Source organism: Bufo bufo, chromosome 1 (genome assembly GCF_905171765.1).
Source record: "Bufo bufo chromosome 1, aBufBuf1.1, whole genome shotgun sequence".
In the NCBI taxonomy this organism is placed as follows: domain Eukaryota; kingdom Metazoa; phylum Chordata; class Amphibia; order Anura; family Bufonidae; genus Bufo; species Bufo bufo.
In genome coordinates, this window is record NC_053389.1 from 33051567 (window position 1) to 33195745 (window position 144179).

A 144179-nucleotide genomic window follows, 5' to 3' on the forward strand; every position below is an offset into this window, starting at 1 on the left:
TAACAGAATAGAACACCAGTATCTAACGCGTGTATCTCACAATGACAGATGCAGCAAAGGCTGCAATATTAAGTACTTTTGCCCAAAATAGGTGTTTTTTTAAACCCAGAATATTATTGCTGTATTTCCAGCTTGTATCTCACAATGACAGATGCAGACAAGGCCGAAAATGTAGTATTTGGCCCAAAATGGGTGTTTTTTTAATAACAGAATAGAACACCAGTATCTAACGCGTGTATCTCACAATGACAGATGCAGCAAAGGCTGCAATATTAAGTACTTTGCCCAAAATGGGTGTTTTTTTTAAACCCATAATATTATTGCTGTATTTCCAGCTTGCATCTCACAATGACAGATGCAGACAAGGCCGCAAATACAGTTTTTTTAATAACAGAATATGACAGCAGTATATTACGCTTGTATTTCACACTGAAGGATGCAACAAGGGCTGTACAATTGAGTATTTTTCACAAAAAGGGTGTTTTTCAAAACCCAGAAAATTATTGCTGTATTTCCATCTGTAAATTGCACACTGACTAATGCGGCAGAGGCCCAAGATAAAGGTTATTGTCAAAAATGGGTGTTTTTTAAAACCCAGAAAATTATTAAAGTATTTCAAGCTTGTTTTTAACAATGACAGATGCAGCAAACGCTGCAAAATTATGATTTTGCCCTAAATGGATGTTTTTTTTTATAACAGAATATGACAGCAGTATATAACGCTTGAATTTTACACTGACAGATGCAGCAAGGGCTGTAAAAATGAGTATTTTGCCCAAAAAGGGTGTTTTTCAAAACCCAGAAAATTATTGCTGTATTTCTAGCTTAAATTGCACACTGACTAATGCTGCAAAGGCCACAGATGTAGGGTCTTGCCAAAAATGGGTGATTTTTTTAAACCCAGAATATAATTGCAGTATTTCAAGCTTCTATTTGACTGTCACAAATGCACATATGCTGTGCTAGTGCCCAGAACTTGCATAAAATGGCCGCCGCCGCCCACCAAACTAACAGACGGATAAAAGTAATTTTTCTGGGTCACTGGGCTCAGGGCAGGGTAAAAATATTGTGCACTGCACCCACAAAACAAAGTCTAGGTAGATCGCTGAATTAACAAGCACTTCTGATTAAAGATTCTGTCCTATTCTCTCCCTCACAGCAGCAGCATCCTATCCCTACACTAATCAGAGCAGATTGACGTGCAGCGCTACGTGACTCCAGCTTATATAGAGGCTGGGTCACATGCTGCACTGGCCAATCACAGCCATGCCATTAGTAGGCATCGCTGTGATTACTTCCAAGGGCACACGAGTTAAATGCTTGTTGATTGGCTGCTTTGCAGCCTTTTAAAAAGCGCCATTAATTCGCCAAACACGTGAAATGTTCGGGTTCGGGTCCAGGGTCCAAAAATCCTAAAGTTCGGTATGAACCCGAATTTTACAGTTCGGGTTCTGTCAACCCTACTCATGTTGGATCGGTCATGTCAAACTAATTTAATCAGTTTCTATGAGGAGGTAAGTTCTAGACTTGACAGTGGCGAATCAATGGATGTCGTATATCTGGACTTCTCCAAAGCATTTGACACTGTACCACATAAAAGGTTACTATATAAAATGAGAATGCTCGGACTGGGAGAAGACGGCTGTATGTGGGTAAGTAACTGGCTGAGTGATAGAAAACAGAGGGTGGTTATTAACGGTACACACTCAGATTGGGTCACTGTCACTAGTGGAGTACCTCAGGGGTCAGTATTGGGCCCTATTCTCTTCAATATATTTAAGTGTTCTTGCATGGCAAGACCACTTACTGTTATCTCACATATATATATATATTCTTATTATAGCCAAATTTACCACCCTAACTCCTCCCACAGTTTTTACACTACATAGACAGTAATATACCAAAACATTTCGGATTGTTTCCGATTGGTGGGCTATTACTTTGTGGAACGTTTTGCCAAATGGTTTATGAAACATCAGCGTTTTTGTGACGAAATTGGTCCCATAGGAATGAATAGCGGAATGTTCAAAACTGAGTGTGAGCTGAAAAAATCAGGACATGATTTCTAAACTGCCACCACTCCCTCATTTTCAAGCCCACCTATCCCTGCTGCCACTAACAATGTCCACGGCTAAGCCATAGTCCTGATAGTTTTCACAATATGACCATTTGTTTGCAACTCACACCGCCCATTGACATTTATTAAAACTCCACTCTAGCCACCTCAAATTTGAAGGGCAATTTCTGAACTACGACTGTGCCTTCATTTTTAATATTTCGGAGACATACTATGCATCAACATGTAGGTCTGGGTCTTGTGATTCTTACAATATAAAGTTCTTCGCTGTAGGATTTATAAACTATAACTGTTTGAAGATGGCAACCGCCAGTGAGGTGACCTCTCTTTACTGCTGGGACTGGGGTGTGCTTTCTATTGCTGTGTCTGTACAGAAGTTTGAGGGGCTTACGTCAAGATGCTGAGACCCCCCCCCCCCCCCCTCCCCAAATGCATGTGGTCATACCTTCATCTGCTAGGCTTGATAACGCTGCTAAGGTTTTTATAAATATATGTTTTATTGTAACTGTGAAGCACTTTGGGAAACAACAATGCAATTCAATGTGCTATATAAATAATTAAAAGTTGAAATGCATTTCTCACTCTATCAAGCTTGCCATGTGCACTTTTTAAATTTAATCAATTGGTTAGTGTAATGTTTACTATCTTTACTCACTACAAACACTCCACACAGTTACTCTGCCCAGTCCAACCTTTCCACGGTTACTCCAGCCACTCCAACCAGTTACTCTGCCCACTCCAGTTGTAGACTACTGGTGGAGGCAAGAACACTTCACACAATTTCCCCAGAAATTGTTGCTTTTCTAGTTATTAATGATCTTGTAGAAGGCTTGCACAGTAAAATATCAATTTTTGAAGATGACACTAAACTGTGTAAAGTAATTGACACTGAAGAGGACAGTATACTACTACAGAGGGATCTGGATAGATTGGAGGCTTGGGCAGATAAGTGGCAGATGAGGTTTAACACTGACAAATGTAAAGTTATGCACATGGGAAGGAATAATGCAAGTCACCCGTACATACTAAATGGTAAAACACTGGGTAACACTGACATGGAAAAGGATCTAGGAACTTTAATAAACAGCAAACTAAGCTGCAAAAAACAGTGTCAGGCAGCTGCCGCCAAGGCCAATAAGATAGTGGGTTCGCATGGAGGGGCATAGATGCCCGTGATAAGAACATAGTCCTATCACTTTACAAATTGCTAGTCAGACCACACATGGAGTACTGTGTACAGTTCTGGGCTCCTGAGAACAAGGCAGACATAGCAATGCTGGAGAGGGTCCAGAGGAGGGCAACTAAAGTAATAACTGGAATAACTGGAATGGGGCAACTACAGTACCCTGAAAGATTAGCAACATTAGGGTAATTAACTTTAGAAAAAAAAAACGACTGAGGGGAGATCTAATTACTATGTATAAATATATCAGGGGTCAGTACAGAGATCTCTCCCATCAGCTATTTATCCCAGGACTGTGACTGTGACGAGGGGACATCCTCTGTGTCTGGAGGAAAGAAGGTTTGTACACAAACATAGAAGAGGATTCTTTACGGTAAGAGCAGTGAGACTATGGAGCTCTCTGCCTGAGGAGGTGGTGATGGTGAGTACAATAAAGGAATTCAAGAGGGGCCTGGATGTATTTCTGGAGTGTAATAATATTACAGGCTATAGCTACTAGAGAAGGGTCGTTGATCCAGGGAGTTAGTCTGATTGCCTGATTGGAGTCGGGAAGGAATTTTTTATTCCACTAAAGTGGGGAAAATTGGCTTCTACCTCACAGTTTTTTTTTTGCCTTCCTCTGGATCAACTTGCATGATAACAGGCCGAACTGGATGGACAAATGTCTTTTTTCGGCTTTATAAACTATGTTACTATGTTACTATGTTACTAGAATGAATGACTTCATCACGAAGTGCATTTTTTTTAAAGATTCCACTGCTCCCCGTCATTATACCCCTCAGATACCACATTCATACATGATCATGGCATCTTATATACATATAAAAAGTGTAAAATATATATATTTTTTTTTATCTGATCCATTTGCTCACAACTGGCCAGCCACCGCCATCTTGCTTGAAGGTCTGGCTTGAAATCTCGCGCGGCCCGAGATGAGGTCATCACGCTGGCCGGCGTAGTGGTGTAATACATCACCGTGCATGGGATTTAAGCCGAGATCTACAGTCGTGGCCAAAAGTTTTGAGAATGACACAAATATTAGTTTTTACAAAGTTTGCTGCTAAACTGCTTTTAGATCTTTGTTTCAGTTGTTTCTGTGATGTAGTGAAATATAATTACACGCACTTAACGAAACGTAGGCTTTTATCGACAATTACATGACATTTATGCAAAGAGTCAGTATTTGCAGTATTGGCCCTTCTTTTTCCGGACCTCTGCAATTGGACTGGGCATGCTCTCAATCAACTTCTGGGCCAATTCCTGACTGATAGCAACCCATTCTTTCATAATCACTTCTTGGAGTTTGTCAGAATTAGTGGGTTTTTGTTTGTCCACCCGTCTCAATGGGATTAAGATCTGGGGAGTTTCCAGGCCATGGACCCAAAATGTCAATGTTTTGGTCCCTGAGCCACTTAGTTATCACCTTTGCCTTATGGCACGGTGCTCCATCGTGCTGGAAAATGCATTGTTCTTCACCAAACTGTTGTTGGATTGTTGGAAGAAGTTGCTGTTGGAGGGTGTTTTGGTACCATTCTTTATTCATGGCTGTGTTTTTGGGCAAAATTGTGAGTGAGCCCACTCCCTTGGATGAGAAGCAACCCCACACATGAATGGTCTCAGGATGCTTTACTGTTGGCATGACACAGGACTGATGGTAGCGCTCACCTTTTCTTCTCCAGACAAGCCTTTTTCCAGATGCCCCAAACAATCGGAAAGAGGCTTCATCGGAGAATATGACTTTGCCCCAGTCCTCAGCAGTCCATTCACCATACTTTCTGCAGAAGATCAATCTGTCCCTGATGTTTCTTTTGGAGAGAAGTGGCTTCTTTGCTGCCCTTCTTGACACCAGGCCATCTTCCAAAAGTCTTTGCCTCACTGTGCGTGCAGATGCGCTCACACCTGCCTGCTGCCATTCCTGAGCAAACTCTGCACTGGTGGCACTCCGATCCCGCAGCTGAATCCTCTTTAGGAGACGATCCTGGCGCTTGCTGGACTTTCTTGGACGCCCTGAAGCCTTCTTAACAAGAATTGAACCTCTTTCCTTGAAGTTCTTGATATCCTATAAATTGTTGATTGAGGTGCAATCTTAGTAGCCACAATATACTTGCCTCTGAAGCCATTTTTATGCAACGCAATGATGGCTGCATGCGTTTCTTTGCAGGTCACCATGGTTAACAATGGAAGAACAATGATTTCAAGCATCACCCTCCTTTTAGCATGTCAAGTCTGCCATTTTAACCCAATCAGCCTGACATAATGATCTCCAGCCTTGTGCTCGTCAACATTCTCACCTGAGTTAACAAGACGATTACTGAAATGATCTCAGCAGGTCCTTTAATGACAGCAATGAAATGCAGTGGAAAGTTTTTTTTGGCATTAAGTTAATTTTCATGGCAAAGAAGGACTATGCAATTCATCTGATCACTCTTCATAACATTCTGGAGTATATGCAAATTGCTATTATAAAAACTTAAGTAGTAACTTTTCCAATTTCCAATATTTATGTAATTCTCAAAACTTTTGGCCACGACTGTACAAACAAGATGGCGGTGAGCATCCCGTTGCGAGCAAATGGATCAGGTAATTATTATTTTTCCATTTTTTTCCATATTTCAGGTTAAATCGATTTGCTCTCGCAAAGCACGAGGAGATTTGGCTTTGCGGTGAATCAAATTTATCCTGAAATTCAGATCAAAGTCCACTTTGTGGACTACGATTCGCTCATCCCTAAGTATCACACTTTACATGTATGTGTGACAAACACAGAAGACACAATCAGTTCAGTTATTTTATTAACAAAGCAGCATGCACACAGTCATATACAGACAGGATTGGAACAATTCTACGCACTAAAGTTTAAAGAGGTCGCCAGGATATGCAATTAATATCAGATAGATGCGGGTCCCATTTCCAGAATGGGTACAATACCTTGTAGAGCTAGCTCAACTAAATGTAATGATACCCTTCACTTAGCAATAGTTTTTTTCATTCTAGAGAAAAATTACTTGAAATCCATATGCAAATAAGCAGTTCTGTGCACCAAGGGAGGGCCCAAGCCATTCTGTGCACCATTGCTCCTCCTGTTTCCTCTGACAGCCCTCTCCTACTTGATTGACAGAGCCAGGTGAGATGACTATGCAGGAAGTTGGACCTTAGGAATGAGTGGGAGGTGCTGGCAGAGGAGCAAGGATGCACAGAGTGGCTTGGGCCTGCCCTCGCTTTACTCCTTCAGTCAGACCATCACTACGGCCATTGAGAACCCCCTTGTAATGACTAAATAAATTAATCAAAGATTACTCTAATCAATGCAGTGCTCCTCCGTGGGCATCTTTATCTACGTCTATCAAGCTTTCATACTGTTATCCCAAGTCTGCACCTACTATTATAATGAGAATTACCCTGACATAGCTTTTTGCCCTCACAGCAGACAATAGATGACCTATCTATATAAGATGTCTTATTGACTTCCATAGAAGGACATGACTTTAAATAAAAAAAATTAAAATGAAAAATATTAAAATGAAAATGAAAACCACTGCAAATTTTTACGTCCCCCCCCCTATGAATATTAATTTTCAAAGTAATACCCATTTCTGATGTAAGTATCCCTCTAACTGACCAACTTTGCAACTAGCATTACATTTTTCCTTCTATTGATCCTGGGTTACATTATGTATTACACTGTATTTCAGAGCTGCGCTCATAATTCTGCTAACTGCTGTTGGAACATGTGTAAAGCAAACCGCTCACTACTTGACAGGCAGCTACATAAATACCCTTGGAAGCAACTGCTAATGGATGCCGACCCCCACAGTCCATCCTGTCTCTTGTTTGAGCCTGAAACAGAAACTGGCACATTTTCTTTGGCAACTCCAGGGAATGTGGTTGTCCTTTTGCAGAAAAGAACCAGTTCCTCCCCATGTGAGTGGTGTTCCTTAATCCACCATTTATTATAGATCTTGGAATGAATACTCCATGTGCCACATTCTTTGTACCCACATATCTGCTTGATTTTGCAGCAGCTTCTTGGCATTGAGCTAAGACCACGGTTGGGTTAGGGGGTCAAGTAAGCAGAAACCATGTAACTCTCAGTATACATTGTTATAAGTGATGCTTACACTTAAACTTTTCCATCATCTGAGAAGCGACCTGGAGCTCAGTATAAAAGCATCAAGATGCAACATAAACAAGCAAGGAGAATACTACTAGAGACCTAGACATCCGGATATTATATTCTACCTTCAACCATTATATTTAGTCTTGGAGGAAGAAGAAAATTTAGCATACGGTGCAACGACCTGGATTCTTCTTTTCTTCTCCTTCTTCTTCCAGAAAAATATAATAATGATGATAATCAAGAGAATTAGGAGCGTATTACCAAGTATAAGGACGTAGAGAAGGATGGGCTGTGGTGCTGAATGAGATGCCGGCAGGTCTCCTGAAATAATGGAAACAATATTGTAAGTGGGCAACCTTATCCCCTTAAGGCCTCATGCACACGACCGTATGTATTTTGCGGTCCACAAAAAACGGATCTGCAAAAAACACGGATGACGTCCGTGTGCAGTCCGTATTTAGCGGAACATAACAGCTGGCCCTTAATAGAACAGTCCTATCCTTGTCCGTAATGCGGACAATAATAGGACATGTTCTATTTTTTGCAGAACGGAAATATGGACATACAGAAACAGAATGCACACGGAGTAACTTCAGTTTTTTTTTGCAGACCTGTTGAAATGAATGGTTCCGGAAACGGTCCGCTAAAAAAAAAAAAGGGATCGGACACGGAAAGAAAATACGTTCGTATATATGAGCCCTAATAATGAGCAAATTTTTTTTCAAGATTTTTGCCTGTCCATATTTAAGCAGCCGTAACTAGTTGATATTTTCATTGACATAAAACTATAAGGCCTAAGAGAAATTGGATGTTTAAGCCGCTGTTTGAGAGCACATGTAATTATCTTTGCAATTTAGATACGTGGTTTTTTTTTGTATCACAAATATAAAAAACTGATTTTTGACTGTTTATACTGTACATACAGTACAGACCAAAAGTTTGGACACACCTTCTCATTCAAAGAGTTTTCTTTATTTTCATGACTATGAAAATTGTAGATTCACACTGAAGGCATCAAAACTATGAATTAACACATGTGGAATTATATACACAACAAACAAGTGTGAAACAACTGAAAATATGTCATATTTTAGGTTCTTCAAAGTAGCCACCTTTGGCTTTGATTACTGCTTTGCACACTCTTGGCATTCTCTTGATGAGCTTCAAGAGGTAGTCCCCTGAAAAGGTTTTCACTTAGCAGGTGTGCCCTGTCAAGTTTAATAAGTGGGATTACTTGCCTTATAAATGGGGTTGGGACCATCAGTTGCGTTGAGGAGAAGTCAGGTGGATACACAGCTGATAGTCCTACTGAATAGACTGTTAGAATTTGTATTATGGCAAGAAAAAAGCAGCTAAGTAAAGAAAAACGAGTGGCCATCATTACTTTAAGAAATGAAGGTCAGTCAGTCAGCCGAAAAATAGGGAAAACTTTGAAAGTAAGGGCTATTTGACCATGAAGGAGAGTGATGGGGTGCTGCGCCAGATGATGACCTGGCCTCCACAGTCACCGGACCTGAACCCAATCGAGATGGTTTGGGGTGAGCTGGACCGCAGAGTGAAGGCAAAAGGGCCAACAAGTGCTAAGCATCTCTGGGAACTCCTTCAAGACTGTTGGAAGACCATTTCAGGGGACTACCTCTTGAAGCTCATCAAGAGAATGCCAAGAGTGTGCAAAGCAGTAATCACAGCAAAAGGTGGCTACTTTGAAGAACCTAGAATATGACATATTTTCAGTTGTTTCACACTTGTTTGTGATGTATATAATTCCACATGTGTTAATTCATAGTTTTGATGCCTTCATAGTCATGAAAATAAAGAAAACTCTTTGAATGAGAAGGTGTGTCCAAAGCCTTTGGTCTGTACTGTACTTCGCCCTGTATAACCTGTTAAATGAGTTGTACAGGTTATTTTGGTTGTGTGGATACCTAATATGTATATATTTTTTTTTTGCTTTTATATAATGTATGTGCAATAAAATGTATTTATGTCAAATTATCGCTTTACTTATTTTACTTTTTTTTTTATAATCCCATTACGAAATGACTGTTTTGCTAAATCTTTTATTCTCCTGTATGCTGATACATTATGCTCGTATTTCTGAATTTACAGTCCTTTCTAGGTCCCCAGGGCTGACTGCAGAGGGTTCACCCAGCCTCCAATCAGATCACTGGGGAAATCCTATTAAATCACACTCTGTTCACAGACGTTGGCAATCAGAGGGTTAACAGTTGGGATTGGAGCTACATCTAATCTTGGCTATAGAACAAAAGGATGCCCTAAAAATAAACTGAGCCGTTGGTTGTTTTTCATTTGTAGAGCAGGAGGACTTACAGAAGCGCTCAGCGTCCTTAAGATAACAAGGACAAAAAACTTCAGGTGGCCAGTAAGGAGTTAAAGATCAAGATCACTGCTAGAAGGTCCCCAATGCCAAGTGGTAATCGACAGTTTTTGTTTTTTGTTTTACTTTCACTTAGGATGTGACTGAAGTAGAACACAAGTAGGTTAAGGCTGACATGTCAGCCTGCATTTGTGGGAGGGGCGTAGGCGCCCTTAAAAGGAGGCATGCCCTCTCCCCATTTGCGTGCGTTTCTGGTGCCTTTTCCCGCCTGACGTCACGCCCCGTCCTGCTGCTCTGCTGAGTAGGTAAGTTTTTGCTGAGGGTTCCCCTCCATCGCTTCCCGGGCGGCTGTTGGGGTAAGTTTCAGGCTCCACCGCACCCCCCTCCGGCGTGTCCATCTTTCCCCCCCTCCCCCTGGTCCGGTCCGCTCCGCTCCACTCACCACTCACCCAGCATCCCGGTTCGCACGCCAGGCCCGGCCTCGCTCAGGCGCCGCCTGGAAACCAGATCTCGCGGGACGCCGGCAGCACTTCCGTTGCCATGGCTACGGATCTGGCGTCCCGGCCGGTCTCTGCTGTCGGGTTCCCGTCCTGGCTCCGGCCGCCACAGCAGCTCAAACCCCCTCGTCTGGCTGGTCCTGGCGCTCTCCCCACGGGCAGGTCCGTCGAGACCCAGGGGCACCGCTTCTTTCACACGCAGCCACCGGCCGGCGCCGGCTGCTGTTCGCCAAGCAATAAAGTTATAAAAAAAAAAAGGTTGTTATACACACTGGTTCGACTCCATAAACCCCATCATAGGCCCTCGCCGGCTCACACACAGCACAGCTGCTTGCCAGGGGCTGGCCCTCCGCTGGCTCCCACGGGCCCCCCCTCTGTCTGGCCAAAACTACAGGCCAGTCAACCCTCCACACCCCACGGCAGCGGTCCCGCTACCTTGCACCTCAGCTCCCACAAACAGTCTCATCAGTCGCAGGGTCACGCTTTTCCCTGGTCCAGGGTCGTACCATGGCATCAGGGGCCACCCCCCCCCCCCCCCTTACGCTACTGATTATTGTTGCAGACTCTGGTTACTCTGCCGTGCTTGTCATCCATCGTCTGCCAAAAAGTTCTCTACGAATTCCACCCGCTGCGAACACCGCCTTTCCGCTCTGCCGCATCTACGAACATTGCTCGGTAATTACTTCTTGATTCCATGGCACAACATGCTCCGCCATGTTTGGGACCTATTTTATGTAAAGGTTACGTATTTCTTGTCATCTCATTGCCTTGGCGCTACGGGCTTACGTTTTTCTCTCACACCATACTGTTTCCCGGTCGCGGTTCAGGCTGACGTTCAGTTCGTCAGAGCCGGGGTCAGGAAAAAAAAAAAAAAAAAAAAAAAAAAAAAGGGGCTTATTCTCATGTTTGCTGTCTGTTTTCCGTTTGCAGGCTCACTTGTTGGGTTCTTTCTGTCGCCAGTTACGTTTCTGGCTCACGTTTCTGTCATAACATGTCTGCTGCCTGTTACGTTCCAGGCTTACGTTTTTCTCTGTCTAGCGTCAGTCACTTTCCTGGCTCACATTTCCCGTTATTTCATGTCTGTTGCCCGCCACGTCGGCGGGCTTACGTTTTTCCTTTTTTCTCTTGCCGGTTCCTCTCCGGTTCACGTTTCTTTACATGTCCTGCTGCCTGTCACGATTCAGGCTTACGTTTTTCCAATTGTTGCCTGTTACGCTTCAGGCTTACGTATCTACTGTACCCCGTCTGTTGCCTATCACATCGTCAGGCGTACGTTTCCCCCATGTTTTTATTCCCCGTCACGCTGACGGTTTTACGTTGTCCATTACCGGTTACAGGTCAGGTTCATGCGGTTAATCACTATTTTTTGTCGCTATCATTGTTTTTCAGGTTCGATCGATATTATTTTCTACGGTACGACCCCAGGTTTGGTGTTTTTCCATGTGTTTACTCCTCTGTCAATGGCCACGTCCTCGTAGCGCTTACGTCTTGTTTTCACTTTCAGGTTGGTAAGGTCTTCCACAGTAGTCCCCCCTTCATAGCTCTAGGCACTCGCCCGCCCCAAGTTCGCTCTTCATCACCATTCACGGCTCGGGTGTCGTCGTTCTGTCACTTGGGGTCTCCAGCTCAGATGTTAATTTTTGTTTATCACCTCACAGCCACGAAATGTCGCAGATTTCCAATTTCGAGGAAGCTCTGTCCGTCCCGGAGACACCCGCATCCGAACGGCCCTGCTCCTCATCCCTGAGGAGTTGGACGATCGCCAAGTTAATTGCGGAGCTTAATAGAAGAGGGATCCAACACCCCGCTTCCGCCCGGAAAGCCGAACTTTTCAGGCTACTCACAGCGGAGCCAGCAGCCCAGGACTTGGAGCAAGTCTCCATGTCCACTATGCAAGTGTCTCTGACACAACTGCACGCTATGATGAACACTATCGCCTCCTCAGTCTCGGACGTGCAGTCCAGACTCCAGGCAGTGGAGTCTCACCAGGGACTGTCATCCGAGCGGGTCGCCTCTCCACTGCCGGTGGCCCCCGTGGCAGGGTTGGTTCCCCCAGGTAGAGTTCTTTGCGCACCCGAGGTAGCTCCGGCCCATTTCATCCCCAGCAACATCAAGAAGGACATTTTAGAGGGCAAGGACGTCAACCTGGCGTCTATTTTGATAGCAACCCATGACACAGTGGAGAGCAAGACCATTGCTTGCGGCGATATGTCCATCGTCCTCAAAGCGAGGGACCCCCGCCTCAACAGGAAGCTAACCCCCATGGAGTTTGTCCTGGCGTTTAGCTTAGACAGAGATGTCATCTGCTCCGTCCACCCTGAGAGGCGGGAAGAGTTGGACACTTACTTATACAGGGTCACGGAGTTGGGCCACAAGTACGGTGGGCAGGCTTTCTACGATTACCATCGTTCGTTCTCAGCTAAAGCCGCCGCCTCGCTGGTCCAATTCCAGCACCTTACGAACTGGGCGGTAATGGACATGGAACTCTTTTGCCGACATTTCGCGTGCCTCAGGGCACCGGCATGTACGTCATGCCAGTCCATTACTCACTCGTCGGACTGGTGCCCCAACTCAGGTCCCTCCACATCCCAGGGCAGATCCCTCCGTAGTAGCTCCGGGCCCCTCCCACGTCCTGGCGCCACCACGGATAAATTAGGTCGGCCAATAGTTTTTCTGGGCAACAGCCAGGTTTGTAATAATTTTAATCAGGAGGCTTGTTATTACAACAAGTGCAGGGCTCTCCACGTCTGCACAGGCTGTTTCAGGGCTCACCCGCAGACGGCGTGTCCTCAAAGAACAAGGCCATCCTGACTAAGCGGGGTCAACGTGGTCTTGTTAGAGTCCCTTTTGCGCGAGCACCATAGGCCGCATTGGGTGCAGTTCCTGGTCTCCGGGTTCACCACAGGGTTCCACACGGGGCTAGTAGCTCTCCCACAAACTTCCTGGGAAGGGCCCAATCTACTGTCAGCGAGCAGGGACCCTGAGCCGGTGGGGACTCTGATCAATTCAGAGTTGGAGAAGGGGTTTCTCATCGGCCCCTTCCCCTTCATTCCATTCGACCTCTGGAGGATCAACCCTATCGGTATTGTGACCAAGCAGTTCACAAATAAAGCACGGTTAATCTATGACTTGTCGGCGCCTCATGGCTCCAGTGTACCCAGTCTCAACTCCTTAGTGCCTTCTGAGGAGTTCTCCATGAGCTACGCCACCATAGACGAAGCCATACAGCTGATCCTCCAGGTAGGTCGGGGGGCGTGGTTGGCAAAGGCAGATATCGCCGACGCCTTCAAGCTGCTGCCCATTCATCCACGGCTCTGGGGGTTCTACGGTATCAAGTGGCAAGATCAGTACTTCTTTGCCAATCGCCTGACGTTCGGGTCCAAGAGCAGTCCCTGGCTGTTCGACCAGTTCGCGCAGGCATTGCATTGGATCCTGGTCAACCACTGTGGTTGCCCTATGACCATCCACTACTTGGATGATTTTCTCATCATTGAGAGCCCAGACCGCCAGCCTTGCAAACTCCAGGCTCTGCTGCACATGTTCGGCCGACTTGATGTTCCGGTGGCAGCTGCAAAAACCGAAGGACCCGCCACGGTAATCACCTTCCTAGGTATAACGCTAGATACAGGGAAGATGGAGGCCAGGCTTCCAGCTGAGAAATTGGCAAAGATCAAGACAGCCATTTCAACCGCGGCGGGCTGCAGGACCTGCACCAAGGTCGAGTTGCAGTCCCTTTTAGGCATGCTCAACTTTGCCACCAAAGTCATGCCCCAGGGCAGGGCCTTCATGTCCAGGCTTCTCCAATTGCTCCCCTCAGCCCCAGAGCAGGACAGTCTCGTCACCTTAGACGCACAAGCCATGGCCGACTTGTCCATGTGGGAGAACTTCCTGGCCTCTTGGAACGGTGTCTCGTTGTTCGTTCCTCGGCTAGGGCCAGAGTCCACCTTGATTTTCTCAGACGCCGCCGCCTCCGGGGGGTTCGCGGCGATCTGTGGGAACCAATGGTTCGCGGGCCCTTGGCCACCCGAGGTATCAACAGCCAGAGACGCCTTGCAGTCATCCCCTTTGCTGAAGTTCTATCCAGTGGTTGCGGCTGCCCAGGTCTGGGGCGGCCAGTGGGCCAACTCTTCGGTGGCGTTCATCACTGATAACCAAACAGTGGTGGACATCATCACCAGGGGCAGGTCTCAGTCGCCCCAGATCATGTCATTTGTCCGCAGGCTGGTCTGGCTCTCGCTGGTGCACAATTTCCACGTAACATGCAAGCACATCCAGGGGGTTCACAATGTGGCCGCAGATGCCCTATCTCGTTTTAATTATGAAACTTTCTTCCAGGTCATGCCAGCGGCAGACCGTGTGGGGCTTCCTCCTCCGATGTACCAATTGCTAGTGTTGGATTAAACCTTTTTATTAATGCAGCAAAAACATTGATGCAGAAGTCTTTGTCTCACAACACCGCCAGGAATTACAGGACCGCCTGGAACACCTTCAACAAGTTCAGGGGCCTACACCCAAGTCGGGACACCAACAAAACCACGTACATCACAGCTTTCATAGCCTTCTGTCATTTCGATCTCAAGCTGTCCTTCAGCACCATCAAAGTGTATTTGGCCGGAGTCCAACATTTTTTTCATGTTGGAAGACCCCGAAAGCAGGTCGGTCTTTCTATCCCAAGCAGTCAGGGCAACCCTTAGGGGGGTTCAGAAAAATAATATCACAGCCACCCCAAGCAGGCAGCCCGTATCGGGGGAACTATTTAGGAAACTTTCAACCTCCCTAGATAGTCTTCCTTTTGGGCTCCTTCCCAGCATAGTCATCAAGGCCGCCATGTACCTTAGTTTCTACGGGTTCTTAAGACACCCGCACTTCAGCTAGGTCCAAGGGTCTCACCAGGGGTCAACTAGTCTGGCACCACGACCATTTCTCCCTGCACCTCCTTACTTCCAAAACCTCGCAGGTAGGTCCACCAGTGGAGGTGGATTTCTTCCCTTCCGCCAACACATGGTGCCCGGTCCAGGTACTCAAGAGTCTGCTGTCGGCTCTGGGGGACTCCGCCCCTGACCAACCATTGCTCCCGTTTCAGGCCACAGCGCTCACCGCTTCGCAATTCATTTCACACGTCCGCACTCTGGCCATGGGTTGGGGTCTCGACCCCAAGACCATTTCAGGGCACTCATTCCGCATTGGTGCCGCATCCGCAGCATCAAAACACAACGTCCCCAGCCACATCATCCGGAAAATGGGTCGCTGGCGCTCCTCTTGCTTCACACGATACATACCTAACCCCCAGGTCGAGATATCCCAGGCTTTCCACAAGTTGGTTTTGTAAATCGGTTCACTGCCCAATAAAGGTTTTTCCTCCCTACCTGTTTGTCTTTTTGCCCCCTTTTAGGCTTACCCGCGGCATGGCTAAGGGCACATCTCCAGCCATATCAGGTAGGCATGGTGGTTTTCCTCTGTCAGGTTCGGCACGTTCAGGCACGAGCTCGGCCGTAGCCTTGACCACAAGTAGGTTAAGGCTGACATGTCAGCCTGCATTTGTGGGAGGGGCGTAGGCGCCCTTAAAAGGAGGCATGCCCTCTCCCCATTTGCGTGCGTTTCTGGTGCCCCACCCACCCTCCCCTTTTCTATTCATACTCATCAGGGTATGCCCCCTTTTAGGCTTACCCGCGGCATGGCTAAGGGCACATCTCCAGCCATATCAGGTAGGCATGGTGGTTTTCCTCTGTCAGGTTCGGCACGTTCAGGCACGAGCTCGGCCGTAGCCTTGACCACAATTGTAATAATAGACATTGTAATGGGATTAGACAATGGCCATATTAAACGTTTTGAGCTCTATAGTGATGTAATACGGTGCCATGCAGAATGTCTATAGTTTGCTTATGAGGGTAACATTGCGGCATACCACATTGTTTTGGCACCGCCATACAGCAGGACGTGGTGTGCCTATGGTTCAGAATTACAGAGACACATGCCCTTCACCAGACACTTATCTCAATATGTATATTATTACCTGTATTAACTATATTACCACATAACATTTAGCCTTAGACACATGCCCTTCACCAGACACCTTTAACATCTGACATCCCTTATGACCAGGTACATGCTTTTCATCTACGTGTGCATACTGCATGTTACTATCCATTACTATACATTCCTATTCTGCCTTCTTCTGACAACACCAGGATGTAACACACAGAGATGCTACTGCAGCATCTTATTCCTGTGGGTCTGTGTTGAGTATCAGAGGTTACTAGATCCGTGCCCAAGATTGCTTGTTAAGGATATTTGACTTGGACTGGAAGTGTGTAGAGCTGTTCCAGTCATTGCATTTAGAGCAGAACTGCACCTGAAGAAGCACATGCGAGCCGGGATGCTGTCTGCAGAGAAGCAGTGTATAGAGAAGCAGTATACAGAGAAGCAGTATGCAGAGAAGCATTGTATAGAGAAGCAGTATGCAGAGAAGCAGTGTGCTGGGAAGCTGTGTGCAGGGAAGCAGTGTGCAGGGAAGCAGTGTATAGAGAAGCAGTGTGCAGGGAAGCTGTGTGCAGGGAAGCTGTGTGCAGAGAAGCAGTGTGCAGAGAAGCATTGTATAGAGAAGCAGTGTGCAGGGAAGCAGTGTGCAGGGAAGCAGTGTGCAGGGAAGCAGTGTGCAGGGAAGCAGTGTGCAGGGAAGCAGTGTGCAGGGAAGCAGTGTATAGAGAAGCAGTGTGCATGGAAGCTGTGTGCAGAGAAGCAGTGTGCAGGGAAGCAGTGTATAGAGAAGCAGTGTGCAGAGAAGCAGTATGCAGAGAAGCAGTGTGCAGGGAAGCAGTGTGCAGAGAAGCAGTGTGCAGAAAAGCAGTGTGCAGGGAAGCAGTGTGCAGGGAAGCAGTATGCAGAGAAGCAGTGTGCAGAGAAGCAGTGTACAGAGAAGCAGTGTGCAGAGAAGCAGTGTGCAGAGAAGCAGTGTATAGAGAAGCAGTATACAGAGAAGCAGTATGCAGAGAAGCAGTGTGCAGAGACGCAGTGTGCAGGGAAGCAGTGTGCAGAGAAGCAGTGTGCAGGGAAGCTGTGTGCAGAGAAGCAGTGTGCAGGGAAGCTGTGTGCAGGGAAGCAGTGTGCAGGGAAGCATTGTGCAGAGAATCAGTGTGCAGAGAAGCAGTGTATAGAGAAGCAGTATGCAGAGAAGCTGTGTGCAGAGAAGCTGTGTGCAGGGAAGCTGTGTGCAGAGAAGCAGTGTGCAGGGAAGCAGTGTGCAGGGAAGCTGTGTGCAGAGAAGCAGTGTGCAGGGAAGCTGTGGGCAGTGAAGTGGTATGCAGAGAAGCAGTGTACATAGAAGCAGTTTGCAGAGAAGCAGTGTGCAGGGAAGCAATGTATAGAGAAGCAGTATGCAGAGAAGCAGTGTGCAGAGAAGCAGTGTGCAGGGAAGCTGTGTGCAGGGAAGCAGTGTGCAGGGAAGCAGTGTGCAGAGAAGCAGTGTGCAGAGAAGCAGTGTGCAGAGAAGCAGTGTGCAGGGAAGCATTGTGCAGAGAATCAGTATGTAGAGAAGCAGTGTGCAGGGAAGCAGTGTGCAGGGAAGCAGTGTGCAGAGAAGCAGTGTGCAGGGAAGCAGTATGCAGAGAAGCAGTGTGCTGGGAAGCTGTGTGCAGGGAAGCAGTGTGCAGGGAAGCAGTGTATAGAGAAGCAGTGTGCAGGGAAGCTGTGTGCAGAGAAGCAGTGTGCAGAGAAGCATTGTATAGAGAAGCAGTGTGCAGGGAAGCAGTGTGCAGGGAAGCAGTGTATAGAGAAGCTGTATACAGAGAAGCAGTATGCAGAGAAGCATTGTATAGAGAAGCAGTGTGCAGGGAAGCAGTGTGCAGGGAAGCAGTGTATAGAGAAGCAGTGTGCATGGAAGCTGTGTGCAGAGAAGCAGTGTGCAGGGAAGCAGTGTATAGAGAAGCAGTGTGCAGAGAAGCAGTATGCAGAGAAGCAGTGTGCAGGGAAGCAGTGTGCAGAGAAGCAGTGTGCAGAAAAGCAGTGTGCAGGGAAGCAGTGTGCAGGGAAGCAGTATGCAGAGAAGCAGTGTGCAGAGAAGCAGTGTACAGAGAAGCAGTATGCAGAGAAGCAGTGTGCAGAGAAGCAGTGTATAGAGAAGCAGTATACAGAGAAGCAGTATGCAGAGAAGCAGTGTGCAGAGACGCAGTGTGCAGGGAAGCTGTGTGCAGAGAAGCAGTGTGCAGGGAAGCTGTGTGCAGAGAAGCAGTGTGCAGGGAAGCTGTGTGCAGAGAAGCAGTGTGCAGGGAAGCTGTGTGCAGGGAAGCAGTGTGCAGGGAAGCATTGTGCAGAGAATCAGTGTGCAGAGAAGCAGTGTATAGAGAAGCAGTATGCAGAGAAGCTGTGTGCAGAGAAGCTGTGTGCAGGGAAGCTGTGTGCAGAGAAGCTGTGTGCAGGGAAGCAGTGTGCAGGGAAGCTGTGTGCAGAGAAGCAGTGTGCAGGGAAGCTGTGGGCAGTGAAGTGGTATGCAGAGAAGCAGTGTACATAGAAGCAGTTTGCAGAGAAGCAGTGTGCAGGGAAGCAATGTATAGAGAAGCAGTATGCAGAGAAGCAGTGTGCAGAGAAGCAGTGTGCAGGGAAGCTGTGTGCAGGGAAGCAGTGTGCAGGGAAGCAGTGTGCAGAGAAGCAGTGTGCAGAGAAGCAGTGTGCAGAGAAGCAGTGTGCAGGGAAGCATTGTGCAGAGAATCAGTATGTAGAGAAGCAGTGTGCAGGGAAGCAGTGTGCAGGGAAGCAGTGTGCAGGGAAGCAGTGTGCAGAGAAGCAGTGTGCAGGGAAGCAGTGTGCAGAGAAGCAGTGTGCAGAGAAGCAGTGTGCAGAGAAGCAGTGTACAGAGAAGATGTGTGTAAAAAGGTTGTCTGCAGGGAAGCAGTGTGCACATAATCTGTGTGTAGTGAGATTGTCTGCAAAGAGGCTGTGTTTAGAGAAGCAGTGAGCATAGAGGCTATCTCCAGAGAAGCTGTATGCAGGGAAGCTGTGCGAAGACAAGCTATGTGCAGAGAAGCTACATAATTGCAGAAATCTATGTGCAGAGAAGTTTTATTCCGAGAAGCTTTGTGCAGAGAAGCAGTTTGTAGAAAAGCAAATTGCGGAGAGGCAGTGTGCAGAGAATCCGTGTGCGGAGAAGCAGTGTGCAGAGAATCCGTGTGCGGAGAAGCTGCATTAAGATACACTGTGCATAGAAGCAGTGAGCAGAGATCCTGGTTTTCTACAGAGAAGCAGCAGTAGTAGGCAGGGAAGCAGCTGCCATGAAGACAAGGCACCTGATCTGCCAAACAACTGATATTAAGGGAAGTACACAGACTGTTCCTGAATCGAATTGCCCTAGTCTCTAGTTTTACAACTGCACAGTTCCGGAGCCTGTAGCTGTACAGAGACTGATGACATCCTTATTGTGTAACCACTTATATGCCAGTGGGTGTCCTGTGTGCTGCATACTCTCCAGTAAAGCAATGACTGCCTGAATCTTACTCAGTGCTTCTCAATTATTTTCTGTCATGCCCCCCCCTAGGAAGAAGAAAACACTTATGGGGGGATCTGTGGATGACGGACACTTATGGGGGGATCTGTGGATGACGGACACTTATGGGGGGATCTGTGGATGACGGACACTTATGGGGGGGATCTGTGGATGACGGACACTTATGGGGGGATCTGTGGCTGGCACTGTTACAGGGGGATCTGTGGCTGGCACTGTTATATATGTGCCATCCACAGACCCCCCACCCCATAACAGTGCCATCCACAGTGCCCCCCCAGCCCATAACAGTGCCATCCACAGACCCCCACCCCTTAACTGTGCCATCCACAGATTCCGTGTGCCCACCGCCGCCGTTTAAAGTTATTAAACATGCCCCCCTCACTCCTAATAGTACCGTATAACCGAATTTTTTCTGTATAATGCCGGCAGGCGGGCCGGGCGGCCGGCGCGTCCCTCAGTGACGTCAATTGTCTGCGCCGTCTGCTTCATTCATAAAGCAGGCGGCGCAGACAAGTGACGTCACTGAGGGACACGCCGGCCGCCCGGCCTGCCTGCCGGCATTATACAGAAGAAATTCGTTGTACGGTACTATTATGAGTGAGGGGGGCATGTTTAATTACTTTCAATTCAATAATACATTTTATAATAGTATATCGGAGGGAGCGGTGGGGCGGGGCTATAGTACAGTGACCGCACCGCCCCACCGCTATTGCCGGCCCCCAGCTCCTCCTCCCAGTCCCTCCCCCGGCCCCCGCTCCGTACATCGAGTCCAGCGCCTGCGCCGGCCTCTGATCAGAGGAAGGGAGATGAGCGCTTCCACAATGGAAGCGCTCATCTCCCTGCCGCATATCACACACTGCGAGCTGTCGGCCGCCCGGCGCCCCCCTTTACGGAGCCTGGCGCCCCCGCTGGGGGGCGCGCCCCACTATTTGAGAAACACTGATCTAACTGCAGCCTACACAGTGTCTGCTGTGTGTACACTACTGTATAATGCCATGCAGTCTGTTTAATGTCAGGACATACTCCACCTGCACAGGTATCCTGGATATTGCGCTCCACCAGACTCTGCTCCATGTACCGGAGCTTGCAGGTGAAGGTTGTGTTCTGCTGGTTCTGGCACCACTGAGTCCAGTTACTCAAAACACTGATGATCCAATATGAATTGTCTGGAGATGGAATCAAACTGGAACTAACACTGTCGTATTCCTGACCCTGGAATTCCCAAACCAGATCCACGTTCTGTGTCCCTTGCACTTTAACTTGGCAGACGATATCACTGTGGTTTATAAACGTCATCAATTCTTCTGTAAAATAATCAAAGTTATGAATTAATACACGACTGGTTCATTCAATGGAAGGATAGAAATGACAGAGAGATGGATAGTTGTACCGTTCACCCACAGTGAAGGGAGAAAAACTAAGTGAACCTCTGTGTTGATGACTTTTTCCAAGAGCTGATTGTCAAAAGGAGTTTCAATTAAAGAGATTGGACGTTCAGGTTTCACTGGTGCTTTGCACAATAAATAAAGACGCACAAGGCCTGGTTACTGACAAATCTGCTGTTCTAAAGGGGTTTTCCAATAGTTTTTTACTGATCGGTGAGGGTCTGACAACCCTGCCGATTAGAGAAGGCACCAGTGCTCACAGTAACAACACGGCCTTCTCCAGATTTTGCTAGACTGCTGTAAAGCCCCAGAGTGGCATTACCACTTCTGCCCCCCGCTACTATCTCCAATGGTTAACCTAATGTCATTCTACGTATTTTTTTTCCAGGTCCTGTATGATGTGCATATCTCTTTTCATGTAACTGTTTATGTTCACGTGTAATATGCCTGGTTCACCAGCAGGTGGCAGCATAAATGGCAGAGCTACAGGGACAGAGAATGGAGCTTTCCTTCCATTCTAAACCCCCCCTTCCCCCTCTGTGGTGTGGTGGGCGTTTTCCACTTGCTGCAGGAAGGGTGGAGACCAGTTCTAGTCAGTCTAGCATGCCCCCTTGCTAGGGGAAGTTCTAGCTTACCCCCTTTTAGGGGAAGGAAGCAGGTGCATGTTCCTGTTGGATGTGGCCTTGCCCAGGCCAGCTGGAGCACCTTCAGCTCAGCTGGATATGGAGGCAGAAGCTTAGAGCCTCAGGTGCCAGGAGAGAGAGACTCCTTGGTATAGCATAATTCAGAGTCAGACTCCAGAGAGAAGTTGCAGCACCCAGAGAAAGCTAAATTATACAGCTATCCTGTCATCACAGCAGAGCCAGAAAGCAACAGATATAGCAGAGAGGAGTTTGCCTGCCACCGTTAATGATAAAGCCTACTGGGAACCAAGACAAAGCCCAAGTCCGTTTAGAGAAACGTTTATGCAAAGTAAAGCTGTTATCAACTTCATCACAAGGTCTGGACTCATCCCCTTCATCAACAACCCCCGCTTTTCATTGTTTCGGGGCTAACGCCTAGGGTCCAGCATATCCAGGTAGGAGCACTGTGACACATGCACCAACATTAAGGGACATTTAGGCCACCCTACACTACTTTACCATTCCTACACTTGGGTACCATCTACTACTTCACTAAAAGGGGCACTGTGCCCTTGTTGCTTCACTGCAGTTGGCGTCACAAAAACAAGTTTTTTTTTTCTTCTTAAAGGGCCCTGGTGAGAGGCTCCCGCCACCCTGTGTGATGTCATATTCATTGAAGTGAATGGGGCTGAACTGCGATACCAAGCACAGTCACTATCCAATTTATGGCGCTGTGCTTGATGACCTGAAAGAAGATTGCGGCACTACTGCAAACTGTAACATCGGTTGCTGTCTGTTATTGTAACCCTGATTACCGCCGCAGTTATAGGCTCCTCGTTTGGCAGTGATCTGCTGGTGTTTCCCCGTTGACCGCCACAGTCCTGGGCTCTGTCATTGCAGACCTCTTCTGTCCTGGAATCCGCTCCATGTTTTTATTCTAGTCCTGAGCACAGCATGCTTTCAGCTTGTTCCTTGTAGCACTCCCTTAAGGGCCGGCGCGTGTCACTTCCTGTGATTTATGGGTTAGCTGACCAATCCTAGCGCTCCTGCACCTATATAAGTGGCTTAGCCCCTTCCCAGGTGCCTGAGCGTCAAGGTCCTTGTGTCTTGCAAGGGTTGCTATTATCTCTGCTTGTGTTCCTGTGTACCTGACCTGTGCTAATGTTTATAGACTCCACTACAAGTTTGATCCCTGCCTGCTTGCCGCTATTCTCCTTTTGGCGACCCGTATTGCCTGACCTGTAGCTGTACCGCCTGCCCTGACCTATTGCTTGTTTGACTTCGCCTCTGCCTCATCCTTCGGTCCTGCACTGTTGCTCCTGGTCACGACTCGGCCTGCCGACTACATCTGTACCTCTGGTACCTTGCTTCTGGTACCCCCTGGTCCATCTGGACTGGCTAAGTGGCTATCTCGTGTGCCAATCTTCCTCAAGAGGTAGCAACCGGGTGTTCCCCTCAGGAAAGTCTATCCCCACCATCAGTGGTACTGTCAAGAACAACGCCCTTAGAGAAGGTAGGACATATGGCACAGTGGGTTTACACCCGCTGGTTCATGACACGAACACCATTCAGAAAACTTTACCTGTGGGTACATCAGCCCATGGTTAGACAAATTACCATATCTACAAATGGATGCTCTGCCTAGTAGTGAGAGTCCTGTAAGATCACTTCAATAGCTCATCGAGCATCCTAAAAGAGGTGAGAAAGAACCTGAGGGTAAGAGCAAACGGCCTGCACTAAACAAGAAATGACACTACAAAGTAAACTGCTGCTGTAAAAAAAACAAAAAAACTGTGGCCTGTCTTAACTTTGATCCAAGACCAACTGTTTCTCAGTGGTTCCGGGAAAAAGGATCTATGGACAGATGAAACAAGTGAAACTTTTTAGCACAAATACCCTCATGAGATGCTGTGACCGTGCATTCGTCTCCAAAGTACTGAACTGAAACACATTTGCATGGTGGAACAGTCCAAAGTTCCTCCTCGATGTTGAGAAAATCTTATTTGCAGATACCAGAGACATTTGTTGGGGGTTCTTGCGGCAATAATAGGATTTATTAAATTCAAGAGTTTCTCGCTGCACTGTGGATGTTTCCGGCGGGCAGTTCCGTCGTCGAAACTGCCCGCCGGATCCGCCGATCTGCCGCTGACTGAAAGCATTTTTGAGACGGATCCGGATCCGTCTCACAAATTTATTGCAAGGACGGATCCGTCTCTGCGCTTGTCATGCGGACAGACAGATCCGTCTTGTATCTTTTTTCACATTTTTACCGGTCTGCGCATGCGCAGGCCGGAAGGACGGATCCGGCATTCCGGTATTTTGAATGCCGGATCCGGCACTAATACATTCCTATGGGAAAAAATGCCGGATCTGGCATTCAGGCAAGTCTTCAGTTTTTTTGGCCGGAGATAAAACCGTAGCATGCTACGGTTTTATCTTTTGCCTGATCAGTCAAAACGACTGAACTGAAGACATCCTGATGCATCCTGAATGGATTGCTCTCCATTCAGAATGCATGGGGATATGCCTGATCAGTTATTTTCCGGTATAGTGCCCCTAGGACGGAACTCTATGCGGGAAAATAAAAACGCTAGTGTGAAAATACTCTTAGAGGCTCACTGAGTTTTCAAAAAACGATTGATGTCATAGAGAGACCCCTTAGTAAAAGACATGAATGGTGGAAACAACATTGTATCCTGGTGTAAAAACACACTGCCGATATCCAACCAGTCTCCAAGCCCTGATATACTTGTGTACCTGTAATTTGAAGGGCCTCTAAAACTATCTGTTATCATCAGTCAGCTGATAGTTTTAATATCCCCTTTTTCTTTGTTGGTGTTTCTTTTGGGGTACCAATTGTTTTAATTTTATGAAATAAAGGTTACTTTCACACTTGCGTTAAAGTTTTCCGGTATTGAGTTCCGTCCTAGGGGCTCAATACAGGAAAAAAACGATTCAGTTTTATCCTAATGCATTCTGAATGAAAAGCATTCTGTTCAGTATGTATCAGGATGTCTTCAGGTCAGTCCTTTTAAGGTACTTGAAAACACTTGCGGCATTCATTTCTATTGAAATGTATTAGTGCCGGATGCGGCATTAAAATTGATGCATTGACGGATCCGGTCTTCCAGTCTGCGCATGCGCAGACCTTCAAAAACGTGTAAATAATAAATACCGGATTCGTTTTTCCGAAAGACAACGAAGAGATGGATCTGGTATTTCAATGCATTTGTCAAACGGATCAGGAAACAAATGGTTTCATTTGCAAACATTTTTCTAGATCTGGCAGGTAGTTTCGGCAACGGAACTGCCTGCCGGATTCCTCAAACGCAAGTGTGAAAGTACCCTAAATCTTAATATATTTTAGAGGGGATCCCGAGATTTTGTGAGCTAACTGATCATTGTGTATATTACAATTATATATCCCTAGGATTCCTCTCTTGGGGATGAAAACAGTTGTTAGATAATAGTTAGTGTTGGGCGAGCATCGCTATGCTCGGCCGAATATCGTGTGTGCTCGAGTCAGCGTATTTAAATCTAATTTAGCATCTATTTCTGAAAAGTTTCTGGTGGGATTCAAACTTACAACCTTCTACAGTCGTGGCCAAAAGTTTTGAGAATTACATAAATATTGGAAAAGTTGCTGCTTAAATTTTTATGATAGCAATTTGCATATACTCCAGAATGTTATGAAGAGTGATCAGATGAAATGCATAGACCTTCTTTGCCATGAAAATTAACTTAATCCCAAAAAAACCTTTCCACTACATTTCATTGCTGTCATTAAAGGGCCTGCTGAGATCATTTCAGTAATCGTCTTGTTAACTCAGGTGAGAATGTTGACGAGCACAAGGCTGGAGATCATTATGTCAGGCTGATTGGGTTAAAATGGCAGACTTGACATGTTAAAAGGAGGGTGATGCTTGAAATCATTGTTCTTCCATTGTTAACCATGGTAACCTGCAAAGAAACGCGTGCAGCCATCATTGCGTTGCATAAAAATGTCTTCACAGGCAAGGATATTGTGGCTACTAAGATTGCACCTCAATCAACAATTTATAGGATCATCAAGAACTTTAAGGAAAGAGGTTCAATTCTTGTTAAGAAGGCTTCAGGGCGTCCAAGAAAGTCCAGCAAGCGCCAGGATCGTCTCCTAAAGAGGATTCAGCTGCAGGATCGGAGTGCCACCAGTGCAGAGCTTGCACAGGAATGGCAGCAGGCAGGTGTGAGCGCATCTGCACGCACAGTGAGGCGAAGACTTTTGGAAGATGGCCTGGTGTCAAGAAGGGCAGCAAAGAAGCCACTTCTCTCCAAAAAAAACATCAGGGACAGATTGATCTTCTGCAGAAAGTATGGTGAATGGACTGCTGAGGACTGGGGCAAAGTCATATTCTCCGATGAAGCCTCTTTCCGATTGTTTGGGGCATCTGGAAAAAGGCTTGTCTGGAGAAGAAAAGGTGAGCGCTACCATCAGTCCTGTGTCATGCCAACAGTAAAGCATCCTGAGACCATTCATGTGTGGGGTTGCTTCTCATCCAAGGGAGTGGGCTCACTCACAATTTTGCCCAAAAACACAGCCATGAATAAAGAATGGTACCAAAACACCCTCCAACAGCAACTTCTTCCAACAATCCAAACAACAGTTTGGTGAAGAACAATGCATTTTACAGCACGATGGAGCACCGTGCCATAAGTCAAAAGTGATAACTAAGTGGCTCGGGGACCAAAACGTTGACATTTTGGGTCCATGGCCTGGAAACTCCCCAGATCTTAATCCCATTGAGAACTTGTGGTCAATCCTCAAGATGCGGGTGGACAAAACCCCACTAATTCTGACAAACTCCAAGAAGTGATTATAAAAGAATGGGTTGCTATCAGTCAGGAATTGGCCCAGAAGTTGATTGAGAGCATGCCCAGTCGAATTGCAGAGGTCCGGAAAAAGAAGGGCCAACAATGCAAATACTGACTCTTTGCATAAATGTCATGTAATTGTCGATAAAAGCCTTTGAAACGTATGAAGTGCGTGTAATTATATTTCACTACATCACAGAAACAACTGAAACAAAGATTTAAAAGCAGTTAAGCAGCAAACTTTCAAGAAAACTAATATTTGTGTCATTCTCAAAACTTTTGGCCACGACTGTATATATCTATATCTATATATATATATATATATATATATATATATATATAATAAGGAAAAAATTGGCAGCACCGAAAAATCGAAAAACTGGACGGGTGCTATGTCCTAGGGCATAGGCTGATAGCCCAATATATAAATGGATAAATGGAAAGCACTCCAAGGTAATAAAATATACAAAAATGTATTTACCCATGTGGAACAAAATAGCAGCAGCGACGTTTCGGCTCATCCATAGAGCCTTCCTCAAGCCTGCTATTTTGTTCCACATGGGTAAATAAATGTTTGTATATTTTATTACCTTGGAGTGCTGTCCATTTTTCCATATATATACAGTACAGACCAAAAGTTTGGACACACCTTCTCATTCAAAGAGTTTTCTTTATTTTCATGACTATGAAGGCATCAAAACTATGAATTAACACATGTGGAATTATATACATCACAAACAAGTGTGAAACAACTGAAAATATGTCATATTCTAGGTTCTTCAAAGTAGCCACCTTTTGCTTTGATTACTGCTTTGCACACTCTTGGCATTCTCTTGATGAGCTTCAAGAGGTAGTCCCCTGAAATGGTCTTCCAACAGTCTTGAAGGAGTTCCCAGAGATGCTTAGCACTTGTTGGCCCTTTTGCCTTCACTCTGCAGTTCAGCTCACCCCAAACCATCTCGATTGGGTTCAGGTCCGGTGACTGTGGAGGCCAGGTCATCTGGTGCAGCACCCCACCACTCTCCTTCATGGTCAAATAGCCCTTACTTTCAAAGTTTTCCCAATTTTTCGGCTGACTGACTGACCTTCATTTCTTAAAGTAATGATGGCCACTCGTTTTTCTTTACTTAGCTGCTTTTTTCTTGCCATAATACAAATTCTAACAGTCTATTCAGTAGGACTATCAGCTGTGTATCCACCTGACTTCTCCTCAATGCAACTGATGATCCCAACCCCATTTATAAGGCAAGAAATCCCACTTATTAAACCTGACAGGGCACACCTGTGAAGTGAAAACCATTTCAGGGGACTACCTCTTGAAGCTCATCAAGAGAATGCCAAGAGTGTGCAAAGCAGTAATCAAAGCAAAAGGTGGCTACTTTGAAGTACCTAGAATATGACATATTTTCAGTTGTTTCACACTTGTTTGTTATGTATATAATTCCACATGTGTTAATTCATAGTTTTGATGCCTTCAGTGTGAATCTACAATTTTCATAGTCATGAAAATAAAGAAAACTCTTTGAATAAGAAGGTGTGTCCAAACTTTTGGTCTGTACTGTATATATATATATATATATATATATATATTTTTTTTTGTAATTACACATTTTTTACAATTACTAATAAAAATATACAGTAAAATACATAAATTTCATTTAGCCTCTATTTCTGAAGTGATTTGAACTCACAACCTTCTACATTACAGCCCAGAATGTTAACTACTACGCTATGTGCCTTACTTCAGTTATTAATTGATTAATGAGCTAAATTACCCCTAGTTATGTGATCACACTTCCTATAAATATAGACACAGTCTAAACGGAAGCACTCGCAGGGGTCAGCATGAGCCAAAAGCACCATCTCTGCCAAAGCGCCATATTGCTTAAGCACTTGGCAGTTAATCATGGCAGTTATACAGGGCAGGAGACGGAGATGCTATGTGTACTACTCAAACAAACTTACACACAGCACAGGTATGCTACGATATTGTTTCACTCAGGCTCTGGCTGCTCTTCTCATCACTATGGCTGTCTACTTTCAAATTCAACCACACCTTTCACTCTCTGTCCCTTCTCTCCACATCAGTCCCTCCCTCCTTCCCTCACCCTTGTCCAGTTCCCATACACTTTATACCCTCATACATTACACTGACCCATCTTCCTCCACGGTGCAGCAGAAAAAACACCAATATAAATCTTTCAACCACTTACTGTTTCTTTCTGTTGTCCTGCTACTAGCTGCAGGGGATATTTCACCAAATCCTGGCCCTCCCTCTGTTGCTAACCTCTCCACTGCCACACACAGAAACCCCAAAAATCTGATTAATGTTCACTGCACATTCGCTACAGTCTCTTTTAACTGTGCACTCTGGAATGCATGGTCGGTCCGTAACAAACTACCCACAATCCACGATTTCTTCCTCTCACGCTCTCTGAACTTGCTAGCCCTTACAGAAACCTGGCTTCAACGCTATGACACTGCTTCCCCTGCTGCCCTATCCTATGGTGGACTTCACTTCTCCTATACCCCCAGACCTGATGACAGGCACGGTGGAGGAGTAGGCATACTACTTTCTCCAAAGTGCACATTTCAGGTCATTCCCCCTGTACCCTCTCTCACATTCCCCTCTTTTGAGGTTCACACCATCAGACTCTTCCATCCGTTCCCCCTGAGAGTTGGAGTTGTCTATCGTCCCCCAGCCTGCCCCCACCAATTTCTGGATAACTTTGCAGCTTGGCTTCCTCACTTCCTATCTTCTGAATCACCAACTCTTATGGGTGATTTTAATATCCCCATTGATGATCCTACCTCCCCATAAACCACTCACTTTCTTTCTTTAACCTCCTCTCGTGGCCTATCACAACTTACTTCCTCTGCCACACATGAACAGGGCAATATACTTGATCTAGTCTTCTTCCGTCACTGCTCAGTCTCAAACCTTAGTAACTTATCCTTCCCACTTTCTGACCACAATCTTCTTTCATTTACTGTAAAGATCTCTCACTTTTCTCATGGCAATCCTACTTTTCACACTTACAGAAACCTACACACCATTAACTGCCAGCATCTTATTAACACCCTACAATTAGCTCTTACCCCAATCACTTCCCTCCCCTGTCCAGACTTGGCTGCCAATCATTACAACCAAAGCCTCAAAACCACCCTAGATGAAGTTGCTCCATTATCAATCCGACCCTCTCGACACAGAACATGGCATCCCTGGCACACACCTAAAACACGTTTTCTCCAGTGCCACTCCAGATGTGCAGAACACTTATGAAGAAAATCACGAATATCAGCAGACTTCCTCCATTATAAATTTATGCTCAAAACATACAATTTGGCTCTTAACATTGCAAAAAAACAAGTACTTCACCTCTCTCATTTCCTCACTATCAAATAACCCAAAACGACTCTTTGACACTTTTCATTCCCTTCTAAGCCCTAAAGTTCCAGAACCTGTCAATGACCTCTGCGCTGATGGCATGGCCACTTACTTCAGAGACAAGATTGGCAGTATCCGTCAGGAAATAATCTCCCAGTCCCCAAATAATTTCAATCCTCCTCCCTCCAATTCCTCTCTCTCTCATCTGGCATCTTTCCCTCCTCTTTCAAACACTCTATTATAACCCCACTACTAAAAAAACCATCTCTTGTCCTGACCTGTGCTGCTAACTATCGACCTTTTTCTAACCTCCCCTTAATCTCTAAACTCCTTGAACGTCTTGTCTACTCTCGCTTAATAAGTTATCTCTCTGCAAACTCTCTTCTTGACCCCTTACAATCTGCCTTTCGCCCTCTTCACTCTACAGAAACTGCCCCTAATAAAGTGTCTAATGATCTCCTAACAGCAAAAATAAATTGTGACTATTCTCTACTGATTCTGCTGGATCTCTCTGCAGCGTTTGATACCATAGACCATAAACTCCTCCTCACCATGCTCCACTTAATTGGCCTTAAGGACACTTCTCTCTCTTGGTTCTCTTCCTATCTGGCCGCTCCTTTAGCCTATCATTCGCTGGTTCTTCTTCTTCTCCTCTTCCTCTTGATGTTGGCGTTTCTCAGGGCTCAGTACTAGGTCCTCTACTCTTCTCCCTCTATACAGCCCCCATCAGGCAGACTATCAGTAGATTTGGCTTTCAATAGCATCTCTATGCTGACGACACCCAACTATACACTTCATCCCCTAGCATCACCCCTGCCCTACTCCACAACACCAGTAATTGTCTGGCAGCTGTCTCTAACATCATGCCCTCTCTGTATCTAAAACTGAACCTCTCAAAAACTGAACTTCTTGTCTTTCCCCCATCTACCAACCCACCTAAACTTGATATTTCAGTTTCGGTCTGCATCACTATTATAACTCCTGTGCAACATGCCCGCTGTCTTGGGGCCACATTTGACTCTGATCTTTCCTTTGTTCCCTATATTCAATCACTTACATGCTCTTGTCATCTGCACCTCAAGAATATTGCCAGGATCCGCCCTTTTACTACGGTGGAAACGTCAAAAACTCTTGTTGTTGCCTTGATTCATTCTCGTCTTGACTATTGCAATGCATTACTAATCGGTCTCCCTCTCACTTAACTCTCCCCCCTTTAGTCTGTCCTAAATGCTGAAGCCAGGCTCATATATCCATCCAACCGCTACACTGATGCTACTAGTCTGTGCCAGTCACTTCACTGGTTGCCCATCCACCACAGAGTACAGTTCAAACTTCTCACTCTCACCCACAAAGCTCTCCACAGTGCTGCACCTCCATACATCTCCTCCCTCATCTCCATCTACCAACCTACTCATGCTCTCCATTCGGTTAGCGACCTAAGATTAATAAACTCCATAATTCGTACCTCTTACTCCCATCTTCTAGACTTTTCTCGAGCTGCACCTACTCTCTGGAAAACTCTGCCCCGGAATATTAGGTCAATTCACAACTTCTCCACCTTTAAACGTGCCTCAAAAACACATCTTTTCAGGCAGGCTTATCAAGATACCTAAAATGAATTTTCCCAGACTAAACCTCCCCCCACCAACTCCTCTGGCCTAAACTCAATTCTCTAGTAGTCCCAAACCTGAAGCAGATCGGCCAGCACCACTCCTGTCAGTTCAATAATGACTCAAATCCTACTTACGTGTCACCCCCAATTCCTAATTGATTTTAAGCTCTTGCGAGCAGGGCCCTGACTCCTAGTGTTTCAGTTGCATATTAGCCAGTTACTTTTGTTTTGTATATGAACCCTCTGAATTTGTGAAGCGCTGCGGAATATGGTGGCGCTATATAAATACATTTTATTATTATTATTATAGAGCTGCATGGCCAGTTACTAAAAAAAAGACAAATATGAGACATCTGCTATATAGGAATACTTACTACTAGTAAGTATTCCTATATAGCAGAAGTCTCTTTTCTTTTTTCTTCTTTTTTTTTTTAAGTAACTGACAGCTCTATAGTGTAGTGGTTAACATTCTTGGCTGTAATGTAGAAGGTTGTGAGTTCAAATCCCACCAGAAACTTTTCAGAAATAGAAGCTAAATTAGATTTAAATACACTGGGTGTCCCCAAACACTGACTCCATATATGGACATAGCTATATATGGAGAGAGAGCAAGGACTCCTAAGCCGAACTAGAATCCCGATACCCTCCCCTCTTCAGAACAGGGGGTGCCTCGTTTAATGCTTGGGTTCTCCCAATGACTTCCTTTGTGCTCGGGTGCTCTGTAGAGCACCTGAGCATCGGAAAGTGTTCTACTCGATCACTTTGGTCCTCGATCAATACTAATAATAGTGCATCTCAATAAATTAGAATATCATCTAAAAGTTCAGTAATTTAATTCAAAAAAATGAAACTCATATATTCTATAGATTCATTACACACAGAGTGATCTATTTGAAGTGATGATTATGGCTTACAGCTAATGAAAACTCAAATGTCAATATCGCAGAAAATTTGAATATAAGACCAATTCAAAAATGATTTTGAATGTTGGCCTACTGAAAAGTATGTACAGGATATGCACTCAATACTTGGTCGGGGCTCCTTTTGCATGAATTACTGCATCAATGCGGCATGGCATGGAGGCGATCAGTCTTTGGCACTGCTGAGGAGTTATGGAAGCCCAGGTTGCTTTCATAGTGGCCTTTAGCTCATCTGCATTGTTGGGTCTGGTGTCTCTCATCTTCCTCTTGACAATACCTTATAGATTCTCTATGGGGTTTAGGTCAGACAAATTTGCTGACCAATCAAGCATAGTTATACTGTGGTTATTACACCAGGTAGTGGTACTTTTGGTAGTGTGGGCAGGTGCCAAGACCTGCTGGGAAATGAAATCACCATAAAGCTTGTCAGCAGAAGGAAGCATGAAGAGCTCTATAATTTCCTGGTAGATGGCTGGGTGGACTTTGGACTTGATATAACACAGTGAACCAACACCAGCAGATGACATGGCTCCCCAAATCATCACTGACTGTGGAAACTTCACACTGGACCTCAAGCACTTTGGATTGTGTGCCTTCTCCACTCTTCCTCCAGGCCTTCCTCTGTGTGATTTTATGAAATGCCTTTTATCACATGGACTTTGTAAGTACAATAAATTGGATACTTACTTTTACCACTTGGGTATTGCGCTATGTGTCTCTTTGTCTTGTGAAGGAATTGGTGCCGTACATTGAAGTTTTCGGTTGGTATCAAGACGCTGCAGAAAACGTCCATAGGAGTGGATTTATAACCGCTGCCTGCTGGAGCATGTGTTGAAGTCTGCATTGTGTCTATTATTGCTGGTATCAGCGCGGTCCCTGCAACTACTTGTGGATTTGACTGTTTTAAGGAGACTGAACCTACTCCTGGATAAGGGTTCCGCTGCTTATTTGTGACTGTGCATCCAGCCCCCCCCCCCCCCCCCCTTTTTCTTTCTATCTTCCTCTGGGGACTTGATTTTAAAATGAAGTCCAAAATTTTTTTTTCATCTGAAAACAAGACTTTGGAGCACTGAAAACAGTCCAGTCCTTTTTCCCCTTAGACCAGATAAGACACTTCTGACGCTGTCTCTGGGTCAAGAGTGATTTGACACAAGGAATGTGACAGTTATAGCCCATGTCCTGGATACGTCTGTGGGTGGTGGCTATTGAAGCATTGACTTCAGGTACAGGTCACTCTTTGTTAAATCCCTGTTGCTTGCACACCTTTTTCTACCACATTTTTTCCTTCCACTCAACTTTCCATCAATATGCTTGGATACAGCACTCTGTGAACAGCCAGCTTTTTTTAGCAATGACCTTTTGTGGCTTACCATCCTTGTGGAGGGTGTCACAGACTGTCTTCTGGACAACTGTGAAGTTAGCAGTCTTTCCCTAGGATTGTGTGAACATTTGCAGGTGTTTTGTGTTGATTAGCTGATTAGAGTGTGACACCATGAGTCTACAATATTACTGAGATCCTGACTTTTGAGTTTTGATTTCATTGTAAGCCATAATCAGGCTTGGGATTCAGCCAGTTCACTCAGGTTCTCCAGATCCGGTTGTTAAACTTACAGCCGGAACGGAGAACCATGTTACCGGCTGAATCTCGATCCGGTGCTCTGGCGGCTGCAGCTGGAGATGAGCACTTCCATTCCATAGTTTGGCTCCTTAGGCTTTTTAAAAGTTGGATGGTATGTGTGTGTGTAGTGTATATATGATGTACTTATGTGTATGTGTGTTGCATGTATATGGTGTATGTATATGTAAACATGTCGTGACGCCGCATGTCCACTGTTGAGAAGGGAACCTGTTAAAAATTTTAATCTCACCCCCACCACTTTTAATAGACTCACTCACACACTCTGTAAGTAATGAATCCATGTAATATATCAGTTTCACTTTTTGAATTGAATTACTTAAATAAATTAACTTTTTGAGGATATTCTAATTTATTGAGGTACACTAGTACATAGATAATAGATAGATAGATAGATAATAGATAGATAGATATATAGATAAATAGATAGATAGATAGATAGATAGACAGATAGAAGATAGATAGATAGATAATAGATAGATAATAGAGTGATGTTATAAATTTGCTTACCATACACAAGAAGATATGTCCCCTTCCCTGTAGACCTTTGATTTTGCAGCCCTATCACCAGGGACGTTTCGCATATATAGGTGTCGGAATATGACGGTTGTACATCATCGATGGTCAGGGACAGGTCATTTATGAAAACTGGGTAGACCAGACGTGAGTTGTTGATCCTGGTACTTCTGAGCTTTGGCCTGGGGTACAAATACTCTTTAACTTTGTCGTTGGCGTCTGGTACTAACCAATATAAATTGACCCGAGCCACTTTTACTCCATTTAGCTGCAATTGGCAACTCAAATTAACAGAGGAGCCCCGCATGGCAGTTATAGCGGGTGGCTGTAATAATGTGACAGTGCAATGGCCCCCACCTGCAAAACAAGCACAGCATAAAGAAAATATGAATATGTAATCATAGCAACACAGCTTCAATATATGGATGATGAGACAGATACATGCTGTGTTGGCGAAATTTGGTTGCGTCCTTAAATCCTTATATCTAAGGTTTTGTCCAGACATGCCACTGCCACCCCTTACTGGAGTCAGTTTGCTAATTTTTGTAACTTTTTAAAAAGGTTGCAGTGATAAATCTGGAGTGAACCTCATCAAAGTGGAGTTATGGAAGCAGTGTAGCCTGAGATAGAAGATGGAAACAAAGAAGCAGATACATTTTAGTGACATAACTTCCATGGAGGTAGAACAATGCAACTGCCAGACATGAAAACAAAACACTGCATTTACTTGCACACACCACTAGGGGGAGCTCAGTGCAAATACATTTTACAACTTCAATTGCAGTCAGTGGTAACTGTGTAATTTCCTATGCACTGAGCTCCTCCTAGTGGTGCCTTCAAGCAGACATGGATCTGTATAGGGGATGTTTATCAGCATATTTTCTGGATGGAAGGTGTGTGCTGTAAATGAACTGAGAAATATGGTGTTCAGACTGGAGCCAGATTTATGCAGCACCTCTTCCAGTTTTTGCAACATAGTAGTTAGATAGAATAAGTGAGGTGGAGCGCAACTTTTTTATTGCATTTATTTGAAATTCAATTTTCTTCCATTGAAATTTTGTCAGTAATCTATGGCCTCTCCGTATTCCACATTGCCTGGGTGTGTTTAATGTATACTACTACTACTGGGAAAATGGGTGAGGCGGAGAGAGCATGGTAAGTTCTGTCTGATGCCCTATAAGATCTTTGTGAGATAGATATAAGATAGATGCCGTAGATAGATAGATAGATAGATAGATAGATAGATATAAGATAGATGCCGTAGATAGATAGATAGAGAGATAGGAAATAGATAGATAGATATAAAAAAAGAAACTCCACGGCACTTCCAAAAATAATGTGCGTATTTTATTCCACCAGATGCGACGTTTCGGTCTTCTCAATGGAACCTTTTTCAAGCAATGACCATAGTGGTGCATAGTACATGTATAAATACCACCCACATGGTGATAAAACAATTCAGCCAACCCGTACCTTCCCCTCCAATCACGTGGATAGTCTCCGATCACATGACCTGGATCACGTGGGACAAGGAGAAAGGTCATAGAAACACACTCGGCGTCTGCTCCACCTGATACCTTGATTGTCGGAAGGTTTTGTAGCTCACACCATTGCTCATTCTAACAGACCTACAATCTGAACTAGAGCCTTGTGCTCCAACGTTAAGGCTACTACTGCGTAACCTCAAATATTTGGAGCATCCAGTGACTTTCACCAACATTTTTATATTTTTATCAATTATTGTATATTTTTTGAGCCACTACAACCTACTACTATATTTTTTATTGTTAATTTTCATTATTTATTTTACATTTTTTATGGCGCCATATGTGTGATGCTATGTCTTATTTACCATTTTGTTCTTAATGATTGTTTTATAGTGATCCACTGCTGTGGACCCGATTATCACTATCACCTTGCTGAATAAATACCTGCTTTTATACTGCATTTATATTGTTATAACCTTTCTGTCCATTAGGCACCAGGTAGTTGAGTGCCCCCTATCATTTTTACATATCTGTTCAAAGTGCAATAGTGCTTACAATATAATAAAATAACTCATACATGTGAAATATAAATCTTCGTTTTACAATAGTACAGTGTATTCATCCATAAAGTACATCATAAATATATTAAAAATGTCCAAAAAGGTACCAAAATAAATAATGATGTAGAATTAATAAAGTGCAAACATGTGCTGATCCATATGTGCTACATTAAAACCTTGATGAACGAATGAATGGACGAAGGAAGGACTCTACCTGGCCAGCAAGGAATCCTGTAACTCGGCGTCTCCATATTACCAGTGCGCATGTCCGGAAGTGACCGCATCTCCAGAGAGCGGTCACATGTTCCATCTGTGCCACATGACCGCAATCTCCTTGGAGACACTGTGTAAACAGGAAACAGCATCGCCGGTGAGCGATCACATGTCACAACTAGGTCACGTGACCACAAACACCATGGAGACGCTGTACACAATGGTATGTAAAGAGAGCGATCGCGAGACACAGACCGATCGCACGATCACACTCTTCTAAAAGAACATGTATCTAAAATATGTTAATAATGTATTTTATGTAAAACTCAAATCCCAGTACCATGAAATATGCACATGGGCACCAAGGTAAGAAAACAAATCTCAACCCCAGTGTCCGAGTGCCATCCCAGTGCAACAAAGGAAAAAGAGTTCTTAAAGGAGACATCACACAAAATTCTTGAATGAAATAATGCTGTCCGGTCCCCAGTCTCTTGTCAGCATAAATATGCTATATGCACTACACTGAACAAACATCATTGTGGACCTCATTACTTGATACGAGCAGTACTTCGCAAATCACATACAGTCCTCATAATACACTATACCCGCAGAGGGAACATACTTTGCTGGCATCCTGATCAGGGATTTCAGACGTAAAAGCATTCCCTATGCGACAGATAGGATTGAATAAAGTAAACTGAAATGAAAAAAAGGAAAGTGCTTGCCATCGGTGACCACTGTGTCATGTTAATGCCCAGTGGAAACCAATATCGGCAAGTGATTAAACCAGGGTCAACACCACTTCAATGGCACCAGGACCCCTATTAGGTATGTAGCCAATTGTAAAAGGTCAAATGTGTATAATGAGGTCCAAAACGATATACAAAACATATCATAAAAAGAGAAATCAATAATAAAAGTAACATAAATAATTTGAGAGCGAAGAGAGGACAACACCATCATAGGAAACTGTGTAATGTGTCCAAAAGCTGGTTTTCTGCTATTATAATCATTAATTGCAATTAATTAATTTCCAGTTATTATAATAGATCCATGCTAGCTCGGCAAGTTCTCCATCATTCATCCATCAAATGAAAACTAAAAACAAAAAGAAGAAAAAAGGTCATTAGTATAATTAGCACCATATTCAAGAAGAGATAGGACATGAGCATCACTGCGCTGAATGGTAATTAGGTATTTAAAATCCCAGGCCTGAAATCTACATTTAATCCATGTGGTCTCAAGGAATTCAGGGTGGCGATCCAATGAAGTTCCCGTTTCTTGAGGGACAAACCTCTGTTGCCTCCCCTGCGAGAAAATGGGACATGAATTATCAGAAAACATCTCAAATCACTCTCCTTATGATTTAACTCAGTACAATGTTTGGATACTGGAAGATCCATTTGTTTCTTCCGAATAGTGTACCAGTGTTGGTTTAACCGTGTTTTAAACTCAAGTGACGTCTCCCCTATATATCAGTTAATTGCAAGGACACCAAAAAATTTATATAACGAAACAAGATTCGCAAGTTAGAAAATGTTTGGCTATATATTGTTTGTGTGTCAAAGGGTGAATAAAAACATTGCCCTTCTTTATGTACCTACAATTGACACAATTTAGACATGGAAAGCATACAAATTTTTGTGGACGTAAAAAACTCTGCCCAGTCTTTTTTTGTGGGCCTACATCTGTCTGCACTAATTTGTCTCTCAGATTTTGAGGTCTCCTGTATGATATTAATGGAGGTGAAATGCCTCGATATTGTTATGTCCACTGTTTAGGACGGACCAATGTTTGTTCACAATCTTATTAATTAAATAACTGTAAACTGTATAGGTAGTAAACAAAGGAATTATTTGTAAAGGTCTATTCTCCTGTGTTTTATTAAGTAAATCTGTTCTGTCCACTGTTTGTATAGTCTTTAAATGTGGTTCCAATACCTTACTAGGAAAACCATGCTCCTTAAATGACGTAGTCATCCTAGTGAGTGTCTGATCAAGATGGTATGTGTCACTCACTATCCGTTTAGCCCGCATGTACTGACTGTATGGAAGGGACTTAATCATGGCCCTAGTATGGGCACTATCATATCTTACCAAAGTATTCTAATCCGTGGGCTTAGTGTACACTTCAGTCCCGAATTGCCCATCATTCAAAGTTATTGATACATCGAGAAAGTTAATCTGTTCACACGAGTAACTAAGTGTGAATTTGATGTCACTGTCAATAGTATTGAGAAAGGAAAAGAAAAATAATAATTGTTGTTCAGTCCCTGTCCAAATCCAAAAAATGTCATCTATGTATCGCCATAACCTCAACACATGTTCGAAGTGGGGCGACACATAGATGAAGGTGTCTTCCAAGAAGGAGACTGCCATGTTGGCATAAGTGGGCGCCACATTAGACCCCATGGCGGTCCCCTTCAATTGGAGATAAAAATGGAAGACACCTTCATCTATGTGTCGCCCCACTTCGAACATGTGTTGAGGTTGTGGCGATACATAGATGACATTTTTTGGATTTGGACAGGGACTGAACAACAATTATTATTTTTCTTTTCCTTTCTCAATACTATTGACAGTGACATCAAATTCACACTTAGTTACTCGAGTGAACAAATTAACTTTCTCGATGTATCAATAACTTTGAATGATGGGCAATTCAGGACTGAAGTGTACACTAATACACGGTTAAACCAACACTGGTACACTATTCGGAAGAAACAAATGGATCTTCCAGTATCCAAACACTTTACTGAGTTAAATCATAAGGAGAGTGATTTGAGATGTTTTCTGATAGATCATGTCCCAATTTCTCGCAGGGGAGGCAACAGAGGTTTGTCCCTCAAGAAACGAGAACTTCATTGGATCGCCACCCTGAATTCCTTGAGACCACATGAATAAAATGTAGATTTTAGGCCTGGGATTTTAAATACCTAATTACCATTCAGTGCAGTGATGCTCATGCCCTATTTCTTCTTGAATATGGTGCTAATTATACTAATGACCTTTTTTCTTCTTTTTGTTTTTAGTTTTCATTTGATGGATGAATGATGGAGGACTTGCCGAGCTAGCATGGATCTATTATAATAACTGGAAATTAATTAATTGCAATTATTGATTATAATAGCAGAAAATTGGCTTTTGCACACATTACACAGTTTGCGATGATGGTGTTGTCCTCTCTTCAGTCTCAAATTATTTATGTTACTTTTATTATTGATTTCTCTTTTTTATGATATGTTTTGTATATCGTTTTGGACCTCATTATACGCATTTGACCTTTTACAATAGGTTACATACCTAATAGGGGTCCTGGTGCCATTGAAGTGGTGTTGACCCTGGTTTAATCACTTGCCGATATTGGTTTCCACTGTGCATTAACATGACACAGTGGTCACCGATGGCAAGCACTTTCCTTTTTTTCATTTCAGTTTACTTTATTCACTCCTATCTGTCGCATAGGGAATGCTTTTACGTCTGAAATCCCTGATCAAGATGCCAGCAAAGTATGTTCCCTCTGCGGGTATAGTGTACTATTAGGACTGTATGTGACTTGCGAAGTACTGCTCGTGTCAAGTAATGAGGTCCACAATGATGTTTGTTCAGTGTAGTGCATATAGCATATTTATGCTGACAAGAGACTGGGGACCGGACAGCATTATTTCATTCAAGAATTTTGTGTGATGTCTCTTTTAAGAACTCTTTTTTCATGTTTCTCTTTTTCCTTTGTTGCACTGGGATGGCACTCGGACACTGGGGTTGAGATTTGTTTTCTTACCTTGGTGCCCATGTGCATATTTCATGGTACTGGGATTTGAGTTTTACATAAAATACATTATTAACATATCTTAGTTACATGTTCTTTTAGAAGAGTGTGATTGTGCGATCGGTCTGTGTCTCGCGATCGCTCTCTTTACATACCATTGTGTACAGCGTCTCCATGGTGTTTGTGGTCACGTGACCTAGTTGTGACATGTGATCGCTCACCGGCGATGCTGTTTCCTGTTTACACAGTGTCTCCAAAGAGGTTGCGGTCATGTGACACAGATGGAACATGTGACCGCTCTCTGCAGATGCGGTCACTTCCGGACATGCGCACTGGTAATATGGAGACGCCGAGTTACAGGATTCCTTGCTGGCCAGGTAGAGTCCTTCCTTCGTCTATTCATTCGTTCATCAAGTTTTTAATGTAGCACATATGGATCAGCACATGTTTGCACTTTATTAATTCTACATCATTATTTATTTTGGTACCTTTTTGGACATTTTTAATATATTTATGATGTACTTTATGGATGAATACACTGTACCATTGTAAAATGAAGATTTATATTTCACATGTATGAGTTATTTTATTATATTGTGAGTAGATTTGAGCGAACACCTGGATGTTCGGGTTCGAGAAGTTCGGCCGAACTTCCCGGAAATGTTCGGGTTCGGGATCCGAACCCGACCCGAACTTCGTCCCGAACCCGAACCCCATTGAAGTCAATGGGGACCCGAACTTTTGGGCACTAAAAAGGCTGTAAAACAGCCCAGGAAAGAGCTAGAGGGCTGCAAAAGGCAGCAACATGTAGGTAAATCCCCTGCAAACAAATGTGGATAGGGAAATGAATTAAAATAAAAAATAAAAAAATAAAAATGAACCAATATCAATTGGACAGAGGTACCATAGCAGAGAATCTGGCTTCACGTCAGCAGAGAATCAGTCTCTTCATGCCATAGCAAAGAATCTGGCTTCATGTCAGCAGAGAATTAGTCTCTTCATGCCATAGCAGAGAATCTGGCTTCATGTCAGCGCAGAATCAGTCTCCATGTCATAGCAGAGAATCAGGCTTCACGTCACCCACCACTGGAACAGGCCACTGTCACACATTTAGGCCCCGGCACCCAGACAGAGGAGAGCGGTTCCGTAACAGAGAATCTGGCCTTATGTCAGCGCAGAATCTGTCTTCATGTCATAGCAGAGAATCAGGCTTCACGTCACCCACCACTGGAACAGGCCACTGTCACACATTTAGGCCCCGGCACCCAGACAGAGGAGAGCGGTTCCGTAACAGAGAATCTGGCCTTATGTCAGCGCAGAATCTGTCTTCATGTCATAGCAGAGAATCAGGCTTCACGTCACCCACCACTGGAACAGGCCATTGTCACACATTTAGGCCCAGGCACCCAGGCAGAGGAGAGAGGTCCCGTAACAGAGAATCTGGCCTTATGTCAGCGCAGAATCTGTATTCATGTCATAGCAGAGAATCAGGCTTCACGTCACCCACCACTGGAACAGGCCACTGTCACACATTTAGGCCCCGGCACCCATACAGATGAGAGCAGTTCCGTAACAGAGAATCTGGCCTTATGTCAGCGCAGAATCTGTCTTCATGTCATAGCAGAGAATCAGGCTTCACGTCACCCACCACTGGAACAGGCCACTGTCACACATTTAGGCCCCGGCACCCAGACAGAGGAGAGCGGTCCCGTAACAGAGAATCTGGCCTTATGTCAGCGCAGAATCTGTCTTCATGTCATGGCAGAGAATCAGGCTTCACGTCACCCACCACTGGAACAGGCCACTGTCACACATTTAGGCCCAGGCACCCAGGCAGAGGAGAGAGGTCCCGTAACAGAGAATTTGGCCTTATGTCAGCGCAGAATCTGTATTCATGTCATAGCAGAGAATCAGGCTTCATGTCAGCAGAGAATCAGTCTCTTCATGCCATAGCAGAGAATCTGGCTTCATGTCAGCGCAGAATCAGTCTTCATGTCATAGCAGAGAATCAGGCTTCACGTCACCCACCACTGGAACAGGCCACTGTCACACATTTAGGCCCCAGCACCCAGACAGAGGAGAGGTTCATTCAACTTTGGGTTGCCCCACAATATAATGGTAAAATGAAAATAAAAATAGTATTGAATGAGGAAGTGCCCTGGAGTAGAATAATATATTGTTAAGGGGAGGTAGTTAATATCTAATCTGCACAAGGGATGGACAGGTCCTGTGGGATCCATGCCTGGTTCATTTTTATGAACGTCAGCCTGTCCACATTGGCTGTAGACAGGCGGCTGCGTTTGTCTGTAATGACGCCCCCTGCCGTGCTGAATACACGTTCAGACAAAACGCTGGCCGCCGGGCAGGCCAGCACCTCCAAGGCATAAAAGGCTAGCTCTGGCCACGTGGACAATTTGGAGACCCAGAAGTTGAATGGGGCCGAACCATCAGTCAGTACGTGGAGGGGTGTGCACAGGTACTGTTCCACCATGTTAGTGAAATGTTGCCTCCTGCTAACACGTTCCGTATCAGGTGGTGGTGCAGTTAGCTGTGGCGTGGTGACAAAACTTTTCCACATCTCTGCCATGCTAACCCTGCCCTCAGAGGAGCTGGCCGTGACACAGCTGCGTTGGCGACCTCTTACTCCTCCTCTGCCTTCGCCTTGGGCTTCCACTGGTTCCCCTGTGACATTTGGGAATGCTCTCAGTAGCGCGTCTACCAACGTGCGCTTGTACTTGCGCATCTTCCTATCACGCTCCAGTGTAGGAAGTAAGGTGGGCACATTGTCTTTGTACCAGGGATCCAGCAGGGTGGCAACCCAGTAGTCCGCACACGTTAAAATGTGGGCAACTCTGCTGTCGTTGCGCAGGCACTGCAGCATGTAGTCGCTCATGTGTGCCAGGCTGCCCAGAGGTAAGGACAAGCTGTCCTCTGTGGGAGGCGTATCGTCATCGTCCTGTGTTTCCCCCCAGCCACGCACCAGTGATGGGCCCGAGCTGCTTTGGGTGCCAACCCGCTGTGAACATGCTTCATCCTCATCCTCCTCCACCTCCTCCTCATCCTCGTCCTCCTCGTCCTCCAGTAGTGGGCCCTGTCTGGCCACATTTGTACCTGGCCTCTGGTGTTGAAAAAAACCTCCCTCTGAGTCACTTCGAAGAGACTGGCCTGAAAGTGCTAAAAATGACCCCTCTTCCTCCTCTTCCTCCTGGGCCACCTCCTCTTCCATCATCGCCCTAAGTGTTTTCTCAAGGAGACATAGAAGTGGTATTGTAACGCTGATAACGGCGTCATCGCCACTGGCCATGTTGGTGGAGTACTCGAAACAGCGCAACAGGGCACACAGGTCTCGCATGGAGGCCCAGTCATTGGTGGTGAAGTGTGTCTGATCCACAGTGCGACTGACCAGTGCGTGCTGCAGCTGAAACTCCACTATGGCCTGCTGCTGCTCGCACAGTCTGTCCAGCATATGCAAGGTGGAGTTCCACCTGGTGGGTACGTCGCATATGAGGCGTTGAGCGGGAAGGCCGAAGTTACGCTGTAGCGCAGACAGGCGAGCAGCGGCAGGGTGTGAACGCCGGAAGCGCGAACAGACGGCCCGCACTTTATGCAGCAGCTCTGACATGTCGGGGTAGTTGCGAATGAACTTCTGCACCACCAAATTCAGCACATGCGCCAGGCAAGGGATGTGCGTCAAACCGGCTAGTCCCAGAGCTGCAACGAGATTTCGCCCATTATCGCACACCACCAGGCCGGGCTTGAGGCTCACTGGCAGCAACCACTCGTCGGTCTGTTGTTCTATACCCCCCCACAACTCCTGTGCGGTGTGGGGCCTGTCCCCCAAACATATGAGTTTCAGAACGGCCTGCTGACGTTTACCCCGGGCTGTGCTGAAGTTGGTGGTGAAGGTGTGTGGCTGACTGGATGAGCAGGTGGAAGAAGAGGAGGAGGAAGCTGAGTAGGAGGAGGAGGAGGAGACAGGAGGCAAAGAATGTTGCCCTGCGATCCTTGGCGGCGGAAGGACGTGCGCCAAACAGCTCTCCGCCTGGGGCCCAGCCGCCACTACATTTACCCAGTGTGCAGTTAGGGAGATATAGCATCCCTGGCCGTGCTTACTGGTCCACGTATCTGTGGTTAGGTGGACCTTGCCACAGATGGCGTTGCGCAGTGCACACTTGATTTTATCGGACACTTGTTTGTGCAGGGAAGGCACGGCTCTCTTGGAGAAGTAGTGGCGGCTGGGAACAACATACTGTGGGACAGCAGGCGACATGAGCTGTTTGAAGCTGTGTGTGTCCACCAGACTAATTGACAGCATTTCATAGGCCAGTAGTTTAGAAATGCTGGCATTCAGGGCCAGGGATCGAGGGTGGCTAGGTGGGAATTTACGCTTTCTCTCAAATGTTTGTGAGATGGAGAGCTGAACGCTGCCGTGTGACATGGTTGAGATGCTTGGTGACGCAGGTGGTGGTGTTGGTGGTACATCCCATGTTTGCTGGGCGGCAGGTGCCAACGTTCCTCCAGAGGCAGAGGAAGAGGCCGAGGCGGCAGCAGCAGCAGAAGAGGCCGAGGCGGCGGCAGCAGCAGAAGAGGCCGAGGCGGCAGCAGCAGAAGAGGCAGCAGGGGGAGCCTGAGTGACTTCCTTGTTTTTAAGGTGTTTTCTCCACTGCAGTTCATGCTTTGCATGCAGGTGCCTGGTCATGCAGGTTGTGCTAAGGTTCAGAACGTTAATGCCTCGCTTCAGGCTCTGATGGCACAGCGTGCAAACCACTCGGGTCTTGTCGTCAGCACATTGTTTGAAGAAGTGCCATGCCAGGGAACTCCTTGAAGCTGCCTTTGGGGTGCTCGGTCCCAGATGGCGGCAGTCAGTAGCAGGCGGAGTCTCTTGGTGGCGGGTGTTCTGATTTTGCCCACTGCTCCCTCTTTTGCTACGCTGTTGGCTCGGTCTCACCACTGCCTCTTCCTCCGAACTGTGAAAGTCAGTGGCACGACCTTCATTCCATGTGGGGTCTAGGACCTCATCGTCCCCTGCATCGTCTTCTACCCAGTCTTGATCCCTGACCTCCTGTTCAGTCTGCACACTGCAGAAAGACGCAGCAGTTGGCACCTGTGTTTCGTCATCATCAGAGACGTGCTGAGGTGGTATTCCCATGTCCTCATCATCAGGAAAAATAAGTGGTTGTGCGTTAGTGCATTCTATCTCTTCCACCCCTGGGGAAGGGCTAGGTGGATGCCCTTGGGAAACCGTGGCAGCAGAGTCTTCAAACAGCATAAGAGACTGCTGCATAACTTGAGGCTCAAACAGTTTCCCTGATATGCATGGGGGTGATGTGACAGACTGATGGGCTTGGTTTTCATGCGCCATCTGTGCGCTTTCTGCAGAAGACTGGGTGGGAGATTATCTGAACGTGCTGGATCCACTGTAGGCCACCCAATTGACTAATGCCTGTACCTGCTCAGGCCTTACTATCCTTAGAACGGCATTGGGCCCCACCAAATATCACTGTAAATTCTGCTGGCTACTGGGACCTGAGGTAGTTGGTTCACTAGGACGTGTGGCTGTGGCAGAACGGCCACGTCCTCTCCCAGCACCAGAGGGTCCACTAACACCACCACGACCAAGTCCACGTCCGCGTCCGCGTCCCTTATTAGATGTTTTCCTCATTGTTCCCGTTCACCACAATTTTGAGAATGGCAAATTTGGGAATGGTTTTTCAACCCAGAACAAAAAGTGTGCTTTTATGGTCACTACAAATAACTTGACCAGCTCAAACAGTACAGATTTGGTTAAATAGAGATGTGAGGCCTGTTTTTTTTTGCGCTGTGTGACAGGTATAGGTTTAATCACAGAATCAGACTTCTATCAGCACGCTAGCGTGTGTCTTAGGTTTTTCTGAATGACACTATCAGGACCTTCAATGTAAGATATTCTTTTTGGGATAGATTTCAAGTAGGCCTCAAATACCAGAAACTAGTTATTTTGAGAATGGGAAATTTGGGAATGGTTTTTCAACCCAGAACAAAAAGTGTGCTTTTACGGTCGCTACAAATAACTTGACCAGATAAAACAGTACAGATTTGCTTGAATAGAAATGGGAGACCAGTTTTTCTTTTGCACTGTGTGACAGGTTAAGGTTTAATCTCCGAATCAGACTTCTATCTGCACGCTAGCGTGTGTCTTAGGTTTTTCTGAATGACACTATCAGTACTTTCAATGTAAGATATTCTTTTTGGGAAAGATTTCAAGTAGGCCTCAAAAACCAGAAACTAGTTATTTTGAGAATGGCAAATTTGGGAAATGTTTTTCAACCCAGAACAAAAAGTGTGCTTTTACGGTCGCTACAAATAACTTGACCAGATAAAACAGTACAGATTTGCTTGATTAGAAATGGGAGACCAGTTTTTTTGTTGCACTGTGTGACAGGTTAAGGTTTAATCTCAGAATCAGACTTCTATCTGCACGCTAGCGTGTGTCTTAGGTTTTTCTGAATGACACTATCAGTACCTTCAATGTAAGATATTCTTTTTGGGATAGATTTCAAGTAGGCCTCAAATACCAGAAACTAGTTATTTTGAGAATGGCAAATTTGGGAATGGTTTTTCAACCCAGAACAAAAAGTGTGCTTTTACGGTCGCTACAAATAACTTGACCAGATAAAACAGTACAGATTTGCTTGAATAGAAATGGGAGACCAGTTTTTTTTTTGCACTGTGTGACAGGTTAAGGTTTAATCTCAGAATCAGACTTCTATCTGCACGCTAGCGTGTGTCTTAGGTTTTTCTGAATGACACTATCAGTACCTTCAATGTAAGATATTCTTTTTGGGATAGATTTCAAGTAGGCCTCAAATACCAGAAACTAGTTATTTTGAGAATGGCAAATTTGGGAATGGTTTTTCAACCCAGAACAAAAAGTGTGCTTTTACGGTCGCTACAAATAACTTGACCAGATAAAACAGTACAGATTTGCTTGAATAGAAATGGGAGACCAGTTTTTTTTTGCACTGTGTGACAGGTTAAGGTTTAATCTCAGAATCAGACTTCTATCTGCACGCTAGCGTGTGTCTTAGGTTTTTCTGAATGACACTATCAGTACCTTCAATGTAAGATATTCTTTTTGGGATAGATTTCAAGTAGGCCTCAAATACCAGAAACTAGTTATTTTGAGAATGGCAAATTTGGGAATGGTTTTTCAACCCAGAACAAAAAGTGTGCTTTTACGGTCACTACAAATAACTTGACCAGCTAAAACAGTGCAGATTTGGTTAAATAGAGATGTGAGGCCTGTTTTTTTTTGCGCTGTGTGACAGGTATAGGTTTAATCACAGAATCAGACTTCTATCAGCACGCTAGCGTGTGTCTTAGGTTTTTCTGAATGACACTATCAGTACCTTCAATGTAAGATATTCTTTTTGGGATAGATTTCAAGTAAGCCTCAAATACCCGAAACTAGTTATTTTGAGAATGGCAAATTTGGGAATGGTTTTTCAACCCAGAACAAAAAGTGTGCTTTTACGGTCACTACAAATAACTTGACCAGATAAAACAGTACAGATTTGCTTGAATAGAAATGGGAGACCAGTTTTTTTTTGCACTGTGTGACAGGTTAAGGTTTAATCTCAGAATCAGACTTCTATCTGCACGCTAGCGTGTGTCTTAGGTTTTTCTGAATGACACTATCAGTACCTTCAATGTAAGATATTCTTTTTGGGATAGATTTCAAGTAGGCCTCAAATACCAGAAACTAGTTATTTTGAGAATGGCAAATTTGGGAATGGTTTTTCAACCCAGAACAAAAAGTGTGCTTTTACGGTCGCTACAAATAACTTGACCAGATAAAACAGTACAGATTTGCTTGAATAGAAATAGGAGACCAGTTTTTTTTTGCACTGTGTGACAGGTTAAGGTTTAATCTCAGAATCAGACTTCTATCTGCACGCTAGCGTGTGTCTTAGGTTTTTCTGAATGACACTATCAGTACCTTCAATGTAAGATATTCTTTTTGGGATAGATTTCAAGTAGGCCTCAAATACCAGAAACTAGTTATTTTGAGAATGGCAAATTTGGGAATGGTTTTTCAACCCAGAAAAAAAAAGTGTGCTTTTACGGTCGCTACAAATAACTTGACCAGATAAAACAGTACAGATTTGCTTGAATAGAAATGGGAGACCAGTTTTTTTTTGCACTGTGTGACAGGTTAAGGTTTAATCTCAGAATAAGACTTCTATCTGCACGCTAGCATGTGTCTTAGGTTTTTCTGAATGACACTATCAGTACCTTCAATGTAAGATATTCTTTTTGGGATAGATTTCAAGTAGGCCTCAAATACCAGAAACTAGTTATTTTGAGAATGGCAAATTTGGGAATGGTTTTTCAACCCAGAACAAAAAGTGTGCTTTACGGTCACTACAAATAACTTGACCAGCTAAAACAGTGCAGATTTGGTTAAATAGAGATGTGAGGCCTGTTTTTTTTTGCGCTGTGTGACAGGTATAGGTTTAATCACAGAATCAGACTTCTATCAGCACGCTAGCGTGTGTCTTAGGTTTTTCTGAATGACACTATCAGTACCTTCAATGTAAGATATTCTTTTTGGGATAGATTTCAAGTAAGCCTCAAATACCAGAAACTAGTTATTTTGAGAATGGCAAATTTGGGAATGGTTTTTCAACCCAGAACAAAAAGTGTGCTTTTACGGTCACTACAAATAACTTGACCAGCTAAAACAGTACAGATTTGGTTAAATAGAGATGTGAGGCCTGTTTTTTTTTGCGCTGTGTGACAGGTATAGGTTTAATCACAGAATCAGACTTCTATCAGCACGCTAGCGTGTGTCTTAGATTTTTCTGAATGACACTATCAGTACCTTCAATGTAAGATATTCTTTTTGGGATAGATTTCAAGTAGGCCTCAAATACCAGAAACTAGTTATTTTGAGAATGGCAAATTTGGGAATGGTTTTTCAACCCAGAACAAAAAGTGTGCTTTTACGGTCACTACAAATAACTTGACCAGCTAAAACAGTGCAGATTTGGTTGAATAGAGATGTGAGACCTGTTTTTTTTTGCGCTGTGTGACAGGTATAGGTTTTATCACAGAATCAGACTTCTATCTGCACGCTAGCGTGTGTCTTAGGTTTTTCTGAATGACACTATCAGCACCTTCAATGTAAGATATCCTTTTTGGGATAGATTTCAAGTAGGCCTCAAATACCAGAAACTAGTTATTTTGAGAATGGCAAATTTGGGAATAGTTTTTCAACCCAGAAAAAAAAGTGTGCTTTTACGGTCACTACAAATAACTTGACCAGCTCAAACAGTACAGATTTGGTTAAATAGAGATGTGAGGCCTGTTTTTTTTTGCGCTGTGTGACAGGTATAGGTTTAATCACAGAATCAGACTTCTATCAGCACGCTAGCGTGTGTCTTAGGTTTTTCTGAATGACACTATCAGGACCTTCAATGTAAGATATTCTTTTTGGGATAGATTTCAAGTAGGCCTCAAATACCAGAAACTAGTTATTTTGAGAATGGGAAATTTGGGAATGGTTTTTCAACCCAGAACAAAAAGTGTGCTTTTACGGTCGCTACAAATAACTTGACCAGATAAAACAGTACAGATTTGCTTGAATAGAAATGGGAGACCAGTTTTTCTTTTGCACTGTGTGACAGGTTAAGGTTTAATCTCCGAATCAGACTTCTATCTGCACGCTAGCGTGTGTCTTAGGTTTTTCTGAATGACACTATCAGTACTTTCAATGTAAGATATTCTTTTTGGGAAAGATTTCAAGTAGGCCTCAAAAACCAGAAACTAGTTATTTTGAGAATGGCAAATTTGGGAAATGTTTTTCAACCCAGAACAAAAAGTGTGCTTTTACGGTCGCTACAAATAACTTGACCAGATAAAACAGTACAGATTTGCTTGATTAGAAATGGGAGACCAGTTTTTTTTTGCACTGTGTGACAGGTTAAGGTTTAATCTCAGAATCAGACTTCTATCTGCACGCTAGCGTGTGTCTTAGGTTTTTCTGAATGACACTATCAGTACCTTCAATGTAAGATATTCTTTTTGGGATAGATTTCAAGTAGGCCTCAAATACCAGAAACTAGTTATTTTGAGAATGGCAAATTTGGGAATGGTTTTTCAACCCAGAACAAAAAGTGTGCTTTTACGGTCGCTACAAATAACTTGACCAGATAAAACAGTACAGATTTGCTTGAATAGAAATGGGAGACCAGTTTTTTTTTGCACTGTGTGACAGGTTAAGGTTTAATCTCAGAATCAGACTTCTATCTGCACGCTAGCGTGTGTCTTAGGTTTTTCTGAATGACACTATCAGTACCTTCAATGTAAGATATTCTTTTTGGGATAGATTTCAAGTAGGCCTCAAATACCAGAAACTAGTTATTTTGAGAATGGCAAATTTGGGAATGGTTTTTCAACCCAGAACAAAAAGTGTGCTTTTACGGTCGCTACAAATAACTTGACCAGATAAAACAGTACAGATTTGCTTGAATAGAAATGGGAGACCAGTTTTTTTTTGCACTGTGTGACAGGTTAAGGTTTAATCTCAGAATCAGACTTCTATCTGCACGCTAGCGTGTGTCTTAGGTTTTTCTGAATGACACTATCAGTACCTTCAATGTAAGATATTCTTTTTGGGATAGATTTCAAGTAGGCCTCAAATACCAGAAACTAGTTATTTTGAGAATGGCAAATTTGGGAATGGTTTTTCAACCCAGAAAAAAAAGTGTGCTTTTACGGTCGCTACAAATAACTTGACCAGATAAAACAGTACAGATTTGCTTGAATAGAAATGGGAGACCAGTTTTTTTTTGCACTGTGTGACAGGTTAAGGTTTAATCTCAGAATCAGACTTCTATCTGCACGCTAGCTTGTGTCTTAGGTTTTTCTGAATGACACTATCAGTACCTTCAATGTAAGATATTCTTTTTGGGATAGATTTCAAGTAGGCCTCAAATACCAGAAACTAGTTATTTTGAGAATGGCAAATTTGGGAATGGTTTTTCAACCCAGAAAAAAAAGTGTGCTTTTACGGTCGCTACAAATAACTTGACCAGATAAAACAGTACAGATTTGCTTGAATAGAAATGGGAGACCAGTTTTTTTTTGCACTGTGTGACAGGTTAAGGTTTAATCTCAGAATAAGACTTCTATCTGCACGCTAGCATGTGTCTTAGGTTTTTCTGAATGACACTATCAGTACCTTCAATGTAAGATATTCTTTTTGGGATAGATTTCAAGTAGGCCTCAAATACCAGAAACTAGTTATTTTGAGAATGGCAAATTTGGGAATGGTTTTTCAACCCAGAACAAAAAGTGTGCTTTTACGGTCACTACAAATAACTTGACCAGCTAAAACAGTGCAGATTTGGTTAAATAGAGATGTGAGGCCTGTTTTTTTTTGCGCTGTGTGACAGGTATAGGTTTAATCACAGAATCAGACTTCTATCAGCACGCTAGCGTGTGTCTTAGGTTTTTCTGAATGACACTATCAGTACCTTCAATGTAAGATATTCTTTTTGGGATAGATTTCAAGTAAGCCTCAAATACCCGAAACTAGTTATTTTGAGAATGGCAAATTTGGGAATGGTTTTTCAACCCAGAACAAAAAGTGTGCTTTTACGGTCACTACAAATAACTTGACCAGATAAAACAGTACAGATTTGCTTGAATAGAAATGGGAGACCAGTTTTTTTTTGCACTGTGTGACAGGTTAAGGTTTAATCTCAGAATCAGACTTCTATCTGCACGCTAGCGTGTGTCTTAGGTTTTTCTGAATGACACTATCAGTACCTTCAATGTAAGATATTCTTTTTGGGATAGATTTCAAGTAGGCCTCAAATACCAGAAACTAGTTATTTTGAGAATGGCAAATTTGGGAATGGTTTTTCAACCCAGAACAAAAAGTGTGCTTTTACGGTCGCTACAAATAACTTGACCAGATAAAACAGTACAGATTTGCTTGAATAGAAATGGGAGACCAGTTTTTTTTTGCACTGTGTGACAGGTTAAGGTTTAATCTCAGAATCAGACTTCTATCTGCACGCTAGCGTGTGTCTTAGGTTTTTCTGAATGACACTATCAGTACCTTCAATGTAAGATATTCTTTTTGGGATAGATTTCAAGTAGGCCTCAAATACCAGAAACTAGTTATTTTGAGAATGGCAAATTTGGGAATGGTTTTTCAACCCAGAAAAAAAAAGTGTGCTTTTACGGTCGCTACAAATAACTTGACCAGATAAAACAGTACAGATTTGCTTGAATAGAAATGGGAGACCAGTTTTTTTTTGCACTGTGTGACAGGTTAAGGTTTAATCTCAGAATAAGACTTCTATCTGCACGCTAGCATGTGTCTTAGGTTTTTCTGAATGACACTATCAGTACCTTCAATGTAAGATATTCTTTTTGGGATAGATTTCAAGTAGGCCTCAAATACCAGAAACTAGTTATTTTGAGAATGGCAAATTTGGGAATGGTTTTTCAACCCAGAACAAAAAGTGTGCTTTACGGTCACTACAAATAACTTGACCAGCTAAAACAGTGCAGATTTGGTTAAATAGAGATGTGAGGCCTGTTTTTTTTTGCGCTGTGTGACAGGTATAGGTTTAATCACAGAATCAGACTTCTATCAGCACGCTAGCGTGTGTCTTAGGTTTTTCTGAATGACACTATCAGTACCTTCAATGTAAGATATTCTTTTTGGGATAGATTTCAAGTAAGCCTCAAATACCAGAAACTAGTTATTTTGAGAATGGCAAATTTGGGAATGGTTTTTCAACCCAGAACAAAAAGTGTGCTTTTACGGTCACTACAAATAACTTGACCAGCTAAAACAGTACAGATTTGGTTAAATAGAGATGTGAGGCCTGTTTTTTTTTGCGCTGTGTGACAGGTATAGGTTTAATCACAGAATCAGACTTCTATCAGCACGCTAGCGTGTGTCTTAGATTTTTCTGAATGACACTATCAGTACCTTCAATGTAAGATATTCTTTTTGGGATAGATTTCAAGTAGGCCTCAAATACCAGAAACTAGTTATTTTGAGAATGGCAAATTTGGGAATGGTTTTTCAACCCAGAACAAAAAGTGTGCTTTTACGGTCACTACAAATAACTTGACCAGCTAAAACAGTGCAGATTTGGTTGAATAGAGATGTGAGACCTGTTTTTTTTTGCGCTGTGTGACAGGTATAGGTTTTATCACAGAATCAGACTTCTATCTGCACGCTAGCGTGTGTCTTAGGTTTTTCTGAATGACACTATCAGCACCTTCAATGTAAGATATCCTTTTTGGGATAGATTTCAAGTAGGCCTCAAATACCAGAAACTAGTTATTTTGAGAATGGCAAATTTGGGAATAGTTTTTCAACCCAGAAAAAAAAGTGTGCTTTTACGGTCACTACAAATAACTTGACCAGCTAAAACAGTACAGATTTGGTTGAATAGAAATGTCAGGTCTATTTTTTAGGCGCTGGGTGACAGGCTTAACTTGCCCCTGATGTAATATATGGCCAAAAAATAACCACACTGTTGATGGTTAAATGCACTTGGGTGACACAGGCTCAGCCTGCACCAGATGTAGTATATGGCCAAAAAATAATCAGACTGTTGATGGTTAAATGCACTTGGGTGACACAGGCTCAGCCTGCACCAGATGTAGTATATGGCCAAAAAATAATCAGACTGTTGATGGTTAAATGCACTTGGGTGACACAGGCTCAGCCTGCACCAGATGTAGTATATGGCCAAAAAATAATCAGACTGTTGATGGTTAAATGCACTTGGGTGACACAGGCTCAGCCTGCACCTGATGTAGTATATGGCCAAAAAATAACCAGACTGTTGATGGTTAAATGCACTTCGGTGACACAGGCTCAGCCTGCAGCTGATGTAGGATATAGCACAAAATAACCACACTATCGATGGTTAAATACACTTGGTGATAGCTTGTGCTGGAGCACCACAAGTCACAAAATGGCCGCCGATCACCCCAGAAAAAAAGTGATCTAAAAACGCTCTGGGCAGCCTCAAAAAAGTGAGCAAGTCAATAATAGCACTTCAATGATCCACAGCTGCAGATCAATCACAGAATGAAGTCTTTTGGAGGAGTTAACCACCTCAGCCCCCAGTGCTTAAACACCCTGAAAGACCAGGCCACTTTTTACACTTCTGACCTACACTACTTTCACAGTTTATTGCTCGGTCATGCAACTTACCACCCAAATGAATTTTACCTCCTTTTCTTCTAACTAATAGAGCTTTCATTTGGTGGTATTCATTGCTGCTGACATTTTTACTTTTTTTGTTATTAATCGAAATTTAACGATTTTTTTGCAAAAAAATGACATTTTTCACTTTCAGTTGCAAAATTTTGCAAAAAATACGACATCTATATATACATTTTGCTCTAAATTTATTGTTCTACATGTCTTTGATAAAAAAAAAATGTTTGGGTAAAAAAAAAATGGTTTGGGTAAAAGTTATAGCGTTTACAAACTATGGTACAAAAATGTGAATTTCCGCTTTTTGAAGCAGCTCTGACTTTCTGAGCACCTGTCATGTTTCCTGAGGTTCTACAATGGCCAGACAGTACAAACACCCCACAAATGACCCCATTTCGGAAAGTAGACACCCTAAGGTATTCGCTGATGGGCATAGTGAGTTCATAGAACTTTTTATTTTTTGTCACAAGTTAGCGGAAAATGATGATTTTATTTTATTTTTATTTTTTTCTTACAAAGTCTCATATTCCACTAACTTGTGACAAAAAATAAAAACTTCCATGAACTCACTATGCCCATCAGCGAATACCTTGGGGTGTCTTCTTTCCAAAATGGGGTCACTTGTGGGGTAGTTATACTGCCCTGGCATTCTAGGGGCCCAAATGTGTGGTAAGGAGTTTGAAATCAAATTCTGTAAAAAATGACCAGTGAAATCCGAAAGGTGCTCTTTTGAATATGGGCCCCTTTGCCCACCTAGGCTGCAAAAAAGTGTCACACATGTGGTATCTCCGTATTTAAGAGAAGTTGGGGAATGTGTTTTGGGGTGTCATTTTACATATACCCATGCTGGGTGAGAGAAATATCTTGGCAAAAGTCAACTTTTCCCATTTTTTTATACAAAGTTGGCATTTGACCAAGATATTTATCTCACCCAGCATGGGTATATGTAAAATGACACCCCAAAACACATTCCCCAACTTCTCCTGAATACGGAGATACCACATGTGTGACACTTTTTTGCAGCCTAGGTGGGCAAAGAGGCCCATATTCCAAAGAGCACCTTTCGGATTTCACTGGTCATTTTTTACAGAATTTGATTTCAAACTCCTTACCACACATTTGGGCCCCTAGAATGCCAGGGCAGTATAACTACCCCACAAGTGACCCCATTTTGGAAAGAAGACACCCTAAGGTATTTCGTGATGGGCATAGTGAGTTCATGGAAGTTTTTATTTTTTGTCAAAAGTTAGTGGAATATGAGTCTTTGTAAGGGAAAAAAATAAAAATAAAAAAATCATCATTTTCCGCTAACTTGTGACAAAAAATATAAAATTCTAGGAACTCGCCATGCCCCTCACGAAATACCTTGGGGTGTCTTCTTTCCAAAATGTAGTCACTTGTGGGGTAGTTATACTGCCCTGGCATTTTCCAGGGGCCCTAATGTGTGGTAAGTAGGTAAATGAACTGTGAAATCCAAAAGGTGCTCTTTGGAATGTGGGCCCCTTTGCCCACCTAGGCTGCAAAAAAGTGTCACACATGTGGTATCGCCATATTCAGGAGAAGTTGGGCAATGTACTTTGGGGTGTCTTTTTACATATACCCATGCTGGGTGAAAGAAATATCTCGGCAAAAGACAACTTTTCCCATTTTTATATACAAAGTTGGCATTTGACCAAGATATTTATCTCACCCAGCATGGGTATATGTAAAATGACACCCCAAAACACATTGCCCAACTTCTCCTGAATACGGCAATACCAGATGTGTGACACTTTTTTGCAGCCTAGATACGCAAAGGGGCCCACATTCATTTTATGAGGTCATTTTTAGATATTTGGATCCCAGACTTCTTCTCACGCTTTAGGACCCCTAGAATGCCAGGGCAGTATAAATACCCCACATGTGACCCCATTTTGGAAAGAAGACACCCCAAGGTATTCAATGAGGGGCATGGCGAGTTCATAGAAATTTTTTTTTTTGGCACAAGTTAGCAGAAATTGATAGATTTTTTTTTTTTATTACAAAGTCTCCCTTTCCGCTAACTTGGGACAAAAATTTCAATCTTTCATGGACTCAATATGCCCCTCACGGAATACCTTGGGGTGTCTTCTTTCCGAAATGGGGTCACATGTGGGGTATTTATACTGCCCTGTCATTCTAGGGGCCCTAAAGCGTGAGAAGAAGTCTGGAATATAAGTGTCTAAAAAAATTTACGCATTTGGATTCCGTGAGGGGTATGGTGAGTTCATGTGAGATTTTATTATTTTTTTACACAAGTTAGTGGAATATGAGACTTTGTAAGAAAAAAATATATAATTTCCGCTAACTTGGGCCAAAAAAATGTCTGAATGGAGCCTTACAGGGGGGTGATCAATGACAGGGGGGTGATCAGGGAGTCTATATGGGGTGGTCACCCCCCTGTAAGGCTGCATTCAGATGTCCGTATGATTTTTACGGATCCACTGATACATGGATCGGATCCGCAAAACACATACGGACATCTGAATGGAGCCTTACAGGGGGGTGACCACCCCATATAGACTCCCTGATCACCCCCCTGTCATTGATCACCCCCTGTCATTGATCACCCCCCTGTAAGGCTGCATTCAGATGTCCGTATGATTTTTACAGATCCACTGATATATGGATCGGATCCGCAAAACACATACGGACATCTGAATGGAGCCTTACAGGGGGTGATCACCCCATATAGACTCCCTGATCACCCCCCTTTCATTGATCACCCCCCTGTCATTGATCACCCCCCTATAAGACTCCATTCAGATGTCTGTATGTGCTTTGCGGATCCGATCCATCTATCCGTGGATCCGTAAAAATCATACGGACATCTGAATGCAGCCTGACAGGGGGGTGATCAATGACAGGGGGGGTGATCAATGACAGGGGGGGTGATCAATGACAGGGGGGTAATCAATGACAGGGGGGTGATGAGGGAGTCTATATGGGGTGATCACCCCCCCTGGAAGGCTCCAGGGAGACGCCTGTATGTGTTTTGCGGATCCGATCCATCTATCAGTGGATCCGTAAAAATCATGCGGACATCTGAATGGAGCTTTACAGGGGTGTGATCAATGACAGGGGGGTGATCAATGACAGGGGGGTAATCAATGACAGGGGGGTGATGAGGGAGTCTATATGGGGTGATCACCACAGTCATTGATCACGCCCCTCTAAGGCTCCATTCAGATGTCCGTATGTGTTTTGCGGATCCGATCCATCTATCAGTGGATCCGTAAAAATCATGCGGACATCTGAATGGAGCTTTACAGGGGTGTGATCAATGACAGGGGGGTAATCAATGACAGGGGGGTGATGAGGGAGTCTATATGGGGTGATCACCACAGTCATTGATCACGCCCCTGTAAGGCTCCATTCAGACGTCCGTATGCGTTTTGCGGATCCGATCCATCTATCAGTGGATCCGTAAAAATCATGCGGACGTCTGAATGGAGCTTTACAGGGGTGTGATCAATGACAGGGGGGTAATCAATGACAGGGGGGTGATCAGGGAGTCTATATGGTGTGATCACCACAGTTATTGATCACGCCCCTGTAAGGCTCCATTCAGATGTCCGTATGCGTTTTGCGGATCCGATCCATCTATCAGTGGATCCGTAAAAATCATGCGGACGTCTGAATGGAGCTTTACAGGGGTGTGATCAATGACAGGGGGGTAATCAATGACAGGGGGGTGATCAGGGAGTCTATATGGGGTGATCACCACAGTCATTGATCACGCCCCTGTAAGGCTCCATTCAGACGTCAGTATGCGTTTTGCGGATCCGATCCATCTATCAGTGGATCCGTAAAAATAATGCGGACGTCTGAATGGAGCTTTACAAAGGTGTGATCAATGACAGGGGGGTGATCAGGGAGTCTATATGGGGTGATCACCACAGTCATTGATCACGCCCCTGTAAGGCTCCATTCAGACGTCCGTATGCGTTTTGCAGATCTGATCCATCTATCAGTGGATCCGTAAAAATCATGCGGACATCTGAATGGAGCTTTACAGGGGTGTGATCAATGACAGGGGGGTAATCAATGACAGGGGGGTGATGAGGGAGTCTATATGGGGTGATCAGGGGTGATCAAGGGTGATCAAGGGGTTAATAAGTGACAGGGGGGGGGTGTAGTGTAGTGGTGCTTGGTGCAACATATTACTGAGCTGCCTGTGTCCTCTGGTGGTCGATCCAAACAAAGGGGACCACCAGAGGACCAGGTTGCAGGTATATTAGACGCTGTTATCAAAACAGCGTCTAATATACCTGTTAGGGGTTAAAAAAAACACATCTCCAGCCTGCCAGCGAACGATCGCCGCTGGCAGGCTGGAGATCCACTCTCTTACCTTCCGTTCCTGTGAACGCGCGCGCCTGTGTGCGCGCGTTCACAGGAAATCTCGCGTCTCGCGAGAGGACGCGCCGGCGCGTCCACCCAGAAGAGCAGGGCCGCCGCAAAGGCGCAATCCTGCGTACGGCGGTCCTGAGGAGGTTAATCTGCCTACTCTCGCCCTAACGTCGCAGCTGCAACCTCTCCCTACACTGATCATAGCAGAGTGACGTGCGGCGCTACGTGACTCCAGCTTAAATAGAGGCTGGGTCACATGCTGCACTGGCCAATTACAGCCATGCCAATAGTAGGCATGGCTGTGATGGCCTCTTGGGGCAAGTAGTATGACGCTTGTTGATTGGCTGCTTTGCAGCCTTTCAAAAAGCACCAAGAAAGCGCCGAACACCGAACCCGAACACGGACTTTTACAGTGTTCGGGTTCGCTCATCCCTAATTGTGAGCACTATTGCACTTTATTAGTTTATTATCTTAATTGTTTTATCACCATGTGGGTGGTATTTATACATGTACTATGCACCACAATTGTCATTGCTTGAAAAAGGTTCCATTGAGAGGACCGAAACGTCGCATCTGGTGGAATAAAATATGCACATTATTTTTGGAAGTGCCGTAAAGTTTCTTTTTTTATATTTGGTGGGTGGATGGCATCTACAGCCGCTGGCACTCCTTCTTTACTGTCTGGATTGTGGTGCTGCCCAGAGTTATATTTCTTTAGATAGATATGAGATCTGTCTATCTGTTTTTTATTTATTTGTCTGATCTATCTGTCAATTCGAGATGAACAAACCAGTCAAAATTTGTTTCAGGTGCAGTTCGCCAATTTCAAAATGTTCGGTTTGGACCCAAATCAATTCCTTCTAGTTTAAACCCTGTGGACGAATAGGACATCTGCCAGAAAACACTGGAATTGTTACTCAGGTTTTCCGGCAGTTTCATTTTGCTTCTTAATAAAGCCGTTTTTTGCTTCAGTCTCCTTGTCCGCTGTACTGTACTTGAATCCTGCTTTGCGGTCTCTCCCTCCTCTGACCGCTACAGTGGTATGGTGAAAGGTGGTCAAAAGGACCTGGCTATGTTGCTGGGCTGCTGCCTCTCCACTACATTGACCCAGTGGGCCCTGAAAGACATGTCATGTACTGTCCATGCCCATAACAGCTGCTCCAGGTGTCCATCTTGGAGTGGAGCTTGATGAACAGTGAGTGGCCCGCATTCTCTGCCACATGAGAGTACATGTCTTTACTACAAAGGTACTACAGCGACTGCACCACTAGCAACGTGGGCAGGGTTCAGCTTGTAGACGAGGTATTTTCTGGAGGAGAAATGTTTTTTCATGGCCAAATGTTCTGTTATAGATGTCTCAGGATGGAGCAGAGGACAAGGAGCAGGAGAAGAAGAAGGTGATGATGACAAAGATAGTGTACTGCTTGGGGATGCGGGTTGGCTTTCCCAAAGCCGACTTATGTGCTTCAATAAACCTCTGGTACCTATAATTATGTTTGAATGGCCACAGCTTATTTTAATCCTGCAGATCTTGCACACGGTTGTGCTTTTTTGTGCCTGTCTTGTGGAGAAAAAGCGCCATATGGGAGTTGCTCACACAGAGCTACAGGCAGACATGCTGGGCTTAGCTCTGTCACGTTTTGGGCCTAACCCACCCACAACATCAGCAAAATCACCAGATCCCAAAGCAGATGTGGCTCTGGCTGTTCTCTGCCAGTTATGTGGCTTCTGCTCTTTATTGCTGTTGCCACCACACTTCTCCACTGATGTTGCCTCCTCTTTAGCACCCTGATCCACCTTCCAGGTCCTGTCCAGCACACAATCATAATCAGAGTCCTCACCCTCCCTGCCACTTTTATCAGACTGTGAGATATCATGGTGAGCTCACGGGCCACCCTCTCCTGCTCTGCATTTTCCCCAACTGCTACTGTCACTGCCTGTACCACCAATACCATGGCTATTGATGCCACTGTTACCACCACCATCATTACAGGTATGCATGGGGTCACTAGCCTCCTCCCCAACCTTCTCCTCAGGGCAGCCCAAACGGTGAGAGCTCTAACACAAGTCATAAACAGGGAGACTCTCTTGACTTTCTGCCTTAGGTGTGGTGGAGTTTTCTTGCCACTTTTTAGGAAAAAGGAAGGCACCCCTCTAGGCAGGGGTAGTGAAGACTGGGAGTATTCCACTGAAAGCCTTTTTTAAGGCCACAAGGATGAGGAGCAGGAGGAACGCTGTTACCCCTGGCTCCAAGGCACAGTATTGGACTCTAAAGTCAACTTCATGTCATCCTGCTGCGACTGAGAGGATTGAGCCATCCAATCCACAATCTCATCCTCTTTTTCCGCAACTATAATTTGTTGCACCTTTCTGAAGCCAGAATGGACAACTGTGGCCTACTACTACTACTGCTACTACTTCTGGCTGGATAGTTGGTGCTGCTACTAACCACATTCCGGCTCTGGGTCTTTCATTTGGAACCCTTCCGTGGTGCACACATTTTTGGGCCTCTCAGATAATGTTGTGCACTACCCTGTGTATTGGTGTTGATCACCTCTATGCTTGTGTTTAATTAAATTGAACAAGTCCCAAAAAAACATAAAAAAACATTCAAATTCCAATCACATGGAAACACAATTAAGGAAATGGACAATTGAGGCCTGACACTCAATTTCTTGTTAATACACACAGATTGCTGCTATACTTTGTGTTTTGTAGTAATCACTTAAATATGCTAGTGTAATAATATTTAAAAATCGCCCCAAAAATTTAAACTGTGTGGAAACTGAAAATACATAAATGGAAAACTGAAGCTTGATGCCCAATTTTAACTTAACACACGCAGGTAGATTGATGTCACACTGTGGGTATTGCTGCAGTAATCACGTTTATATGCTGCTTAATTAAATTGAAAGCACCCCCCCAAATTTTTTTTTATTGAGACCAAGTGGAAACTGAAAATATGTTAATGGACGATCACTGATTCTTACCAAGTTTCTGAAGTAGGAGAAGGGTTGCTAAATAGAAGAACATGATTCTCCTGTGTGGCATGTATGTTGTGGTCTGTAAAACACAAGGATAGAGATGAAGGCTAGATTTACATAGATTATTATTGGGTTTTCAACATTTAGAACAGGATGGGTCTATTATCCAAATCCCCCCCCCCCCAATACCAGATCTACTCCATGGTGTAATAGGCCTAATGCCCCTGACTGTGTACAGGTTTAGATGATCGGCAAAAAGTTGAAAAAAGTTGATGGAGACAGATGAGATCTACAGCAAGAGAGGCACGCTATCTATACCAATCCCTAAACCTGTACACATGGAATTGAAATAAAGAAGAGAGGACAGCATGCCTTGTTTAGTGAGCGATGGGTGCACGTCTCCAGGGGAGTGGTAATCTTCCCCAGTTGATGGAGACAGCACATCCTCAAGTGAACATTTATTCCAGATGCAACGTTTTGGCTATTAGAGCCTTTTTCAAGCAAGACACTTGAAAAAGGCTCTAATAGCTTAAACGTCGCATCTAGAATAAGTCTTCACTTGAGGACGTGCTGTCTCCATCAACTTTTTTATACTTCGCTGATCATCTGATCCATGTGGGGAAGATTACCACTCCCCTGGAGACGTGCACCCATCGCTCACTAAACTAGGCGTGCTGTCCTCCCTTCTTTATTTCAATTCCATGTGTACAGGTTTAGGGACTGGTATAAATAACGTGCCTCTCTTGCTGTAGATCTCATCTGGATGCTCTAAAAATGTCATTAGCTAAAATACAAGGAAAAATGTGATTGTTGCTGAAAAGAGACTCACTTCTTCCAAGAAAAGTTCTAGATAAGGACTAGAAAAAATATTGAAACTGCTTACACATGTATGAAAATTAGGGTTTTCAGGCTCATCAAGACCTTCGCTCTTTGGACCTCGGATAACAAGTAATCACTAAATCAGTTGAGGTTCTCTACAATGAATAAGGGAATTCAGGGCAGATTACTACACCATTGAGTTTTCTCTCCTCCACGTAATCTTAACGCAGAACCTAATAAGCTGTGTATGGCTGGCTCTACAAAGAGATCTCCTGTGTTATTATTGAGCAGTCTTATCCCAAGTTTCCACATTTTATCATTTGTACCTCCTTCATGCATTTCGATAGTAAAGATCTGCCCTTAAAAGACAGGCACACACCATATTTACCCCATACATCAGACTAGACATTCTGTTTTCTAAGGGGAAAATTTTGTAAATTTCTAACTTTTAGAGATGTCACCAACATGGATGAGATGCAGAGTTACACTGCGGTCAACACAGAGCTATTTTGTTGAAATGAAAGTTCTGCTACAGTGGACTCTTACCAGGTAATACAGTTTTGGAACTTTTGTTAAGGCCTCATGCACACAACCGTTGTGTGTTTTGCGGTCCGCAAATCTGCGGATCCGCAAAACATGGATGGCGTCCGTGTCCGTTCTGCAATTTGCGGAACGACACGGACAGCCTTTAATATAACTGCCTATTCTTGTCTGCAAAGCGCGGACAAGAATAGGACATGTTATATTTTTTTTGCGGGGCCACGAAACGGTGCAACGGATGCGGACAGTAGGGATGAGCGAACCCGAACTGTATAGTTCGGGTTCGTACCGAATTTTGGGGTGTCCGTGACACGGACCCGAACCCGAACATTTTCGTAAAAGTCCGGGTTCGGGTTCGGTGTTCGGCGCTTTCTTGGCGCTTTTTGAAAGGCTGCAAAGCAGCCAATCAACAAGCGTCATACTACTTGCCCCAAGAGGCCATCACCTTGCCTACTATTGGCATGGCTGTGATTGGCCAGTGCAGCATGTGACCCAGCCTCTATATAAGCTTGGGTCACGTAGCGCTGCACGTCACTCTGCTGATTCAAGCATAGGGAGAGGTTGCTGCTGCGACGTTAGGGTGAGATTAGGCAGATTAACTCCTCCAAAAGACTTAATTCAGTAATCGATCTCCAGCTGTGGATCATTGAAGTGCTGATATTGAATTGCTCACTTTTTTTAGGCTGCCCAGAGCGTTTTTATATCACTTTTTTCTGGGGTGATCGGCGGCCATTTTGTGGCTTGTGGTGCGACAGCACAAGCTACCACCAAGTGCATTTAACCATCAATAGTGTGGTTATTTTTTGCTATATCCTACATCAGGTGCAGGCTGAGCCTGTGTCACCCAAGTGCATTTAACCATCAACAGTGTGGTTATTTTTTGGCCATATACTACATCAGGTGCAGGCTGAGCCTGTGTCACCCAAGTGCATTTAACAATCAACAGTGTGGTTATTTTTTGGCCATATACTACATCAGGTGCAGGCTGAGCCTGTGTCACCCAAGTGCATTTAACCATCAACAGTGTGGTTATTTTTTGGCCATATACTACATCGGGTGCAGGCTGAGCCTGTGTCACCCAAGTGCATTTAACCATCAATAGTGTGGTTATTTTTTGGCCATATACTACATCAGGGGCAAGTTGAGCCTGTCACCCAGCGCCTAAAAAATAGCCCTGACATTTAGGCCTACTTTAAATCTATCCCAAAAAGGGTATATTAGATTCAAGGTGCTGATAGTGTCATTCTGAAAAACTTAACGCACACGCTACAGTGCAGATACAAGTCTAATTCTGTGATTAAAAGTATACCTGTCACACAGCGCCTAAAAAATAGCCCTGACATTTATATTCCTCCAAATCAGTACTGTTTTAGCTGGTCAAATTATTTGTAGTGACCGTAAAAGCACAGTTTTTGTTCTGTGTTGAAAAACTATTCCCAAATTTGCCATTTTCTAAATTAGTAGTTTCTGCTATATCAGGCCTACTTTAAATCTATCCCAAAAAGGGTATATTAGATTCAAGGTGCTGATAGTGTCATTCTGAAAAACTTAACACACACTTTACAGTGCAGATACAAGTCTAATTATGTGATTAAAGGTATACCTGTCACACAGCGCCTAAAAAATAGCCCTGACATTTATATTCCTCCAAATCAGTACTGTTTTAGCTGGTCAAATTTTTTGTAGTGACCGTAAAAGCACAGTTTTTGTTCTGGGTTGGAAAACTATTCCCAAATTTGCCATTTTCAAAATTGTGGTGAACGGGAACAATGAGGAAAACATCTAGTAAGGGACGCGGACGTGGACATGGTCGTGGTGGTGTTAGTGGACCCTCTGGTGCTGGGAGAGGACGTGGCCGTTCTGCCACAGCCACACGTCCTAGTGTACCAACTACCTCAGGTCCCAGTAGCCGCCAGAATTTACAGGGATATTTGGTGGGGCCCAATGCCGTTCTAAGGATGGTAAGGCCTGAGCAGGTACAGGCATTAGTCAATTGGGTGGCCGACAGTGCATCCAGCACGTTCACATTATCTCCCACCCAGTCTTCTGCAGAAAGTGCACAGATGGCGCATGAAAACCAAGCCCATCAGTCTGTCACATCACCCCCATGCATATCAGGGAAACTGTCTGAGCCTCAAGTTATGCAGCAGTCTCTTATGCTGTTTGAAGACTCTGCTGCCAGGGTTTCCCAAGGGCATCCACCTAGTCCTTCCCCAGGGGTGGAAGAGATAGAATGCACTAACACACAACCACTTATGTTTCCTGATGATGAGGACATGGGAATACCACCTCAGCACGTCTCTGATGATGACGAAACACAGGTGCCAACTGCTGCGTCTTTCTGCAGTGTGCAGACTGAACAGGGGGTCAGGGATCAAGACTGGGTGGAAGACGATGCAGGGGACGATGAGGTCCTAGACCCCACATGGAATGAAGGTCGTGCCACTGACTTTCACAGTTCGGAGGAAGAGGCAGTGGTGAGACCGAGCCAACAGCGTAGCAAAAGAGGGAGCAGTGGGCAAAATCAGAACACCCGCCGCCAAGAGACTCCGCCTGCTACTGACCGCCGCCATCTGGGACCGAGCACCCCAAAGGCAGCTTCAAGGAGTTCCCTGGCATGGCACTTCTTCAAACAATGTGCTGACGACAAGACCCGAGTGGTTTGCATGCTGTGCCATCAGAGCCTGAAGCGAGGCATTAACGTTCTGAACCTTAGCACAACCTGCATGACCAGGCACCTGCATGCAAAGCATGAACTGCAGTGGAGTAAACACCTTAAAAACAAGGAAGTCACTCAGGCTCCCCCTGCTACCTCTTCTGCTGCTGCCGCCTCGGCCTCTTCTGCTGCTGCCGCCGCCTCGGCCTCTTCCTCCGCCTCTGGAGGATTGTTGGCACCTGCCGCCCAGGAAACATGGGATGTACCACCAACACCACCACCTGCGTCACCAAGCATCTCAACCATGTCACACGGCAGCGTTCAGCTCTCCATCTCACAAACATTTGAGAGAAAGCGTAAATTCCCACATAGCCACCCTCGATCCCTCCCTGGCCCTGAATGCCAGCATTTCTAAACAACTGGCCTATGAAATGCTGTCATTTAGGCTGGTGGACACACACAGCTTCAAACAGCTCATGTCGCTTGCTGTCCCACAGTATGTTGTTCCCAGCCACCACTACTTCTCCAAGAGAGCCGTGCCTTCCCTGCACAAACAAGTGTCCGATAAAATCAAGTGTGCACTGCGCAACGCCATCTGTGGCAAGGTCCACCTAACCACAGATACGTGGACCAGTAAGCACGGCCAGGGACGCTATATCTCCCTAACTGCACACTGGGTAAATGTAGTGGCGGCTGGGCCCCAGGCGGAGAGCTGTTTGGCGCACGTCCTTCCGCCGCCAAGGATCGCAGGGCAACATTCTTTGCCTCCTGTCTCCTCCTCCTCCTACTCAGCTTCCTCCTCCTCTTCTTCCACCTGCTCATCCAGTCAGCCACACACCTTCACCACCAACTTCAGCACAGCCCGGGGTAAACGTCAGCAGGCTGTTCTGAAACTCATATGTTTGGGGGACAGGCCCCACACCGCACAGGAGTTGTGGCGGGGTATAGAACAACAGACCGACGAGTGGTTGCTGCCGGTGAGCCTCAAGCCCGGCCTGGTGGTGTGCGATAATGGGCGAAATCTCATTGCAGCTCTGGGACTAGCCGGTTTGACGCACATCCCTTGCCTGGCGCATGTGCTGAATTTGGTGGTGCAGAAGTTCATTCGCAACTACCCCGACATGTCAGAGCTGCTGCATAAAGTGCGGGCCGGCTGTTCGCGCTTCCAGCGTTCACACCCTGCCGCTGCTCGCCTGTCTGCGCTACAGCGTAACTTCGGCCTTCCCGGTCACCGCCTCATATGCGACGTGCCCACCAGGTGGATCTCCACCTTGCACATGCTGGACAGACTATGCGAGCAGCAGCAGGCCATAGTGGAGTTTCAGCTGCAGCACGCACGGGTCAGTCGCACTGCGGAACAGCACCACTTCACCACCAATGACTGGGCCTCCATGCGAGACCTGTGTGCCCTGTTGCGCTGTTTCGAGTACTCCACTAACATGGCCAGTGGCGATGACGCCGTTATCAGCGTTACAATACCACTTCTATGTCTACTTGAGAAAACACTTAGGGCGATGATGAAAGAGGAGGTGGCCCAGGAGGAAGAGGAGGAAGAGGGGTCATTTTTAGCACTTTCAGGCCAGTCTCTTCGAAGTGACTCAGAGGGAGGTTTTTTGCAACAGCAGAGGCAAGGTACAAATGTGGCCAGACAGGGCCCACTACTGGAGGACGAGGAGGATGAGGAGGAGGTGGAGGATGATGAGGATGAAGCATGTTCACAGCGGGGTGGCACCCAATGCAGCTCAGGCCCATCACTGGTGCGTGGCTGGGGGGAAACACAGGACGATGACGATACGCCTCCCACAGAGGACAGCTTGTCCTTACCTCTGGGCAGCCTGGCACACATGAGCGACTACATGCTGCAGTGCCTGCACAACGACAGCAGAGTTGCCCACATTTTAACGTGTACGGAATACTGGGTTGTCACCCTGCTGGATCCACGGTACCAAGACAATGTGCCCACCTTACTTCCTACACTGGAGCGTGATAGGAAGATGCGCGAGTACAAGCGCACGTTGGTAGACGCGCTACTGAGAGCATTCCCAAATGTCACAGGGGAACCAGTGGAAGCCCAAGGCGAAGGCAGAGGAGGAGCAAGAGGTCGCCAACGCAGCTGTGTCACGGCCAGCTCCTCTGAGGGCAGGGTTAGCATGGCAGAGATGTGGAAAAGTTTTGTCAAGACGCCACAGCTAACTGCACCACCACCTGATACGGAACGTGTTAGCAGGAGGCAACATTTCACTAACATGGTGGAACAGTACCTGTGCACACCCCTCCACGTACTGACTGATGGTTCGGCCCCATTCAACTTCTGGGTCTCCAAATTGTCCACGTGGCCAGAGCTAGCCTTTTATGCCTTGGAGGTGCTGGCCTGCCCGGCGGCCAGCATTTTGTCTGAACGTGTATTCAGCACGGCAGGGGGCGTCATTACAGACAAACGCAGCCGCCTGTCTACAGCCAATGTGGACAAGCTGACGTTCATAAAAATCAACCAGGCATGGATCCCACAGGACCTGTCCATCCCTTGTGCAGATTAGACATTAACTACCTCCCCTTAACAATATATTATTGTACTCCAGGGCACTTCCTCATTCAATCCTATTTTTATTTTCATTTTACCATTATATTGCGGGGCAACCCAAAGTTGAATGAACCTCTCCTCTGTCTGGGTGCCGGGGCCTAAATATGTGACAGTGGCCTGTTCCAGTGGTGGGTGACGTGAAGCCTGATTCTCTGCTGAAACATGAAGACTGATTCTGTGCTGACATGAAGCCAGATTCTCTGTTACGGGACCTCTCTCCTCTGCCTGGGTGCCTGGGCCTAAATATGTGACAGTGGCCTGTTCCAGTGGTGGGTGACGTGAAGCCTGATTCTCTGCTATGACATGAAGACTGATTCTGTGCTGACATGAAGCCAGATTCTCTGTTACGGGACCTCTCTTCTCTGTCTGGGTGCCGGGGCCTAAATATGTGACAGTGGCCTGTTCCAGTGGTGGGTGACGTGAAGCCTGATTCTCTGCTATAACATGAAGACTGATTCTGTGCTGACATGAAGCCAGATTCTCTGTTACGGGACCTCTCTCCTCTGTCTGGGTGCCAGGGCCTAAATGTGTGACAGTGGCCTCTTCCAGTGGTGGGTGACGTGAAGCCTGATTCTCTGCTATGACATGAAGACTAATTCTTTGCTGACATGAAGCCAGATTCTCTGTTACGGGACCTCTCTCCTCTGTCTGGGTGCCAGGGCCTAAATGTGTGACAGTGGCCTGTTCCAGTGGTGGGTGACGTGAAGCCTGATTCTCTGCTATGACATGAAGACTAATTCTGTGCTGACATGAAGCCAGATTCTCTGTTACGGGACCTCTCTCCTCTGTCTGGGTCCTGGGGCCTAAATATGTGACAGTGGCCTGTTCCAGTGGTGGGTGACGTGAAGCCTGATTCTCTGCTATGACATGAAGACTGATTCTGTGCTGACATGAAGCCAGATTCTCTGTTACGGGACCTCTCTCCTCTGTCTGGGTGCCGGGGCCTAAATATGTGACAGTGGCCTGTTCCAGTGGTGGGTGACGTGAAGCCTGATTCTCTGCTATGACATGAAGACTGATTCTGTGCTGACATGAAGCCAGATTCTCTGTTACGGGACCTCTCTCCTCTGTCTGGGTGCCGGGGCCTAAATATGTGACAGTGGCCTGTTCCAGTGGTGGGTGACGTGAAGCCTGATTCTCTGCTATGACATGAAGACTGATTCTGTGCTGACATGAAGCCAGATTCTCTGTTACGGGACCTCTCTCCTCTGTCTGGGTGCCGGGGCCTAAATATATGACAGTGGCCTGTTCCAGTGGTGGGTGACGTGAAGCCTGATTCTCTGCTATGACATGAAGACTGATTCTGTGCTGACATGAAGCCAGATTCTCTGTTACGGGACCTCTCTCCTCTGTCTGGGTGCCAGGGCCTAAATGTGTGACAGTGGCCTCTTCCAGTGGTGGGTGACGTGAAGCCTGATTCTCTGATATGACATGAAGACTGATTCTGTGCTGACATGAAGCCAGATTCTCTGTTACGGGACCTCTCTCCTCTGTCTGGGTGCCGGGGCCTAAATATGTGACAGTGGCCTGTTCCAGTGGTGAGTGACGTGAAGCCTGATTCTCTGCTATAACATGAAGACTGATTCTGTGCTGACATGAAGCCAGATTCTCTGTTACGGGACCTCTCTCCTCTGTCTGGGTGCCTGGGCCTAAATATGTGACAGTGGCCTCTTCCAGTGGTGGGTGACGTGAAGCCTGATTCTCTGCTATGACATGAAGACTGATTCTGTGCTGACATGAAGCCAGATTCTCTGTTACGGGACCTCTCTCCTCTGTCTGGGTGCCGGGGCCTAAATATGTGACAGTGCCCTGTTCCAGTGGTGGGTGACGTGAAGCCTGATTCTCTGCTATGACATGAAGACTGATTCTCTGCTGACATGAAGCCAGATTCTCTGCTATGGCATGAAGAGACTGATTCTCTGCTGATATGAAGCCAGATTCTCTGCTATGGCATGAAGAGACTGATTCTCTGCTGACGTGAAGCCAGATTCTCTGCTATGGGACCTCTGTCCAATTGATATTGGTTAATTGTTATTTTTTTTATTTTTATTTTAATTCATTTCCCTATCCACATTTGTTTGCAGGGGATTTACCAATAACACCATGCAACAAAAAAAACCTTTTCATCTGCTACTGGGCAAAAACCATTTGTCCTATACTAAATCGAGTGTGCGGATTACAAATCCGAAGTCAGAATTGTTGTAACACGTCACAAAATTTTGCTATGCATAAGTATACCTAAATGAATTAAGCACTTGGAAAGCATTGAATAATTTTGAACAGAGCGAGTTTTACTCCAACAATTACCTGATCTACATCAAAGTTTGCGTAGTAAACAGTGTATGAAAATGTAATGGAATGACAACATTTCAAAAAGTCTCATCTTTCAGTTTAAAAGTCTTACTTGAGCAAGGCCCAGTACTGTTAAAAGTGTTGCAGCATCTGCTTTTGCGTTTGTGAACGGTCATATTTTCCCGCTGTAAAAACCAGCAGTAGTCCCCCATCATGTTGGGATGCCAGCGGCCTTGATACCTGTTCTCCATTGTAGAAATATCTTTATGGAACCGCTCTCCATGTTCGTCACTTACGTGTCCCAAATTGGGTGAGAAAAAGTCAAGATGGGAAATGCAAGAAATGCACTTTCAATGACATTCGGCAGCCAAGTTGTTCATATGCTGTAAGCATGTTGTCTACTTATTCAGCATAGTTTGCAGCTCGTCTGTTCCCAAGGAAGATCTGCACTACTAGCACAAATGCATCCCAAGCTGCAAGACGCACTCGCTTTGTCAGATTCTTGCGCTGATCATAAGTAGTGTATTTGTCACATATGTAGCAGAAATTGTCTGGATCGTTAACACATTTGCTTTTATCCATCTTAAGTTTCAAAACTGATAGTACTATAACAGATCACTTTATCAAAATCTGTCCAGCTTGCCTTATATACTTACTGCTGACATCAGCCTGAGTGCGTCCGAACAGGTCTGGACATGTCCATTGGAATATCTCCAATATAATGCATTAATATTATAACTGAATAGGCTTTGCATGTATAACGTAACCTTTTCAGGACCTTCGCCGTACATTTTAAATAGCAAAGACCCGTGGCACATGTATGCGATCAGCCATAAGGTTGATCGCATACATTTTCCATTTCAGATGCCGTGGTCAAATAAGACCACGGCATCTGCGCAGTCCGGAAGTGGAAGTCGCGCACTTCTGCTTCGGTAACAGCGTTCCCCGGCTGAGAACAGGGAACCTGTTACATTGATCTAATAGGCTGAAGCCTCAAGCAGGCTTCGGTGCCTATTAGATGACTATACCAATACAGGCCACTAGGTGGCAGCATTGTATTGGTATAGTGCAAATGAAGTGTTCAATGGTGTCTATATAGACATCAATGAACACAATAGGCAATCTAATGATTGCCAGTTATTGTCACCCAAGGTGACTTGAAAAAAGTAAAAAAAACAAAAGTTTTTGCAAATATATATAAAAAAAAAAGTTCAAATAACCCCCCTTTCCTTAAAATAAAAATAAAAATACTTAAACAATAAAAATAAAAAAACATCATGGGCATCACCGCATGCGAACATGCCCATAATATTAAAATATAACAATATTAATGGCACATGGCAAATGGCGTAACGGGAAAAAAAATGCCAATTTGCAATTTTTTGTCACTTCAATTACCCAATATTTTTTTTATAAAAAGTGATAAAAAAGTCGCTCCCACTTCAAATTAGTACAACTGAAAAGAACATATCATCCCACAAAAAATTAGCCCTCACACAGTCCCATACAAAAAGTTATAGGGGTCAGAATATGGTTATAAAAAACTTTTTTTTCCTCAAAGGTTTTAATTTTTTTTTCAGTATTAAAACGCAAGAAAGATTATACAAGTGTGGTATCGTTGTAACCATACTGACCTGGAGAATGAAGATAACAGGTCAATTTTACCGCATAGTGTACAGTGTAAAAAAATATAAATAAAAACCTTTATCATCCCAAGACAGAAGATGGAGAAACATCCGAAGACAGAAGATGGAGAAACGTCCCAAGAAAGAAGACTGAGACACATCTCTAGACAGAAGACTGAGAAACATCTCAAGACAGAAGATGGAAAAAAATCTCAAGTGAGAAGTGTAAAAAGCTTAAAGATGCATCAAATTTATCAACCATCGTGCAACAGGCAACCCAAGCTCCTGCAAAACTGACTTAAAGGGGTTTTCCATGCTTCTGATATTGAAGAGCTATACTCAAGATAGGTCATCAATATCTGATCAGTGGGGTTCCAACACCCAGCGCACCCATAGATAAGCTGTTTCAGACTGAAACAGCTCCGAAAAGTAACAGTATACAGAACAGAAGCAGATGGCTCCTTACACAGTGTAGTTTCTGGCACTGGAGTACTGAATGGGAACTGAGCTTCAATACTGTGGCATGGCCTCTACATGGTGTACAGAGCTTTCTGTCACCAGCTCTGTACACTATGTAGTTTTTGGTGCCATGGCAGCCCAAAATAGCTACCCCTGCAAGGTAACCTTAGATTGTGAAGATAACAAACAATGTGAAGTTGTAAACCATGTTCACATGTATAAGGCACCCCAAAGCTACTGGCTTTGCTGCATGTATGGACCGTTATACCCTCTGTGTTGAGGGCAGATTACAGCACTGTGAAAATGTCAGCAACGGCTAAAGAAGGTGAACAGTCATAGACACCCAAGGCTCCCAAGGTGGCCCTAAATCTGGAAATCTGGCAGAAATGGTTAATAAAAAGGGTAAAATCATGTCGCCCTTGGTCCCTATGGCTGCCACGATATGATCTTATTATTATAGAAAACCATGGAAATAATCAATTAAGTTAAAGAAGGGAAGAATATTACCTTAGTCTTCAGTGACGAAGGATCTGCAAAAGACTTCATGAAAGCAAAAAAGAAACAAAGCTGAACTGGTGGTAGGACGTACGGTTCTCAGAATTTCCCCACCCTGAACCTAAAAGAATAAATTATACCAGTGTAGGTTTCTGCCACAAAAACTCTGTAAGCCTTCAGATCTACAGGATCTAGAATATGTGTCATCACGTTTAGAATTATACAAGACAATGATATTAGATGTAGCAGAGCTGTCCTGTCCTGTCATAAACCTCAACAAATTCAGCTCAAATGCATCAAACCAACCCAGCACTGCAAAGTTTGTGTAGGGGATACTCCGCCAGCAACTTTATCCAGTGAATGAACATATGGATTATTTATATAGATTAGCAGAAGGACCCGGCTTCTCACGGGTATATTTCATCTATTTCATTAAATGTTACTGTGTGTCGTTAAAAGATATCGACAGTATCCCCCATAACTGTGACCTCTACAGCACCCCACCCCCTTAACAGTGAACTCCACAGCCCCTCACCCCTTAGCACTGACCCCCCCACAGTGCCCGCCTCCTTAAAATGGGACCTCCACAGCAGCCCATCCCCTTAACTTTGACCTTCACAGCAGCCCGCCCCTTTAACGGTGAATTTCACAGCACCCCACTCCCTTGACATTGACCTCCTCAGGGGCCCGCCCCCTTAACAGTGACATATACAGCACCCCGCACCTTAACACTGACCTCCATAGGGGACCGTCCCCTTATCTGTGTCCTCCACTATTCCCTGCCCCCTTAACAGAGACGTCCACAGCACCCGTCCCTTTAACAGTGACTGCCACAGTACCCCGTTCCCTTAACAGTGATTTCAACAGTACCCCGCTCCCTTAACAGTGACCTCACAGTACCCTGCTGACTTAACAGTGACCTCCACAGCATCTGCCCCTTTAACAGTGGCCCCTGCCCCCTTAACAGTGACCTCCACAGCGGTCTGCCCCTTAACAGTAACATCCACAGTGAATGCCCCTTTAACAGTGACCTCCACAACAGCTGCTCCTTTAATAGTGGCCCCTGCCACCTTAACAGTGACCTTCACAGCGCCCTGCCCCTTTAAGACTAGGGCTATATGACGAGATGTGTTGTGCGACATTTTGTCGTACCATTGTCCTGCAACAATTTTTATAATGATAGGCTATGGTGTCGCACTGCGACATGCGACATATTGCGACTGCGGCACGACAGTCGCAAAAAATCCATCCAAGATGGATGCATGTAGCAGTGTAGATGTGTCCTATGTGTCGTGTGACTTAATGTCATCCTGTAGCCCTAGCCTAAAGCTGACCTACAGCAGTGAAGAAAAAGGGCTGGGTTGTTATGGAAACCTGGTGTAAAACTGTGTGTATGTGGAGACTAAGGGCCTGCGAGCTTCTATTGGCTGATAAGGGACATGTGACCGTGTGTATAGCAGGTGGAATATGAAGAGAAAGACCTGCAGGCTTCAATTGGGTAATGTAGGTCATGTGATGTGCCATATTTGCATTTTTTGGGGAATATCTCAGGAACGGTACGTCCTAGAGAGCTGAGACCCCCACAAGATTTCTTTCCAGGTAGCAAGGGATGTGTATAGCAAGTTTCGTTGAAATCGATGGTTGCGTTTTTCAGTGATCGTGAAACATACACAGATACATATATACGTCCTTCTTTATATATAGATATATTACCTTGTGAATTATTATTATTAGAGATGAGTGAATTTATGAAAAGTTCGATTCGGCTGATTCGCCGAATTTTATGAACAAATTTGCTTTGTGACGAATTACTCCGTTAGGAAGCGCATTATTTTGTAAGTAGTGGGTGCAATGACAGGGAGTAGTGATGGACGAACATCTGCCGGGATGGTTCTCAAACCCGATCAAATGTTCGCGAACCACGAGTTTGCGGTGGGTCCCATTTATTTTAATGGCAGGTGAACCTGAAATACCTTCAGCTCATATTTGCAGCCAAGAAATAATTACTAGATGGATTACCTGATGGATGTGTCATGGGTCAAATTTCTTCACAATGTAAAAGAATAAGGCGGGCGCGAATATCGCCATATGTTCGCATGTTTGGCGAACCGCGAACGAGCAAAGTTCGCCGCGAACCAACCGCTGGGTGAACCGCAAGGCCATCACCAACAGGGAGCTGCCATAGCGCCGCCCCGTCATTGTATCCCTCAGAAGCCGCGGTCCAGGGGCGGACTGGGTCGGGAGGCAGGGGGGCAATTGCCCCCCGAGCCTCTCTGTTGACTTACTGTCCCGGCCGGCCGGGCCGGAATGATCTGTGACTGAGTCTGTCAGGCTCAGCCGCTCAGCACTGCGGCCTGCAGAGGGAGACGGGGAGCGGGGGAGGCGTGCTGCCGGCAGCCTATCAGAGAGGCCGCCGGACCGGCACAGGCGGCGCGTGCCGTAAAGTAAGGACCTCGGCAGCAGCGCTGGCTGGAGGCGGGACGGGAGTATTTCAGTGAAGCAGGTGCTGGTGCTGGAGGTCGCTCGTAAGTAAAAGTCTGACTGACAATTTTTTTTTTCTCATTTCTGTCACTGATAGGGGGCCCCTATCTGGCTACTGGCACATTATAGGGGGGCCTATGGGCTACTGGCACATTATAGGGGGGCCCTCTCTGGCTACTGGCAGATTATAGGGGGGTCTATGGGCTACTGGCAAATTATAGGGGGCCTATTGGCTACTGGCACATTATAGGGGGGCCTATGGGCTACTGGCACATTATAAGGGGGCCCTATCTGGCTACTGGCACATTATAGGGGGGCCCTCTCTGGCTACTGGCAGATTATAGGGGGGTCTATGGGCTACTGGCAAATTATAGGGGGCCTATTGGCTACTGGCACATTATAGGGGGGCCTATGGGCTACTGGCACATTATAGGGGGGCCCTATCTGGCTACTGGCACATTATAGGGGGGCCCTCTCTGGCTACTGGCAGATTATAGGGGGGTCTATGGGCTACTGGCAAATTATAGGGGGCCTATTGGCTACTGGCACATTATAGGGGGGCCTATGGGCTACTGGCACATTATAGGGGGGCCTTTTTGGCTACTGGCACATTAAAGGGGGGCCTATGGCTACTGGCAGATTATAGGGGGGTCTATTGGCTACCTGAAGATTATAGGGGGGCCTATGGCTACAGGCGGATTATAGGGGGGGCCTATAGCTACTGGCACATTATAGGGGGGCCTATTGGCACATTATAGGGGGGCCTATGGGCTACTGGCACATTATAGGGGGGCCCTATCTGGCTACTGGCACATTATAGGGGGGCCCTCTCTGGCTACTGGCAGATTATAGGGGGGTCTATGGGCTACTGGCAAATTATAGGGGGCCTATTGGCTACTGGCACATTATAGGGGGGCCTATTGGCTACTGGCACATTATAGGGGGGCCTTTTTGGCTACTGGCACATTATAGGGTGGCCCTCTCTGACTACTGGCAGATTATAGGGGGATCTATGGGCTACTGGCAAATTATAGGGGGCCTATTGGCTACTGGCACATTATAGGGGGGCCTATTGGCTACTGGCACATTATAGGGGGGCCTTTTTGGCTACTGGCACATTAAAGGGGGGCCTATGGCTACTGGCAGATTATAGGGGGGTCTATTGGCTACCTGAAGATTATAGGGGGGCCTATGGCTACAGGCGGATTATAGGGGGGGCCTATAGCTACTGGCACATTATAGGGGGGCCTATTGGCACATTATAGGGGGGCCTATGGGCTACTGGCACATTATAGGGGGGCCCTATCTGACTACTGGCGCATTATAGTGGGGGGGCCCTCTCTGGCTGCTGGCACATTATAGGGGGGTCTATGGGCTACTGGCAAATTATAGGGGGCCTATTGGCTACTGGCACATTATAGGGGGGCCTATTGGCTACTGGCACATTATAGGGGGGCCTTTTTGGCTACTGGCACATTATAGGGGGGCCTATGGCTACTGGCACATTATAGGGGGGTCTATTGGCTACCTGAAGATTATAGGGGGGGATATGGCTACAGGCGGATTATAGGGGGGGACTATAGCTACTGGCACATTATAGGGGGGCCTATTGGCTACTGGCACATTATAGGGGGGCCTATGGCTACTGGCAGATTATAGGGGGGCCTATTGGCTACTGGCAGATTATAGGGGGGCCTATTGGCTACTGGCACTTTATAGGGGGCACTATGGGGACATTAGCTCAACTGGGGACATTACAAGGGGGTATTTTTTGCACTGTCTATTATAAGGAGAATTATGGTGGGGGCATTATGGTGGGCTTTATTACTACCCCATGGTATGACCCCCCTAGTAGCAGCACTAGCCTATCCCTGCTCTGCTATCCCTCTGCCTCTTCTCCAAATCCTTATTATGAAATTTTTCTCATTAGGATAAAACACATCAGCTCCGCCGAGCCCCGACCAAAGTGTGGAGGCGTCCGAGATCCCCAAGGGTCAAGCCAAGTAATTGTAAGTTTTCATATGAAATATGTTTGTTATACACATATAGCATATACCGTGCCCCACAATATACAGTTTCTTCTGCAAAAGTCATCAAGTGTCATGTGGGGACCCCCTTATTCTTTTTCACCCCAGGACCCCATTTCACCTAGAACCGGCCCTGGTGACAGTCACTTCTTTATACTATGCGATCTCCGAATCAGATCGGCATCGCATAGTACTGTCGTGTGTGTGGCTCCTCCCCTGCCCTGCTGCGCGGCCAAGTAGCGTGACCGTGCACTTGTGAAAGTAAGTGTCCCTGAATGGCAGTTAGGAAATGTGGTCACCCTACTGTTGCCTCTATAAATGGCCCCCGTCGGCGCAAACACTAGTGTCACCCAGCTCCTCTCGGCCGCTCTGCTACTTCAGAAGAGAACATGCTGCCTTCCCAAATACGCGTGTCACTGATCGGGCTCCTCTGCGGCCACGGCAGCTCCCTCTGCCCACTTCTGCTACTATTGGCTGGGAGGGAGACTGCCCACCTAGTAGCCATTGGCAGGCTGTGAAGTGATCCGGGGACCTGAAGGGAGGAGACAGTGACACCACAGGAAGCTGCAGGAGCATTTATCTCGGCGGCTAGAGGCTGCTGAAGCATTCATCTGACCCCCAGGCCCCAACTACCAGGAGAGAAAGACAAGAGGGAACAACACCTGAATAAAGAAAGAAAAGGAGTAACAGTAACTCCATGTTCTTTTTGTATGACCTTTGCACTTCCTTACTGACCTCTACGTCACACCTCTGTTCGGTTTTGAAATTTTTATTTCGGTGCACATCTAGTTAAAACTCTTTGACATGCCATTACCCCTTCTTCCGGTCAACACTGACAGAGAGGTATGTTAAAATGTAGAAAAACCAAATCAAATAAAGTAGATTACTATAAAAATTAACCCTTTATGGTGATTATCTGCAACTAAGGTGCAGATTTGTTTTGCACCCTAAGGAGTTAATTTTTTGTTTTATCCCCACATGACTTACATCATACTCCTTTATCACTGAGGGTGTTATTTAATAAGCTGCCAAATAAATACCTGTCCTGAAATGAAGGAAGCTGAAGCTTCTTCGACTATTCACTTCAGTCCTGTACGGCTAATTTTATCGCTTCGTCTCCCTTCACTTCCCCTTCAGTTAAGCTGAACAGCCTCAGGACTTTTGGCTGAACCAAAGGGAGTATTCTGGTTAGCTCAGCCGATCCAACATCTGGGTCTGCTGAGGCAAACATTCGTCAGTTTATTCACTTTTGTACGGGCTATTCTCTCAGGGGCCAAACAGCAGAATGTGAACAGCCGAATGTTCAGCTTAATCCTTTGGCTCCTTAGTGAACCCCCTACGTTTTTCAGTGACACCGCACATTGTATGCCACATTAGTTTGCAAACTTTGTTGTTAGTAGATCTAAAGGAAATTGTACAATCAAATTTTAAGGTGTGTGTTGAGCTTTAGGGTTCCATTGCAAAGGCCTGCTCTGGATGCCAAACGCTCCAGTAAGTAATGCTTGTGCGGTGGTGCCCTTACACCTGTGGGAGCACACTGGCATGGCATGCCCTCACCTTCGGGTCACCTTAGATGATTGGCATACAGTACAGACCAAAAGTTTGGACACACCTTCTCATTCAAAGAGTTTTCTTTATTTTCATGACTATGAAGGCATCAAAACTATGAATTAACACATGTGGAATTATATACATAAAAAACAAGTGTGAAACAACTGAAAATATGTCATATTCTAGATTCTTCAAAGTAGCCACCTTTTGCTTTGATTACTGCTTTGCACACTCTTGGCTTTCTCTTGATGAGCTTCTAGAGGTAGTCCCCTGAAATGGTCTTCCAACAGTCTTGAAGGAGTTCCCAGAGATGCTTAGCACTTGTTGGCCCTTTTGCCTTCACTCTGCGGTCCAGCTTACCCCAAACCATCTCGATTGGGTTCAGGCCCAGTGACTGTGGAGGCCAGGTCATCTGGCGCAGCACCCCATCACTCTCCTTCATGGTCAAATAGCCCTTACTTTCAACGTTTTCCCAATTTTTCGGCTGACTGACTTTCATTTCTTAAAGTAATGATGGCCACTCATTTTTCTTTACTTAGCTGCTTTTTTCTTGCCATAATACAAATTCTAACAGTCTATTCAGTAGGACTATCAGCTGTGTATCCACCTGACTTCTCCTCAATGCAACTGATGGTCCCAACCCCATTTATAAGGCAAGAAATCCCACTTATTAAACCTGACAGGGCACACCTGTGAAGTGAAAACCATTTCAGGGGACTACCTCTTGAAGCTCATCAAGAGAATGCCAAGAGTGTGCAAAGCAGTAATCAAAGCAAAAGGTGGCTACTTTGAAGTACCTAGAATATGACATATTTTCAGTTGTTTCACATTTGTTTGTTATGTATATAATTCCACATGTGTTAATTCATAGTTTTGATGCCTTCAGTGTGAATCTACAATTTTCATAGTCATGAAAATAAAGAAAACTCTTTAAATGAGAAGGTGTGTTTAAACTTTTGGTCTGTACTATATATAAAGCTTTAATTTGTATTCTGGATATGTACTATAAAGCCCTTATTCCTGTCCTAATTGTTACTCCCTTTTATTTGTTTGATGTCCAGCAAACCGTTTAGTCCATTCCTTTTTGATAAATATGGAGAGCATACCATCAAAAAGCAAGGAAAAAAGTGGAGCTCAAAAAATACGGGAGAAAAGGGCTAAAGAGCTTGACATAGCAGGAAAGGATCCTAAGCAAATGAAATTATCATTTGCAGTGGTGAGTTGAAAGTTTAGAAGTTGTAAAGCAGGGGTAGGCAGCCTTCTGCACTGCTCATAATGCTCATAATTTTGATATGACTTTTTGTAGGGTCATGGTGCAACAGTACCCAAAGAAAGACCAACAGAGGTTTGCACAGACCAGGATAGGCTTCCAGTGAGGCAAGATGTGCTAGTTCAAGAGGAGTTGAGAACACAAAGTCCAAGTAGCTTAGTAGAGAAGGAGTTGGACTTTGAAAGCAGTTCTGAAATGACTATTATAGAACAATCACCCATTCCTTGCTCTGAAGCTACAAGCTTTCATGATTTAGAAAGCGGTAGAACAGAAGAAGAGTCTGCATCTTCTGATGTTCAGTTTGACACCACCAAAACTCTCTTTAGTCTTCCTTCTACATGTTCCATGGCAGAAAAAATTGCATTTGTGCAAATGCATCCAGTGCAACCAAGCACTACCGATTGTGAAGGCCTTCCCTTTAAAGAAATCGATTTTTATTTCCGTAGAAATCCAAATGGAGAACTTATTAGGTGTTCATGGTTTACTTGCAGAGTAAACAATAGAAAGCTTGAAGCTTTTTTTTGCAGTATCTGCATAGCATTTTCAAATTCCACTTCATCGTTCACTAGTGGGTGTACAAATTTTAGGCATTGTTATCAGGTTGCTAACAAACATGAGATATCAAAAACTCACCGTGAAGCTGTGAACACATATTTTACTATAACAAAGAGCAGAGGCATTGATACATTGATAAACCAGGCACATGCTTCAAAAAGAAAGAAGGAGATACTTCAAAACATAGAAGTAATGAAACGAATCTTTGATATTGTTAAACTGCTAGCAAAACAAGGATTACCTTTTCGTGCCCATGGAACTAATGAATCATTATATAATTTGAACAATGCTGAAATTAACCATGGAAACTTTCTAGAAATGGTTTTATTTCTCTCGAATTATGACGTTCCGCTTAAAAATCACATTCGGAAATGCATTTCTGAAAGTGAAAAGAGTAAAAAACAGAGAAGACTCCTGGGAAAACAGACAGCTGGCCGTGGATCACTTGTGACATTTTTGTCATATAGCACAGTAAAAACAGTTATTATGGCAATCGTTCAGACCATGAAGTCATCAATAGTGTCTGAAATTGGTGAAAAGAGATTTAGCATCCAAGTAGATTCTACACAAGATGTTGGAGTAGTTGACCAAGCTACTGTGGTTGTTAGATATGTAAAAGAGGAATCTGTTAAGGAACGTCTCATCTCTGTTTTACCGGTAAAAGATTCATCTGGAAGAGGACTCAATGAACTTTTAATGTCAAGTTTTCAAATTCTTGGACTGGATTACAAAAAATAGCAGGAGAGTCTTTTGATGGAGCAGCAAACATGAAAAGTGCTTATGTGGGGTTGCGTGCTCAGATTGCAAAGGAAGTGCCTAATGCTGTCTACATTTGGTGCTATAGTCACATTTTAAACCTGTGCATATCTGATTGCTGTGATGTTTTAGAGGCAAAAACTTTTTTTGGTCTCCTACATCGCCTAGCAACATTTATTGGGGACTCTCACAAGAGAATGAATGTCTGGAGGGATCAGCTTGATAAGAGATGTGGGCATGAGAAACTGCTCAGGTTGCAAAAAATTGGAGAGACAAGATGGTGGGCCAAAGATAAAGCCCTTCACTGGCTATTTGGAGAAAAACACTCACTATTTTTGGACACTTTAGAAGTTTTATTGTTGATTTCACAGTTCAAACAGTCTGATTCAAAGACTACTTCAGAGGCTTCTTCTCTGTCAGAAAACCTATGTTTGTTTAAGACCATTTTAACTGCACATCTATTTTTGTCTATTTTTGATGTTATTGGCCCTGTTTCAAGATATCTTCAAACAAGTGGTCTTGACTATATGGTTGCATGGAGAATGGTGGAAAGTACAGTTGACCAACTAAAAAAAATTGAGTTTTCTTATATAAAAGAGAAAGCAAAGCAGTTTTCAAAAAAAATAAATGACCTAATCATAGAAAGAGAGGGCCTTGATTCCCTGGAAGTTGAGTCAGAGCTACAAGAGAGAAGAATTGGGCGAAAAAAGCGTATGCCTGGCGAATCCTCAATTGATGAACGTCCTATTAGTGAAACCCAACGTTTTCGAGTTGAAGTTTTTAGACCAATTCTGGATCAGATCATTGGAAGCCTGGATGAGCGATTTTCTGAAAACAAACAACTAGTTCAGGACTCCCAATACTTGGATCCTCGTTTCTTTGACAAAATCAGAAAAGATCCAAATGTGTTAGAGGCAGGAGCACTACAAAGAATTTCTCAATTGGCAAACGTGGATGAATCAGGTCTGAAAACTTAGCTACAGAGTTTTGCCAACTTGTTCCCACATCTTAGAGAACATGAGAGCGGGAAGGTAGACCTAGTTCCCAGTAGCTGTCAGCAAGAAGAAGATGATGATGATTATCTGGATAATAATCCTGTTAATACTGATGCTGATGATGATGACTGGGGCTCCTGTAAAGTTGATACCATGGAACAAGAAACAAAATGCAAGTCCTGTAACAAATGTTTTCTTTGCTGTCACCGATTTCTTGTAAAATATAATCTTTTTTCATCTGCTTATGAAAATCTCTCTGTTGTTTATGAATACCTGCTAACACTATCATATACTCAAGTGGCATGTGAAAGAGCATTTAGTAAGTTAAAACTTATAAAGACTCGCCTAAGAGCCACCATGGGGCAAGAACTTCTTGATGCACTTATGATAATGTCAGTTGAAAGAGATCTTTTGGAACTTGTTCAATTTCCAGATGTTCTTGAAAAAATTCGGACGACCTCTCCTTTGATGAGGTCTTTGCTAACGGTTTGAAATTTTAGAGAAAAACATACCTCTCCAAATGTTAGTATGGTGTATGCAATACATCATAATATGTTCTGCACTAAGCAGTTGCAATATGCACTTAACTATTTGAAAAAAAACTGTGTTCTCATGTTTGTTTGCTAGTGTGAAAAAAAACAATTCAAGAAATGCATGTCCTTTTAATTTATGTTTGCTTCTGTATATCGGATTAAAGTTCTCTATTTATTTTAAAGTCTTACAGTGTGACTTGTTTTAGAAGTGCACCAAAATGCAAATTTCTAAACGAAACAAAAAAAAATGTCATGCCGAAGCAGAACATTTTTTTATTACATTTTTCATTTTTTTTCATAAACTTTTAATTTCATTATTCATTTTTTATTAAATAATTTGATTTTTTACTTTACTTTTAGGGGCTTCGGGGAAATATTAGGGGTCTAAACAGACCCCTGATAATTCCCTTTTAAAATAGAAAAAGCAATTGAGGACACAAAGTCCTCAATCTCTATTTCTGTATCCCCTGTTACAAATGAACAGGAATCCTCTATACTGAGAGTTTCTGTTCATTCATAACATGAGGACAGAGTGTGTTTACTATAATTACAACTATGAATGAACACACCTGTAGATCACTTTCTTTTTATTCATAATTGGGGACACAGTAAACATGCTAGGTCCTCAATTATTTACAAACACTCAGTGATCACTGATCACTGCGTGTTTGTGCCTCACTATGCTTCCTGACACGCTGTCACAGGAGGCTGAGCAGGCGGTGCGGAGAGGAGAGCTCAACCTCCTGGGACAGCACTGCAAGCTGTCTCTGCCCACACACCGCTCTGCCAATCTGTGACAGGAGGCTGAGCATTGTGGAGAGGAGAGACGTCGGCCACTCACTGCGCTCTCCTCCCTTCAGTGCTCGGATGGCTGACACAGTTTCTCTCCTCCCTGCTGGGACACAGAGCAGTGCCCAGCGGGGAGGAGAGAACACACGGATGCAACACTGTATCAGCCAGAAAATGACACTTTCGGCATTATACCAAAAATGCCATTTTCGGCTGATATGTTTCGGCGGCCGATATATCGGAGCATCCCTAGTTTATTTTGTTTTCCTGTGTTGTAATTTACATGGCTGACGAAAGTGGCAAGGGGGGGGAAGGGGGTCAGGAGGAGGCAGGGGAAATGGGAAAGCAGGAGGGGGCTCAGTGGGCCTCTGGGTGTTACTTGCCCCCTGGGCCAAAAGTTGCCAGTCAGCCCCTGCCGCGGTCATACATGATCACGGCATCTGAGTGTAAAAACAATGTAAAATTAACATAAAAAAAAAATTTGCTCGCGAAGTCACCACGCACGGGATTTCGGCCGAGATCTTCAATCAAGATGGCGGCTGGCAGCCCGTCATGAACAAATGGGGAAGGTAAGTAAGAATTATTTTGTTTTTTACACTATTTTAGGTTAAATCGATTCGCTAACGCGAGGAAATTCGGCTTTGAGGCGAATAGAATTTATCCTGAAATTCGGATCAAATTCCACTTTTTGGGATTCGATTCGCTCATCTCTAATTATTACAGTATGTGTTGCAGATTTGTTTCAAGAATTGTGTGCCTATTGCAGATGTAGGGTAGAATCAGGAGGTCAAGAGGGTTAAAATCTCCGAATTGTAATCTGTTTATAAGTCTGTGCAGCCGTAATATTTGTGGTATCTCCTTAATAATTTTTTATTTTTTATTCTTAGCACACCACATGATTAGGAGTGGTACTGCAAGTACTGTAAAACAAATCACTATGGGTAAAGTACATTCTAAGGGTAAGCTGATCCTGGGCATCTGCTCATCACATAGTTTACGACCCCACTGTCCAGATTTATTGATGTAATAAGCAGCAGGCATTGCCCATCCTGGTCAAATGTTTATTAGCATTGTTGGGGCAATTGTTATGGAACTGCCTTGCATGTGAGTCTTGGTTAGGCTACTTTCACACTAGCGTTCGGGGCTCCGCTTGTGAGTTCCGTTTGAAGGCTCTCACAAGCGGCCCCGAACTGATCCATCAAGCCCTAATGCATTCTGAGTGTATGCGGATCCGCTCAGAATGCATCAGTCTGGCAGCGTCTGTCCTCCGCTCCGCTCAGCAGGCGGACACCTGAACGCAGCTTGCAGCGTTCGGGTGTCCGCCTGGCCGTGCGGAGGCAAACGGATCCGTCCAGACTTACAATGTAAGTCAATGGGGACGGATCCGTTTGAGGTTGACACAATATGGCTCAATTTTCAAACGGATCCGTCCCCCATTGACTTTCAATGTAAAGTCAAAACGGATCCGTTTGCATTATCATGAACCAAAAAAATAAAAAAAAATTTTTTTTTTGTTCATGGTAATGCAAACGGATCCGTTCTGAACGGATCTAAGCGTTTGCATTATAGGTGCGGATCCGTCTGTGCAGATACCAGACGGATCCGCACCTAACGCAGGTGTGAAAGTAGCCTTAGTTTATGGCTTAACTTAGCTTGGCTAATTAGGGTGGAGTTGCTGATTGCTGAGCCTTTTTATATCCAGGCCTTTTACTTCTCTGGTTTCTGCGGATAGCATATACTGTACGCTGTGCATTTGTTTCCAGGTTATTAGTACCTTGTTCTTGTCTATTGTGTTCTATCAGTGCGTTCTGGGTCTTGTGGTTCTCTGCCCTTTCATTGTTGTCAGGATTTATGTTTTTCTGTTTGCTGTTCACTATACTGTATATATACGATCTCGCATATCCTCCTAGATTTGTAAGTGGGAAGGATGACTCCTATAGGTGAAGCCCGGTTCTGTGGTCTTGTAAACAACTGACACCATGATCTTAGATACCTTTAATAAAAGATTTGTTGCGAGACATCCCACAGTCCATCCATGTGGACCACCCATTATGGACATGCTAACATATTTTCCCTGAAATTCGGTTTGAAGTCCACTTCAGATACTTTGATTCGCTGCTTTCCACACCTATTGCTAATATTTGAGCAGTGCTAGAGCTAATGTATTGGGCATAGTATATTGGTATTATTTACCGTGTAGGAAAATATTATCTAGTATATCATGACAGTGATAGCCGAAAAATATGTAGCAGAATTATACCGTGTTCGCAGGTTCCATCAGAAGTATATGTCAGGTGTCCTGCTGAAAAATGCCAGTTGGAGGCCATGCCATGAGAGGAACACTTGTGGCCGTAGGACGTCCTACACATATCACTGGGCTGTTCCCTCGTATCACTACTAGGGGTGACCAACTGTCATATGCGATGGCTCCCAGATCATTATGCCAGTAGTTGTGCAGTGTGTTGCTCCACATCAAAGGCAGGAATGAAGCGCTCGCCATGATGTCTCCATACTCGAAACTGACCGTTGCTGGATCCCAAACAGAACCTGGGTTCATTGCTAAAGATGATAAGGTTCTGCCCTGGGCAGATGAGGCAATGGCTTCCCCCCTCCTCAACAAAAAATGGCAGCCCACCTCAACTTCATATTACACACCTCAGCTGCTGCAGAACCTCATAATACACAGCTCAGTTGCTGAAGAACCTCATAATACACAAAACACTTGCTGTAAAGCATCATTATACACATCTCAGCTGTTGCAGAACCTCATAATACACACATGAGCTGCTGCAAAGCATCATCATACACATATCAGCTGCCATTTTTATGTGGGTGCAGTATTTTTATTTTTGAGAGTGGAATCAGCTCTACCGATGTAATGGTGGGACCAAATCAAAGGTTGAGTCGAGGAAATCATTACAGAGACACAGAGAGGTGTGTTCTCCATAAATGACTTCTAACTTTATTTCAGCAAGCATGGATATACGTATATACACCAACAGCATACAGTATCATAATGGCGCTAGGCCAAAAAGCAGTGAAATTATTACAAAAAAATTCTCAGAGACGTGAAGACAGGACATTAGGCCTTTCTAACGATTATGAAATACAATGCAAGCATCAACATTAGAATAAGTGAGTGGTTCTGGGCCTTCTGCCCGATGGTAGTGGAGATGCCCTTGGAGTTAGGTTTTGGGAGTAGAAGGCAGGAGTCCCACAGATGGTCAATGTAATGTGCACTATGGCGATGCAGAAGGCAGTGCAATGCAGAGATGAGACAAGTTCATTGTACTTTACTGCAGCAGTTGGTGGATGGTTCACAAAGACGCTGTACACAATAAGCACAGTCTTTACAGTTGGCAATTTTCCCAGGTTTGTGAGTGGGTAGGTTACTAGTTCCCTCTGAGTCTGTCTTTCTCCAGTCAGCCTGTATAGATGTAGTACCCCAGACCTGGGGGTATCTGCAATTGTTCTATGTAATATAATATTATTTACATTTTATGTTGTAATATGTAAATTGGCAATGGTTGGTTGGCATTAAGAATGGGACTTACCATCCCATTTCTCCCCTCATGGTGGGAGTTGGCTGGCCCGATTTCCCACCAGAAGGGGGAACTGTAGAGTTCCAGTGAGAGCTAGCTAGGCTACTGAGGATGGAGGAGGAAAAACATCTTCTCTATCTACAATGGTCTTAGGGTCACAGAATCAGCTCAGCCTTAAAGAACACTGCTACAGGGACACTTAAGGTCCAGGACTATGGATATTTTTCAGTACTAAGGTGCTGCAGTCAGCATGGTGACCAAAAATAAATATTCACAGATCCAGCTGCAGGTGAGGGACAACATGTTAAGACACCCATCACCATAGCACAGCTCAGGCAAACCCCAAAGCATGTATTTATCAACTGGACACCTACAGCCACAGGTGCCAGTTTATAGCTGTGGTGAAGGGAAATTGAGAGAGAGAGAAGGACTACCCTACAGTGCTATAGTCTGCCATCTTTCTTGCCACCATACCACATCAGACATTGCACCTTATACCCATGCAACACTTTGACTAGGCTACCATAAGCAGGCGGCGGCCTAGTCTAAGGCCCATTAGCGACCACCCCACAAAGGTGTACTGGCGGTCGCTAAGGTTTTAAAGGAGCTGTACCACAAAAAACATTCTTCATTTTTTAAACCAGCACCTGGATACCTGCTGGTGGTGGATCTGCCAAAATTTTGCAGAGGCGACAGCCTCTACATCTATTCACAAAAGAAATAGTCGGCACTTACTCTGTTTGCACGTTGCACGGGATAGGAATGAAATCCACATATATTCAAGGAAAATCCCAGCAGTCGTGTCTTCAATCAATAGGATATTTATTTCATCAAATTAGAAATGTCCACAATCCTGGACGCGTTGCGGCTAGCATGCCTTCATCAGCAGATACAGGTATACAAAATGACCTAGTTTATATAAAGGGATATACTCCTCCCCTCATGACAACATCTCCCACCCCCGTTACCTACACAGGTGATGGGAGGGGTGTATAATTAACAAAGAAAATACGCCCATTAGTAAATCACAAAAAATGGGTCTGTGTCTCAGATTATACTTCACAATCACATGTATGCAAAAAAATGATTCAAAATCATATACACATTTATATATATATATCTCATACATTGCCAGGTATATAAGGCCCCTCACCGAATATTAGATGTCTGAAAAATAGAACATAAGCATAGTATTAGCTTATTAGATATGCATAATCTCATAGTCCCTATTAAGGCCTCTGGGATGTAAAGTATCCAACGTGTGGATCCAATACGCCTCTCTGCGCAGTAACAGCTTCACCTCCTCTCCTAGGTCTTTTGACCTGTTCCAAAACTTGGAATCTCAACTGAGCGATCCCATGTTTGCACTGTTCAAAATGAGATGGAATAGGTAACAATCCATTTTTTGTAAGAATGGTCGATTTATGTTTCCCAATGCGATCCCTAATCGTTTGTGTAGTCTCCCCAATATATAATAGGCCACACGGGCACTTTATTAAGTATATCACATTAGTAGATTCGCATGTGAAAAAACCTTCAATAGAGAAAGGGCGCCCACTATGGGGATGAAAGAATGTAGAACCTCTGATTATATGGGAACATTGGGAACAGTGCAAACATGGGAACGTGCCCTTGCGTTGCGTCGCTAATACAGATTGTTTCAGGGTCTTCTTAGTACTTCCAATGTCTGAATGTATCAATTTATCCCTATAACTAGAATTCTTCTTGTTGCATATCAGAGGTGGATTTTTAAACGCCTCAATCATAGGGTAAGCCTTCTGCAACAGAGGCCAATGTTTCCGGATAATATTATCTAATTTCTGGTTATAGGGATGAAATTTGTGTAGTAATGCTACCCTAGAAGATGTATCTCTAGATGATTTACCAGATTCCATGAGTGTTGTTTGTGTTTGACTCAGGATGGAACGGGGATAACCCCTTTGTTCAAATCGTTGAGTCATTTCATTCATCCTGACATATATTGGGGAGACTACACAAACGATTAGGGATCGCATTGGGAAACATAAATCGATCATTCGTACAAAAAATGTATTGTTACCTATTCCATCTCATTTTGAACACTGCAAACATGGGATAGCTCAGTTGAGATTCCAAGTTTTGGAACAGGTCAAAAGACCTAGGAGATGAGGTGATCTGAAGAAGCTGTTACTGCGCAGAGAGGCGTATTGGATCCACACGTTGGATACTTTACATCCCAGAGGCCTTAATAGGGATTATGAGATTATGCATATCTAATAAGCTAATACTATGCTTATGTTCTATTTTTCAGACATCTAATATTCGGTGAGGGGCCTTATATACCTGGCAATGTATGAGATATATACAGTGGGATGCGAAAGTTTGGGCAACCTTGTTAAACGTCATGATTTTCCTGTATAAATCGTTGGTTGTTACGATAAAAAATGTCAGTTAAATATATCATATAGGAGACACACACAGTGATATTTGAGAAGTGAAATGAAGTGTATTGGATTTACAGAAAGTGTGCTATAATTGTTTAAACAAAATTAGGCAGGTGCATAAATTTGGGCACCACAAAAAAGAAATGAAATCAATATTTAGTAGATCCTCCTTTTGCAGAAATTATAGCCTCTAAACGCTTCCTGTAGGTTGCAATGAGAGTCTGGATTCTGGTTGAAGGTATTTTGGACCATTCCTCTTTACAAAACATCTTTAGTTCATTCAGGCTTGATGGCTTCCGAGCATGGACAGCTCTCTTTAGGTCACACCACAGATTTTCAATTATATTCAGGTCTAGGGACTGAGATGGCCATTCCAGAACGTTGTACTTGTTCCTCTGCATAAATGCCTTAGTGGATTTTGAGCAGTGTTTAGGGTCGTTGTCTTGTTGAAAGATCCAGCCCCGGCGCAGCTTCAGCTTTGTCACTGATTCCTGGACATTGGTCTCCAGAATCTGCTGATACTGAGTGGAATCCATGCGTCCCTCAACTTTGACAAGATTCCCAGTCTCTGCACTGGCCACACAGCCCCACAGCATGATGGAACCACCACCATATTTTACTGTAGGTAGCAGGTGTTTTTCTTGGAATGCTGTGTTCTTTTTCCTCCATGCATAACGCCTCTTGTTATTGCCAAAAAACTCAATTTTAGTTTCATCAGTCCACAGCACCTTATTCCAAAATGAAGCTGGCTTGTCCAAATGTGCTTTAGCCCACCTCAAGCGGCACTTTTTGTGCTGTGGGCGGAGAAAAGGCTTCCTCTGCGTCACTCTCGCATACAGCATCTCCTTGTGTAAAGTGCGCCGAATGGTTGAACGATGCACAGTGACTCCATCTGCAGCAAGATGATGTTGTAGGTCTTTGGTGCTGGTCTGTGGGTTGACTCTGACTGTTCTCACCATTCGTCGCTTCTGTCTATCTGAGATTTTTCTTGGTCTGCCACTTCGAGCCTTAATTTGAACTGAGCCTGTGGTCTTCCATTTCCTCAATATGTTCCTAACTGTGGAAACAGACAGCTGAAATCTCTGAGACAGCTTTCTGTATCCTTCCCCTAAACCATGATGGTGAACAATCTTTGTCTTCAGGTCATTTGAGAGTTGTTTTGAGACCCCCATGTTGCTACTCTTCAGAGAAAATTAAAAGAGGAGGGAAACTTACAATTGACCCCCTTAAATACTCTTTCTCATAATTGGATTCACCTGTATATGTAGGTCAGGGGTCACTGAGCTTACCAAGCCAATTTGAGTTCCAATAATTAGTTCTAAAGGTTTTGGAATCAATAAAATGACAACAGTGCCCAAATGTATGCACCTGCCTAATTTTGTTTAAACAATTATAGCACACTTTCTGTAAATCCAATAAACTTCATTTCACTTCTCAAATATCACTGTGTGTGTCTCCTATATGATATATTTAACTGACATTTTTTATTGTAACAACCAACGATTTATACAGGAAAATCATGATGATTAGCAAGGTTACCCAAACTTTCGCATCCCACTGTATATATAAATGTGTATATGATTTTGAATCATTTTTTTGCATACATGTGATTGTGAAGTATAATCTGAGACACAGACCCATTTTTGGTGATTTACTAATGGGCGTATTTTCTTTGTTAATTATACACCCCTCCCATCACCTGTGTAGGTAACGGGGGTGGGAGATGTTGTCATGAGGGGAGGAGTATATCCCTTTATATAAACTAGGTCATTTTTTATACCTGTATCTGCTGATGAAGGCATGCTAGCCGCAACGCGTCCAGGATTGTGGACATTTCTAATTTGATGAAATAAATATCCTATTGATTGAAGACACGACTGCTGGGATTTTCCTTGAGCCTCTACATCTATGTCAGCTTCCTTGCTGGCATAGATTTAGAACATTTTCTATGAATAAAACAGGCATAGAAAATTATAAATGAGACGGGCCTGCCGACCCACCTCCTTCCCTTTGCTCCGCACTCTGCAACAGATTTATGCCATAGAACTGGCATATATCAGTTAGTAAACGACCCCAATTATGTTTCTCTAATGCCCACAGATATAAGAAACAAAATTGTACATGTATGTTTCCTAGAAAGGCAGAGTAGCATTAAGCATACTTGTTGGTCTCTCTAATGAGAAAGAGAACCCTCAGGGCCACTCAGGAAACCAGGGCATCTCTTGAAACACTTAGTACTCTTGTCCTATTCGAAAGAGAACTATAGTGCACATAGCATTCAAAGAATATCTAGTACCAGTATATCTCTTGTTTACAGTGGAGTATGATCTTTCTCTATCTTACTCCTGTCTGAGTCTCATATCTTTTTCCTCAACTCTTTTGGAAAACATATGAGTCCTAGGAGACCAAAGACTGTTAGATACCAATTGGAGCATATTTGGTTTGAGTAGAACTGATTCAGGTCCAAATGGATTTTTTTGAAAACTTCATATACAAAACAAATTTGAAAAAAATTCCCTCACCTCTGGAGAGTCGCTCTGCTCCAAAGAGATGTGATTCTCCTTTGTTCCTTTATGTGCCTTAAAATCAAAATTGCACCAGAAGTGAAACTATAAGAGGAAGAGGGAGGCAAAAGGAAAGTAATGTTTCCCGATTTTTTTTTTTTAGAGACCTTCAGAATTTAACAGGAAGCCACCATCACAATACAATGATGAAGTGATGATGAAGTAGATCAGCAGTATCTTAGTGCAGCACAAAATCCTGCCCAAGCAGAACCACATACCACAGTGCAACACAAAATGCTACCCGCCCCACACTATCCATCTGTATCAATGTCCTGAGCATTGTTAAGAGAGCATGCTCGGCAGAACACAATGTATGCTCGAGTCAGTGTATTTAAACCTAATTTAGCCTCTATTTCTATGCAGAAGATCGCTGTACAGTGAGGGAATCCCTCGGTGTGCGTCTGCGGCTTAGGAGTCCCTGCTCTGACTCCATATATAGCTATGTCCATATATGGAGCCAGTGCTTGGGGACATCCAGTGTATTTAAATCTAATTTAGCCTGAATTTCAGAAAAGTTTCTGCCGGGATTCAAACTCAACACCTTTGCATTAGAGGAAAGGCACTTAAGCACTCAGCTATAATAGCTGCATATCCAGTTACTTCTACTGTACTGTACTTCTACTGAGACCTATACAGAGGAAGTCTCATATTTTATTTTTTAGTAACTGCCTATGCAGCTATAATATAGTGTAGTGGTTAAAGTTCTGGGCTGTGAAGCTGTGAGTTCAAATCCCATCACAAACTTTTTCAGAAATAGAGGTTAAATTAGATTTATATATTTTATATTTTTTTGGTAATTGTAAAAAATATATAGCACAAAATAAATGTGTAATTACTAGAAAAAAAAAATATATATATAGATATATATATTTATATATATACAGATGTTCTAGAGTTAACACTCATGCTTTATGAGATGTGTTATCTAAACGAAATGCGTTAAGCAAACACCTTCAATTGCTTTTCAATGGCTTTTGTTTCAAGATAACACAATGAGTTAAGAAATTTGAGTTAAGAGTTTGAGTGTTAACCCTGCTACATCTGTATATATATAAAAATCATACTTCTGATATATATGAATGCATAATATGTGGGAAACTACTACTATCGTTTTAGCCATAATATGTTTACATATATTATAATATATTCTATATTCTATATATATATATATATATATATATATATATATATATATATATATTTAAATTAAGTTTAGCCTCTATTTCTGAAAAAGTTTGTGACAGTATTAGAGTTGAGTGGACACCTGGATGTTCGGGTTCGGACGGTTCGGCCGAACTTGAAAAAAAGAATTTGGGTTTGGGACCTGAACTTGACCCGAACTTGACCCCGAACCCCATTGAAGACAATGGGGACCCGAACTTTTGAGCACTAAAATGGCTGTAAAAATGTAATGGAAAGAGCTAGAGGGCTGCAAATGGCAGCAAAATGTGCTTAAGAGCATGGCAAATGCTCTGCAAACAAATGTGGATAGGGAAATGAATAAAAAAAACATAAGAAGACCTTAAAAAATTTAAAATTAGGAATGATGTAGGAGGAAGAGGTTGAGGAGGTGGTGAATGGGTGGATGTGGCCGTGCAGGCTCACGTGGCGGCCTAGGTGGAAGCGGCGGCGAAGGAGGAATAGGTAGCCAACACAGAATATCGGGACATATAAAAAAAAAAAAAGGAATAAGTGTACTTGAGTACAAGGATGGATGGTTGAGGCTGTTAGAACTGTCTATTCTGCACAAGATACAGACAAGTCCTGAGGGATCCAACCTGGTTCATTTTAATGAACATGAGTTTGTCCACGTTGGCTGTGGACAGGCGGCTGCGTCTGTCTGTAATGACGCCTCCTGCCTTGCAAAATACACGTTCAGAGAGTACACTGGCTGCAGGGCAGGCCAGCACCTCCAAGGCATACACGGCAAGCTCTGGCCATGTGGACAATTTGGAGACCCAGAAGTTGAATGGGGCAGAACCATCAGTCAGTACGTGTAGGCGTGTGCACAGGTACTGTTCCACCATGTTGTTCAAATGCTGCCTCCTGCTAACACGCTCCATATCAGCAGTTGGGGCCGGTTGTTGCAGCAAGGTGACAAAGTTTTTCCACATGTCGGCCATGCTAACCCTGCCTTCTGAGGTGCTGGCGCTGACACAGCTGCGTTGGCGACCTCTTCCTCCTCCCCTGCCTTCGCCTTGTGCTTCCACTTGTCTCCCGGCGTCAGTCCGGAATGTTCTAAAGAGCGCGTCTACCAGCGTGTGCCTGTAGTCGCACATCTTCCGATCACGCTCCAATGAGGAAATTAAGGACGGCACATTGTCTTTGTAACGAAGATCCAGCAGGGTGGCCACCCAGTAGTCAGCACACGTTAAAATGTGGGCAACTCTGCAGTCGTTGCACAGGCACAGCAGCATGTAGTCGCTCATGTGTGCCAGGCTGCCCAGAGGTAAGGACAAGCTGTCCTCTGTGGGAGGTGTATCGTAGGCGTCGTCCGTATCCCCCCAGCCACGCACCAGTGATGGGCCCGAGCTGCGTTGGATACCACCCCGCTGTGAACATGCTTCATCCCCATCCTCCTCCTCATCCTCCTCCTCCTCGTCCTTCAGTAGTGGGCCCTGGCTGGCCAAATTTGTACCTGGCCTCTGCTGTTGCAAAAATCCAGTTTCTGAGCCAATTCTAAATGACTGGCCTGAAAGTGTTAGAGATGACCCCTCTTCCTCCTCCTCGTCCTGGGCCACATTCTCTTCCATCATCGCCCTAAGTGTTTTCTCAAGGAGACATAGGAGTGGTATTGTAACGCTGATAACGCCGTCATCGCCACTGGCCATGTTGGTGGAGTACTCGAAACAGCGCAACAGGGCACACAGGTCTCGCATGGAGGCCCAGTCATTGGTGGTGAAGTGGTGCTGTTCCGCAGTGCGACTGACCCGTGCGTGCTGCAGCTGAAACTCCACTATGGCCTGCTGCTGCTCGCACAGTCTCTCCAGCATGTGCAAGGTGGAGTTCCACCTGGTGGGCACGTCGCATATGAGGCGGTGAGCGGGTAGGCTGAAGTTACGCTGTAGAGCAGACAGCCGAGCGGCGGCAGGATGAGAACGCCGGAAGCACACACAGACGGCCTGCACTTTATGCAGCTGCTCAGACATGTCGGGGTAGTTGTGAATGAATTTCTGCACCACCAAATTCAGCACATGCGACAGGCAAGGGATGTGCGTCAAACCGGCTAGTCCCAGAGCTGCAACGAGATTTCGCCCATTATCGCACACCACCAGGCCGGGCTTGAGGCCCACTGGCAGCAACCACTCGTCGGTCTGTTGTTCTATACCCCGCCACAACTCCTGCGCGGTGTGGGGCCTGTCCCCCAAACACATCAGTTTCAGAATGGCCTGCTGAAGTTTACCCTTGGCTGTGCTGAATTTGGACGTGAAGGTCTGTCACTGACCGGATGAGGAGGTGGTAGAAGAGGAGGAGGAAGCCGAGTAGGAAGAGGAGGCAACAGGAGGCAAAGAATGATGCCCTGCGTTCCTTGGCGGCGGAAGGACATGCGCCAAACAGCTCTCCGCCTGGGGCCCAGCTGCCACTACATTTACCCAGTGTGCAGTTAGAGAGATATAGCGTCCCTGGCCGTGCTTACTGGTCCACGTATCTGTGGTTAGGTGGACCTTGCCACAGATGGCGCAGTGCACACTTGATTTTTTCTGATACTCCGTTGGGCACGGAGGCCCCGGCTCTCCTGAAGAAGTAGTGGCGGCTGGGAACGACGTACTGTGGGACAGCAAGCGACATGAGCTGTTTGAAGCTGTCCGTCTTCACCAGCCTGAATGACAGCATTTCAAAGGCCAGCAGTTTAGAAATGCTGGCATTCAGGGCCAGGGATCGAGGATGGCTAGGTGGGAATTTACGCTTTCTCTTAAAGGTTTGTGAGATGGAGAGCTGAACGCTTCCGTGTGACATGGTGGAGATGCTTGGTGACGGAGGTGGTGTTGTTGGTGGCACATCCTCTGTTTGCTGGGCGGCAGGTGCCAACGTTCCTCCAGAGGCGGAGGAAGAGGCTGAGGCAGCAGCAGAAGAGGGAGCAGGAGGGGCCTGAGCCCTTTCTTGGTTTTGAAGGTGCTTACTCCACTGCAGCCCGTGTTTCGCATGTAGATGCCTGGTCATGCAGGTTGTGCTAAGGTTCAGAACGTTAATGCTTCACTTCAGGCTCTGATGGCACAGTGTGCAAACCACGCGGGTCTTGTCGTCAGCACATTGTGTGAAGAAGTGCCATGCCAGGGAACTCCTTAAAGCTGCCTTTGGTGTGCTCGGCCCCTGGTGACGGTGCCCAGTAGCAGGCGAACTGTTTTGGCGACGGCTGCTCTGCTTTTGCACCCTGCTCCCGCTTTTGCTACGCTGTTGGCTCGGTCTCATCACAGCCTCTTCCTCCGAACTCTGAAAGTCAGTGGCACGATCTTCATTCCATGTGGGGTCTAGGACCTCATCGTCCCCTGCATCGTCTTCCACCCAGTCTTCGCCCCTAACCTCCTTTTCGGTCTGCACACTGCAGAAAGACGCAGCAGTTGGCACCTGTGTTTCGTCATCATCAGAGACGTGCTGAGGTGGTATTCCCATGTCCTCATCAGGAAACATAAGTGGTTGTGCATCAGTGCATTCTATGTCTTCCACCCCTGGGGAAGGGCTAGGTGGATGCCCTTGGGAAACCCTGCCAGCAGAGTCTTTAAACAGCATAAGAGACTGCTGCATGACTTGAGGCTCAGACAGGTTCCCCGATATGCACAGGGGTGATGTGACAGACTGATGGGAATGGGTTTCAGGCACCACCTGTGCGCTTTCTGCAGAACACTGGGTGGGAGATAATGTGAACGTGCTGGATCCACTGTCGGCCACCCAATTGACTAGCGCCTGTACTTGCTCAGGCCTTACCATCCTTAGAACGGCATTAGGCCCGACCAAATATCGCTGTAGATTCTGGCGGCTACTGGGACCTGAGGTAGTAGTTTCAGTAGGACGTGTAGCTGTGGCAGAACGGCCACGTCCTCTCCCTGCACCAGAGGCTCCACCACCACCACGACCGCGTCCCTTATTAGATGTTTGCCTCATAGTTAGCGTTCACAAAACAAAGTAAAAAGTGGTTAAGTCTGTTAAAAATAATTAACTGCCAATAAAAACCCTGATGTAGGGTATTGCACTAAATTTATTTTTTAAACTCTATATGACAGCGGTATTTGTGGCCTAAATTTCACAGTCACTTATGCACGTCTAATCCCAGATGTGCAGTAAATCAGAGGTTTTTTTCACCCCAGTGACCAAAAAGCCGTATTTCTGACCTAAATGTGACAGTCACTTATGCATGTCTAATCCCAGATGTGCAGTATATTAGAGGGTTTTTTCACCCCAGTAAGCAAAAAGATGTATTTCTGGCCTAAATGTGACACTCACTTATGCACGTCTAATCCCAGATGTGCAGTATATCAGAGGTTTTTTTCACCCCAGTAAGCAAAAAGATGTATTTCTGGCCTAAATGTGACAGTCACTTATGCATGTCTAATCCCAGATGTGCAGTACATCAGAGGGTTTTTTAACCCCAGTAAGCAAAAAGCTGTATTTCTGGCCTAAATGTGACACTCACTTATACACGTCTAATCCTAGATGTGCACTATATGAAAAAAAGTTTTTATAACCCCAGTAAGCAAAAAGCTGTATTTCTGGACTTGCAGACATGCAGATAGCCTGTGCTGGTGCACTATCGTTGCATAAAATGGCTGCTGATTATGTATTGATATTGACAAACTGAAGTAAAAAAAGTTAGTTTTCAGCAGTAGTTGGCTCAGGGCAGGCTTAAAAAAATTGTGCACTGCACCCACAAAACGCATTTGCTGTAGATCGCTGAGTAAAAAAAGCAGTTCTTGATAAGATTTCTCCCTGATCTCTCCCTCACAGCAGCTGCAGCCTCTCCCTACACTAATCCGAGCAGAGTGACGGGCGGTGCTATGTGACTCCAGCTTAAATAGAGGCTGGGTCACATGCTGCAGTTGGCCAATCACAGCCATGCCATCAGTAGGCATGGCTGTGATGGCCTTTTGGGGCAAGTAGTATGACGCTTTTTGATTGGCTGCTGTGCAGCATTTCAAAAAGCGCCAAGAAAACGCCGAACACCGAACCCTTACGTAAATGTTCGGGTCCGGATGCCGAAAAACCTAAAGTTCGGTACGAACCTGAACTTTACAGTTCGGGTTCACTCAACTCTAGGCAGTATTTGAACTCACAGCTTCTACATCACAGCCCAGAACTTTAACCACTACACTATATAGCTGCATAGCCAGTCAATAAAAAAAATAAAAATATTAGACTTCTACTGTATAGGTCTCAGTATAAGTACAGTACAATAGGAGTCTCATATTTCTTTTAAGCAGCTGGCAATGCAGCAATTATAGCTGAGTGGTTAAGTGTCTTGCCTCTAATACAGAAGGTTGTGAGTTTGAATCCTGACAGAAACTTTTCTGAAATACAGGCTAAATTAGATTTAAAGGGGTTCTGCTGTTCAGCTGTTTGAGAAGGCAGCAGCGCCGCGGCCTTCTCACTGTTTACCGCTGTCCAGTGACGTCACGACTAGAGATGTCGCGAACATAAAAAATTTTGAACGCGAATTTATGCAAATATTCGCGAACGGGCAAACCACCATAGACTTCAATAGACAGGCGAATTTTAAAACCCACAGGGACTCTTTCTAGCCACAATAGTGATGGAAAAGTTGTTTCAAGGGAACTAACACCTGGACTGTGGCATGCCAGAGGGGGATCCATGGCAAAACTCCCATGGAAAATTACGTAGTTGACGCAGAGTGTGGTAAGTTGAATTCACAATGCGATTAATATAACCTGCATTAATCGCATTGCGATTACAACTTAGATCTGAGTTCCTAATGGTTGTATTGCTAGAATTGACGAATATAACGAATATAGCACTATATTCTCAATCTTCGTTATATTCTAGCAATACAACCATTAGGAACCCAGCTCTAAGTTGAATTCGCAATGCGATTAATATAACCTGTATTAATCGCATTGCGATTACATCTTAGTCAAATTTGTGACACTGCAGCTTCAGAATGAATCTAAGATGGATGATGTCCAGGAGGTGGGAGGGTCTGGGAGGGAGGGTATGCTGATTGGCTGGAATATGTCTGCTGACTGTGAGGTACAGGGTCAAAGTTTGCTCAATGATGATGTATAGGGGGCGGACCGAACATCGCATATGTTCGCCCGCCGCGGCGAACGCGAACAAGCTATGTTCGCCGGGAACTGTTCTCCGGCGAAAAGTTTGGGACATCTCTAGTCACGACTAGTATCAACTTACCTGGGCAGGGCTAAGCTCCATTCAAGTAAACTGAGCTTGGCCGCGCCCAGGCAAGTTGATACTAGTCAAGACGTCACTGGGCCAGTGGTAAACAGGTGCCGCTGCCTTCTCAAACAGGTGATCGGCGGGGGTCTCTGGTATCGGACCCCCGCCAATCAGATGCTGATGATCTATCTGATCTATCCAGAGGATAGATCATCAGTTTAAACAAACTGCAGAACCCCTTTAAATACACTGGGGTGTCCCCAAGCACTAACTCCACATATGGACATAGCTATATATGGAGTCAGAGCAGGGGATCCTAAGCCGAACTAGAGTCCCGACACCCTCCCCTCCTCAGAGCAGGAGGTGCCTGGGGTTCTCCCATTGACTTCCATTGTACCTTATAATAACAGCTTTCATTAATGTCCCCTGTCCCTTTCCACTGGCCCCTAAAAGACCATTGCTAGGGCTTGTCTGTTTTCCTTTTAGTATAAACAGAAGACAGGGGGCGGTCCTCCACACTGCATGTCTACATTAGACTTCAGAGTGAGGAGGCGTGTCTCTCAGTAATCCAATCTGATTGGCTGGCAGAGAGCTGCTGGCTATAGCAAGTGTGTATGGGACGTGAGGGAAAGCAGTTTTGGCCTCACAGAATTGGCAGAGGAGCCATCTTGAGAAGGTCCTCATATTGTAAATGTTTAAACAGCCTTAACTAAGGGAAAAACTCAAGGAAAACAGTGGTATGTGAAGAAACTAAAGATTTATGCATAATGCTGCTGCAGCAGTAATATATGCTAAAATAGATTTTTTGATGAAAACATGACATTAAATACCTGAGGCTTCTAGTATTAATTAATGCTGAGAGCATCCGATTGTTTTGCACTCAGCCCACCCCTTGGACATTGGCCCTCTGGAAAATCTCTTAGGGTCTATGACTAGTCCGCCCCTCTATCTATCTAATATATATCTATCATCTCATATCTATCTATCTATCTATCTATCTATCTATCTATCTATCTATCTATCTATCTATCTATTATCTATCTATCTATCTATCTATCTATCTATCTATTATCTATCTATTATCTATCTATCTATCTATCTATCTATCTATCTATCTATCTATCTATCTCCTATCTATGTTCTATTTATATCTATCTATCTATCTATCTATCTATCTACAGTATCTATCTATCTATCTATCTATCTATCTATCTATCTATCTATCTACAGTATCTATTTAATATATATTTATCATCTCATATCTATCTATCTATCTATCTATCTATCTATCTATCTATCTATCTATCATCTATCTATCTATCTATCTATCTATCTATCTATCTTGCTAGGTTAAAACATTGATGTTTTGTCCCAGGCCCCGAATGTACTGCCTGCCTACTAGATACAACTGTATTGCTGTCCTCAGGATGGCAATACAATTGAATCTGATGCACTGGAAGAGCTGAAGGACCTGTGATGACATCACAGGTCATGTGACCGGTAAAACAGGCAGTGGTTGAGAAGGACCTGCGATGATGTCACCATCATGTGACCAGTGCAGGAGAGGAGGGCAGTGAAGAGGAGAAGACATGGGGGAAGAAGCTGTGGTGATATCTGCTACATGAGGAGAGGTAAGTGAGGGGAGAGGCAGAACAATGCTGGGAGTTATGGTTATTTAACTGGGTATGTTAGAGCTGAAGGGAGGGATGTTATTTACATGGAACTATGTGTTGGAGGTGGCTGGGGGAGGGAGTGATGTTATTTACATGGGACTGTATGCTAAAGGCGGCTGTGGGAGGCAGTGATGTTATTTACATGGGATTGTATGTTGATGGTGGCTGTGGGAGGTTGTGATGTTATTTACATGGGACTAAATGTTACAGGGGTCTGAGGGACTGAGGGAGGGAGTGATGTTATTCACATGGGACAGTATATTGGAGGGGGCTGGAGAGATGGTGTGATGTTATTTACATGGAACTCTATGGCGGAGGGAGGGAAATAATGTTATTTACATGGGACTGTATGTTGGAGGGGCTGAAGGGAGGGGAGTGATGTTATTTACATAGGACTGTATTTTGGAGGGAGCAGGATAGATGGTTTGATGTTATTTACATGGGACTGTATGGTGGAGGGAGGAATATAACTACAGGGGGCACTGCAGGGGGCATTTTAAATACTGGGTGAACTTCAGGGTGAACATTATCACAGTAGGGGGCAGTATAAATACTGGGGGCACTGTAGGGGTATTATAAATCCAGGGGACATTATAGGCATTCTTATTACTACTGGGGGCTCTATAGGAGGGACTTATAGATCCACCTTATTTCTACTAAGAGCACTATGGGGGCCTTATTACTACTGAGGGGTCTGTAGGGAGCTTTATTGCCACTGGAGGAACAATAGGGGGCCTTATTTTTACTGGGGGCTCTGTGAGGGTATTATTAATACTGGAGGGCTCTTCTATTAAGGGTCCATTCACACGTCCGCAACTGTTTTGCGGTCTGCAAGTTGCGAATCCGCAAAACATGGACACTGGCCATATGCGTTCCGCATTTTACGGACCGCATATGTCTGGCGCTATAATAGAAATTATTTTTCTTGTCCGTGACTGCGGACAAGAATAGGACATGTTCTATTTTTTTGCGGGGCCGCGGAATGAAAGTGCGGATGCGGACAGCATTCTGTGTGGTGTCCGCATCTTTTGGGGCTCCATTGAAAATGAATAGGTCCGCACCCCTTCTGCAAAATTGCGAAACGGATGCAGATCCATTTTGTGGATGTGTGAATGGACCCTAATGGAGGCACTCTTGGGTACCATTATCACTGTTGGGGGCACTGTAGGGGGCAATATTACTAATGAGGGCATTCTAGAAGGGAATTACTATTGGTGGGACTATGAGGAGCACTATTACTATGGGGGGACTATCTGTATGGCACTAACTTTTCTTCAGGATAGTATTTGGGGGTATTGGGGGCACAGCGAGCAGCAGGATAACACTGTGGGGACTCCAGATTGGGAAACGATGGAAGAGAAGTGAGGAAGCTAAGATGTCCGTGTGTCACACTCTGCAAAGACAAGGCGGCTGAGAGAAGTTGTATGGACCAAATGGAGAAGTTGATGACAGAGAAGATCTACATCGGAGGAGACGTCACCTGGAGGCACTGGATGTGACAGGTATGTGCTACTGTATAGCTAGTACAGCAAAATGCAGTGTGCGGGGGGAAGGGGCACTGAGAGAACTGGGTCATATTCATTGGGGCTTTGGCCCCAGATCTTTTAATACCCTAGCAACGCCCCTATATCTATCTATCGATCTATCTACCGTATTCTTCACTCTATAAGACGCAGCTAGGTTTTAGAGGGGGACAATAAGAAAAATATATTTTTCATTACACCTCAGTTCAGACCACCAATCAGACCCCCAATGTCAATCAGACCTCAACTGACAGCCCCAATAATACCCCCAATGTTTATAAAACCTCAATAAGACCTCAGATCAGACCCCAATGTGAATGACCTCCAATTAGACCTCAGATAAGAGCCCCATGCCTCATATCAGCCCCCAGAAGCCTCATATCAGCCCCCAGTAGCCTCATTTCAGCCCCCCAGTAGCCTCATTTCACCCTCCAGTAGCCTCATATCAGCCCCCAGTAGCCTAATTTCCTCCCCCAGTAGTCTCATTTAAGCAACCAGTAGCCTTATTTAAGCCCCCAGTAGCCTCATTTCATCCCCCAGTAGCCTTATTTAAGCCCCCAGTAGCCTAATTTCAGCCCCCAGTAGCCTTATTTCAGCCCCCAGCAGTGTTTAAGCTCCCATCAGCCTCATATGGGTTAAAATAAAAAATAAAAACACTTACCTCTCCTGCTCCGGACGCCGCCGCTCCTCTCCTCCAGCGCGGTCTGTCTTCCAGCTGCGCACAGCATGAGATCACAGAGCGCAGTCACGCTGTGCGCAGCCTTCACAGCTGACAGCCGAGGACCAGGAAGCGGTGAGTACAAAGCCTTCACCGCTTCCTGGTCCTCCGATACTAATGGAAGTGATCATTAGTATTCGCCCCATAAGACGCAGGGGCATTTTTGGGGTACAAGAAAGCATCTTATGGGACAAAAAATACGGTATCTATCTATCTATCTAGAAAAGAAAAGAAAAAAAGCAGCATACATTAATGGCGGGTGAAAAACCTTCCAAGGACCTGTGACCAAGGTCCCATATAAATATGTAAAAAAAAGACGGCAGCACTCCAGAATTGTGATGAAAAAATAGGTGGATGGTTTATTAACCCATCTAGCAGCAACGTTTCAGCTCTCTCAATGGAGCCTTTGTCTAGCTCAATTTTGGAGTGCTGCCGTCTTTTTTATACATCTATCTATCTATCTATCTATCTCTCATATCTATCTATCTATGTATCTATGTATCTATCTATCTCTATCTATCTATCTATCTATCTATCTATCTATCTATCTATCTATCTATCTATCTATCTATCTATCTATCTATCTCTCATATCTATCTATCTATCTATCTATCTATCTATCTATCTATCTATCTATCTATCTATCTATCTCTCATATCTATCTATCTATGTATCTATGTATCTATCTATCTCTATCTATCTATCTATCTATCTATCTATCTATCTATCTATCTATCTATCTATCTATCTATCTATCTATCTATCTATCTCTCATATCTATCTATCTATCTATCTATCTATCTATCTATCTATCTATCTATCTATCTATCTATCTATCTATCTATCTATCTATCTATCTCTCATATCTATCTATCTATCTATCTATCTATCTATCTATCTATCTATCTATCTATCTATCTATCTATCTATCTATCTATCTATCTATCTATCTATCTATCTCTCATATCTATCTATCTATCTATCTATCTATCTATCTATCTATCTATCTATCTATCTATCTATCTATCTATCTATCTATCTCTCATATCTATGCATCCATCACCTATCTCTCTATTACCTATAATATCTAATCTATCTATACATTTTATGTCTATCTACCTGTGTTTTTATTACATTTATATTATATATGGTATGGAAATAAAAGAGTTGGCCTATAAATTGTGAATCTGAGTAATGGCTATTTCCTGGAAAAACCAATGTGGTTAATACCGTCCTGCATGTGTGAAATATCACCACATCCTGTGCCTGACTACATTGTACGCTCTACATGATTAAAAGGAATCTGTCAGAAGGTTTGTACCTACTTTAAAGCCTTCATAACATTGTCAGACTAGCTTTTCAGGCCCCATGAGTGACACTTACAGTTGCCTCAGAGGTCGTATATTGTCTGGTGGTCACCAGATGCCCCCGCCGCCATACAGCGCTGTGCATTGGGGATGCGTTAATAATAACAGTAAGAGGCTCCATTATTGAAGCTGCTATGTTGTCTGGACCATAAGACGTCTGGTCATGTAAAGCAGAGTGTGTGAGTAGAAGAACGGGAGGTCAGACCCTTCTCATGTGGTCAGTGTCACATGTTACATGTATGTGTGACAAACACAGAAGACACATCAGTTCAGTTATTTTATTATCACGACAGCATGCACACAGTGATATACAGACAGGACTGGAACAAGAACTCTGCAACTTTCTGGTTATTAAAATAACATAGTAACATAGTACATGAGGCCAAAAAAAGATATTTGTCCATCCAGTTCAGCCTGTTATCCTGCAAGTTGATCCAGAGGAAGGCAACAAAAAAAACTTTGAGGTAGAAGCCAATGTTCCCCACTTTAGGGGAAAAAATTCCTTCCCGACTCCAATCAGGCAATCAGAATAACTCCCTGGATCAACGACCCCTCTCTAGTAGCTATAGCCTGTAATATTATTACACTCCAGAAATACCTTGAATTCCTTTATTGTACTCACCATCACCACCTCCTCAGGCAGAGAGCTCCATAGTCTCACTGCTCTTACCGTAAAGAATCCTCTTCTATGTTTGTGTACAAACCTTCTGTCCTCCAGACGCAGAGGATGTCCCCTCGTCACAGTCACAGTCCTGACTGTGTTTGTTGTCAGTGAATGAAAGCATTCTTGCTTACATTCAAAGGCTGTAAACCTGCACATAGTTAGTCCTGCCCTCTGCTGGGAATTGGATACAATTGTATCCAGTCTAGACAATGCTCATGCACATGACCGTATGTAGTTTGCAGTACGCAAAACATGCATCCACAAAATAAACGGATGACATCTGTGTGACGTCCGTGTTCCATCCGTTTCTTTTTTTTTTTTTGCAGATCCATTGTAACAATGCCTGTCCTACCTTGTCTGCAAAATGGACAAGAATAGGACATGTTATATTCTTTTTGCGGAAAGGACATACGGACACGGAATGCACACGGAGTCATTTCTGTTTATTTTTTTCAAGCCCCATTAAAATAAATAGTTCTACATACGGATCTGTAAAAAAACCAGAACGGAAACGGAAGAAAAATAGGTTTGTGTGCATGAGCCCTAAGGTGGACACTGATACATTGTAGCAAAGTAGCAGAGAGATGTGTGCGGAGAGAGCGTTGTCAGGACTGGAGGGCAGTATAAATACCCCACAAGTGACCACATTTTGGAAAGAAGACACCCCAAGGTATTCCGTGAGGGGCATGGCGAGTTCATAGAAGATTTATTTTTTTGGCACAAGTTAGCGGAAATTGATTTTTATTTAATTTTTTTTACAAAGTCTCATATTCCACTAACTTGTGACAAAAACTAAAATCTTACATGAACTCACCATACCCCTCACGGAATACCTTGGGGTGTCTTCTTTCTAAAATGGGGTCACTTGTGGGGTATTTATACTGCCCTGGCATTTTAGGGGCCCTAAAGCGTGAGAAGTAGTTTGGAATCCAAATGTGTAAAAATGCCCTGTGAAATCCTAAAGGCACTCATTGGAATTTGGGCCCCTTTGCGCACCTGGGCTGCAAAAAAAGTGTCACACATGTGGTATCGTCGTACTCAGAAGAAGTAGGGCAATGTGTTTTGGGGTGTATTTTTACATATACCCATACTGTGTGTGAGAAATATCTCTGTAAATGACAACTTTTTCAATTTTTTTACACAAAGTTGTCAATTTACAGAGATATTTCTCTCACCCAGCATGGGTATATGTAAAAATACACCCCAAAACACATTACCCTACTTCTCCTGAGTATGGCGATGCCACATGAGTGACACTTTTTTGCAGCCAAGATGCGCAAAGGGGCCAATGAGTACCTTTTAGGAGGGCATTTTTACGCATTTGGATTCCAAACTACTTCTCACGCTTTAGGGCCCCTAAAATGCCAGGGCAGTATAAATACCCCACATGTGACCCCATTTTGGAAAGAATCTTTCATGGACTCAATATGCCCCTCAGCGAATACCTTGGGGTGTCTTCTTTCCAAAATGGGTTCATTTGTGGGGTGTTTGTACTGCCCTGGCATTTGAAGGTCTCCGCAATCATTACATGTATGGCCAACATTAGGAGTTTCTGCTATTCTCCTTATATTGACCATACAGGTAATGAGATTTTTTTTTTCGTTCAGCCTCTGGGCTGAAAGAAAAAATGAACGGCACAGATTTCTTCATTCGCATCGATCAATGTGGATGAAAAAATCTCTGCCAAAAAATGTGCAAAAAAAAAAAAAGAGGGGAAAGAACATAGGAGTGCTTGCGAAGTAAAACTGCGATCGCTAATAAAGATCCCAAAAGCTCAAAAGTGATCTTTATAGCGCCGCAGTGATTTTACGGTGTTTTTGCAGTGATCATAAAAAAAAAAATTCTGCCACTGCGGTGGGGCGGACTGAACGCAAGTGTGCGCACAAGATCAGGCCTGATCAGGCGAACACTGCGTTTTTTGTAGAGCCTACGGAGACCCTAATGTACTGATATAGATCTGATTGAGATCAGTCTTGATCACTTACAGATACTATATAGTACTAGTGCTGATTAACGACAGCGATGACGCTAATCAGCGACTAATCAGTGACTGCGGTGCGGTGGGCGCTAACTATCTAACAAGTAGCTAACTAACTGGCGGTGATAAGGGACCCTTAGGCCCCATTCACACGTCCGCAATTCTGTTCCGCATTTTGCGGAACGGAATTGCGGACCCGTTAATTTCTATGGGGCAGACTTTGTCCCGCTCGGATCCGGAATTGCGGATCTGCACTTCCGGGTCCGCACTTCCGTTCTGCAAAAATATAGAACATGTCCTATTCTTGTCCGCAATTGCGGACAAGAAAAGGCATTTTCTATATAGTTCTGGCAATGTGCGGATCCGCAAAATGCGGAAAGCACATTGCCGGTGTCCGTGTTTTGCGGATCCGCGGATCCGCAAAACACATACGGACGTCTGAATGGAGCCTTACAGGGGGGGATCAATGACAGGGGGGTGATCAGGGAGTCTATATGGGTTGATCAGGGGTTAATAAGGGGTTAATAAGTGACAGGGTGTGTGTGTGTGTAGTGTGGTGCTTGGTGCTACTTACAGAGCTGCCTGTGTCCTCTGGTGGTGGATCCAAGCAAAAGGGACCACCAGAGGACCAGGTAGCAGGTATATCAGACGATGTTAACTAAACAGCGTCTAATATACTTTTCTGATGCGATTTTTTAAACATCTACAGCCTGGCAGCGAATGATCAGCGCTGGCAGGCTATAGTTTAACTTCAGAGCTGCGCCCCGAGTCTCGAGTCTCACGAGATGACGCCAATAGGCGTCGCTGAGGCCTGAGATCTCTGCCGCCTGGACGCCTATCGGCGTTACAGTTGCGGCAAGCGGTTAAACTTACCGGCCTATAGTTTCCAGGCTCTGTTTTTGGACCCTTTTTGAGTCCGCAAATATCAGAAATAAGGGTCTGGCTATGACATTACTTAACCACCTCCCGACTGCCTAACGCAGGGATGCGTCCTGCGGGCGGCCGGCTTATTCCTGTGCGTCCTGCGGGCGGCGTGAGCCGAGATTTCCTGTGAACGCGCTCTCACAGGAGCGCGCGTTCACAGGATTTTGCAGTATTCAAGTTTAACTACAGCCTGCCAGCGCTGATCATTGGCTGGCAGGCTGTAGATTTTTAAAAGAACCAATCAAATAGGTATATCAGACGCTATTTTGTAAATAGCGTCTGATATACCTGCTACCTGGTCCTCTGGTGGTCCCTTTTGCTTGGATCGACCACCAGAGGACACAGGCAGCTCTGTAAGTAGCACCAAGTACCACACTACACTACACCCCCCTGTCACTTATTAACCCCTTATTAACCCCTGATCACCCCATATAGACTCCCTGATCACCCCCCTGTCATTGATCACCCCCCTGTAAGGCTCCATTCAGACGTCCTTATGTGTTTTTAGCGGATACGCGGATCCACGGATACGCAAAACTCAGACACCGGCAATGTGCTTTCTGCATTTTGCGGATCCGCACATTGCCAGAACCATATAGAAAATGCCTTTTCTTGTCCGCAATTGCGGACAAGAATAGGACATGTTCTATAGGCTCTACAAAAAACACAGTGTTCGCCCGATCAGGCCTGATCTTGTGCGCACAATTGCGTTCAGTCCGCCCCACCGCAGTGACAGAATTTAATTTTTTTCCGATCACTGCAAAAACACCGTAAAATCGCTGCGGCACTATAAATATCACTTTTGAGGGGCATGGCGAGTTCATAGAAGATTTTTATTTATTTTTTGGCACAAGTTAACGGAAATTGATATATATATATTTTTTTTCTTACAAAGTCTCATATTCCACAAAAAATAAAATCTTACATGAACTCACCATACCCCTTACGGAATCCAAATGCGTAAAAATGCCCTGTTAAATCCTAAAGGTACTCATTGGAATTTGGGCCCCTTTGTGCATCTTGGCTGCAAAAAAGTGTCACACATGTGGTATCGCCGTACTCAGGAGAAGTAGGGCAATGTGTTTTGGGGTGTATTTTTACATATACCCATGCTGGGTGAGAGAAATATCTCTGTAAATTGACAACTTTGTGTAAAAAAAATTGAAAAAGTTGTCATTTACAGAGATATTTCTCACACACAGTATGGGTATATGTAAAAATACACCCCAAAACACATTGCCCTACTTCTTCTGAGTACGGCGATACCACATGTGTGACACTTTTTTTGCAGCCCAGGTGGGGTGTACTTTTACATATACCCATGCTGGGTGAGAGAAATATCTCTGTAAATTGACAACTTTGTATAAAAAATGGAAAAAGTTGTCATTTACAGAGATATTTCTCACACACAGTATGGGTATATGTAAAAATACACCCCAAAACATATTGCCCTACTTCTCCTGAGTACGGTGATACCACATATGTGACACTTTTTTGCAGCCCAGGTGGGGTGTACTTTTACATATACCCATGCTGGGTGAGAGAAATATCTCTGTAAATTGACAACTTTGTATAAAAAATGGAAAAAGTTGTCATTTACAGAGATATTTCTCACACACAGTATGGGTATATGTAAAAATACACCCCAAAACATATTGCCCTACTTCTCCTGAGTTCGGCGATACCACATGTGTGACACTTTTTTGCAGCCAAGATGCGCAAAGGGGCCCAAATTCCAATGAGTACCTGTTAGGAGGGCATTTTTAGACATTTGGATTCCAGACTTCTTCTCACGCTTTAGGGCCCCTAAAATGCCAGGCAGTATAAATACCCCACAAGTGACCAAATTTTGGAAAGAAGACACCCCAAGGTATTCCGTGAGGGGCATGGCGAGTTCATGTAAAATTTTATTTTTTGTCACAAGTTAGTGGAATATATAATTTTCCGCTAACTTGTGCCAAAAAAAAAAATCTTCTATGAACTCGCCATGCCCCTCACGGAATACCTTGGGGTGTCTTCTTTACAAAATGGGGTCACTTGTGGGGTATTTATACTGCCCTGGTATTTTTGGGGCCCTAAAGCGTGAGAAGTAGTTTGGAATCCAAATGCGTAAAAATGCCCTGTGAAAACCTAAAGATTCTCATTGGAATTTGGGCCCCTTTGCGCACCTAGGCTGCAAAAAAGTGGCTGCAAAAAAGTGTCACACATGTTGTATTGCCGTACTCAGAAGAAGTAGGGCAATGTGTTTTGGGGTGTATTTTTACATATACCCATACTGTGTGTGAGAAATATCTCTGTAAATGACAACTTTTTATATTTTTTTATACAAAGTTGTCAATTTACAGAGATATTTCTCTCACCCAGCATGGATATATGTAAAAATACACCCCAAAACACATTGCCCTACTTCTTCTGAGTACGGCGATACCACATGTGTAACACTTTTTTGCAGCCTAGGTGCGTAAAGGGGCCGAAAGTCCAACGAGTACCTTTAGGCTTTACAGGGTTGCTCACAATTTAGCCCCGCCCATAATGCCAGAACAGTAAACACACCCCACAAATGACTTCATTTCGGAAAGTAGACACCCCAAGGTATTCACTGAGGGGCATAGTGAGTCCGTGGGAGATTTTTTTTTTTTGCCAGAAGTTAGCAGAAATGGAAACTTTATTTATTTATTTTTTTCCTCAGAAAGTGTCATTTTCCGCTAACTTGTGAAAAATAATTAAATCATACATGAACTCACCATGCCCCTCCGCGAATAATTTGGGGTGTCTTCTTTCTAAAATGGGGTCATTTAGGGGGTATTTATACTATCCTGGCATTCTAGCACTTCAAGAAACATGATAGGTGCTCAGAAAGTCAGAGCTGCTTCAAAATGCGAAAATTCACATTTTTGTACCATAGTTTGTAACTTTTGCGCAAACCAATAAATATACACTTATTGGATTTTTTTTTAGCAAAGACATGTAGCACAATAAATTCTGACACAAACTTGTATAGAAATTTAATTATATTTGAACAATTTTAACAGAAAAACTTAAAAATACACATTTTTTTTGAAAATTGCGGTCTATTTTGATTAATATCAGAAAAACTAAAAATCTCAGCAGCAATCAAATACCACCAAAAGAAAGCTGTATTTGTGAGAAGAAAAGGAGGTAAAATTCATTTTGGTGCAAAGTTGCATGACCAAGCAATAAACCGTTAAAGTTGTGAAGTGCTGATTTGTAAAAAAGGGCCTGGTCACTAGGGGGGTATAAACCTGTGGTCCTTAAGTGGTTAATTCCCTTAGGATACGGGGGTGTATGCCATCCGGTCCTGGAGATTTGTCTATTTTAATCTTTTTAAGGGCTCTTTCACACCTGCGTTCTTGTCTTCCGGCATAGAGTTCCGTCGTCGGGGCTCTATGCCGGAAGAATCCTGATCAGGATTATCCTAATGCATTCTGAATGGAGAGAAATCCGTTCAGGATGCATCAGGATGTCTTCAGTTCCGGAACGGAACGTTTTTTGGCCGGAGAAAATACCGCAGCATGCTGCGCTTTTTGCTCCGGCCAAAAATCCGGAACACTTGCCGCAAGGCCGGATCCGGAATTAATGCCCATTGAAAGGCATTGATCCGGATCCGGCCTTAAGCTAAACGTCGTTTCGGCGCATTGCCGGAGCCGACATTTAGCTTTTTCAGAGTGGTTACCATGGCTGCCGGGACGCTAAAGTCCTGACAGCCATGGTAAGTGTAGTAGGGAGCGGGGGAGCAGCATACTTACAGTCCGTGCGGCTCCCCGGGCGCTCCAGAGTGACGTCAGGGCGCCCCAAGCTCATGGATCATGTGATCACATGGATCACGTCATCCATGCGCATGGGGCGCTCTGACGTCATTCTGGAGCGCCCGGGGAGCCGCACGGACTGTAAGTATACCGCTCCCCCGCTCCCCGCTCCTACTATGGCAGCCAGGACTTTAATAGCGTCCTGGGTGCCATAGTAACACTGAACGCATTTGGAAGACGGTTCCGTCTTCAAATGCTTTCAGTACACTTGCGTTTTTCCGGATCCGGCGTGTAATTCCGGCAAGTGGAGTACACGCCGGATCCGGACAACGCAAGTGTGAAAGAGGCCTAAGTCGCTGTTGTACTTCTTCCTGGGTCAGACAGGACACTTTTAATGGGGAATTTATTTTTACATTCAGCATTTCATCTGACAGTTTATTTTCCTCAGTGAATACATTGGAGAAAAAAATATTTAACAGCTTTGCTTTCTCCTCGTCGCTCTCTGCGACTCCCCCATCATTACTCTTTAAAGGGCCGACTCCTTCAGATTTATACTTTTTAACATTTATATAATTGAAGAACATTTTAGGGTTAGTTTTACTCTCTTTGGCAATTAATCTCTCGGTCTCTAGTTTGGCCGTTTTTATTAGTTTTTTCATGTTCTATTTTTTTCCTTATAGTTTTTCAGTGCTTCCTCGCTACCCTCCTGTTTTAGTGATTTATATGCTTTCTTTTTGTCATTTATTGCTTTCTTTACCGTTCTATTTATCTTTTTGTTCCTTAACCTTTTATTCCCATACGGTATGTACCTCTCACAATGAGATTTTAGGATGCTTTTAAATATATCCCATTTTGTGGCTGTATTTTTATTTTTGAGGACTTTGTCCCAGTTAGTTAGGCCTATGGCCTCTCTTAGTTGGCTAAATTTAGCTTTTTTGAAGTTTTTTTTTTTTGTTCCTCCCTGTAGAAACGCCCTTTTGAATGATAATTGGAAGGTTATTACTTTATGGTCACTATTTCCCAGGTGTCCCCCAACCTGCACGTCTGTTGTTCTGTTAGGCCTATTGGTTAATGCTAAGTCCAGTATGGCCGTCCCTCTAGTCGGGTCCTCAACCAGTTGGGAGAGGTAATTGTCTTTGGTTATTGCCAAGAACCTGTTTCCTTTATGAGATATACAAGATTCAGTTTCCCAGTCTATATCTGGGTAGTTGAAGTCCCCCATAATAACCACCTCATTATGATTTGCCGCCTTGTCTATCTTGTTTAATAGTAGATTTTCTGTGGACTCTGGTATATTAGGTGGTTTTTAGTAAACTCCTATTAGTAATGTATTGTTGTTTTTAGCTTCATGTATCTCTACCCACAGTGACTCCACATGTTCATGTCCCTCACTTATATCTTCACGGAGTATGGGCTTTAGACAGGACTTTACATAAAGGCAAACCCCTCCCCCTCCCAGGTTTTGACAATCCTTTCTAAACAGACTGTAACCTTGTACATTAACTGCCCAGTCATAGCTATCCTCCAGCCATGTCTCAGTTATTCCCACTATGTCATAGTGTTTGATTATATTTGGCCATTTATATTTTGCATATATTATTGTTATTACATTAAAACTTGCACACAGAGCCTTTTCTTTTTTCTGAATTCTCAAATATTTCTAACTTTCCACAACTAGAAATCTATGCAAAAAGAAAAAAAGAAGCGATACTGCCAAATGTCAGCAGAGTCGGCCTTAACATTACCAGTTGATATAGTTTTGGAACTTTTGCTCATAAGGATGTTGATGTGGTTACATCTAAGTAGAAGAAAACTCTGCTGACGTTTCCTGTGTTACTGTATTTCTCCTCACACAAAACCACTGGCTTTTGACTCATGAAGGTTGTTGTTTTTGCTTTTGTCTGAAGCAGTCTGGTACAACCCCTTTATGTTTTATATGTGTCACAAAGTTTTAATAGACTTTGATGTGTGGTGGCTCAGAGGTTAGCACTGTTCCTTTGCAGCACAGTGGTCCTGGTCCTGAAATATAACCATTGAGTATGTATATTCAGCCTTTGTGTGGGTTTCTGATTCCGTCCAAAAGTTGATTGTGAAATCCTCTCTCCAGTGCTGAGAAATGTGTAAAAATGATGTGTGTATATATATATACACTCACCTAAATAATTATTAGGAACACCATACTAATACGGTGTTGAACCCCCTTTTGCCTTCAGAACTGCCTTAATTCTACGTGGCATTGATTCAACAAGGTGCTGATAGCTTTCTTTAGAAATGTTGGCCCATATTGATAGGATAGCATCTTGCAGTTGATGGAGATTTGAGGGATGAACATCCAGGGCACGAAGCTCCCGTTCCACCACATCCCAAAGATGCTCTATTGGGTTGAGATCTGGTGACTGTGGGGGCCATTTTAGTACAGTGAACTCATTGTCATGTTCAAGAAACCAATTTGAAATGATTCGAGCTTTGTGACATGGTGCATTATCCTGCTGGAAGTAGCCATCAGAGGATGGATGCATGTTCTCATTCTGTTTACACCAAATTCGGACTCTACCATTTGAATGTCTCAACAGAAATCGAGACTCATCAGACCAGGCAACATTTTTCCAGTCTTCAACAGTCCAATTTTGGTGAGCTCGTGCAAATTGTAGCCTATTTTTCCTATTTGTAGTGGAGATGAGTGGTACCCGGTGGGGTCTTCTGCTGTTATAGCCCATCCGCCTCAAGGTTGTGCCTGTTGTGGCTTCACAAATGCTTTGCTGCATACCTCGGTTGTAACGAGTGGTTATTTCAGTCAACGTTGCTCTTCTATCAGCTTGAATCAGTCAGCCCAATCTCCTCTGACCTCTAGCATCCACAAGGCATTTTTGCCCACAGGACTGCCGCATATTGGATGTTTTTCCCTTTTCACACCATTCTTTGTAAACCCAAGAAATGGTTTGCGTGAAAATCCCAGTAACTGAGCAGATTGTGAAATACTCAGACCGGCCCGTCTGGCACCAACAACCATGCCACACTCAAAATTGCTTAAATCACCTTTCTTTCCCATTCTGACATTCAGTTTGGAGTTCAGGAGATTGTCTTGACCAGGACCACACCCCTAAATGCATTGAAGCAACTGCCATGTGATTGGATGACTAGATAATTGCATTAATGAGAAATAGAACAGGTGTTCCTAATAATTCTTTAGGTGAGTGTGTATATATATATATATATATATATATATATATACACTGAACAAAAATATAAAAATATAAACACAACACTTTTGGTTTTGCTCCCATTTTGCATGAGCTGAACTCAAAGATCTGAAACATTTTCTACATACACAAAAGACCCATTACTCTCAAAAATTGTTCACAAATTATGTCTGATTAGACAGCATGAATATTACACAGGTGTGCCTTAGACTGCCCACAATAAAAAACAACTCTGAAATGTGCACAGTTTTGCCTTACTGGGGGGGGGGGGGTCAGAAAACCAGTCAGTATCTGGTGTGGCCACCATTTGCCTCACGCAGTGTAACACATCTCCATCGCGTAGAGTTGATCAGGTTGCTGATTGCGGCCTGTAGAATGTTGGTCCACTCCTCTTCAATAGCTGTGCGAATGTCACGAGTAGGAGGTCCCAGGAGAGACCACCGTGTCGTCAAGCAATAAACAAACGGAAATCAGGTACAGACACACAAGAGTTTATTACACAAACAAAAACCAGGGAAGGCAGCACAGACAAAACATGAGCTCTATGTACCGTCAGCACAGTGGGAGAAAACCCCCACTGCGCCACTGTCTAGTAATACTCCAGAGGGGTGTGACTAAGCAACTCCTGGTATTCACTAGGGCCCCAGATGGTAGGGTTAGGCTTTGCAGCAGGAAGTTGCCAGGGTCCACTCTGGAGCATGAACTAGACAGTGACAGCAGGAACGAATGGACAACAGGTACCAGAAGGTACCGACGGCACATAGGCATACATAACATAGACAGGCAAATACAAACAGGGAAACTAATAACACAAGCAGGAGTACATAGCAAGGAAACAGGAGTGACAATGAGCAGAGAAGGACTTGCTCCACCAGTAGTAAACTGCATGGCCTTGCGCATGGCACTCTGCTGCAAAGAAAGGTGCAGCAAGGACTTGCTGAACAGAGACATAAATACACACAAGGTAACTAAAACATAACTGGCAGAACAGATAACAGAAACACAGGAAAGAGGACATCAATGAACAAGTAGGGGAACCCACAGAGCACAGACAGACACAGATCCCATGGTTTAGCAACATGGGAGAGTGGGTACAAACAAGGAGCAGGACAAGACAACACACACCAGGAGAGCTGACACAGAACTGAGGAAACCTCAGCCTTATATACAGGTTCCATGTGTGCAGCAGAGAGGCCACACCCATGGAGCAGACAGAAAGGATTAACTCCTAATAGGAACACAGGGGAGTTAACCCATACAGAACCACAAATAACACACAGAAACAAAACTTCAGCGAGGAGCACCGAACGAGCAAGGACAGAAGGTCACAGCCAGAGATAGTGGCTGTGACAGCGAAGTTGCAGAATATTGGCAGAAACTGGAATACGCTGTCGTATACGCCGATCCAGAGCATCCCAAACATGCTCAGTAGGTGACATGTCTGGTGAGTATGCTGGCCATGCAAGAACTGGGATGTTTTCAGCTTCCAGGAATTGTGTACAGATCCTTGCAATATGGGGCCGTGCATTATCATGCTGCAACATGAGGTAATGGTTGTGGATGAACGGCACAACAATGGGCCTCAGGATCTCGTCACAGTATCTCTGTGCATTCAAAATGCCATCAATAAAATGCACCTGTGTTCGTTGTCCATAACATACGCCTGCTCATACCATAACCCCACCGCCACCATGGGCCACTCGATCCACAACGTTGCTGACAGCAAAACGCTCACCCACACGACGCCACACACGCTGTCTACCATCTGCCCTGAACAGTGAAAACCGGTACTCACGATAATGTGTTTCAGTATAAAATGCCCCTATAGAGAGCCCTTCATATAAAATACCTCTTCTTTGTTGCCTCAGTAGAAACCCCCATGGTGTTCCTCTCCCCGCTTCCCCCATAGTGCCCCCCATATAAAATACCCCTTCTTTGTGGCCTCAGTCGATACCCACATAGTGCCCTCCAATAATGTGCCAGTAAGAAGTGCCCCCATAGATGCCTCCATAGTGCCACCCGATAATGTGCCAGTAAAAAGTGCCCCCATAGTGCCCCCAATAATGTGCCAGTAAGAAGTGCCCCCATAGATGCTCCAACAGTGCCCCCCAATAATTTGCCAGTAAAAAGTGTCCCATAGATGCCCCCCCAATAATGTTCCAGTAAGAAGTGCCCCCCAATCATGTGCCAGTAAGAAATGCCCCCCATAGATGCCCTCCCAATAATGTGCCAGTAAGAAGTGCCCCCATAGATTCCCCCCAAATCATGTGCCAGTAAGAAGTGCCCCCACAGCGCTCCTGTCCTGTATTGTACTATATAAAAAAAATAATAAATACAAATACTTACCTCCATCAGGCTGGCAGCGATGCGATGCAAGCCTCTTCCGGCCTGTGTCCAGCGCTGTACGGCTCAGGCGTCATTGCGTGATGTCATCGCGCCGCCTGCACTGGCCTATGATAGGCTGCAGGCCTAGTTCCTGCAGCCTATCAGAGAAACGGGGAAGGGAGACGCTTCTACCCAGCCCCACAGCATACATCTGTATCACAGTCCTGAGGACGGCGATACAGATGACTATGGAGATGAGCGCTTCCACAATAAAAGCGCCCATCTCCCTGTGCCCTGCCACCACCCCCCACTTGTCACCAGGGCCACGCCACCTGAGGCGATCGATCGCCTCACCTACCTAATTGGTGGTGCGGACCTGCTGGCGCCCCCTGCAATTTGGCACCCAGGGCAACGCCCCCCCATGCTACGTCACTGTTAACGTGATCCTTGCCTTGTAGATCCTTGCCTCTGTTTATACACACACACACGTTAATATAAGAAGAAAATGGCTTGTTCGAGAGAAATAATGCCAGCTACTGTAGGTATCTTCCAGCGAGGCTGAGTGCACGCCATCAGCTCTCTACAGGTAGCAGAATCCACTAAGTAGTACAGTAAATACTGCACCGCTAGCAACTTGGCCAGATAATAATTGTACAGTTGATTCTTGGCAACAAATTCTGTTATCGATCACTGACATTAAAGTGGAGGTGTCTGAGCAGGAAAAGCAGTAAGTGATGATTGCGATGGCAAGGACACTACACTGCATGTGCATGCAACCTGCCACAAAGGAGACCTGGTGGTGCCACTTCATGTGCTGCAGTAGAGCTGTGGTGCCTATGTTTGTGTTTGAATGCTTATTTTAATCCTGCAGATCTTGCACATGGCAACAGTTTGTCTTCTGGAACTGTGGGGGGAAAAAAACTAAGAGAGATGCTCACACACTCCACACAGAACTAGAGGCAACTGAGCTTGGCTTAGGTGAGGCACGTTTTGAGTCTGTGCCCACAGTATCTGCAACATCACCAGAGTACCTGCACTAACCATAAAATAAGCAGATCGAGCTCTGCCAGTTTTTTGGCAGGTTCTGGCTGTACATTGTCTGCTTTTTATTGCTCCTGCTGCTACCATCCTCCACTGATGTTACCTCCTGCTCAGCACACCGATCTGGTTCCCAGGTCCCACACAAAATCACCATTATAGTCCTCACCCTGCTCACCACTTTTATCAGAATGTAATGTGTTGTTCTGGGCTCCTTGGCTACCTCCTGAGTCCCTAGCCTTTGGGAATAATGAGTTTTTGTTGCCTCTTCTTAGGAAAAAAGAAGGCGCCGAATCAGGGGAGGGCTGGCAGCCTTAGTCCTGGGGGGCAAATCCAGTCAAGTGGCCCATGTTAGCCCCGCCCATTATTAAAAGCCCCTCCTACATATAATAGGCCACTCCCAACAAACACTGTACAGCTGACATTCTATAGTTGAGGCCTGTCTCTACACATCATATGGAGAGGGGGGGGGGGGCCTGTCCTGGCTGCACTGCCTGCTTCACATTATACAATAGACAGCCGGGTACAGCCAGGAAGCTCCTCCGCTCTCCTCCCTCCCCAGATCCTGCTCAAGGCCTGTGGTTCCCCCCACCATCTGCCACCCGCCCGTGGCCTGCTGCCCCCTTTGGCCGTCCTCACCCAGCTCTGAATCCTCCTTCTGCAAATGGCAGGGGGAGGAGCCGGAGCATCTCCTCTCCTACATAGCGCCACATACCTCTTACATCCAGTGATGTCACCTTTGTTGTAGACGTTCTCTTTCTTTATCTTCTCCATTCAGACCAGACCGCCATGATGATTTTTCGGCCATCTTGCGTCTCTGCAGAGATTGAGAAACAGACATTAGTTTCCCACATTACCATCACCTTCACATCTTCTGAACACCCTTTCCTGCCACCCCAATACTATACTGCAGAAACAGTCCCCCTGGAAATACTACTACCACACAGATAGTGCCCCCAATACTGTGCCCTGCTGTGCCACAATACTATACTGCAGAAACAGTCCCCCTGGAAATACTGCTACCACACAGATAGTGCCCCAATACTGTGCCCGCTATGCCCCCAATACTATACTGCAGAAACAGTCCCCCTGGAAATACTACTACCACACAGATAGTGCCCCCTTAAACAATTATTGGCACACAGTGCTCTAAAAAATAACTGCGCCCAGACACTAATAGTATAAAGATAATGTCCCCCAAAAATAATTGTGCTAAGCTGATACTGTGGCAGGGTGCCCCCAAAGTAACAGTGCTCCCCAAAATCCCACCAATAGAAATGATTCTCTGCCAGAGCACACTTAGTAGTAATAATGCCCCTATAGTGCCCTAGTAATCATGTTCCTCATAGCCCCCCAGTAGTAGTAAAGCTCCCCATAATACCCCCTAGTAGTACTAATTCTCCCTATAATATGACAGTACATGAAATACCCCCGCTTAGTGCCCGCAGTTGAGCTAATGTCCTCATAATGTATGCCAGTATAAAATACCCCTATATAGTGCCCCAGTAAATGCCCTCATAGTACTCCTCTCCCCCTTCCCCATAGTGTCCCCCATAATATGCCAGTAAAAAAAATGACCCTTCTTAGTGCCCCCAGCAGATGCCCCTATAGTGCTCCTCTCCCCCACAATGTGCCACTAAAAAATGCCCCTTCTTAGTGCCACCATATGCCCCAATAGTGCTCCACTCCCCTATAGTGCCCCCAAATAATGCCCCATAGTGCCGCTCTCCCTTATAGTGCCTCCCATAATGTGCCAGTAAAAAATGCCCCCTTAGTGCCACCAAATGCTATAGTGCCCCCCATAATGTGCCAATACAAAAGGCCCCTTTAGAGCCCCCACTTCCCCATAGTGCCCCCAAATAATGCCCCTATAGTAACACCAGATGCCCCATAGTGCCGCTTTCCCCTATATTGCCCCCAATAATGTGCCAATAATTAAAAAAAAGCCCCTTTAGAGCCCCCAGATACCCCCATAGTGCTCCTCTCCCCCATGGTGCCCCCCCATAATGTGCCAGTAAGAAATGCCCCCATAGTGCCCCCCCCATAGTGCCAGCTCCTCCCATAGTGCCAGCTCCCCTCATAGTGCAAGCTCCCCCCATAGTGACAGCCCCCCATAGTGTCAGCCACCCCCCATAGTGCCAGCACCCCATAGTGCCAGCTCCCCCCATAGTGCCAGCTCCCCCCCTAGTGCCAGCTCCCCCCATAGTGCCAGCCCCCCCATAGTGCCAGCCCCCCCATAGTGCTAGCTCCCCCATAGTGCCAGCCCCCCCTATAGTGCAAGCCCCCCCCATAGTGCCAGCTCCCCCATAGTGCCAGCCCCCCTATAGTGGCAGCTCCCCCTATAGTGCAAGCCCCCCCATAGTGCCAGCTCCCCTCCATAGTGCCAGCTCCCCCATAGCCATAGTGCCAGCTCCCTCATAGCCATAGTGCCAGCTCCCCCATAGTGCCAGCTCCCCCCCATAGTGCCAACTCCCCCATAGCCATAGTGACAGCTCCCCCGCAAAGAAAAAAATAAATAAACACTAATACTTACCTCCATCAGCAGCGATGCAGGCCTCTTCCGGCGTGTGTCCCTGCTGTGTGGTGCCTGGCTCAGGCGGTGCGATGATAATGACGTCATCGTGCTGCCTGAGCTGGCCTCTGATAGGCTGCAGGCATTATTGCCTGCGGCCTATCAGAAGAACAGAGGAGGGACACGCCTCTCCCTCCCCTGCCCCTGCTGATCGGCCGTGCGGCCCTGAGGAATAATTTTTTTTTTTTTTTTTGTTAAAGACGGCCCAGCGACCGTTTTTATAGGGCGGCCTGGGGGGCAATTGCCTCCCTGCCCCCCGGCCCAGCCCGCCCCTGCGCCAAACTATTTGATGTCAAATGGGATGCAATGGAAAGGCTTCACTAGGTTTGCCAGGAAGAAATGCTGGAGGAATGTTGTGGCCCTTGGCTTCAAGGCTTGATGGCAGACTCAGAGGTGACCTTCACATCATCCTTCTGTGACTGAGAGGAGGAGTGTGCCATCCAGTCCACAATCTCCTTCTCTTTGTCCTCAATACTAACAGTGCATCTTTTGGAAGCCAGGGAGAACTGTGGTCTATTACTAGTAGTACTATTACTGGTACTGGATAGATAGCTAGTATTGCTACCGATATTCTGATTCTGGGAGGACAAGTCAAAGATCTTTCCTGTTGGACTCTTCAATTTTCCAGACATTTTATTATGAGGCCTATAAATGAAAAGTCTTGGGTTTGGTGTTTTTAAAGACATAAGTGCAATAATGTGTCCAGATTCCTTCCCCTTAGGGTCCATTCACACGTCCGTAGCGTGTTTTGCGGATCCGCGGATCCGCAAAACACAGACACCGACAATGTGCATTCCGCATTTTACGGGCCGCACATCGCCGGCACTAATTGCGGACAAGAATAGGACATGTTCTATCTTTTTCTGGAACGGAAATGCGGACCCGGAAGTGGTATTCGGCGCAGGCGCAGTGAGTGAGGGACGCTCGGCTGCTGCCTTCATTCACGGCGCCTGCGCCGAATACTAAACGGAACGGAGCAGGCGCTGGATTATCAGGACGCCGGAGAATTAGTACGTCAATCAAGTGGACGTGGCCGTGCCAAAAGGCGAGTACACCGAGCCTCTAGGTGCTGCAGCAACGCCCTCATAGCACCTAGAGGCTTCATTAGCATATTATAAAAGTCTGTTTTTTTAAGAGAACGGCGGCAGGCAGGGAGTTAGCAAGCATACTGTTATGTACAGTGCTGCCCATAATTATTCATACCCCCGGCAAATTTTGACTTAAAGTTACTTTTATTCAACCAGCAAGTAATTTTTTGACGGGAAATGACATAAGTGTCTCCCAAAAGATAATAAGACGATGTACAAGAGGCATTATTGTGGGAAAAAAACATTTCTCAGCTTCTATTTACATTTGAGCAAAAAGTGTCCAGTCCAAAATTTTTCATACCCTTCTCAATAATCAATAGAAAAGCCTTTATTGGCTATTACAGCAATCAAACGCTTCCTATAATTGCAGACCAGCTTTTTGCAGGTCTCCACAGGTATTCTTGCCCATTCATCTTTTGCAATGAGCTCCAAATCTTTCAGGTTGGAGGGTCTTCTTGCCATCACCCTTATCTTTAGCTCCCTCCACAGATTCTCAATTGGATTCAAGTCTGGACTCTGGCTGGACCACTCCAAAATGTTAATGTTGTCTGCTAACCATTTCTTCACTACTTTTGCTGTGTGTTTTGGGTCATTGTCACGCTGAAATGTCCACTGGTGCCCAAGGCCAAGTTTCTCTGCAGACGGCCTGATGTTGTAGTTGAGAATCCTCATGTATTGCTCTTTTTTCATGGTGCCGTTTACTGTGATTAGGTTCCCTGGTCCATTGGCTGAAAAACACCCCCAAAGCATTAGGTTCCACCACCATGTTTGACAGTGGGGATGGTGTTCTTTGGGTTGAAGACGCGTTTTTTATGCCAAATGAAGGAAACATCATTGTGACAAAACAATTCAATTTTTGTTTCATCTGACCATAACACAGAAAACCAGAAGTCTTCTTCTTTGTCCAGATAAGCTTTTGCAAAGGCCAAGCGAGCCTTTGTGTGCCTGGTCTGCATCCGTGGAACCCAGCAGTGCTCAGTGTCCGTTGGATTGTCTGCCTTGAGACATTGCCACCAGCAGAGCCCAGATTCACCAGGATGGCCTTGGTGGTGATCCTCGGATTCTTTTTCACCTCTCTAACTATCCTCCTGGCCAGCACAGGTGTCATTTTTGGCTTCCGACCACGTCCTCTGAGATTTTCCACAGTGCGGAACATCTTGTATTTTTTGCTCAAATGTAAATAAAAGCTGAGAAATGGTTTTATTCCACAATAATACCTCTTGTACATCGTCTTATTATCTTTTGGGAGACACCTATGTCATTTCCCGGCATAAAAATTACTTGCTAGTTGAATAAAAGTAACTTTAAGTCAAAATTTGCCGGGGGTATGAATAATTATGGGCAGCACTGTACTGCTGACATTAGCACATCGCTAATGTCAGTCAGCTACATAACGATTTTTCCCATGACAGAAACCCTTTAAGAGGTGCCCATACGGTTAGGAGTCAGGGCCAGGAGTAGGGTTCTTTAGGTGGTGACCATTTCCCTTCCCTAGCGCTGAGGCCTAGTGGCTTTTCCCTTCCCCTCTGGTTGTCGGTGTGGTGTTTACTCCTTTACCTCATCCATGACATCTCTTGAAGCAATGCACAATGTGTTCAGTAATGCGGCTATGATAATGGTGTTATGATTTAACTCTTTTTTTATTTTTATTAAAGAATAACACGCTTTCACTAAAAGTCATGTGTGGCAATACAATATTTTGGCACTAGGCTCTGTGATGCAGTAATTCTTTTACTAAGGCAGGTGCAATTTGTGTTACTGATGTGAAATGTGTTTGCTGCTGTATCTACCCTTTATCTTGCAGAAATGTACAACACATTGAATAACACAGCTATAACGCACAGAGATAAACAATTACAAATAGTAAATAGAAACTGATTTAGGGAAAAAATGGCGGCAATTCCTCAGTGCTTGCAAGAACATAATTTGCATGGAAAAGTAGAAAGTAACTAAAAAAAACTAAACCCTGTTTTTGCAGGATTCTGTAATCTACAACTAGTTGTCAGAAGCTGAGTTGACAGTGGCCTACCAGCAAATACACCTGACCAGTTCTCATTTCCTCACTGTCTTTCCATGATTATACCTCATAATATAATCCAAATTCCCAAATATATCTTCTATTTTCTCCCTATAATCTTTATTATACTGCCCCTTCCAGGTCACAAGTACAGTGCAGAATGGCATTCTGCTTCTTCGACATAGACACCTCCCTGCCTGTTGCCCCCTAGTTCCTCTATGGTTCAGAGCATATCAAAGTGTCATGCCCGATCATGGAGCTCCTTCACAAACAAGAGGCTTTTAACTGATGAAAATGTAATAATGGAACCAGCCTCCTAGTTTCCAATACTATAACTTCATGGGCAAATTGGGATGCACAGACTCATGCTGCCACATCTATCAAAAGTGGACCTAAATGTTCAAGAAATGGTTAATAATTATCTCCCACAGCAGACAATGGGGGTAGAGTTACTAAGCTAACTGCACAATAATTCAAGTGTATTTGGTCCCCTAAAATTTGGCGGCGTCTAATTCTTGTATCAGCTTTATAATATGTGTTAGACTGTTTCTGAGCCTCAGTCGTCTTGAAACATGTCTAGGAAAAGTTTTTACAGCAAAGAGACCTTCAAAGCACCAAATTGAACCAAATTGCATTCAATTTTGGCACAAAATGAAGCAAACCAACCAATAAGTGGCATAACGAAAAGTGTCCAATATGTCCACTAATATGTGCCAAATCATCTAAGTTAATTCAAATAGCCTAGTTGCCTAGACTAGTAAACTCCCGTTTCTAGTCAATTAAAACATAACATTTATTTCATTTCATTTATTATAAAGATAACATAACGGGAGAACAAAGAATAGTTTAAAACTATAGGTGCGGTAGGACACTAGTGATTGGGATAAGGGTTACTTCACCCTTATATACTGCCTCCTAGCATTCGCTCATCCCACGCTTCCTTTGTCAGCAGTGAGCATACTTTGTTTATCTATATGAACAAATGCTGGAGATACACTCATTCATTCACCCTGAGTCATTGAGTTTCCAATAGCTTTTCTCTTAGGTGGTTCTCAATCACTGGTGTCAGAGCACGATTGAGTCTGCAGTTACTCAGTGCTATGACACTTGGTCCCCCCCCCGCTCCTAATCTAAAAACTAACACACGAGCTCCCCCAACATGTTTCACCACCAGATGTGGCTTCTTCAGGGGATGGAGCTACTGTCAACAAGAATGCGTTACTGCTACACCCTTTTAAACATTAGGGGAGGGTCATTAATTGTTATGTGGCCAATCGCTGCCAAGCTTTCCTGTATGACAGGTCAGTAACCCTGTCATAGTACCTTCCTAATACTTTTCCGTCATCCCGTCACTTCCTTGATTGCTTGGTGTTTCTGCGCCTGCACCGGGACTCTAACCTCCGATCTGGAAGAAAATAGGGGCATGCGCAAGATCTTTAACTTATTCAATGTGCTCTCTCCGCACCGCATTGAGCTCCGATCTGGGAGAGAAAGCGCGCATGCGCAGGCTCTTTAACTTTTTTCAATGGCATGTGTCTGCACATGCGCAAGGTCTTTAGTTTTTTCAAAATGCTCTCCTTGTACCATATCAAGCTCCGATGCGCATGCGCAAGAACTTTAACTTTTTCCCAGTGTGCTTCCAGTGTCAAAGCGATTACATCACATCGCATGCGTCGGATCTTAGATTTTATTCTTGTTATCAACATATAGTGATGTTGCGCATGCATGAGAACTTTAACATTTTGAAGTTTTTGCGTCAAAGCGCTTACGTTCACACTTGGATTCTAATATATATACTCTACTTTGCGCCTGCGTGTGAACTTGAAATTTTTCAATAATACCACTAATGGTACGTTTGAGTTCATACTTCTTATGACCATGTTTCTATACTGCTATTACGCATGCGCAGACACTCTAACCTCCAGATTAGAGGAATAACATCAATGCGCATATATATGGACTTAGATGTTTGTTTGTACCCAAGCCAAAATTGGTATTATTCTCTGTGTTTCTTCTTTTTTTTTTTTTTTTTTATTATTCTCAATGTCAATTGGGTAATTGGCTATACAGTGCTTAGGGTTAACCTTTTGTAATTATTATTTTTCTGTGATTTCACTATTATTTTCATCTTTTGTCCCTATATTTATAGTGAGGAATGCGGTTCCGTATGGTTCAGTGGACTACGGGTTACTGTCTTTCATTCTTCCAGGTAATTATACTTTTCTCTTTTTTTATATTTATTTTTCTTAATAATATTATTTCAAAGGTGTACCTACTTGTGTCTAGATAAAGGCTGTGAAGGAAAATCCTTCATTGAGGCCTTGTGGACTCATTGTGCCCAACCTATATGTCCAACGGGCCTCACTCTGTAAAAGTTTTTTATCAAGATTTCCCCCCCTTGGTCCTAGGACTATTTTTTCAATGCCCCAGAATCGTAAAACTGAGCTTTTGTTATTGTGGAAATATTTAATGTGTCTTGCAATTGATGTATCTTTTCCGATTTCGATAGTGCTGATATGTCCTGAGATGCGACGTCTCAACTCCTGTACCATTTTGCCCACGTATAACTTTGGGCATGGGCAAGATGCCAAGTATACTACCCCCTGTGTTTTACACGTAATGAGTTGTTTTATTTCATATTCTTTCTTATCCATAGGGTTTATATACTTTTTAATACGGGGGACATACCTGCAGAAAGAACAATCACCAAATGGTGAGGATCCCCGGTATCTTTCAACCGGTCTCTCTGGATTTCCTCCCTTCTCCATTAGGTGGCTATGAACCAACTGATCTTTAAGGTTCCTGCCCCGTCTGTATGTTACTGATGGATTCAAGGTGAGTATCATATTTAGATCTCTATCGGATTTAATAATGTGCCAGTGTTTCTTCAATATTCCATATATTTCTTTGTTGTACCCGTCATAGGTACCAATACATCTAATGATGTCATTTTTCTTAGGGGGACTCTCTTTGAGAAGATCTTCTCTCTTCGTTCTGTTAGCTCTATTATAGGCTTTTTTTTAGGGGGGTTTTGGGGTAACCTCTTTTTTTGAATCTCTGAAGGAGTTGTTCACTTTCTTTAGAGAAGGAAACTCAATGACTCAGGGTGAATGAATGAGTGTATCTCCAGCATTTGTCCATCTAGATAAATATAAGTATGCTCACTGCTGACAAAGGAAGCGTGGGATGAGCGAATGCTAGGAGGCAGTATATAGGGGTGAAGTAACCTGTCACGGCCATGGCTATGACCGTGACTCCATTACCGCATGCGGTTGTCAGCGGTTCTCATTGGTGTTCAATCACAGGTGAGGGCTGTGGTATTGGCCTCACCTGTGGTTGCCGCTGGCAACAGTATGTATGTGGCAGCGTAGCAGGCTGAGCTGTGCCATGCAGCTCGCTACGCTGCGCATGCGGTTTTGTGTGTGATGTGTGCACTGTGTTTTATGTTATTGTGTGCACGTCTCCTTTAAGTGGTGTTTTCCCTTCCCTGGTGTTGGAAGGGTTAATCCCCTTCCTAGTGTGTGTGTGCACTGGGTGTGTCCTACTGTTGGGTGTGGCTTCTTGGCCTATAAAGCCTCATTGCTTTTGCAGGCCTGCAGGTTGCTTCAGCCATGCTTAGCTGAGAGCAGCCTCATGTATTTATTACCTGCCAGTAAGAGCCACCCCTGTGGTCATACTGTCACGGCTGAGGATGGGGGAAATCCTCAGCCGTGTGGAGCCCGGTGATGTTACGGCTGCTTGGCCATGAAGACAGGATTAGGGAGCAGGTCACCTCCTAAACGCATCCCTAACCTGTCTTCATGGCCAAGCAGCCGTAACATCACCGGGCTCCACACGGCTGAGGATTTCCCCCATCCTCAGCCGTGACAGTATGACCACAGGGGTGGCTCTTACTGGCAGGTAATAAATACATGAGGCTGCTCTCAGCTAAGCATGGCTGAAGCAACCTGCAGGCCTGCAAAAGCAATGAGGCTTTATAGGCCAAGAAGCCACACCCCACAGTAGGACACACCCAGTGCACACACACACTAGGAAGGGGATTAACCCTTCCAACACCAGGGAAGGGAAAACACCACTTAAAGGAGACGTGCACACAATAACATAAAACACAGTGCACACATCACACACAAAACCGCATGCGCAGCGTAGCGAGCTGCATGGCACAGCTCAGCCTGCTACGCTGCCACATACATACTGTTGCCAGCGGCAACCACAGGTGAGGCCAATACCACAGCCCTCACCTGTGATTGAACACCAATGAGAACCGCTGACAACCGCATGCGGTAATGGAGTCACGGTCATAGCCATGGCCGTGACATAACCCTTATCCCAATCACTAGTGTCCTACCGCACCTATAGTTTTAAACTATTCTTTGTTCTCCCGTTATGTTATCTTTATAATAAATTAAATGAAATAAATGTTATGTTTTAATTGACTAGAAACGGGAGTTTACTAGTCTAGGCAACTAGGCTATTTGAATTAAATTATAAGTTGATGATCCCGGGTCCACAGGGTCCTTTGAAAATTATGTCTTAAAGGGAGGGAATTCTCCTATTTTTTGACCCCCCTAAAAGGTAGCGAGGGAATGTTTTCCTGAGCTCCTATATTGGTGTACCTCCAATTGTAACACTCATTGAATATATAAAAATAAATAAAATACAAATATATATATAACTCATTAACATAGGCCAACCGGATACTCATGACCTCACTCAAAATAAAAAGGTGAAAATAGTAAAAATAAAGTTCTTTGGGGGGATAATATGGCAGGTTTTCTCAAGCAAAAATTGAGCTTGGAGAACCTTACCATAGAGGCAAGTCAAGTGTTTTCAAACACACATATTCCACTAGGCCAAACAGACATCAATATAGCCTTCAGGAACCTCAATAAGACCTATAGTCAACACATACGATCTTGGTGGGAGATAGCAAGTTTGGAAACTTATATACAACAGGGTATGGTGTACAGAGGGCTACGTATACCTCTGAGACCAAACGTACACCTAGAAGATACCCAGTTTACTAAAGGTTGGGAAGATCTCCTAACAGAGTGCTCTTTGAGATTACTAAAATATTTAGCAGATTATGAAAAGGAACTTTTTAAGAAGATAGATCAACAACTGGAGAGAGAAATCAGAGAAATCCAGGAATTTGGCCAACACCCAGAGTTTCCAGATCTTGAACAAAAAATAAAGAAAAATATAGACACACTACAAAACGAAATTAAAGAAAGGAAACACGCCAAATATCTAAGAGATCGATCTGATTTTGAAAATAATAGAGTGTATATTTGGAGAAGTAGAGGGAACAATAGAAACCCACAGAGAATATATAGGGATAATTCAGAGACAGAAACATCAGGAACAGAGGGCTCAGGATATAGCTCCACGGGGCTAGGGGATCGTTCGAAGGGAACTAAATGTAAGACCAAGAAAAGACAGTACCCCCCAAGGAAATCATCCCTAGAGAGACGTGAATCTCTTCAAACATGTATGAGAGATCCAACAGGAAGACAAGGCACTTTAAGTGCAAGTGGGATATCTGTACCATCTTATCCCCCAACTATGCAATCCTCACAATCTATACAACCCTTTTCTTTTGGGTCATCTCAGGGAGGGAATGCGAGCCAGGCGCAAACAGCCTTTCAACCCCAAACATCACAATCCTCAATCCAGGCATATCCATCACAGATGAATATGGGGTTAGGAGAAAAGACAACAACTATTTCCCCCCTTTTTTTAGGCCAAACAGGGGTCCAGCTGAGGGACCGGGAGAGGTGGGGATACAGCAAATAATTGGTAGGACATATTTTGAGGATCAAATGGATCCAGATGAAAAACAAGTTATTAATCTGTCAAAATATGTCTTAAAACCATCAGAAAAAATGCTTCTAAGTAAGGGCCTTACCTTTACTCCGTACAGCTGGTCACTCAGGATATTAAGTCCTTGCAAATGAGGAAAGACCACCTAGTACAGAATCTCAGTAGTGAGGAACAAAAAGCCCTTGAAATTCTCAGGAAAAATGAGGATATTATAATAAAGCCGAGTGACAAAGGGGGCAACATAGTCATTCAAGACAGGAATGACTATGTTGATATGGTGTTGAGACTTCTTAAGGATAGATCTACCTATCAACCCCTGGTGGGTGATCCTACAAAAGAGTTTCTGAATGATCTTAAGGAGCTGTTAGATGGAGCACTTCAGGAGAATCTAATAACAAAAGATGAATTTAAATATCTCTATAACAAAAACCCAACGATTTCCACTTTCTGTGCCCTCCCAAAAGTGCACAATCGGTTAGTGAATACATTGATCAGGTACTGAGACCTTTTGTGACCACCCTACCCTCCTACATTAGAGACACTAAAGATCTTCTTTTGAAGATCAATGACATCACAGTAACACAAGACACAATTTTAGCTAGTTTGGATGTAGAGTCACTCTACAGCAATATCCAACACCCACTAGGAATGCATGCGGTAGAGTCCTACCTTAACACGAGAAGTCAAAACTTTAATAGACACAATCAATTTGTTTTGTCATCACTAGGGTTTGTTTTGGAGCACAATTATTTTGTTTTTCAGGGACAATTTTATAAGCAAATTAATGGTACTGCGATGGGGACGTCATGTGCCCCAACGTATGCTATTTTATTTTTGGCGTGGTGGGAAAACGATCACGTGTTTACGGAAGGAATGTCGTCATATATCTGCCACATTATATTTTGGGGCAGATATATAGACGACATTCTTATCCTATGGGATGGGGGTCACTCTTTGTTTTGTGAATTCACTCAGAAATTAAATCATAACAGTATAGGGATGAAATATACCCATGAGATCCAGGAAAATGAGATTGTGTTTCTTGACTTGAAAATAAAGAAGATCGAAAATGATCATTTGGTAACAGAGGTTTTTAGAAAACCAACAGCAACAAATAGTTACCTGCATTGGAATAGCTGGCATCCTACATCCTTGAAGAAAGGAATTCCGGTAGGCCAGTATCTGAGGGCACCCCGGAACTGCTCAGATGAGGTTTCCTTCTCTAAAGAAAGTGAACAACTCCTTCAGAGATTCAAAAAAAGAGGTTACCCCAAAAAACCCCTAAAAAAAGCCTATAATAGAGCTAACAGAATGAAGAGAGAAGATCTTCTCAAAGAGAGTCCCCCTAAGAAAAATGACATCATTAGATATATTGGTACCTATGACGGGTACAACAAAGAAATATATGGAATATTGAAGAAACACTGGCACATTATTAAATCCGATAGAGATCTAAATATGATACTCACCTTGAATCCATCAGTAACATACAGACGGGGCAGGAACCTTAACCACCTCAGCCCCCAGTGCTTAAACACCCTGAAAGACCAGGCCACTTTTTACACTTCTGACCTACACTACTTTCACCATTTATTGCTCGGTCATGCAACTTACCACCCAAATGAATTTTGCCTCCTTTTCTTCTCACTAATAGAGCTTTCATTTGGTGGTATTTCATTGCTGCTGACATTTTTACTTTTTTTGTTATTAATCGAAATTTAACGATTTTTTTGCAAAAAAATGACATTTTTCACTTTCAGTTGTAAAATTTTGCAAAAAAAAACAAGATCCATATATAAATTTTGCTCTAAATTTATTGTCCTACATGTCTTTGATAAAAAAAAATGTTTGGGTAAAAAAAAAATGGTTTGGGTAAAAGTTATAGCGTTTACAAACTATGGTACAAAAATGTGAATTTCCGCTTTTTGAAGCAGCTCTGACTTTCTGAGCACCTGTCATGTTTCCTGAGGTTCTACAATGCCCAGACAGTACAAACACCCCACAAATGACCCCATTTCGGAAAGTACACACCCTAAGGTATTCACTGATGGGCATAGTGAGTTCATAGAACTTTTTATTTTTTGTCACAAGTTAGCGGAAAATGATGATTTTTTTTTTTTTTTTTTTTTTTATTACAAAGTCTCATATTCCACTAACTTGTGACAAAAAATAAAAAGTTCTATGAACTCACTATGCCCATCAGCGAATACCTTGGGGTCTCTTCTTTCCAAAATGGGGTCACTTGTGGGGTAGTTCTACTGCCCTGGTATTCTAGGGGCCCAAATGTGTGGTAAGGAGTTTGAAATCAAATTCTGTAAAAAATGACGAGTGAAATCCGAAAGGTGCTCTTTGGAATATGGGCCCCTTTGCCCACCTAGGCTGCAAAAAAGTGTCACACATCTGGTATCTCCGTATTCAGTAGAAGTTGGGGAATGTGTTTTGGGGTGTCATTTTACATATACCCATGCTGGGTGAGAGAAATATCTTGGTCAAATGCCAACTTTGTATAAAAAAATGGGAAAAGTTGTCTTTTGCCAAGATATTTCTCTCACCCAGCATGGGTATATGTAAAATGACACCCCAAAACACATTCCCCAACTTCTACTGAGTACGGAGATACCAGATGTGTGACACTTTTTTGCAGCCTAGGTGGGCAAAGGGGCCCATATTCCAAAGAGCACCTTTCGGATTTCACTCGTCATTTTTTACAGAATTTGATTTCAAACTCCTTACCACACATTTGGGCCCCTAGAATGCCAGGGCAGTATAACTACCCCACAAGTGACCCCATTTTGGAAAGAAGACACCCCAAGGTATTCACTGATGGGCATGGCGAGTTCATGGAAGTTTTTATTTTTTGTCACAAGTTAGTGGAATATGAGACTTTGTATGAAAAAAAAAAAAAAAAAAAAATCATCATTTTCCACTAACTTGTGACAAAAAATAAAAAATTCTAGGAACTCGCCATGCCCCTCACGAAATACCTTGGGGTGTCTTCTTTCCAAAATGGGGTCACTTGTGGGGTAGTTATACTGCCCTGGCATTCTAGGGGCCCAAATGTGTGGTAAGGAGTTTGAAATCAAATTCTGTAAAAAATGACGAGTGAAATCCGAAAGGTGCTCTTTGGAATATGGGCCCCTTTGCCCACCTAGGCTGCAAAAAAGTGTCACACATCTGGTATCTCCTTATTCAGTAGAAGTTGGGGAATGTGTTTTGGGGTGTCTTTTTACATATACCCATGCTGGGTGAGATAAATATCTTGGTCAAATGCCAACTTTGTATAAAAAAATGGGAAAAGTTGTCTTTTGCCAAGATATTTCTCTCACCCAGCATGGGTATATGTAAAATGACACCCCAAAACACATTCCCCAACTTCTACTGAGTACGGAGATACCAGATGTGTGACACTTTTTTGCAGCCTAGGTGGGCAAAGGGGCCCATATTCCAAAGAGCACCTTTCGGATTTCACTCGTCATTTTTTACAGAATTTGATTTCAAACTCCTTACCACACATTTGGGCCCCTAGAATGCCAGGGCAGTATAACTACCCCACAAGTGACCCCATTTTGGAAAGAAGAGACCCCAAGGTATTCACTGATGGGCATGGCGAGTTCATGGAAGTTTTTATTTTTTGTCACAAGTTAGTGGAATATGAGACTTTGTATGAAAAAAAAAAAAAAAAAAAAAAATCATCATTTTCCACTAACTTGTGACAAAAAATAAAAAATTCTAGGAACTCGCCATGCCCCTCATGAAATACCTTGGGGTGTCTTCTTTCCAAAATGGGGTCACTTGTGGGGTAGTTATACTGCCCTGGCATTCTAGGGGCCCAAATGTGTGGTAAGGAGTTTGAAATCAAATTCTGTAAAAAATGACGAGTGAAATCCGAAAGGTGCTCTTTGGAATATGGGCCCCTTTGCCCACCTAGGCTGCAAAAAAGTGTCACACATCTGGTATCTCCTTATTCAGTAGAAGTTGGGGAATGTGTTTTGGGGTGTCTTTTTACATATACCCATGCTGGGTGAGATAAATATCTTGGTCAAATGCCAACTTTGTATAAAAAAATGGGAAAAGTTGTCTTTTGCCAAGATATTTCTCTCACCCAGCATGGGTATATGTAAAATGACACCCCAAAACACATTCCCCAACTTCTACTGAGTACGGAGATACCAGATGTGTGACACTTTTTTGCAGCCTAGGTGGGCAAAGGGGCCCATATTCCAAAGAGCACCTTTCGGATTTCACTCGTCATTTCTTACAGAATTTGATTTCAAACTCCTTACCACACATTTGGGCCCCTAGAATGCCAGGGCAGTATAACTACCCCACAAGTGACCCCATTTTGGAAAGAAGACATCCCAAGGTATTCGCTGATGGGCATAGTGAGTTCATGGAAGTTTTTATTTTTTGTCACAAGTTAGTGGAATATGAGACTTTGTATGTAAAAAAAAAAAAAAAAAAAAAAATCATAATTTTCCACTAACTTGTGACAAAAAATAAAAAATTCTAGGAACTCGCCATGCCCCTCACGGAATACCTTGGGGTGTCTTCTTTCCAAAATAGGGTCACTTGTGGGGTAGTTATACTGCCCTGGCATTTTCCAGGGGCCCTAATGTGTGGTAAGTAGGTAAATGACCTGTGAAATCCGAAAGGTGCTCTTTGGAATGTGGCCCCCTTTGCCCACCTAGGCTGCAAAAAAGTGTCACACATCTGGTATCGCCGTACTCGGGAGAAGTTGGGGAATGTGTTTTGTGGTGTCATTTTACATATACCCATGCTGGGTGAGAGAAATATCTTGGCAAAAGACAACTTTTCCCATTTTTTTATACAAAGTTGGCATTTGACCAAGATATTTATCTCACCCAGCATGGGTATATGTAAAATGACACCCCAAAACACATTCACCAACTTCTACTGAATACGGAGATACCACATGTGTGACACTTTTTTGCAGCCTAGGTGGGCAAAGGGGCCCAAATTCCTTTTAGGAGGGCATTTTTAGACATTTGGATACCAGACTTCTTCTCACGCTTTGGGGCCCCTAAAATGCCAGGGCAGTATAAATACCCCACATGTGACCCCATTTTGGAAAGAAGACACCCCAAGGTATTCAATGAGGGGCATGGCGAGTTCATAGAAAAAAAAAAATTTTGGCACAAGTTAGCGGAAATTGATTTTTTTATTTTTTTTCTCACAAAGTCTCCCTTTCCGCTAACTTGGGACAAAAATTTCAATCTTTCATGGACTCAATATGCCCCTCAGCGAATACCTTGGGGTGTCTTCTTTCCAAAATGGTGTTATTTGTGGGGTGTTTGTACTGCCCTGGCATTTGAGGGTCTCCGCAATCATTACATGTATGCCCAGCATTAGGAGTTTCTGCTATTCTCCTTATATTGAGCATACGGGTAATGAGATTTTTTTTTTCCGTTCAGCCTCTGGGCTGAAAGAAAAAAATGAACGGCACAGATTTCTTCATTCGCATCAATCAATGTGGATGAAAAAATCTCTGCCAAAAAAAGAAAAAGGAGGGGAAAGGCGTCTGCCAGGACATAGGAGCTCCGCCCAACATCCATGCCCACTTAGCTCGTATGCCCTGGCAAACCCGATTTCTCCATTCACATCAATCGATGTGGATGAATAAATCATTGCCGGGATTTTTTTTTTTATATATACAAAGTGTTTGCCAAAGTATATGAACACCGCCACCTCCTCAGCTCATATGCCTCGGCAAACGTATCTTTTACTGCAGAGGAGAAATCTCGTCTTGCAGCGCCGCATACACCGACTTGCGTGTAATCTGACAGCAGCACAATGCTTCTGTCCGAATGCACATCAGTGCTGCAGCTGGTCGATCGGTTGGTCCACCTGAAAGGTAAAAAAAAACAAAACAAAAAAGAAAAAACCAGGCCGCAAAGCAATAACTTTATTAACTTTAGAACAGAACATATTAACTTTTTTTAACTTTTGTAACTTTTTTACTTACCGGTAATTTTTTTTTTGTTTAGTTTTTTTTACCTTTATAGAACAAACCTCTCCTTCCCCATGGGACAATGTGCAAAGCGCAAATCGCCCAAAGATGTGGCGAAGTACGTTATGCACTTTATCCCAGGTGAAAGGAGAGGTTTGCAGCAGCTGTGAGTAAAAGGGCCCTAATAGCCCTGTGTGCCTGTCCTGTGAGATGCAATCCCTATGCTAGGTGTACCTGTGTGTGGTACTTCCGGAAACACTCACCTAAGCATAGGGCAGGGTGGTCAGGGCAGTCAGGACAGAAATAGCGGGTGTCACGCCTTATTCCACTCCTGCTACAGACACGACATTTTTTTCGGGGTGGCGGTTGGGTTGAGGTACCAGCAACGACACTGGGGAAATGTCGCTCGTGTAGACGGCTAACTACACTGGTGGATGGGGCCACGGAACCTCCTGGGTAAAGGAGGTTCGCGATGATCTCTTCCTGGAATTTGAGGAAGGATCCTGTTCTCCCAGCCTTACTGTAGAGAACAAAACTATTGTACAGCGCCAATTGAATTAAATATACAGACACCTTCTTATACCAGCGTCTGGTTCTGCGGGAAACTAAATAGGGAGCCAACATCTGGTCATTGAAGTCCACCCCTCCCATGAGCGCATTATAGTCGTGGACTGAGAGGGGCTTTTCAATGACACGGGTTGCCCTTTCAATTTGGATTGTCGTGTCTGCGTGAATGGAGGAGAGCATGTAAACGTCACGCTTGTCTCTCCATTTCACCGCGAGCAGTTCTTCGTTACACAAGGCAGCCCTCTCCCCCCTTGCAAGACGGGTGGTTACAAGCCGTTGGGGGAAGCCCACGCGACTAGTTCGCGCGGTGCCACAGGCGCAAATCCGTTCTAGAAACAAATGCCTAAAGAGGGCCACACTTGTGTAAAAATTGTCCACATAAAGATGGTACCCCTTGCCGAATAAGGGTGACACCAAGTCCCAGACTGTCTTCCCACTGCTCCCCAGGTAGTCAGGGCAACCGACCGGCTCCAGGGTCTGATCTTTTCCCTCATAGATCCGAAATTTGTGGGTATAGCCTGTGGCCCTTTCACAGAGCTTATACAATTTGACCCCATACCGGGCACGCTTGCTTGGGATGTATTGTTTGAAGCCAAGGCGCCCGGTAAAATGTATTAGGGACTCGTCTACGCAGATGTTTTGCTCAGGGGTATACAAATCTGCAAATTTCTGGTTGAAATGGTCTATGAGGGGCCGAATTTTGTGGAGCCGGTCAAAAGCTGGGTGGCCTCTGGGACGGGAGGTGGTGTTGTCGCTAAAATGCAGAAAACGCAGGATGGTCTCAAATCGTGTCCTGGACATAGCAGCAGAGAACATGGGCATGTGATGAATTGGGTTCGTGGACCAATATGACCGCAATTCATGCTTTTTTGTCAGGCCCATGTTGAGGAGAAGGCCCAGAAAAATTTTAAGTTCGGAAACTTGGACTGGTTTCCACCGGAAAGGCTGGGCATAATAGCTTTCCGGGTTTGCGGTTATAAATTGTGTGGCATATTGGTTGGTCTCTGCCACGACTAAGTCCAAGAGCTCCGCAGTCAAGAACAGCTCAAAAAATCCCAGGGCCGAAGCGATTTGAGCCGTCTCAACCCGAACTCCAGACTGGGCGGTGAAAGGGGGAACTACAGGTGCGGCTGAAGTTGGTGACTGCCAATCAGGGTTTGCCAGCACCTCAGGGACTCTAGGGGGTCTACGGGCCTGTCTGCGCGGTGGCTGCGACGGGGTAACTACTGCACGTGCCACCGTACCAGCTTCAACTGCCCTTCTGGTGCTCGCTACTTCACCAGGTTGTACGGCAGTGCTGGTACTAGGTCCAGGAAGGGCTGCGCTGCTGGTGTATGCCTCACCACGTGATCCGGCAGCGACAGCCCCACTCTGCTGCTCTTGAAGCGGATCCTGCGTAACCTGTGGTCTAGCGACACGGGGCCGGGTACGCCTGGTGCTGCCAGGGACCTCAACCTCCTCGTCCGAACTTTGGGTCAGAGAGCCACTGCTTTCTACAGGTTCATATTCTGACCCGCTAGATTCGTCAGATGAGGGTTCCCACTCCTCATCCGACTGGGTCAGAATCCTGTAGGCCTCTTCAGAAGAATACCCCCTGTTTGACATTTTGGACTACTAAATTTAGGGGTATTCCCTGAGACTACCCAAGAAAAAAAGCAAACCTGTCTTACAAAGGGGAGGCTAGCGAAGTACCGGAGGCCGCTGCGGTTGATAAAAAATATCAAAACTGATTTTTTTATCGCCGCAGTGCGTGTAAAGTGAATGTGCAGTGATCAAAAAATAATAATTTTTTGTCACTGCGGTGGGGCGGGCGTGGGTGAACGCACGTGTGGGCGACCGATCAGGCCTGATCGGGCAAACACTGCGTTTTGGGTGGAGGGCGAACTAAAGTGACACTAATACTATTATAGATCTGACCGTGATCAGTTTTGATCACTTACAGATACTATAAAAGTACAAATGCTGATTAGCGATACGCTAATCAGCGAATAAAAGTGACTGCGGTGTGGTGGGGTGGGCGCTAACTGACGCTAACTACCTAACCAAGGGGCCTAAACTATCCCTAAAACCTAACAGCCAATACCAGTGAAAAAAAAAAAGTGACAGTTTACACTGATCACTTTTTTTCCTTTCACTAGTGATTGACAGGGGCGATCAAAGGGGTGATCAAAGGGTTAATTGGGGTGCAAGGGGGTGATCTGGGGCTAAGGTGTGCTGTTTGGTGTACTCACTGTGAAGTCTGCTCCTGTGCTGGATCCAACCGACGAAAAGGACCAGCACAGGGGCAGAGAAGCCATATAACAGATCATATTTACTAATATGATCTGTTATCTGGTTTGTGATTCGATTTTTTAAAAATCAGCAACCTGCCAGCGACGATCATTGGCTGGCAGGTTGCTGATGCAACTCTCCTCGAACTTTTGCCGGCCCGCGATGCGCATGCGCGGGCCGGCTGTGACCGAAATCTCGCGTCTCGCGAGAAGACGCGCCGGCGCGTCCACTCGGAATGAAACAACCACCTCCAGGACGCGTCTGTGCGTACAGCGGTCCGGAGGTGGTTAAAGATCAGTTGGTTCATAGCCACCTAATGGAGAAGGGAGGAAATCCAGAGAGACCGGTTGAAAGATACCGGGGATCCTCACCATGTAGTGATTGTTCTTTCTGCAGGTATGTCCCCCGTATTAAAAAGTATATAAACCCTATGGATAAGAAAGAATATGAAATAAAACAACTCATTACGTGTAAAACACAGGGGGTAGTATACTTGGCATCTTGCCCATGCCCAAAGTTATACGTGGGCAAAACAGTGCAGGAGTTGAGACGTCGCATCTCAGGACATATCAGCACTATCGAAATCGGAAAAGATACATCAATTGCAAGACACATTAAATATTTCCACAATAACAAAAGCTCAGTTTTACGATTCTGGGGCATTGAAAAAATAGTCCTAGGACCAAGGGGGGGGGGGAATCTTGATAAAAAACTTTTACAGAGTGAGGCCCGTTGGACATATAGGTTGGGCACAATGAGTCCACAAGGCCTCAATGAAGGATTTTCCTTCACAGCTTTTATCTAGACACAAGTAGGTACACCTTTGAAATAATATTATTAAGAAAAATAAATATAAAAAAAGAGAAAAGTATAATTACCTTGAAGAATGAAAGACAGTAACCCGTAGTCCACTGAACCATACGGAACCGCATTCCTCACTATAAATATAGGGACAAAAGATGAAAATAATAGTGAAATCACAGAAAAATAATAATTACAAAAGGTTAACCCTAAGCACTCTATAGCCAATTACCCAATTGACATTGAGAATAATAAAAAATAAAAAAAAAGAAGAAACGCAGAGAATAATACCAATTTTGGCTTGGGTACAAACAAACATCTAAGTCCATATATATGCGCATTGATGTTATTCCTCTAATCTGGAGGTTAGAGTGTCTGCGCATGCGTAATAGCAGTATAGAAACATGGTCATAAGAAGTATGAACTCAAACGTACCATTAGTGGTATTATTGAAAAATTTCAAGTTCACACGCAGGCGCAAAGTAGAGTATATATATTAGAATCCAAGTGTGAACGTAAGCGCTTTGACGCAAAAACTTCCGATCTAAATGTTAAAGTTCTCATGCATGCGCAACATCACTATATGTTGATAACAAGAATAAAATCTAAGATCCGACGCATGCGATGTGATGTAATCGCTTTGACACTGGAAGCACACTGGAAAAAAGTTAAAGTTCTTGCGCATGCGCATCGGAGCTTTATATGATACAAGGAGAGCATTTTGAAAAAACTAAAGACCTTGCGCATGCGCAGACACATGCCATTGAAAAAAGTTAAAGAGCCTGCGCATGCGCGCTTTCTCTCCCAGATCGGAGCTCAATGCGGTGCGGAGAGAGCATATTGAATAAGTCAAAGACGCAAAAACCTCCGATCTAAATGTTAAAGTTCTCATGCATGCGCAACATCATTATATGTTGATAACAAGAATAAAATCTAAGATCCGATGCATGCGATGTGATGTAATCGCTTTGACACTGGAAGCACACTGGGAAAAAGTTAAAGTTCTTGCGCATGCGCATCGGAGCTTAATATGGTACAAGGAGAGCATTTTGAAAAAACTAAAGACCTTGCGCATGCGCAGACACATGCCATTGAAAAAAGTTAAAGAGCCTGCGCATGCGCGCTTTCTCTCCCAGATCGGAGCTCAATGCGGTGCGGAGAGAGCACATTGAATAAGTTAAAGATCTTGCGCATGCCCCTATTTTCTTCCGGATCGGAGGTTAGAGTCCCGATGCAGGCGCAGAATCACCAAGCAATCATGGAAGTGACGGGATGACGGAAAAGTATTAGGAAGGTACTATGACAGGGTTACTGACCTGTCATACAGGAAAGCTTGGCAGCGATTGGCCACATAACAATTAATGACCCTCCCCTAATGTTTAAAAGGGTGTAGCGGTAAAGCATTCTTGTTGACAGTAGCTCCATCCCCTGAAGAAGCCACATCTGGTGGTGAAACATGTTGGGGGAGCTTGTGTGCTAGTTTTTAGATTAGGAGCGGGGGGGACCAAGTGTCATAGCACTGAGTAACTGCAGACTCAATCGTGCTCTGACACCAGTGATTGAGAACCACCTAAGAGAAAAGCTATTGGAAACTCAATGACTCAGGGTGAATGAATGAGTGTATCTCCAGCATTTGTTCATATAGATAAACAAAGTATGCTCACTGCTGACAAAGGAAGCATGGGATGAGCGAATGCTAGGAGGCAGTATATAAGAGTGAAGTAACCCTTATCCCAATCACTAGTGTCCTACCGCACCTATAGTTTTAAACTATTCTTTGTTCTCCCGTTATGTTATCTTTATAATAAATGAAATGAAATAAATGTTATGTTTTAATTGACTAGAAACGGGAGTTTACTAGTCTAGGCAACTAGGCTATTTGAATTAAATTATAAGTTGATGATCCCGGGTCCACAGGGTCCTTGGAAAATTAAATCATCTAAGTGCATCTTTTGCATAAATTTAAGACAGTCATACATACCTCCATTCCACACATACATTGGTAAATATAGTTAGTAGTGCAAGGAGGTGGGGATGATACTAGTTGCTACCTTCCTTTCACCAAGATCACTGTAATTGATCCACCAGAACATGACCTTATCCGTCTATGGGAACATTGTACAGACATTGGCCATTATGGGCCTTGGCTTAGTCACGTTACATAGTTACATAGTTAATACGGTTGAAAAAATACATAAGTCCATCAAGTTCAACCAAGGGATAGGTGGGGACTCGAATCCCAGAAGGAAGTGAGACTCAGATTTCTACATATTTTCATAAGCATTAATGTAATTTACTTTCAATAATTTATCTAAACCCTTTTTAAAACTGTCCATTGTTCCTGCTGTGACCACGTCCTGAGGAGTCTATTCCACAGCTTCACCGTTCTTACAGTAAAGAAGCTTTGACACTTCTGGAGACTGAACTTTTTCTTCTCCAGTCGGAGGCAGTGCCCCCTTGTCTTTCGAGGGCATCTTACTTGGAACAGTTTTTCACCGTATTTTTTGTATGGTCCATTTATATATTTGTATAGGTTAATCATGTCCCCCCTTAGACGTCTCTTCTCAAGACTAAATAAATTCAATTCTTTTAATCTTTCTTCATAACTCAGACCCTCCATGCCCCTTATCATTTCAGTCGCTCTCCTCTGTACTTTTTCCAGCTGCAGAGCATCCTTTCTATGGACTGGTGCCCAGAACTGAACTGCATATTCCAGAGTAGGCCGCACTAACGCTTTGTAAAGTGGTAATATTACATCCCTGCCCCGCAAGTCCATGCCTCGTTTAATGCATGACAATATCCTGTTGGCCTTAGAAGCAGCTGATTGACATTGTATACTATAATTTAATCTACCATACACAAGGACACCCAAATCTTTCTCTATAAGTGACTCTCCCAGTGTTACCTCCCTTAGGACATATGAAGCACAAAGATTATTACTACCAAGAGGCATAACTTTACATTTATACACATTGAATCTCATTTGCCAAGTTGATGCCCAATCACTCAGTGTTCAAGGCAGCTTGTAGTTTATGGACATCTTCCATAGACTGTACAGTTCTACACAGCTTAGTGTCATCTGCAAAAATAGAAATGGTGCTATTAATCCCGTCCTCAATATAATTAATAAATAAATTAAATAACAGAGGACCCAGCACTGAACCTTGGGGTCACCACTTATGGTACTTACTGGTAAATCTATGCTGGTTATCACTTATCATATTATTTACAGTCACATACTCCTGTATATAGTCCTTTAAGAGTCCTTCAAACATTTTTCCCACAACACAAGTTAAACTAACTGGTCTATAATTACCTGTGAAGGACCTAGAGCCCTTTC

At 44.3% G+C, this 144179-nt stretch overlaps 1 protein-coding gene across 3 annotated transcripts; it reads right to left on the minus strand.

The window, feature by feature from the left end:
• Positions 1 to 6035: 6035 nt before the first annotated feature.
• LOC120992942 lies at positions 6036 to 73992 on the minus strand. 3 transcript variants are annotated; one of them, XM_040421698.1, is made up of 5 exons: positions 73741 to 73989; positions 62268 to 62340; positions 34634 to 34996; positions 20737 to 21012; positions 6036 to 7698 (listed from the first exon to the last, which is right to left on the minus strand). In XM_040421698.1, the coding sequence occupies exons 1-5, from the start codon at positions 73777 to 73779 to the stop codon at positions 7502 to 7504; spliced, it is 948 nt and encodes a 315-aa protein (XP_040277632.1). In that variant the 5' UTR covers positions 73780 to 73989; the 3' UTR covers positions 6036 to 7501. The 3 variants fall into 3 exon arrangements, with proteins under 3 accessions (XP_040277632.1, XP_040277634.1, XP_040277635.1); XM_040421700.1 differs by lacking the exon at positions 73741 to 73989 and adding an exon at positions 63145 to 63231; XM_040421701.1 differs by lacking the exon at positions 6036 to 7698 and adding an exon at positions 18788 to 19693 and having other exon boundaries at positions 20653 to 21012; positions 73741 to 73992.
• Between the last annotated feature and the right edge of the window lie 70187 nt (positions 73993 to 144179).

Bases quoted from the DNA above. Each gene is read 5' to 3' on its own strand.
- LOC120992942 (XM_040421698.1), bottom strand. From the start codon at position 73,779: ATGAAGTCTTTTGCAGATCCTTCGTCACTGAAGACTAAG. The intron at 21,013-34,633 runs GTAAGCAAATTT...ATTATTTTACAG, and splicing joins GACATATCTTCTTGTGTATG to AAGAATTGATGACGTTTATA. The intron at 7,699-20,736 runs GTGGAGTATGTC...CCATTATTTCAG, and splicing joins TATCCAGGATACCTGTGCAG to GAGACCTGCCGGCATCTCAT.